Source organism: Ambystoma mexicanum, chromosome 3q, assembly GCF_040938575.1.
Source record: "Ambystoma mexicanum isolate Mex_15411 chromosome 3q, UKY_AmexF1_1, whole genome shotgun sequence".
NCBI classification, from domain to species: Eukaryota; Metazoa; Chordata; class Amphibia; order Caudata; family Ambystomatidae; genus Ambystoma; species Ambystoma mexicanum.
In genome coordinates this window covers 134556747-134700925 of record NC_090926.1, presented here as the reverse complement: position 1 = coordinate 134700925, position 144179 = coordinate 134556747, and positions in this window count along the sequence as shown.

Here is a 144179-nt window from a genome sequence, read left to right as displayed (position 1 = left end):
GAGGGCTGCAACCGTGCCCCAACGTCCCTGCAGAGATCAGGTGAGCGTAACAAAAGCGATGTGGGTTGAATGCCCTCGGGGAACGCAGTCCAGGTCGGTAGAGAGAGTAGTGTAGTGAAACGTGCTTGAGTGCTAGGTGGTATGTAGCTGCAGTGCATAATAGATTGACACTGGGGGGGGGCGTCCTGCCTGTGGTAGTCCGTAATTGCAATTATTTAAATGCAAATTGATTCAACTGTGTCAAAAGCATCCAAGGCAAACACTACTTTTTGCCATGTAATTAACAAACGTACTGTATTCAAACATGCACTCAATTTTAGTGATGTAGTTCAGCTTTTTATATCGCTGTACCTTTTATTATTTTGAGTATTCTTAAGAACAGCAATTTTCTGTTATAAAAATTAAACCATATTTCTTTTGTCTTGGGTAGCATAGCTATTTCCCTCTGCAAAGGTATACAATCCAAATGGTAGAAAACAAAGGTGGACAGCACGAAGTGCAAGTACAAAAGGAGAAGTTCACATTGTGCATCACTTAATACAAAAAATCTAACTAGTGCGAAGCAATGCAACAGATAGCATATGAAGGCAGGAATACACAGACATAAATCACATTCTAATACATTTTTTTTTAAATTTCTTTTATTGATTTTATGCAAACAAAACAACACAAACCAAACAAGCAGCATAATCATAATGGTTCCATTACACATCAATTTATCTTAATCGCTGCTCCCATGACCCCTCCCTCCCCCCATGAGCCTATTTGTCAATCTCATTCAATGTCTGGCACATGCGGCCGGGTTTCGTTCTCTTTGGAGTCTGTTGGATCTGATGTTACTCCAAACAATTCTGCTATTAGCGATTTCCAAGCCAACAAGGTGCCCGCCTCCCCTTCTCGAGCCAGGCTGCTCGCTTCTTGCCATGCCACCGTTTCAGCTTCCGCCCATTTCTGCAAGTCCTTCCACCATACATCCACCTTAGGCTTGTGGCATTTCTTCCACCCCATGGCAATCCTACGTTTTGCAAGAACATACGCTAAATTTCTCAGTTTCTCAATATGCTTGAGTTTCCGTGGCCTAGGGAACCCGCCCAGTAAGCAGGCCCAAGCCGTGTCTATAACAAGAGTAACCCCCTTATCAGCCAGTTTCTGCGCTACTTCTCCCCAAAAACACCCAATGGTCGGGCACGACCAAAACATATGTACCATGTCAGCGTTTTCTAGGTTACATTTAGGACACGCTTGTCTTCCAGTGTTTCGGAACTTAGATATCCTCAAGGGCGTCATGTATGCCCTATGCGTTACATACAGCTGTATTTGTTTTAATCTGGCATTTCTAGACACTTTTTTGTGATAGCCCAGGGCACGCTCCCACACTCCATCCTCCATTGGTGCCCCCACTTCCGCCTCCTAGTCCAGTCTCAGATGTGTCAATTCTTTCCCCACCTTAGCCATCACCATCTCGTACAGTCTCGAGATCTCATGCCCTCCTTCGGATATATCATATATTGCTCCCAAAACTGCATCTGGTTCTTCTATCAAAACTGTCTCTGGCCAGGTGTTCCTAATCATCCGCACCAACCTAATGTATGTGACATATTGGCCCGTATGTAGCCCCGCCTCTTTGTTGAGTTCTAAAAAATCCTTAATGGACCCCTCTTGCCAAACATCGCCTAGCGTTAGCAGCCCCACCGATTCCCAGTATGTCCTAATAATCACCCTCAGCTGATTATCCCATCCTGTCAAAGCAACCAGCGGTATCTGCGGGAGGCACGGGCATGGGACTTCCATCAAACGACTAGCCCTACGCCAAATTTTCCACCCAAACCTCAACATCGCAGGACGCCCCTCATTTCGGTTTCAGGCAGCCAAATCATTTCTTTCAAATAAAATGGGGCGCAGTCCTGTCCAAGCACCCTGTGCTCAGGGGTCACTTCATCGGAGAGCCACTTAGCCACATACTGTAGCTGTCCCGCCAAATAGTAAACCTCAAAATGAGGCAGTCTGATACCTCTGTTTTCATAAAAGTTCTGCAGTTTCCAAAACGCCACTCTATTTCGGGTACCATGCCACAGGAAGTCCCTACACATGCTGTTCAATTTACTAAAAAACCTCTTGGGTATCATGTATGGGATATTACTAAAGTAATGCAGGAGCCTGGGCAGAACTACCATCTTCAGCATAGCCCCCCGCCCCATCATCGCCAAGGGCAGCTTTGCCCAGAACTGCATGCTGTTCCTGATTTTCCCGACGGCTACCTCTTTATTATGTCTATGTTCTTCTTCCACCGTGTGATATACATCTACGCCCAGGTAACGAAAAGAGCTAGTTGCCCATGGTACCTGTAGCACCGGTAGTCTATCTACAGGTGTCCCTTTATAGTTACCTAGCGGGAATATGACAGACTTTTGGGGGTTCACCGATATGCCCGACAACTCTGCATACCTTTCCATCACTTCAAATATGTATAGGAGATTTTCTTCAGGGTATTGCAAGTACAGCAACAAATCATCTGCATGCAAGGATATCAAGTGTCGTTCCCCTCCTACCTCAATGCCTATCGCATCATACTGTGCCCTAAGGCATATTGCCAGAGGCTCCAGGGCTAAAATGTAAAGCATCGGGGACCAGGGGCACCCTTGTCTGGTGCCTCTACCAAGTTGCCATCTCTCAGATATCATCGCTCCAGTTCGGACCCTGGCAAGCGGCTCACTATACAACATCTTATCACACCTGATATTACCCAGCCCCATTCCATACCCCTCCAAGGCAGCCAACAGCCATGACCACTTGACCGAATCAAAAGCTTTAACTGCATCTAGAGACACTATCGCCATCTCACCTTCATTCCTGCTACCCCATTCGACCACCCGGTGAAGTCGCCTATGGTTGTGTGTTATATTCCTATTCGGGACATAACCAGTTTGATCAGGATGTATCAGTCTACCAATAACTTTCTGCAATCGATTTGCCAGGACAGCCGTTAGAATCTTGCTGTCCTGATTTAGCATCGACAACGGCCTGTAGGAGCCACATCCATGCTCCGGTTTATTGGGCTTGGTCAGCGGTATTATGATCGCCTCTCTGAGCGACTCAGGCAACTGTCCTATCTCAAACGCTTCATTAAGCATGTCCAGCATTGGGGGGAGAATTTCCTCTCTGTATACTTTATAGAATTCGCTGGGGAACCCATTTGCTCCCGGGTTCTTTCAGGTGGGCAACTGCTTCACAACCACCTCTACCTCCTCTAACGTGATTGGCTCATCTAGCTCCTCCCTCTCCTCTTCACTTATCTTGGGCAGCCCTATGTCGTCTAACGTTTCAATTATCTTGCGTTGGTCACCCGTCTCATCATCTCCGTACAGCACTCGGTAATAATCTGCAAATTCTTTGTTAACCCCCTCTTGCGTGGCCACCTCATCCCCGTCCTCCCTAATAATGGTCCTAATCGGAGGCCTAGGGGTCTCGCTTTTGTATAGCCAGGCCAAAAGGCGGCCTGTCTTATCTCCCCCCGCGTGCTGCCTCTCAACATATTTCCTATAATTGAGATTGCAGAGTCTTTCCCAATGCCCTGCACATTGTTGCTGTAGTTGGAGTACCAGCTCCGTGTCTACGTAACCGCTCTTCAATGCTGTTTCTAGCTCAGTTTCCGTCCTCTGTAGGTCAGCCAAGACCCCACCCTGTAACCCTCTTGACTTAGCAATGGCCGCCCCCCGCATCACCACCTTAAAAGCTTCCCATAATGTGCCCGCGGAATCAACACTCCCAGTATTCTCCTCAAAGAAGTTAGTAATCTCTTCCCTTATATCTTCCCTAAAGACTGGATCTTTAAGCGCCTCTGCTCGGAGGCGCCATTTAGGGATCCTCGCCCTCGGGGGGCAATATTGCCATCCGAGGATCAGGGGCGAGTGATCTGAGAGGACCCTAGCCTTATATTCGATTTGAGTAATCTCAGACATCACATCTGCTGTAGCAAAGACATAATCAAGCTTAGTGTGCAGTTGATGCGGGGCTGAATAGTGCCAGTATTGCCCCTCAGTGGGATGTTTCATCCTCCACGCATCTGTGAAGCCAAAATCAGTTAGCAGTGTCTGCAACGCTCTCGCCGCCGGGCTAGGTTTACCCACCCCGCCGTCAGATCTGTCCACCACAGGATTCAACACACAATTAAAGTCCCCACCCCAGATCACCGCGCTCCCTATACACATACTAAGGTTGGTACACAGGGCTCTGAAATATGCTGCTGTGTTTTGGTTGGGGGCATACGTGCATACCTCCCTGCTCTCCACCAAGCCCTCGCAATATAGCCATCCTTCCATCAGTTTCAACTACCTCTTGAATCGATTGGAACGGGACATGCGGTGCCACCAAGATTAACACACCCCGGGTGTATGCAGAGTATGGCGAGCCCACCACAGTCCCTCTCCACTTTCTCTTAACCAGGTCCAACTTCTCTCGCATCAAGTACGTCTCCTGTAGTAGTGCAATATCTATTTTCTGCCTTTTCAGATACATCATGATTTTATTTCTTTTCAAATAACTGTTAAGGCCCCTGACGTTCCACGTTATTATCCTGAGGTTCCTCATAAGTCGTTAGTAAGCACCCCCCCGATCTTCCGCCGATTCCGCCCCCTCATGCACCGCAAGTGCAACATGCTGATTCCTCCAAATAGGCTCGGAACAAAACTTAAACTTCCCATAACCACATACACACTCAACTTCCCATCCCCCCACCCTCTTCCCACCCATCCCTTCCCCAACAACACCCTCCCCAACTGTTGCCCAGCTCCATTCCTGGATCTCAGGCACCCCCACATCTAGCCCTGCCTAGCACAAGTTTCTACTCAGGGCTCAGTAGGGTAAAGCCGCCCTAATGGCCTTTAAAACTAATAATCTATCGGGGTAGGTCGTCTACGTTCTGTTGCTCCTTTTAAGAAATATTACACATACAGATGCTAGACAGTTACCAATTGCAGTTACACTCACTATATTCCAGTCCATGTCGAGCACCAGGCTCGGATTGTGCTCAAAGTTCAGCCAGTTACAATTTCTCTGTACAATCAGGATCCTCCTCCCACTCACCCTCACAATGTCCGTATTACAAAATCAGCATTCGGTATGCTCCTGCCGATCACGATCCGCTTCTTGTTCCGGGCAACCCTGCAGGTCCAGCCTTGTGACAACATCCTCTGGAGTATCAAAAAATAGCGCTTTGTTCTTACATAACACCTTCAATCATGCCGGATACAGCAGCATATATTTGACTCCCCCCCGCCCTCAGCCTTCTTTTGACGGCGACGTAACTATACCTCTGCCTTTGCACCAGTATCGTATAGTCCGGGTATGCTGTGATGTTGGTAGATGCTCTCTCTATCGTACCACCCTTACGAAAATATTCGAGGATCTTTTCTCTATCCCTGTAATTCAGGATCCTCGCGATGATCGGCCTTGGCGGGGCCCCCGGCCGGGGTTTCCTCTTTAGGGCGCGATGTGCCCGCTCCACCGTGAATCCTTGCGAAAGATTCCCTGCTCCGATCCCTTGTAGGATCATGTTTTCCACATAGTTTGTGGGGTCTTGGCCTTCTTCCCCCTCCGGCAGACCAACCACACGGATGTTGTTCCTCCTCGCCCTTCCTTCCGCCTCTTCCACACGATTTTCCAGGTTGGCAACCTGTTGTTTTAAGACATGAATCTCCTTTGCATTGTTCGTGCTAACGTCGGTATTAATCTTCACCCCACTTTCCAGACCACTGGTTCTTTCTGCAAGTGCCCTGACATCTTGACGTAACAGGGTGAGTTCTGTACCCACAGCATCAATCTTGTTCTCCAAAGCTGTGCGTAGGTCTGCCATTGCCAAGTCCCATTTAGCACTCAGTCCCGTTATAGCCTCCAGGATCTGGTGTTTATCCCCTTCGGGGGCGTCTTCCACGGGAGTCACGACCATGCTCTGCACCGACGTTGAGGGGGTTTTCTTAAAAACCTCCATCGTGGGTTGCTTGGACTTGACTCTCAACCCTTTTGCCGACATGGCGCTGCCCTCCACTCCTGTATGGCTCCGTCTTGGTGCGGCTGCTGCACTGTCCTTGGTCCGACAATAGTCTGGCTCCCAGGTCTCCTAACTCACATTCAGGATGGCACTTCGAATTGTCTTACGGGTGGGCTATGGCCTCGCACTCCTCATTCAACTTCCATAGGCCTTGTCGCCCAAGTATCCAAGGTTATCTCCTCCTGCAGTCAGATCGTCAAGGCTCCATTAGCATACGCCAGGCCGGGCACTCTCACGGACACTTTTCCATACTCGTCCTCCAGGCAATCGTCCGCAGCCATGTCTCGCAGTTCCGGGGAATCAGTTTTGTTTCTCCTCGGAGGCCTCTCCTTTGTTAGCCGCCATCTTGGCACAGAAGCGGCCACACAGCCGTACCAACAAAAACATATATATCTCACGATTCCCTGGGACCATGAACTTCTCCCACAAACTCCACTTAGCGTGCAGCTTCCGACGCCTGATCCCCAAAGTTCTAGGCGTCGTTACAGTTTCAGCAGGTAACTTCAGGAAAAATAAAGTCGGATCATCAGGAGCTCCTCACGAAGCACGTCCTATTCCATGGCCAGATAGCCACGCCCCCCAATCACATTCTAATACATGTTGGTATCCTATATGTGCATTACAATCATATCCAATTTTAACAACCCAGAAAAGTGTGTATGCTGTAGCTTATCTGGGTATGAGACCTTGGGTAGGTCTACAAAAGCCAGGCTAAAGGGTGACCTTGTGGTAGGTCGATGCCAGGAAAATGAATCATAATCCACAGTTCAAAAAGTGGAACACGGGTTCACCAGATGGTGCAGTAGTCCACAGACGTTTCGGCTTTGAGCAAATAACAGCCTTCTTCTGGAGCCAAGGCGTGGTCTCCCCTACAAAATGTGAAGGGGGAGGTAAATTAAAAGGTTTGTTTAAAATGTGCTGCAAAGAGCAGTTAGTAAAATAGATGTACTGAAAGTATATACACAGAAACAACCGATAAAGGTAATATTTCGTTTCACAGTTCCGGTCCTTCACTGACCTTAAAAAGGGCTGCACCCAGAATGGGTGCCTTCTAGCTTGAAAGGGGTAGTGTTGGAAAACAATCACTAAGATGGAGATTTCTCAGATCCTCACGTATTCATACCGGTGGTGTGGCTCTGCAGATAGATTAAATATGTACCTGTGTGTTAATGGAAAATGGGTACAGGGTAATGCACTGATGTTGACAACAGGGTCAGGGGACCAAGGGAACCAAGTTCAATGCGGTTACCTTCAGGCCATCGCGGCCGATGCAATTTAGTCAGCCTGGTTCTCAGTGCGGCACTGAATGCATGCACGAGCTGCTGGACGCGATATCCAGGAGCAGAAAATGGCGTGTATCTGCAAGCAAAGCAAAAAGGAGAAGCCGCTCTAAGTTGAATACGCAGTCGGCTGTTTGCAGAGGATGAGTGGTTCCTCTTGTCATGCAGGTGAATTCTTACCTCAAAGTAGAACGGGAAGAGCACTAAGGGAGGCGTGTGTCCTGAAGCACCGACGAGCGCGAATGGAGCTGTGGCAGGTGGGTGAATGCGCATGTGTAAAGGATTGCAGCGGCTTCCCTGCATGCATGCGCACCGTTTTACCTCGTCCCGTAGTCATGGGAATGGGTTGAATGCAACAGAGGATGTCAGGAAAAGAGAGAAAGCATGGGGGATCTGCATGATCTGTATGGTGGGGCCGAATGTTGGAATACTGGCAGGACATACAAGCATATGAGTAAGCAATCTTTTGTTTGTCTGGGTCCGTGGTTTATGAATACTGCAGCCGAACTTGGCATGGATGTAGGGCTCAGTGGCCCTGCACAGAGTCAGCATATTGGTAGAAGCAGGGTGATGTAAAGGATAGAAACACCCTGTGGCAAGGAACCTGAGGCATCAGTGGCCTGGGTCACTCTGGTTTTGGAAGAGGGGGCCAGGTGGGGGTGCCTGGTGTAGTCATGCAGCATGAATGTGCAGACAGGGTGCAATAGTCATGCCATAAAGCCAGTATCATATGGGACAGTAGGCCACCCAGAGATGGAGGGTGTGCGAGGGCATGGGCGCGGGGCACACTATTCAGATGTAAGGGCCCGATGGTTATGCCTCATTGAGTCCTGTGGATATCGATTTGAACTTGAACATCCACCAAGATTCTTTAAAGTTCAATGAATTAGTGGTATTGCTGGTATTGAGCACTTTGTCCACCGCCCACCATAAAAAATGGTCTGTTCCATGCTGGAATTCGAGAAAGTGGGACACAAGGGGTGCTGTGTGAATGTTGCACCGGATTCTTGATCTGTGCTCGCCAATTCTTTTATGGATTGGTCTAGAGGTCTGGCCCACGTAGTGTAAGCCGCAGGGGCATTCAATAATGTAAATGACATTGAGTGACTTACATTTGGAAAAGTGGCGTAATTGCCATTCCTTACTCCCAATGGAAAATGAGTTCATTTTTCTAGTCAATTTACATGCAGTGCAATTCCTGCATGGATAATGTCGGCGGATTTCTCTTAGATTCCACATGGAAGATCTGATGTTGCTTTTACTCATTCTGGCATGAGTAAGTATGTCCTTGAGATTATTGGATCTCTTCAATGCCATTCTCGGTATCGGTTCACTGGGTAGACTTAATTGTACCAAAGGCCAGAATTTTCTTATCGTGCCTTTTAGTTTGGTGGTATTGGGTCCAAATGTTGTGACGCACGTCATGATGTCTTCTTTAGAGATATCCTGTATTTTTAGTAAGAGTAACGATTCTCTGGGCGTGAATCTTGCCCTCTTTTGTGTGTTTTTTAACAGTTTCTTGGGGTAGCCTCTTGTGGTCAATTTGTTATGCAATGCTGATGCGTGAGTTTTGAATTCTCCAATATCTGTACAGTTCCTTCGGACTCTTCAAAATTGACCATATGGTAGGTTGTCCCACAGGTTTTTGGGGTGATGACTTTTATAATGTAAGACGGTGTTGCGGTCCGTTTCTTTTTTGAACATGGTGCACTACAATTTGTTATTTCTTGGTCTGATCGTGAGATCCAAAAAGTTGATTTCCGTGTTGCTGTTGTTCATGGTGAACTTGATCTCTTCTGTGCGGCTGTTGATCCAGTTAAAGAAGTCCGTAAGGGTGTTGTTTTCTCCTTTCCAAATGAAGATAATGTTGTCTATATAACGATGCCATAACATAATGCTGTCAAGTAATGGGCATACATACTAATCCCTGCTTGCTGTAATTTGATGCTGGGCTAAAAACATGTTTTAATCTAGCCGTGCCCCCAGCAACTACTCAAGAAAGTCCATACACCCTAAAAGTGACTCTCAAGCACTCAGCGCCTCTGCAAAACCCTTCTACATAGAATCCCATATCCACTTCACAATAAACACAGCTCAGAAAGCCCCCCCCCACCCAAACGCAAGGCTCGCTACAAACAACTTGACTAAAAACAAACCTTTGTGACATAAACTAACATCTAAGCCAACACGTGTACCTTGCTCTGCTCCCATTTTAAAGGTGGTATTGCCCTGTTTAGAGGCCCCAGACACTCCTCCCTAGCCATGCAACAGTAATGCAGAAGGCTTAAGGGAATATGACTACATTACCTCCTCGGGTGGGACCTCATTGGCTGCCCCAGCCATTCTACAACTTCATTAAAACCAGTTGGATCATAAAAAAGCGTCATCTATCAGAAACCCCACATTCCGTGCTGAGGAATTGCCTTTCTCCAGCAGAACCTGCTGAATATGGGGCCAAGAGACATCTCTAGACTGGGGACCCCGAATGGCCGAAAGGATCCCAAAAGGACCCCGAAAGGCAAAAAGAAAAGACGCAGATATATTCCTTCTTCATCCTGGAATCAGGAATCTGCTCCCCTTTGCAATCTGACTTGCCAGCACTCTCCTAGAATTCAGGTGGGAGCTGCACACACTACTCTTTCAGCACCATCTACCTGTCTTCTCTGCACACCCACAAAGTGCAGCAATCTGCTGCTGATCAGCGGGGCAGTTGGGGGAAGGGCAGCGGGTGGCTATCCCCTCTTTTTCCCCCTGGTATACAGTGCACCCCCCAGCCTTCCAGTGGCACCCTATTATCCATCCTCTCTGGGACCAAAAGTTGCCCCCGCCACTGTTGCTGATAATACCACACTTTGTAAAAGAGACTGACTGGCCCCCAGAGGGGGCGCTGGCAGGACAACCTACATAGCGGGCTGTCCCCTCTGGCGGTGGTCATGCTCCACTCTTCCTCCCATTTGGGACGGAAGAGGCGTTCCCCAAGGACCTGACTTCCGGTCACAGGCACTTGGGGGCGCTTAAAAAGGGGGGTGTAGTGGACTGCGGGGGACAGTCTCTTTTGCAGCAGCCCGCATTTCTTCAACCCTGTTGCAAGCACTGAAATGATGTGCCCAGTTCACCCTTCAGCCCATAAGCAGGGCAATTCCCGAGCCAGCCGCTGTGAATGAGCTTTACAGCCCACCTGGGCAGAGCTTCAGCAGGACCCCCCTGAACTTCACACACTGTGGCGCTGTTCTCAAATTAGACATCCAGGCACTGCCAGGGCAAGGGCAGTGGAAACGGGCCTTCCTTTCAGCAGGACAGAAAGCAGATTTTCGTTGTGGGCTGGCCTGCTCCCTGGCACAGACCTTTCCCTTTCATCTAAATAAAGACCTGTGGCGGAGGCGGTCTGACTCCGGCCTGTGGGGGCTGAGGGTGCTGTGCCTGGTGGTCGATCCGAACAGTTTCACAGGCGCAGTCCCACCAGCCGCAGCAGGTATAAATAGCAGAAGACATTTACACAGCTCTGAATAAAAACCACGGGCAGGAAGTACACACACAGCTGGAGCTTTACCTCAGTGACCGGAAACTGGTGGCCGAAGCTCACACTGCGCCAAGCCTCGAGCAGCTGGGAGGCACTGCTGGGCCAAACTCGCATTGCCGGGGTCCCCTGGCACTGAAAGGGCACTGCTGGCACACGTAAATAGTAATGGCACTGATGGCACAAACAACTAGTAATGGCACCTCCTGTCAATGGCAGAAATTGCTTTAGGAAGTTGACACTGCTATACACTTACAGCAGTTAAGGGATCCTGCGGAGGGTGGGTGGGAAGAGGTATCAAACACCCTGTGTCACCATACCACTGAGCAGTGCCTAGGGTTGGGCCGGGTCTGCTGTCACTGGCAACACCCTGCAGGAGGAGCTTCATACTCCCTCAGAGCAGTGATTTAGAGCAGTTAGGGGACACTGGTGGGGTAAATGCATGCTACTGGGGTCCTATGGGAGTGGAAGTGAAGGGCTGGCAGAAGCTGCTAGTGCTTCTGGTATCTGCTGTCACTGACAGAACACTGCAGAGGTACTTCATACTCACTTAGAGCAGTGACTTGGAGCATTTAAGGGACACTGGTGGTGTAAATGCACCCTCCTGGGCCCACGTTGTACTTGCAGAGCATTGCCTAGTGCTAGCATCTGCTGTCACTGACAGAACACTGCAGAGGTACTTCATACTCCCTTAGAGCAGTGACTTAGAGCAGTTAGGGGACACTGGTGGGGTAGATGCAAGCTACTGGGGCCCTACAGCACTTGGCGTGAATTGCTGGCAGAAGCTCTTAGTGCGGCTGGGATCTGCTGTCACTGACAGAGCCCTGCCCTGGGAAGCTCATACTGATGCACTCTATTGAAATAAAAGGCACTGCTGGTGCAATCTCACGCAGATGCAGCTGTATGGCGCTGGCGGGGAACTGCTGATGGAGGAATCCTAAGCAGTGCTCGTGCCACTGGAGTCATATAACAATGACAAGATCCAACTATCCTGGGGAACTGTGCGCCGATGCCCCTACACGCGGATCCAGCTGAGAATAAGCTCACACTGCTGCGGGTTTTATGCTAAGTAAGAAGCATTGCTGAAACGAGTAGGAGCTTCCTGTGTAAGTCCCATAACACTGAAATGGTTCTGCAGGGAGGAAGCCCACTCTTAGGAGGCAGTGATGGGGTCCTCTAGCACTCAGGAGTCATGGTTGGGAGTGGATAATGGTGCTGCTGGGAGCTGCTATCACCAACAGAACACTATACTGCTCTGAACCCTAAGCAGGTCCTGCTGGGAGAAAAAGACACTGCTGTGGTCCCATACCAGTGAAAGGGCACTGCTGGCAGAAGAAGATGGTGCTGGGATCTGCTGTCACTGGCAGGACACTGCTGCAGAAATTTCACTTTGCTAGTTACCTGCAGCGGTGAAGGGACAATGTAAAGGGAAAGCAATTGCAGGGGTCGCATAGCATTAAAAGAGCATGGCGGGCGGTATCTCATAGTGCTGATGGGGTCTGCTACCCGCCGGGAGAAGCTCATGCTGCTATAGCTTAATTGCAATAACAGACACTCACTGCTGAGGGAGGCTCCTGTCCTGATATAATATATATAGAAAGAAAACAGGTTACCCCTCCATTTTGCACTTACTTATTTCACTGTAACACACCAGACTGACCCAACATTACCCACATCATCAGGTTTAGCAACAGAGCTTCATTTTATCCCCCCAAAATATGTATTTGTCCATTATACAAAATATTTTTTGTTTTTTTTAGACTTTTTACACTAATTTACATACAATTCTCCAAACAATTCATAAGTCACAAAAACGTATTCCAATGTAGCACACACAGAAAAAATCATCTGTTTCCAGGGGTTAGTATCAGCAATTTGTTTCATCTATAACTAAACAAGTCCATCAGTACAGCGCTGATGTTCAAAATGTGTTTTCAAAGTTTCCCCTACAGACATGAGCCACACATAACACAACTAGTACATCAGGTAGTGTTTGGTAGACATAACGTAACTTCATTACACTCTAACTCTCTTCATTTCCTAATGATTTAGTGATGTACTTCGGTGTAGTGTTGTGGAAGAGAAAAATAATAAATGTCCCTAGCGGAAAAAGACTAGACAATTCATGATATCTAGTCGGATCTTGGTCGACACAATGTGTTTCGACCCTCTTCTTGAGAAACGCATATCCCCTGCGTTCTCACGTTTTTTAATCAAGGGCCTTCATCAGGACAAAATTGCTCACTAAACCTGCAATTGAATCCGGTATACCCCCGTTTGTTTGTGTCAAACTATAAAGCAAAAAACTAAAAACTAAAATACATGAACCTATTATTTAAAAATTCCTCTCTGCTATTTGAAAATCCTCAGTGTGCAAGTGTGTCACCGAGTGACCTTATTTTTGCTGTAACACGTGGTTGGGAAACTTCTGATTTTTGTAAAGTATTTCTTGAATTCAAATTACCAAGTGCGGTTATGTTCCCCTCTGTGGATTAACATAAACCATTTATTCAAATACATATTCAATAGTGTTAGGACTTCTTCTTTAGAAGACATGCTTTATTTTCACTGACCTCTCGATTGGGATGTTCCCATTAATCACTTTGTTTACGTTTTTTTCTTACTCGTTTTACTTTTCCTATTCTGGCTCTTCTTTTCAGAGAGAAACCAAGCAAAGTAATATATTTAGGTCAGTGCTATTTCCGAAATGGCTTCGATACTACGATACCACTCCTAAATGCAATCTTTTACATATCACTTATTGTATCATTTAGGATGTTTTTTTCATACTGAGTCGCTGCACGGTCGTGCTTACACTGGTTTCTTGCTGAACGCTACACGCTAATGAAGCACCAGCGTCACCACCTGATATGAAAAGAAATGGATACACCACGCATTTTTATTTCAACATTGATGGAGATTGCGAAGTGACTGAACAGTGCCCTTCTATCCCTATATCTTTATCTGTTTGGTTGGTCACACTGATGTCATTTTCAAAAGTTATTTAAGATTCTCGAGGTGAGACTAATACTAATACGTTACGGCACATTCAGTATGGCGTGATATTCCCATGTGCAGTAGGGACCCCATCCGGCCCATAGGACTTTAACATTAAACAGCACTTTAAGATGAGTAGCAGCACCCTTGAGATGGATGGCGATGCAGATTCGTTCTCTTGCACCAAATCAATAATGACAACTCAATAGTTTGGCAAAGGGAGTCTGTTTAATGACAAGTACAAAAACGGGGAGTTCATGAATATCAGCGATCGCTCGATCTTCCTTCTCGCTCCAATTCATTTCAGAAATAAGATAACATTTATACCAAAAACTCGTCATCACTGACGTGTAACTCTTAAAACTTAGCATGCAACTTGATTGGTTCTAGGAAGGTAACTTTAATATAGGTACTATATCTGTATATGGTAACTGGGAGAGGGGATTGGATAGACAAGGTCAGGTGGGGCAACTAAGCCCTTCCTTCAAAATGGCTACTGTAAACGTCACTAAAAGTATGACGTCTTATTGGTTCTACTAACTATAGGACCCTAGATTACATGGTTTTCTATGATTGGGTTGGCATCAACCCCACTCACACTTTTCCACTTGCGCTTAGCAGCGTGCAGAATAGCCGGCCAGGTGCAGGGAGTTCGTCTGCACCCCAGCTTCCCTCCAATTATAGTTACAATCAATCATCACTTCAGTGGTCATGTGTCAATTATTTCTTTGTGGTTGGCCTCAAGTCTGCTTCTTGGTCTGGGAAAGTTAAGGTGTCTGGGCATGGCAAAGGTCCATGCGTAGGTGTGAACGTTTCATCCCTTCTTGCTTGTCTGGTCACGTGATTCCACCACCGTGAAATCGGTCTTTCCTTCATGCAATTTCGTGTATTTGATTTAATTCTGCCAGTCGTCTGCCATCTGTGGCTTATCTTGACCTTTCTGAACAGGATACTCTGTTCTTCTTTTCTTTAATTGTATCCACTGTTGGCCTATTTCAGATGATACGACCTTGGCTTCTTGACATGGTTACCTTCGTCTGAGTTTCTCTCTGTCTTTAATTCTCGATTTGTTTGCTGCGAAACTCTCCTCTTGAGACCTTTAGTAACCTTTGGTTAAATCTGTTCTTGTGCGTAGTGGAAGTATACTTATATAAAGTGCCCTTTTGAGGTAGATATGTACAGGTGGCACTTGCTGCAATCTATCTTACTACTAAGCAATAGCAAAGCTTCACGATTTCTGTGCTTCTTGAGGTTACTTTGCATATGTACACCTTTAAACTAACTGAATATCTTCATCATGCATAGGGCATACGTTTCTGACATCTTGACATCAATTGGTTCACTTTAGGCTCAGGGTGTCACTTGTCCATGGTGTTTCGTCTCGTTTGTCATCATTCTCAGATCGTTATATCTTCTATATGTGAGTCAGTCTGGGTTCTTATGACGTCATCATTTGTCTTCCATTCTGACGATCGTCATTCTGTCTCACTTGTCGATATGGTTTTCTCAATGGGTACCTTACTGTCCAGGTTTTCTTAGGTGTCGGTACTTCAATAGGTGCTGTTATTCTGGACAGAGCCCAACTGCAACTCTCTGCTGCTTTATTTGCTCATCATACCTCACATATTTTGTCGTGAATGTTCTTGGTACTTCAAAAGGGGTGGTAGGAGTGTGAATCGTGCTTGGCACCTCCTCTACACTCCCCCCTCTGGCCGATTCATCAACCACTCTCACTTCTTCTTTTGCTACCACTTTTATTTCATCCTCTGGATCCAGGCATAGGGGTCTGAAGAAATGTCTTGTTGGGGTCCATATTTTTATGACTTCCTTCAAGCTTCCTGATCTTCTTACATGCTCATCCTTCCTCCATGTCATTAGTTGACATTGTCCACTTGGACTGCAATAGATCCATCTTCCCACATAATTTCTCTGTTTCCTTGGATACTGAAACGTTGTTCCTTCTGGTGCATAAATGCTGGCTTTCACAAAGTCTCTAATTTCTTCATCATTCAGGTCCTTAGGTTTCCATCCTGACTTGACATCAATCATGATTTTCATCCCCATGGCCTTTATTGCAGTTTTCTGGTACTGAGTTATTATTATCTTGATAACACAGAATCCAAGCAATATCACTAGCAGGGCTCCTAGGAATTTGAATGCATCTGCCATCCATTGTGGAACCCATGAAACTAGAGACCCAAACCAGCTGTCATTGTCAACTTCATCAATCATCTGATTCTGTAGTTTTGTCAGCATACCTATGACTTTTGTTAAAGTTCCATTTTCGTCATCGTGAGATGGTATAAATGTGCAACATGATTCTCCGATTTTTGCACAAACACCTCCATCCATAGCTGTGATCATGTCAAGGACATATCTGTTCTTGAAAGTCATTAGTCAAATCGCCCTTAAATCTTCTTTGATTGCATTGAATCCTTTTATGGTTGTGTTGATGGTCTACAGTAACTCCCATCTGGTTATCTGCAACCAATTAGTATTTGCTCCAACCAAAACTCTTGACATCAGAATTGTCGTGAACACTGATGAGGTTAGGCTGAACAACCTGAGTTCATACGGGATAGCATGAAAGGCTTCTTCTGATTTACCAGAAAAGTAATTCTCTCTCTTCATTCGGCTCATCAGTTTTACAGATCTCTTCTTTCTCAAGTGAGCATCTGCTTTCGGAAAACTGTCAATATTCAAACCACTTTTTGGAATCACCAGTGCTGGAACATGGACATTCACCAGTGTGCATGTAGCTCCCCAATTCTTCAGCAATCTGATATATGCTTTGGATCCACATGCCCAATAATATAATGATCCATGATCACTGCAGTACCATGTACCATTCCTGGAGCATCAAAGACTCTGCCACAATTCTGATTCTCTCCCGTTTTTCTTGTGCCATTATTTCTGAAGCAGAATTTTGGGCTCTTCAATGGCACTATCTGCAAGGGTCCTCCTATGTCCTCGACCCATGTCATTAGTTTAGCAAGCTTTGGCCATAATGGCTTGCATCCATTCTGTACTATGTCAATAGTACCCTGGTAATGCCCAATCACTACCCATGCTTTTCAGATCACTACTCCTTTCTCCCATCCGTCTGTCGAGAGTACTGTTCCCCAAATGTGCATTTGACCTCTGTTCTTCAAACTCCGAGCTTCTTCTGGAGTTTTCCCTTGAATGTTCAGTCTTTAGTTTGCCTCTCTTCTGATCTCTGCTCCTTTAACTCCAGGTTTCTCATATCTGATCACAATGTTCTTTGTTTTTCCATTGTTTCTTGTCTTTATGTCCTGGACATAATCGTCTTCATTTGGATCAGTTGCTTCAGTTGCCCATTGAGTGAAGCATCACTTCCCATGTACTGGCCTCTGGTCTTGCACATTGCTATATGTGACAGACAGTGTGCTGTCTGTACATCTATTGCAACAGCTACAAAGATCTTTGACTTCCCCATGCTGTAAAGTAGGAGTGCACAAACAAAGCATTCTTCCTCGGAATTTCGTCGTCCAACTTCTTTCATATGTTGGTACCATATGTTATTTCCCAAGAGTGCTGTGCTGTCCAGGTAGTCGTTTAGTTCGTTGTCGTCTTCTTGTGTTCTTATTTTGATTCTTAGGGTTTTTCTGTAGTTTGCTATAAGCACATCCTTAACCGCATCCATATAGCTTCGTCTTGCTGGAGGATTCTCAGGTATCTCCATCCAAGTTCCTTGTGTAGTAGAAAGCTTTGTCATACCTTCCTAATCTCTTTGACTTTTCCTGGCTTTGGCTATGAATGGCCAAATTGATTCTGCTATCATCACTGCACGTGATAGTTTTGCAGGACTTGTACTTGCCCCTTTCATTGCTGGATTAGGGGTGCTTGTCAATACTGTCTCTGTTTGTTTATTCTTCAACTCCTTTTGTCTCTTAAAACATTCAGTTTTCTCCATTCGTCCTTTGGCTTCACTTGGTGTGGGACTTCTCATTGTTGATTGTCCAAACTTCTCCCCTTCTATTGACTGTGGTTCTGTAGTTATTGACACTAGACCAGGTGTATATGCACTCATCGTTTGCATGTGTGTGTTTTTCATTAAACCCTTCTCATGCTTGCTCTGCCGACCCTGTCTCCGGCGGTTCAATTTGTTTGTTACCACAAGTGTGTGTGTATTATTGCTCATCACATCCATCTCAAGTTCACTCATTCCGCTATCAGACCTGCTAGGGACTGGAATTACCATGTTAGGTCTGGGCACCTTCGTGGGTTTCATGCTTACATCATTAGGTGGGTGCACTGGAATCGGAACGCTTTGTGCACCAATAAAAAATGCAGTTTGAATCGTCAGTGACAATAAAACAATAATGAATATTATGCATAGGTACATAATTCCTCCATAGGTTAATTCTACAACACTTATTTACGGGCAAATATGAGCGTTCCGCCTCCTGAGGGAGGACTAGATTACTATTTTGGTTGCCCATCTCGATCATCTAAGGAAATAAGACTAACTCTTTAATATATTCTAGGTAATGTCATTGGGCCTCATTACGACCCAGGCGCTCGACCATGGTGCTATTAGCACCATGGTCGATGCCAGATTCCGCCATGGTGAATGGCGGAATTGCCGCCCCATTCCAAGGTTGGCGGGGCGGTAATTCCCCATTTACCATTGCCCCTTCCCCATTCCCATTTTTGGCCCAGAGGGCTCAATGGGAATGGGGAAGGCGGTAATTACGGTGCCATAATTACCTCCAAAGTCCCTTTGCGGGTTTGTTTTTTAATGCCTGCTAAAAGCAGGCATTAAAGTACAACCCGCAAAGGGACCTCGTAATTAGGCGTTAAGGGTTTAACGGCGCCGACACCTTTTACATCACCGTTAACCCCTTACCGCCCGGGTCGTAATGAGGCCCATTATATCCAGGTTCTGCTGTTTCTGCTTGCAGGTTGCAGCTACTGGAACGATTGTTCTCTTTGCCTGAATAATAGATTGTCTTTTGTCTCTGGAAACAGTTCTCTTTTCCGTATACGAAAATGTCAAATAAGGTAATAAGTTCAGCAAGTCTCTTAATTTGAGTGTTCAAAATAAACGAGCTCCCAGTTAATGCCTCTTATCTGCTTCACTCCAGAAGACATGTCGTTTCATTGTCAGCATAGGCAGGAGTGAAGTTTTCTGGCAACACTTTCTCGATCCGTCCCTCGGCAGAAAATTTAGACTCTTCTCCGGTAATTCTGATGATGATTAGAAAGTTTGACCTGCATTACCATACCACGTAGGAGCATGCTCATCTGTGTAGAGTTCGCTGGGACTCTGATGAAAGTGAGGACGTCAACACTGGCAGGTCTCCCCACAAGCTCTGGAAAGTCCTCAATTAGGTGAAAAAACACATTGCTTGCTAGTCTGCTATCTTCTGGTGACAGGGACATTTGCCTTGTCCTCGCTGTACTCTGGAAGCAAAAGGAACTGCTCAGCAATCACGATGAGCAGCCTCCTTATTGTGTTTTAGTTTTCAGGGTCTTGAAGAAATTCTGTAATGTTCGTGAGCCTTCCCACCAATGACGGGTACAATCTCAATACTAACTCGAAATAGATCAAAACGTCCTTAGTGATGTCACTACTGTGTGACACCATAGGCGAGTTCAAATAAGGTTTCTGTGTAAAAAGAGTCAGGATACCAATTTATGTGTCCTCGATCAAAATTTGGCATATCTTCTCTTATCAAGGCTTCAGTATGCCTCAGCCCAACGTTCAAAATCAACTGACTATGTTCTGGCTTATACGTGTAATTTTCTTCTTCACCCTGCAACTAGGATGCACAGAGTGTCCATGTTTTTATGTCCTTATCCTCTTATATTGCTCAGAGGAAATGTCCAAAATTAAGCCACAACTTTGCACAAAAGTTCTTTGCCTTTGCTTTGCCGGTCATGCGTCCTTTTTCCTTGTCATGGATCTCGTCTGCACGTGCTGTGGTTCTTCCCCATCGTATGTAATCTCTACATGTTGGGATGAGGGCAGAGGGTCTTCTCTGATGTATGGCTTGATGTCACCCAAAGAAATCCAGGCTTTTCTTCCCTGTAACTTGACTGCAGAGGGAGTGACATCCTCCACTCTGAAGGGACCGTTGAACCTTGGCTCGTCCCATTTTTTTCTCGTGTGGTTTCTCACCAGGACTGTGTCCCCAGGGAACAATTGTGGTACACATAAACCCTGAACTTGGTCTGTTGTAGTATCTCCTTCTGTGTTCTGTGCTGCCCTACACCCTTTTTGTCATCGCTGCAGCTATCCTGAAATTCCAGTAAGACAAGATACAAGATGCCGTGCAATTCAAGTAATTTTGCATTTCTGATCCTAACACTTCCCCTGTTGGCTGAGCATCACATCTAGCTCTATCTCGGGGTGTTTGTGGTGTGTGCATCCGTCTGCCTGTCACTATCTCATGCGGCGTGAGATGGTGGTCAGAACCAGGCTGGTTTCTGAGCGCATACAGTGTCAGTGTAGCCATCCCTTCATTAGAGTAAGCTTCAACTTGGCTATCCGTTCCTTTAATAAGCCATTGAGATTCTTGTATATCCCATTTCCTTGAGAGTGATACACCAAAGAAAATGTGTGCTTTATACCAAGCAACAAGCTGATCTGTTCGAATACTGCATTAAAAAAGTGAGGTCCATTGTCTGACCTCATGACCTCACATATTCCCCATCTGGGAAATACCTCCCTCACCAGAAATTTGGCCGCACAGGTAGAGTTTGGGTGTGTACATGGACCTGCTTCTATCCACCTAGAGAATGGACAGACCACAACAATTAGGTACCTGTAACCGTTACATACTTGAATCATATTGACATAATCGACATGCAAGTGCTGAAAAGGTTTATTGGGCCTTGGGATGACTCCTCTAATTACTCGTAGTGTATGCCCAGCCGTGAACTGTTGGCAGATTCACCATAAAAAATGCAATGTGCTCTGCCAAGTTCGGTATAAACCAGTCTTCAGCAATCATTGCTGCTAGATTCTCTTTTGTCATGTGCGCTGGATAGTGTAACTGTTCCAGTGCTATTTTCAATAAGGCTATAGGCATCACCGGTTTACCAGTGTTGTCTTGTCACTACAAGCTCTCAGGGGGGTTTAAAGAACACCCTTGCCGTTTCCAAAGGTTTTTCTCTTCCTGTGGTGCCTCCCCTTGGAGCTCCATTAACTGGGATTTCTCCATATTACTGTAACCTTCAGCTTCACTTCATGCAACAATCATTCTCTCATGCACATCAGTTATTTCCACATTCATTTTTATTTTGTCTTTGGTCACCACACGCTTAGCTTCCGTGTCTGCTGCTTGATTTCCTTGTGAGATAAATCTGTCCCTTTCGTGTGGGCGCCGCATTTCACAACCGCTATGCCCATTGAGAGTTGTAGTGCCATAATCAGCATGTCCAATAAGGCTGCATGCTGCACTGGCATACCATCGGCTCGGAGGTAGCCCCTCCTTTTCCAGTGCGCTAGGCCTGCGTGCACTGTTGATGTCACATAGGCAGAGTCACTTCCTGTTCTGCGTGATTCTCGAGTGGGAGAATCAACGCCAATAATTCTGCATTTTCTTTCACTCTGGGAATCTCATCATAATATTCTTCATATTTCACGCAGTCATGTATTGACTCTCCTTCAATGATTACCTCTCATATAAACATAACTGGGTTTACTATCTTACATCGAATTATTTTAATCGATGGATTTGATATGATCACTAAATAAGCAGAAGCTCTCTGAGATGTCAATGTGCCTTTCGGTTTCTCTAAGATAGCAAATAGTGCATGCTCGACGTACAATGTCATTGAGCATCCAATCACAATGGTTGTAGCTTTCTCTATGGCGAACACTGCGGTAGCTAAACTTTGTTTACACGGAAAGTGACCTCTCATTACTGGGTCCTAATTCCCACTGTAGTATGCAAGGGGCTTGTACCCTAACGTGGTTCTCTGTGTGAGTACTGCTGTCATGACACTGCCATTCGTGTGTGAAAACACTGCATAATTGGGAATCCGTAAAACTGGTGCCGTGCAAATGGCCTTTTTCACTTTGACAAACCCTTCTTCCATGGTTTCGGTCCATTCAATTTTTTCTTTTGTCACCTGTGCTTTCTTTAGGGCTTGTAACAATGGCTTTGTATAAGAGCTGTAGTCAAAGACCCATGCCCTGACATAATTGCATAATCCTAGAAAACTCTTCATTTGTTTTATCGTGTGTGGCTTGGCTGTGTTTAATATGGCTTGAGCCCTTTCAGGGGTAACCCTTTTCCCCTTGTGTGAGATCAGCTGGCCTATGTACAGCACTTCTTGTTGACAATATTGTAATGTCAACTTTATATCCTTTCTCTGCCAATACAGTGAATAGCTTAATAGAATCATGTCTGCACGTTTCCTCTGTCGTGCTGCAAATTAAGATGTCATCCACATATTGCAAGACAACACTCTCTAATGCAATATTGCTTAAGTCCGTCTGCAGGACTCTGTTGAAAATTGAAGGAGACTTGCAGTACCCCTGAGGTAACTTTGTACTTTTCAGACGCATTTGTCTGAATGTGAATGATGTCAAATCATGCAAGTCTTTGTGCAATGGGATTGAGAAAAATTTGTTTTTTGAGTCAATCACTGTGGAATATTTTGCCTCAACAGGTATAATGCATAGGATTGTGGATGGGTTAGGGACTAGAGGGAACTCAGCCTCTGCAATATCAATTTTCGGCGGTAGATCTTGGATTAAAGGGCAAGACCCTCCATTTGATTTTTTGATTGGATAAACCGTGGTGTTGCATGACGACTCGGACATCACTAAAATGCCCTGCTCCATAATAGCAGGTATTGTCTTGAAAATCCCTTCATCTGCTTCCCTAGACATGGGATACTGTCGTGCTTTTAGTAAAATTGCTCCTGGTTTCAATTTAATCTTTACTTCTCCAACTCCTTTCGACAAGGCTATATCATAAGGGCCTGTAGTCCACACTGAGACAGGCACTTTTGCCATGTAAGCGTCAAAATATTCAGGACGTTTTTGTGCCAGCATCTTTCTCTGGGGCACTTCTCTTTTGATAATTTTCACCCAATAAATTAGATTAACCTCAACTGTCGTTTCATATACACCTGTTTGGTCTTCAAACAGATCGTCATCAGTGACGTCAGTCAATCTGTACCCTTCCTCAATGGTGATTACTCTGCACCATTGTCTGCCTTCGTCATCACAACCGTCGATCAATGCAATTTTTCCTCGCACTATGGTTTTGTGTATTGCCACGCAAAACACTTGTCCCTTTTCCTCATGCATAGGTGTTCTTGGCCTAAATAGAAACTCATCTGGGGTTCTCATTTGTTTGTCTGTAAGGCCTGGTAGCCATGACATTAATATACGCACTCCATACGCGAATGTTTCTGGTTCCAATGGAACAGCTGTCATAGCTGTTTGTTCTGCGTATGCTCTAATCATTTCGCATACATTAAAATAATGCATCCCTCTAGTTGAACATACTATGCCTTTCTCCGTGAACGAGATTGTCATGTTTAACTTTGTCATTAGGTCTCGTCCCAATATATTGACATATTTTTTCCTTGAATACAGCAGTGGCACATTCATGTCATATTCTCCTATGGAAACTGGAAGTTCTTTTGTAAAAGGAACACAACTTGTCACTCCTGTGAAGCCCTGAGTATTTATGGCATCACCGGATAAACAAAACTTGCCTTCACGTATACACAAGCGTGTTGCACCTGTGTCAACTAAGAAATAATACTCTTTATCCTCTATAAGGACATCTACCCTTGGTTCCTTATGAGGGTTTGGTGTCACTGATAGAGTAGAACACATTAGGTTTCCCAGTGAGCTGTCCTGCTCAGTATATAACTTTGTCCCATGCTGAGTGAATGGACTTCCTAATTCTTATTCCAGAATTCAGTACCTGTCCTGTACTTGTTGTTTGTAACCGTTGCATCGGCAACTGTTGAGACTGCCCTTGCAGAAGATTTGTCATATTCTGAGGTTGCAAGTTTTGCTGTGCTCACGGTGCTTGCTGTTGCACCGTGTGATTTTGTGCAACTCCATTTCCATCCTGCTGTAAAGTCACAGGTGGATTCACCATCCCTACTCTTGTTCCTTGGTCATTTTGCACCATGCCTTGACTTCTGCATGTGCGTGCTAGATGCCCTGTCACCCCACACGTCCAACATATTGGCGGTGGTCTGATCATTTGCCCATTTGACATGTCCTGATTGCCATTTTGCATGTTTTGAAAACCACCCTGATTACCTTGGAAACCTCCCTGATTGCTCTGGAAACCTCTTCCTCGAAAGCCTCTCCCTCTCGGGTAAAACACGTTGTTGCCTTGGTCAACCTGCCTTTGGTTGTTGACCTGCTGTATGTTCGATCCGTCTGTGTTAGTTATCATCGCCCCTTCAATGGCATATTTTGACGATTTCTTCTGCACTAATTTTGCCTCTCCAGCTTTTCGTGCAGCTTCTTTTTTGTGATTTTTCTCTTGCAGAAGCCTGCAATAGTGAGCTATGGTCAACTGTATTTCAGACCTCAATTCCTACCAATTTCTTGAGCTGCTTCTGTACCTGATCTGGCAGACCTTGGTATAATATATGGTAAAACATGGGTATGGATTTCCCCCAAGATTCGGAGTTTCCAGCACCCATGCTTCTTGGAAATTCTTGATGTAAAGCAAAGGATCCTCTGATTCCTTCATTTTATGTGTCATTATAGCTCCCATGTCAGAAGAATCCGGGTATAGCAATAATGCTTTCCATAGCGCGGCTCTGCAATTATTAAACGGAGCTCCGTCACGCACAGTATTAACTGTAGTCACGGCTCTATCACCAAGTATGGCAATTAAAAGACCCTTAATATCCCCGATAGCTAACGTGTTCGTTCCCTTCATCTTTTCTAAAATGTATCCATTGTCCGGCTCCTGATGTCAACATTGTAAGCTTATTTTCCAGATTTTCTCGATCCATGTGTGGCCAGGGTATATACTGTGGCCTCGTTCCTCCTTTTTCGAGTAACGGAAATTGTAACACATGGCATTCCTTTTCCTCTCTCATCATTTTTCTATCCACTGCAGGGGTAATATTCCTGCATCGCTGTCTACCTGGCAATGTCCTTAGTCTGCTCACATATGGTGGTGGAGACACCCCCCTCTGACCGTAAGATACTCCTTTGCGTCGGTCTGATTGTGTGGCTGACTCTGATGCCTTAGGTGAAGACCCACTAGAATCTGACCATCTTATTCCCTTTCCCCTCGAGAAACGTTTTTCACGGTTTTGCTCATCTTCTTTACTCATTTTCCTCTCTTTCTGCGTCTGATATTGTCTTATGACCAATTCGTGCAACTCCTCTGATCTTTCTCGTTCCTGTTTAGCATCAACCTATCTAGGGACAGCTCTCTATTTATACTACTTCGGGAGGCGTCCTCAGTGTCGTACAACTGAGTGCTCTCAAGACGCTCGTCCTCTCCTTTCCCTTGGGGTACCTGCTCTAGCCCCACTCATCATATATTCTATTGATCGTCTCTCCGATGCTTCTGGTGTCGAAGTCATCTTCCATATTTGCCCTAGATGTGCCTGGTACTAAATCGTACTCTGGAAAGAATTCTTCTATCTTCCCAGTCTACTACTGGATCAGGTTCTATAACCTCCCTTTCCAGATATTCAAGATCCTGTGCTCTCTGTCTTCGCTTGCGTTCTATGTCGTCATCTAACTATCTGCACTTCCTCGCTTCCTCTCTGACCCTATCTTCTTCCTGTTTCCTTGCATCTCTTTGTTCATTTGCCCTTCGTATTTCCTCCTGCCTTCATCTTTTTATTCTCTTCTCCCGTATTTTTGTTGTTCTTCTTCTATTCTCTTTTGTTCCTGCCTGTCCTGATCATTAGCTGTTCTTTGCTTATGATCATGTTTTCTTTCTTGCTCCTCATGACATAACTGCACTCGTTTCTGCTTATCTTTTTTTTTAGTTCCTTCGTCTCTCAATCATTTTTCCTTTTCTTTCCTTTTTGGATCATCTGGCCCTCCGTTTTGTCTCATATCCTCAATGCCTTTACCATCGAGTTTCAATGAAATCTGACCTCCCATCCATTTGTTCTGTGTGAATGCCATTGTACAGAGGGACCCCCGGCCGGCCCATAGGGTCAAGGTTTTGCCCTGCAGTACTTTAAGATGAGATAGCTGCACCTCGAGATGGATGGGGGTGCAGGGTCTCTTACTCAACACCAATCAATAAGGACAACTCAATGGTTTGGCAAAGGGGAGTCCATTTAATGACAAGTACAAAACACAGAGAAACATGGACATCAACAGCAGTGCGACAGCCTGTCTCCCTTCAGCTCCCTCGAGCTTCACACATAACATGACTTTTATACTCAAAACGTGTAATAGTGTGACGTGCAACACTCAAAAGTTAACATGCAATTCTTTTGGTTAGGAAAAGGTAACTTTAATATAGGTGCTATATCTGTATATGGTAACTTAGTGAGGAGATTGGGTAAATACGGTCAGGTGGGCATCTAAGTCCTTCGTTCGAAAATTACTACTGTAGACGTCACTAAAAGTACCTTGTCCCATTGGTTTTACTAACTATAGGACTCTAGATTATGTGGTCCACTGTGATTGGGTTGGCATCAACTCCATGAATAATTCTCCACTTTGCCTAGCACCATGCAGAATGGTCAACTAGGTTCAGAACGTCACTTAGCTCCCTTCACCATGCTCTCAGCTTAAGCTCCCTTGTGTTACAACAATGTTCTCTTCCTTTAGGTTCACAATATCTTTATTCATGGTGTTTCGTTTCCTTGTCATCCTTGGGTCATCATATCTTTATCTGTACGTTAGTCCAGGCCCATTCTCCCTCCATTAAGGACTTTCTGGTTTCTCCCTGTACAGAACTTAAACAATCTTCATTTCGTCTCATTTGCTGGTAGGGTTTCCTCAATGAGTACCCCACTGCCCATGGTTGTCTGGTTATAGGTACTTCAATAGGTGTCATCCTTCTAATAAGCACTGGGCAGAGCCCTACTGCGGCTCTCTGTTGGTTTATTTGCTCATCATACGTCACATATTTCGGTGTGAACGTTCCTGGTACTTCAAAATGGACGACTGGAGTGCAGGCTATGTTTGGGACCTCCTCTACACCAACTTATCAGTTCTATCCTCATCTCCTTTCTATCTCTTTCCCACTTTACTCGTATCTAAAGATGTACTTGCTTGTGCTTGATCTCCTTTTTCTTTCTCGTGCCTCTCCTTGTCCTTTGGGACTCTGGAGGTGATATCTCTGTCTCTGTCTTTCTCTGGGCTTTCGTCACTACTTTGCGTAGGTGACTCATATGACGGATTGCTATATCCCGTGGCTGCTTTAAGCTCCCTCAACGGATATAATCCTTTGTCTTTGCTACTTTGCTTTTTGTTTCAGACTGGGCGGGTAGCGCAGAAGGCGTTTCACCCCCTTCTGTGCATATGTTAAGTATCCAATCTAACGGTGGCTCCTCCTCCTTTTCCTCTTGGTACATCTTCCAAAGCTCTAAACTAGCTAGGCGTTTATCTAACTTTTTGCCAGTGTACGTGGCGTGCAAATATGTCGTCATGTGTTGCAGGACCGTTTTAGATAGCGATCCGCCTTGGGGCCATGGCATAAATATTTTGTGGGCGGTTCCTTTAACCCATTCTGCACTGTACTTCTTCAGTTTAGGTGCATGTTTTGGCAACTGTTTGCACAAGTGTACTAACGAGGTAATGTCTTCCATGCATAAATCTGTTTATCCTCTCCTCATATAACACTTTGTTATGCTTTACGTTTCTCAAACAAAATGATCAATATGAGCAAGCACCAATTGTCGCAAGCTCCAATCCCGTTTTTTCATAAAAAATGTACTTTTACTTTTTCAAACAACAAACATAAATTCATGCCATACAACATTTTGTCTATTCAATCGCGCAATTTTCCTGCTATTTCCCCCAAAAGTGTTCTTGCCTCATGACGTCAGAAAAAAGAAAAAAACACAAGACAGATATGACAGACTAGACAGACTCCGGCCGGCCACATAAATCTCATGCCATCTGCTTCCTCAGATGCCTTTCTGCCCCTCTTATTATTCCGACACGGAATGTAAGCCCATTTTTTTCAGATCGCCTTTTTAATCGATTCTGGTATATATCGTCCTATTCATTCAGGACTTTAAATGCAGGATTCTTCTAGCGCTATATTAAAACCTAGGTATCTGGGCGCATACTCCTCTCTCGGGTATCCTCCCATTATCTCTCTCTATTCTCTCTGTATCCTCCCGGTATCTCTCTCTATTGCTTGGCCACCCTCAAGTCAATATTTTCTCCTTCTATATAGATTACATTCTTACTCTGTTGTTATTTTTGTCCCTCCTCCCTCCGTTACCTTCCCTTTACTTGTTTTAAGGCATGCAAAGCATTTACAGGCCGATTCATGGAATAATTAGCGCGGCGCAAGTGGGCAAAAACGTGCGAATCCCAGTGGAATAGCGAAAATCGCAGTGCAATTGCGAAAATTGCACGAAAAGCAGCGCACGTCGATTCATGGAAGGCCGTGCGCGAGAAAACCAGCGGATGTGCGATAAAAAAGTGCGCGGCGCACGTTGGCGCACAGGCCATCTAACAGCGTGCGCCAGGTCACAGCGAAAATCGCACAGGCCACAGCGAAATTCGCACATAGCGCGGCGCACGCAACAAAAGTAGGCGGAACATGGGCGTAACACTCGGAATGGGGAACAACTTGCCAAAACGTGGGCGTCACGGGGGAAGTACAGGGCACAAGTGCGCGGAACGCCCACACGCTCGCCTACAACACGTATTCATGGAATAGAATAGGGCAAAAAAGCGCACGCTCAAACCAGCGCACAGGCACAAACACGACCGCCACAAGAAAGCAGGCGGTAGCGTCTCTGCGGCTGTAAGAAATGTGTGCCAAAAGGTGCGCCAACAAATAGCACCTATATACTGCCATGATGAATGTCCCATACTGTGGCCCTCCAGGAAAAATGACGTGCAAAGGGGTACCCACAAACACGGACACCCGCTGACAAAAAATACGTGTGCGTGTATACCGGGGTGCGCGGGAAGTCTAACACGCGATTTCAGCAGGGTACGTGCATCACAGGGGTTCGCGTGAAGTTATTCACGCGATCGGGCCTGGGGGAGCGGGCTACGTGTATTTCAGGGGTTCGCGTGAAGTTTCACACGCGATCGGGTCTGGTGGAGCGGGCTACGTGTATTACAGGGGTTCGCGTGAAGTTCCTCACGCGATCGGGCCTGGGGGAGCGTGCTACGTGTATATCAGGGGTTCGCGTGAAGTTTCACACGCGATCGGGCCTGGGGGAGCGGGCTACGTGTATTACAGGGGTTTGCGTGAAGTTCCTCACGCGATCGGCCCTGGGGTAGCGGGCTACGTGTATATCAGGGGTTCGCGTGAAGTTCCTCACGCGATCGGGCCTGGGGGAGCGTGCTACGTGTATATCAGGGGTTCGCGTGAAGTTTCACACGCGATCGGGCCTGGGGGAGCGGGCTACGTGTATTACAGGGGTTCGCGTGAAGTTCCTCACGCGATCGGGCCTGGGGGAGCGGGCTACGTGTATATCAGGGGTTCGCGTGAAGTTTCACACGCGATCGGGCCTGGGGGAGCGGGCTACGTGTATTACAGGGGTTCGCGTGAAGTTCCTCACGCGATCGGGCCTGGGGTAGCGGGCTACGTGTATTACAGGGGTTCGCGTGAAGTTCCTCACGCGATTGGGCCTGGGGGAGCGGGCTACGTGTATTCCAGGGGTGCGCGGGAAGTTCCACACGCGAATAGCCTGGGGGCGCGTGTATTCCAGGGGTGCGCGGGAAGTTCCACACGCGAATAGCCTGGGCGCGTGTATTTCAGGGGTGCGCGGGAAGTTCCACACGCGAATAGGCTGGGCGCGTGTATTTCAGGGGTGCGCGGGAAGTTCCACACGCGAATAGCCTGGGGGCGCGTGTATTCCAGGGGTGCGCGGGAAGTTCCACACGCGAATAGCCTGGGCGCGTGTATTTCAGGGGTGCGCGGGAAGTTCCACACGCGAATAGCCTGGGCGCGTGTATTTCAGGGGTGCGCGGGAAGTTCCACACGCGAATAGCCTGGGCGCGTGTATTTCAGGGGTGCGCGGGAAGTTCCACACGCGAATAGCCTGGGCGCGTGTATTTCAGGGGTGCGCGGGAAGTTCCACACGCGAATAGCCTGGGCGCGTGTATTTCAGGGGTGCGCGGGAAGTTCCACACGCGAATAGGCTGGGCGCGTGTATATCAGGGGTGCGCGGGAAGTTCCACATGTGATTTGACAGTGTGGGTCCTCCCAGGTGTACCCTGTACACCCTCCACGGCCCCTGCAGGCAGCCCACACCACAGGGGACTACCCTGCATCCCTGGTCATGTCCCGCAGGCAGCCCACCCACCATGGGCATGCCCCCCAGCAAAGGCACATGTCTCCTTGAACTAATGACCACCAACTCATGTCCCCTTGCACCCCCACCCCCCAGCACTGTGGGGCACCTGCCAGCAGGCCCCCACCCATGTCCAACTCATGTCCCCCACCACCCCCACCCCCAGCACTGTGGGGCACCTGCCAGCAGGCCCCCATCCATGTCCAACTCATGTCTCCCACCACCCCCACCCCCCAGCCACCAGGGTCACCCTCCACCAGGCCCCCACTCATGTCTCCCACCACCCCCACCCCCCAGCCACCAGGGGCACCCTCCACCAGGCCCCCACTCATGTCTCCCATCACCCCCACACCCCAGCAGTGCAGGGGCACCCTCCACCAGGCCCCCACTCATGTCTCCCACCACCCCCACCCCCCAGCCACCAGGGGCACCCTCCACCAGGCCCCCACTCATGTCTCCCATCACCCCCACACCCCAGCAGTGCAGGGTGACCCTCCACCAGGCCCCCACTCATGTCTCCCACCACCCCCACCCCCCAGCCACCAGGGTCACCCTCCACCAGGCCCCCACTCATGTCTCCCACCACCCCCACCCCCCAGCCACCAGGGGCACCCTCCACCAGGCCCCCACTCATGTCACCCACCACCCCCACCCCCCAGCCACCAGGGGCACCCTCCACCAGGCCCCCACTCATGTCTCCCACCACCCCCACCCCCCAGCCACCAGGGGCACCCTCCACCAGGCCCCCACTCATGTCACCCACCACCCCCACACCCCAGCAGTGCAGGGGCACCCTCCACCAGGCCCCCACTCATGTCACCCACCACCCCCACACCCCAGCAGTGCAGGGGCACCCTCCACCAGGCCCCCACTCATGTCTCCCATCACCCCCACACCCCAGCAGTGCAGGGTCACCCTCCACCAGGCCCCCACTCATGTCTCCCACCACCCCCACCCCCCAGCCACCAGGGGCACCCTCCACCAGGCCCCCACTCATGTCACCCACCACCCCCACACCCCAGCAGTGCAGGGGCACCCTCCACCAGGCCCCGACTCATGTCTCCCACCACCCCCACACCCCAGCAGTGCAGGGTCACCCTCCACCAGGCCCCCACTCATGTCTCCCACCACCCCCACACCCCAGCAGTGCAGGGTCACCCTCCACCAGGCCCCCACTCATGTCTCCCACCACCCCCACACCCCAGCAGTGCAGGGGCAGCCTCCACCAGGCCCCCACTCATGTCTCCCATCACCCCCACACCCCAGCCACCAGGGTCACCCTCCACCAGGCCCCCACTCATGTCACCCACCACCCCCACACCCCAGCAGTGCAGGGTCACCCTCCACCAGGCCCCCACTCATGTCTCCCACCACCCCCACACCCCAGCAGTGCAGGGTCACCCTCCACCAGGCCCCCACTCATGTCTCCCACCACCCCCACACCCCAGCAGTGCAGAGTCACCCTCCACCAGGCCCCCACTCATGTCACCCACCACCCCCACACCCCAGCAGTGCAGGGGCACCCTCCACCAGGCCCCCACTCATGTCTCCCACCACCCCCTCACCCCAGCCACCAGGGGCACCCTCCACCAGGCCCCCACTCATGTCTCCCACCACCCCCACACCCCAGCAGTGCAGGGTCACCCTCCACCAGGCCCCCACTCATGTCACCCACCACCCCCACCCCCCAGCCACCAGGGGCACCCTCCACCAGGCCCCCTCTCATGTCTCCCACAACCCCCACCCCCCGAGCACTGTGGGGCACCTGCCAGCAGGCCCCCACCCATGTCCAATCCATGCCCCCCTGCACCTGGGTCCCAACATTCCCCAATCATGTCCGTAATGCCCATCCTCCCCTGCCAAAAGGCCCAACCAACTATCACACCCACCCACACATCAAAGGCAATTACATGTTACAACCCCAATTTAAATAATGCAATTGAACACATGTCTGTCACACACAATGGCTGCAAGTGAATGACAAAACACCCAACATGACATGCCTGAAAGCAATGAGATGATACGACACATTGAAGATTAAAAAAATAATATGTATTGAACAGCAAGTAGAATGGAAATGAAATAAGAAAAAACACAAAGCAAATCAAACAAAACAAGATGAATGTCCAAGAAAATAATCTGAAAAATTAAAATAAGCCAATGAAGAACCATGAAGAAGATCATCCTGGGTCCATGAGCCCAACCAAATTAAACCTAACTATGACTACTAACTAAAAACTGAACTATATACAAAAAAGTGGTGCATTGTCCAATCGCAACCAAAAGAAAAATCAAAAAAACAAAGGAAACCTAACCCTAACTATACAACTATATACAAAGGCAGCGGGCTATTCGGACGGCTCACTGGTTGTTGTCATGGGCCAGGGCATCATCGAACTCCTGGTCAATGGCTTGGAGGCGGGCATGTTCCCTGGCCCCGAGGTCCCGCAGGGATAACGCAGTGTCAAGCTCAAACTCCCTGCGAAGAACCTCGAGGCACTCAGCCCGCCTCAGCGCCCGCCGCATGGAGTCCTCCGCCCTGACCATCGTGAGCCGTTCCTCCTCTGCCCGCTGCCGCTCCGCACCTATCCGCTGGCACAACCGCTCCCACACGGAAGCCACTCCCATTCCAGGGTTCTCCTGCCCTCCGGCCGATGCCTGCACCCCTGATGTTGATGGCCCCGAGCCATGATGCCTCCCACGTTGAGCCTGCTGCTGCCTCCGACGCAACTGCCTGTGCCAGCACAACGGCATTCAGGCTGATGGAAACCACCGACGCCGTCGTGCACGTGCCCTGCCCGATGATGCCGTCACATCCTCCATCTGCTGGGGTCCAGTTGCTCTGGTGTCCACCCCTGCTGGATCTCTGACTCCCGACTGTGGCAGGGATGGGATCCCCACCGAGCTGGCTGCATTGGTCGGGTCAGGTCCACAGGGGGCCCTGGTGGCATCTGGGCTGGAAGACGGCAAGGAGAACGACTGGTGGATAGCCTGCACAGAGGAGGAGAGGGCCGCCACATTGGCCAACACATGCAGGAAACCCCCGAACATGGCCGATCCCAATTGGGCCACGTCGGCACGGTGCACTTCGTGATGACGTGCGTGCTCCTCCCGGGAAGCACGCACGGCATCACGAATCACAGCCGTGCGCATCGCGACCCCAATCAGGACCTTCTCCGCACGGCCAGGGGTTCCCACGTCCGCAGGTGGAGGGGAGTCAGGTGACATGGACATCCCCTCTACCTGCGGACAGGCCTGGGACGGGGCATCCCTGCTGGTGCATGGTGGTGCACTCACAGGGTCAGGGACAGCGACATGCACAGGCCCCTCCACGGTGACCTGTGCTGCCTCCTGCCCCTGGCCCTGGACTGCACCACTTGCACCAGCAGGGATGCCCCCACCAGGCCCCATGTGTGCCCCAGTGGCGGCCTCCTCCTCCTCTGTGCAAACCACCAACCTGGATGGCTCCTCACCGTCTCCCACCGTAGCAGGCCCCTGTGGGGGCTCACCCACCCCTTCCGCTGCAGCCGTGGGGGCATCCCCGCCGCCTTGCTCCACAGCGCCGTCTCCGCCCTCTTCTTCACTAGCCACTGCGTAGAGGGAGACAAAGAACACAAGCATCAGGGCACTGTACAATGGTCCCCTAGACAGGAAGCAATAGCAGATGAGCACCACTGTCAAAGTACACTTCCATCATGTCCCTCCACAACACATGGGTCAGTCCAGGCAAAACACACACAGTAACAGGCATGGTGCATGCCATGGACATTTCCATGCATGTCCAATGGACTCTTGAAACATTCAATGATATGTAACTCACATGCATCATGGCTCATGCCCATCACATGCACACACTTCACCTCAGTCACATCCATCTGGCCCCAAACACACCAAACACAGCGGATACAAGGGTAATTTGGCTGCTTTACTGAATCTGTGCATTGTCACACACATGTGTCATGCATCCATGGCATGCACAAGTCACAGACACGCAGGTCAGGCACACAGACATGGCTACCGTATATGTACCTGGCATCAGCACCCATCCCTCACCCCCACCCATGTCCAGGTACAGACACTGGCCGCACATGCATTACCATGATGTCCCTGCACACATACATGTATACATGGCCTATGGCACACATACAGGCAAGTATCATAGAACCAGCACACCGCAACATGGCCTGTCTCACACAGTAATGCATGGACACTTACCGCTCAACTCCAGACGGGTCTCCCTCTCAAGGACCTGGGCGTGGAGCGCTGGGCGTACGCGTTCCAGGACCCTCATCTGGATGGAGCTCATGCGGCCCCGGCCCCCCTCCACGAGGCGCCGGGCCTTCACAAGGGTCCTGGACCTCAAGTCCTCCCAGCGCTTCTTGATCTTCAGGACGTCGCGGGTTGCCACCCCCTCCGCGTTGATGGCAACCACACAGTCGGCCCAGATCCTCTGCCGTCCTTCCTTGCTGGCGCGGGACGATCCAAAGAGGGCATCATACTGCCCCAGGACATGCTCCACCAGGACACCAACTTCGGTGACAGTGAAGCTGGTGCCCCTCTGCCCCTCTGGCCTGGGGTTGCCACTGGTGCCAGATGTGGAAGTGCCCGACATGGCAACCCCAGAGGCAGGTGTGGGTGGGCAACTGGGTCCTGGGGCTGGGCTGTGGAGCGATGTAATCCCAGTCGGGAGTCTTCAGTTCCAGCAGGGGTGGACACAGCAACTGGACCCCTGCAGATGGCTGATGTGCAGGCACCAAATGGCAGGGCACGGTGGCAGCAGGCAGGCAGGCAGGCAGGCAGCAGCAGATGGCACGTGGGAGGCTGCTCGGGGCACTGGGGGGCAGTAACTCGGCCTTCTGGGCAGGAGCGTGGGCTTCCGTGTGTTTTCGCGTGGCCAGCTTGATACGGAGTGATTTGGCACGTGAAAATCCTGCACGTCAGCGTGAAATCCGAGGAAAGGCCCTTAGCGCGTAAGCGCGTCAGCACGCATACGTGATTCTATTGGACCAGAGTCCCTCAGCGCGTAAGCGTGTCTGTGACGTGACCCGCACGGGTGTTCCCCACTCAGCACGTGATGACGGGGCACACGTGGAGATACTGCACGTCAGAGTGTCATCGCGTGTAATTGGACAAAAGTGCGCGTACACGCGATCGGCCTATGTACGTGTATTTAATGGGTGCGCGGGCACTTACACACGCAAGTACGTCAGCGAACCTGTATCCCGTGGTGCGTGTGAATTTCCACACGCTATTGGACTGGGAACTGGATTCCAGGGGTGCGCGGGTCACACGCTCGCCTAGAACACGCGCAAAGCATAAATTTGCGGACTTTAACAATAACAAGCTCAGACGGCAGGATGAACATACCGTTCCTAGCAGCAGTGGCAGTGGGCTACCAAAGGAGGAGGAGGAGGATAGTCAGGGCCAGAATATTCACACCCAGAACCAGCCTTTTCGGGATGCCTGATGACCAGGTGTATGGGAGGTACAGGTTTCCACCACACATCATACTGGACCTGGTGAGTGAGTGGGAGGATGACCTCACATCACCCACCCTGTGCTCCCAAGCACTCAGCCCCCTGGAGAAGGTCCTCAATGTACTGCACTTCTTAGCCACTGGATCATTTCAGCGGACAAGTGCCATAGTGGGTGGGGTGTCACAGGCCACCCAGTCACGCTGCCTACACCAGGTCTTGAACATCATCACTGCACGGCCATCAGTCCGCAGGCACATATACCTGCCCAGAACACCAGCAGAAAGGCATGCTGCCGCCCTGGATTTTTACGCTGTGGCACGATTCCCCAAAGTGCTAGGTGCCATCGACTGCACCCATGTGGCTCTACGTCCCCCCAGGGCATCTGAGCACATCTATAGGAACCGCAAGCACTGGCATTCCATCAACGTGCAGGTAGCATGTAATGCCAAGGGAATCATCACCTCAGTATATGCCAACTATCCCGGCTCCACCCACGACAGCTTCATTTACCGAATGTCCACCCTAAGCCGGGACCTAGAAGCTGGGCGGCATGGCGATACATGGCTGCTTGGTGAGTATGTATGCCACTGCACATGCATGCATGTTGGATACTGAGCAAGGTCACAACCCCACCAATGATACCAATCACCACCTCCACAGGGGACAGTGCCTACCCTCTCAGCCCCCACATGATGACGCCAATTCGGAACCCCACCACGCCACCCCATGTAAGATATAACACAGCCCACATTACAACCAGGGGCATAGTGGAGCGCACATTCAGAGTGCTAAAGTCACGCTTTCGCTCCCTTGACCATTCTGGCGGGCAGCTGTTATACGCTCCCCCAGTAGTGTGCAGGATCATAGTGGCAGCATGTGTCCTGCACAACGTTGCAACACGCCGGGGCCTGGCCGTGGACATGGTGGTGGCCCCACATCCCCAACCACATGCACAGCCGCTGCGCATGGGAGGGGAAAGGGCACGGGGGGAGGCAGCCCGTACACAGCTAGTGGCTAATTACTTCACATAGAAATCACACCCCTGTGGAGTGCACACTGCCCTGGCACATTCCATCTGACAATCAATGATGACTGTTCACCTGGAAGTGTCACAATGTGTGCATCCCTACCCACACAGACACCACCAATGCAGTTTTGTGAAGTTACACATTGAAGCAGCTAAAATGAATACCCACTTGCAAAATGCAACAAGAGGACAGTGCCATGTCAGCCAACCCAACCCCAGCACCGCCACACGACACACCGTGCCATGTCATGCTAATTGCAGGTAAACAAAGTAATCCCCACAACATGACATCAGTCTCACTATGTACAGTGGCACTATTAGAAACCTGCAACACCTGAAATGCTCACAGCAATGCCGGACCAACAACATACTTGAGCACGTAGTACCATTAACATGACATCACAAATGTTACATATTAGTAGTCTCACCACCTGGAAATGCCTGCACTCCCACCACTACCAACTGTGCAGTGTTGTCGCCATGTAGAGTTGTAGGTGCACTGCTGCCAACATGGTCCCCATCTCCAGACTAGAGGTCCTTGTGTGGACATGAGGAAGGGACCTGCAAATTGGGAGGTAGACACAGAAGAAGAGTTACACATCAATGCAACATGCAGTGTACAACACAACAGCAATATGCACTATGAATGTATACACAGTATTGACTACAGACTGGCCGCACAGCTCATGGGAGTCCAACGTCACTGTGTAATTCACTGTCACTTGGGCACACCCTTTGCAAGCCCATGGAAACGGGAAGCAGGAGGGGTGTGTGTGACTCAAACCCAAGCATCTGAACCAAATACATTACAAGCCTGCATGTGCCCAGCCACAATGCAGCGTATGCCCACAGGAACCACGGAAGCCAACAGATCGTCCCAAAAAAATTGGGAATAAAAGAAATCAAAATAAAAATAAAAATAAGAAACAATCAAAAATGGCCATTGATGGGCCCGGGGGGGTTGGGGAGGCCACCCAGGAGGTCCGAGGACAGGATGCACACCAGAACCCACCTGCGTGGATCCTGGGAAGATAAAACACCTCCATGGGCTCATGGCCCACACGGCTACCCTATTGTGGGAGTATCACTGCTGTCGCTATTATCACCCTGTGCAGCTGCATCCGGAGGTGGTTGCACTATGGGAGGCAGCCCACGCAAGGCCCTAGTCTGCTCCTCCATGGCTGCAAGCATGCGGGTGTGGTAGGTCTGGTTCTGGAGGATGAGTGTGCAGAGGTCCCCATGCAACAACTCACGGGATGCCCGGACCTCCGCCCTCGTTGCCTGCATCTCAGCTGAGAGCGTACGGGTGAGACGCTCCAGCTGCTGTTCTGTCCTTTGGTGTGTTGAAGCCTCAAGCTCAACAAGAGTCGTCCTGAGGTGAAGGAGCTCCTGCCTCAGGGCTTCCCTGTGGCCCTGGGACTCAATGGAGATGGCCTCCTGCAGAGTCGCCAGTGCCGCCCGCCTGTCCCTGTTGGACCCCAACATGTCCTCCCTGTGTGACTGACAGATGGAGTCGGTTGCCTGCTCTAGTCGCTCCATCAGCCTTTCTGGGGGGACAATGGAAGTGGCCACCCTATCCATGGCCTGAGCCATCATCTCGGATGATGCAGCCTGTTGGGTTGCCATACCGTAAATGGATTGCTCCCATGCGGTATTGCCGGGTGGCGTACGGCCACCACGTCGGCGGGCACCACACCTGTCTGGGGCAAGGCGAACTGCGCCTTGCTGTGCCGGCACTGCCTGAGGCTGCAGGACTGCATTCCCCCTCTGATCTGCTGGCCCAGGAACAGGATCAGATGTCGCGGAGTGTGACCCTGCATCCGTAACCACCGAAGGCGTAGCTGCCAACACTAACATCCCCATGGAGGGTCCTGACCCTGGTGCAGGTGGGTGAGACAGAACAGAATCCCTCCCTGGAACACTCACCTGCGACGGCACGTAGGTCTCATCCGAATCAACACCTGAGTACAGCTCGGGGGAGGTGCAGCCAGAGACACCCCTTGAGAGCACGACCTGCAGCACTTGTGGGTTCTCCCCCACCACCACACCACGTCCCTCACTGGTGGTTGGTCGGCCCTCGGACCCCTCCTGGGTCTGCACCATCTCCACAACCCCAGCAGTATCAGGTGCGTCTTCCCCTGCAAAGACATGAAAACAAAGAAATGGAAACAGGCATTAGCACCATGGCACACAATGAGGGCTGAGAAGCAAGAGAACCAGTACTTGATTGACACATGTCCCACATGACTAAAACCCTCCCATACATGCACCCTCACTGCGTATGAAGTGCAGGCAAAAGGCACACACTGATGACACCAAGATGGAAGATGAACACATTTTCTGCATGCTGCCTGGCAGTGGCATCACACATTGGCCTGTGATTGCCAGGTGAAACACACATGCCATCACACAGATGGCATGTACCATTGCAATTGAGTGAAGATGGAGAGGAGGGCAGCACCTATTCATTCAGTCCAGTTCCCGCATGTAATTGCTTTTCTAATTCTAACAGTTCAGATTTTTCACCTGGAGCTGCCAGTTTGAAATGGTCCAATTGCACAGGGACATGTGTGTACAAATGATATCCAGGTAACAAAGTCACTCCACTTTACCATACCCATGTCAGACATGTGACTAGTGGACAGCGACATGCCTAGTGAAAGTGGTGGAATGCAAACAAACTGACTGAATGAACAGTGAAAAATAAGCAAATATGTTGTGGCAAGGTGACACTTCAAGGGCAACTGGCGTGCAGTTGGGCTAGATGTCTACTGTTGGCAGAAGGGATACTGCTATGGCCAAATGCAGCTGCACAGGAAGGATTGCATGAAGCACATGGCTGACCCATACGACTCAGGCGCACACACTCTCACCTGGCACACAAACAGAAGCCCTCACACACACACCATGCACATGGATGACACACACATGCATGTGCACTCACCGGACAATGCCTCGTAATCAGCCAGATCTCCCACGCCTTGGATCTGTTCCTCCGTGACGTAGGTCCCAGCGACTGACTCATGTGGAGTGAGTTCCATGTCTACTACTGGAGACCCACCTCCAGTCACTAGAGTTGCGGCATGACTTGAGGCCAGCTTACTCTTTGCCCTGCGCTTTAGGTCATTCCAGCGCTTATAGCAATCATTGGCTGTGCGCCTCACAATTCCAAGGGCACTTACGATGTCCGCAACGGTCTGCCAGTGTGCCTGGCGTTGTGCAGGTGTGGTCTTGGATCCTGCAACAATGACCATCTTGTTGTCATGTCCGGACACATACTCGACAAGTGCATTCAGTTCGTCATCCGTGAAGCTGGGCTTCCTGGACGGGCCGGACTGTGTAGCCGTGTCTGGGGCATCAGCCTGTGCCGGACGAGCACTCTTCCTCTTCCGCTTGGAAGATGGTGGTGATCCTGAGTGTCCTGCGCCGCTCTGAACACTAGGGGCAGGAGCCCTGGTGGACTCTGTATCAGGAGTGTGGGATTGCACACTCAGCATGGGAGTTGGTGCAGGCATTGGCTCTAGTGTGATGGTGTCAGGGGGAATGTCAGCAGCATGGACTAGGACCGACACTGTCCTGGCTGGGTGTGTGAGGGCTGGGGTGGATGGAGCCGCCGCTGCCCCTGCAGCCTCTCCGCCCTGCCTCCTTGGTGCAGCAGATGACCTTGCTGCCCCAGATCCACGTGGCATGATGGCATCAACGTGCACCAGCGCACGTGTCGTAGCCCTGCTGACCTGGAAGTCAGCCATGGAGTCAGCCAGGTCTGGTGCCACAATGGGCTGGTCCAACAAGGGCTGAGCATGGATGGTGTCAGCCACATCAGCCTCAATGGGAGGGGGGGAGGGGGGAGGGATTATGGGTGCCCGTGACTGGTCCTCCACACATGGGGGGACAGGCTCACCCTGCAAGTTACGACCACGTCCCCTACCGGATCCACCACGGCCACCACTTGTGGCTCTTCCACCTTTGCCACCCTTACGGAATCCTCGCCTCCCAGCCATGGCACTGATGTTAATGTGCGTATGGGAGGGGATGTAGACTATTGTCCTGGGCAATTGGGGGTCAAAGGGGTTGGGTACCAGATGGTAATTGTACCCTAGTGCTCTAGCAAGGCTGAATGTAACCCCTGGGGAAAGATGACGGGTCACGCAACGCACAGGAGGCCCAAAAAAGGGAGATGACGTGCACGCAACCCCTCCTAGACCACGTGTGCAGAAAGAAAAACCTGCACTACGCTGTGGCACCCAGAAACACAAGAATGAACGTATGCGTGTCACACGCAGCCTAGAATGACCTCTGAAGGGGTAGGCTTCACACGGGGCAAGCACAGATGTTAGATACGTGCGTGACTCACCGTCTGCCTGGTAAACGAGCGTGTAAAAGGAGCACGTTTGGTTGGCAACACCCCCGCCAAAAGAAGATTTGTACGCTGTCTGAGGAGACAGGACAACAGTAGAAGGGAACACTGTTTGAGGGAACAGGCCCAGGTAAACCAGTAAAAGCGAAAGAAGAGAAAAATCTGTCAGAGGTAACAGGGAATACGAACTTGAAACGCCGTGAAGTAAATCGCGTGTGAAACGACAAGAAGTACAGAATTCACCCACTCGCTCTCCACGAAAAGCACGTACAAGGAAGTGGTGTTCTACGCGTACCTTTTATACAGGCCCACACGTCCAGCGTCACTTACGCGGCGTGTACGCGCTAGGGCCATTTCCACCAATTACACGCTTTGTCACTTCTGCGTGTACGGACATTTCCTCCAATTACACGCTTTGTCACTTCTGCGTGTAGGGACATTTCCTCGAATTACACGCTTTGTCACTTCTGCGTGTAGGGACATTTCCTCCTATTACACGCTTTGTCACTTCTGCGTGTAGGGCCATTTCCACCAATCACACGCGATGAGACTCTGACGTGCAGTCTTTCCACGTGTGCTCTGTCATCACGTGCTGTGTGGGAACCACCCGTGCGGGTCACGTCACAGACGCGCTTACGCGCTGAGGGCCTTTGGTCCAATAGAATCGCGTATGCGTGCTGACGCGCTTACGCGCTAAGGGCCTTTCCTCGATTTTCACGCTGACGTGCAGGATTTTCACGTGCCAAATCACTCCGTACCAAGCTGGCCACGCGTAAGCACACGGAAGACCACGCTCCTGCCCAGAAGGCCGAACTACTGCCCCCCAGAGCCCCGAGCACGCTCCCACCTACCATCTGCTGCTGCCTGACTGCCTGCTGCCCACGTGCACTGCCATTTGCTGCCTGCACATCAGCCAGGGGTGCTGTTGCTGTGACCACCCCTGCTGGTACCAAAGACTCCCGACTGGAATTCCATCGCTCCACAGCCCAGCCCCAGGACGCAGTTGCCCACCCACTCCTGCCTCTGGGGTTGTCATGTCGGGGCAAACACCATCTGTGACCACTGACAACCCCCGGCCAGAGAGGCAGAGGGGCACCAGCTTCAGTGCCACCGAAGTTGGTGTCCTGGTGGAGCAAGTCCTGGGGCAGTATGATGCCCTCTTCGGAAGTTCCCGCGCCGACAAGGAAGGACGGACTCGGATCTGGACTGACATCGTGACTGCCATCAACGCGGAGGGGGTGGCAGTCCGGGACTTACAACATGTCAGGAAGCGCTGGGAGGACTTCAGGTCCAGGACCCTGAACAAGGCCCGGCGCCTCTTGAAGGCAGCGGATGCCAAGGGGCGCCGGGGCCACTTGTCGGAAGAACAGATGGGGGTCCTGGAACGCATATCCCCAGCGCTCCACGTCCAGGTCCTGGAGAAGCAGACCCGTCTGGAGTCGAGCGGTGAGTGTACATGCATCCTGATTGTGAGCAGTGCGTGTGGTGATTATTCGGTATTGTGCAGGTTGCACATCTGTTTGTATGGGGTCGAGTATGGGTGGGGGTGTACATGGCCGTGGGGCTGACACATGCGAGGGCTGTAATGTGTGAGACATGGATGGTGCTTGTGTGTGTAGGCTTGCATGGCAAATGCAGTTGTGCGTGCACACATGTTTGTATGTATGTGTATGTAAGTAGACATGTCCGTGATGTCACGCATGTATGTTGTATTGGGCTGCATGTATGAGCACTGTGTACATGTGCATGTGTGTGTATTTGACAAGGGTGCAACAGTGATGCAACATGGATGCATGTGACTGCGGTATGTGTAAGCCTGATTGGCAGATGTGACATGGATGCCCGTCTGAGGTGTACACATGCATGCAAGTGTGGTGGTGTGTGTACATGTGTGGTGCACTTCCTGTGTTGCATGTGATGTCTGGGTCACCTTTGGCTGCTCATGCTGTTGTATGTGTATGGATGGTGGTGGCAGTTGCAATATGGCTGTGGTATGGCTCATGTGTGCGAGTTGCAATGACATGTGTGTTGGGGATTGTGATGACATGTCTGAGGTTTGCCAATGCCACTCATGTGCAACTGTCATGTGTGTATGTGTCCATTGTACAGTGCCCTGATGCCTGTGTTTTGTTTCTCCCTGTGTGCAGCGTCAACTGATGAAGAGGGCGGAGAAGGTGCTGTGGAGCACAGCGGCGGGGATCCGACCGCCAGCCGGAGACGCAAGGCCCGGCTCCCCTCCCGTGTTGTCATCTCGTCGGGGAGTGAGGAGTCCGGTGCCGCGTCCCAGGCCGCAGCTGCCGGGGGGAGGTCCAAGAGGCGGAGGTTGGAGTTGGACTCCTCGGCAGCAGAAGGGGCAGCTGGGACCCCACAGGGCCCAACAGGGGAAGATGGCACGGAGTCATCCAGGTTGGTGGGGGTCTGGTGGAGGAGGAGGCCGTGCAAGCACCAGAGATGGGGTCTGGAGGTGGGGATCCCACTGGTGCTAGTGGTGCAGTCCAGGACCAGGGACAGGAGGCAGCACAGGCCGCCGCGGAGGTGCCTGTGTGCAATCCTGTCCCCGATCCTGTCCCTGCATCATCTTGCACCAGCAGGGATGCCTACGTCCAGACCCGTTTCCAGGCAGGGGATGAGCTGACGTCAACTGGCCTTCCTCTGCCTGCGGACGTGGCTATCCAGGTCCGGGTTGAGCCTGTCCTGGCTGGTGTGGCGTTGCGTCAACGGGCCATGCGAGGTGACCTGCAGTCTTTTCATGGAGAGACTGCACGTCATCTCGAATGGCTCGTTGACCACGTCAGCCTGCTGGGACAGGTCACCCAGGCCGGATTCCTCCGTCTGATGGGGCTTGCTCCGACCCCCTCCTCAACTGGACCCCCTACGCGCCAGTCGTCCTCTGTGCCATCTTCCCACCCATCAGTCACCTGGGTGCCCTGTGGAGCTGCCTCTGACGGTGCGGCCAGGCTGGTGGAGGAGGCATCCCTGCCACAGTCGGGAGTCGGTGGTCCAGCAGGGGTGGCCACATCAACAAGTGCACCCCAGCCGGCGGAGGATGTGCAGGCAGCAGGAGGCAGTGCACGGGCAGAGGCAGAGCAGCAGCAGCAGCAACATGGTGGGAGCCATGAAGGCTTGGGGCTTTCGACATCGGAGGGGCAGGCATCGGCCGGAGGGCAGGGGGACCCAGGACAGAGAGTGTCTTCCGTGTGGCAGCGGTTGGGCCACGCCATAGGTGCGGAGCGGCGGCGGGCGGAAGAGGCGCGGCTCACAATGGTCAGGGCGGAGAACTCCATGCGGAGGGCCCTGAGGCGGGCCGAGTGCCTCGAGGCAATCCGCAGGGGGTTGGAGGAGGACACAGCGTCGTCCCTGCGGACCCTCGGGGCCATGGAACTGGACCGCCTCCGGGACATCGAACAGGAGTTCGATGATGCCCTGGCCCGGGACACCACAGAGTGAGCCGCTGGACTTGCCCGCCGCCTTTGTATATAGTTCTTTAGTTTTAGGTTTCCTTTCTTTCGTATTATGATTTGGAGTCGACGGACACTGCTCCACTTTTTGTATATAGTTGATTTTTAGGTAGATTTTTTAGTAGGTTTCCTTTGTTCAGTTGGGCTCATGGACCCTTGTTATTTTTGTACATAGTTCTTTATTGCATGGATATTTTTTTACATTTGACTTTGGACAAAATTTTTTTCTATTTGGATTTCAAGTTTCATTTTTTCATACGGACATGCAGCTTACTTTTTTCTCATTCACATTGTAGTTAGTTTTCTTTCTTTAGGATTCTTATTTTTTTTCAATACAATTTTGTTTGCATACTTCACTGTGTGGTATCATCTCATTGGTTTCATGCATGTCATGTTGTGTGTTTTCCCATTCAATTGCAACCATTGTGTGTGACGGACATGGCTTCATTAGCTTCATGAACATTGGGGGTGTAACATGTGATTTCCATTTCCATGTGGGTGAATGGGTTACTTGGTAGGGCTTTTTGGCTGTGGAGGCTGACCATTACGCTCATGATTGGGGATTGTGAGGACCTGGTGGGGGCTGCCCATGGTGGCAGGGCGGTGGGGGGTGGTGGGAGACATGATTGGGGGCCTGGTGGAGGATGCCCCTGGTGGCTGGGGGGTGGGGGTGGTGGGAGACATGAGTGGGGGCCTGGTGGAGGGTGCCCATGCACTGCTGGGGGGTGGGGGTGCAGGGGGACATGAGTGGGGGCCTGGTGGAGGGTGCCCCTGGTGGCTGGGGGGTGGGGGTGGTGGGAGACATGAGTGGAGGCCTGGTGGAGGGTGCCCATGCACTGCTGGGGGGTGGGGGTGCAGGGGGACATGAGTGGGGGCCTGGTGGAGGGTGCCCCTGCACTGCTGGGGGGTGGGGGTGCAGGGGACATGAGTGGGGGCCTGGTGGAGGGTGCCCCTGGTGGCTGGGGGGTGGGGGTGCAGGGGGACATGAGTGGGGGCCTGGTGGAGGGTGCCCCTGGTGGCTGGGGGGTGGGGGTGGTGGGAGACATGAGTGGGGGCCTGGTGGAGGGTGCCCATGCACTGCTGGGGGGTGGGGGTGCAGGGGGACATGGGTGGGGGCCTGGTGGAGGCTGCCCCTGGTGGCTGGGGGGTGGGGGTGGTGGGAGACATGAGTGGGGGCCTGGTGGAGGGTGCCCCTGCACTGCTGGGGGGTGGGGGTGCAGGGGGACATGAGTGGGGGCCTGGTGGAGGGTGCCCATGCACTGCTGGGGGGTGGGGGTGCAGGGGGACATGAGTGGGGGCCTGGTGGAGGGTGCCCATGCACTGCTGGGGGGTGGGGGTGCAGGGGGACATGAGTGGGGGCCTGGTGGAGGGTGCCCCTGGTGGCTGGGGGGTGGGGGTTGGTGGAGACATGAGTGGGGGCCTGGTGGAGGGTGCCCCTGGTGGCTGGGGGGTGGGGGTGGTGGGAGACATGAGTGGGGGCCTGGTGGAGGGTGCCCATGCACTGCTGGGGGGTGGGGGTGCAGGGGGACATGGGTGGGGGCCTGGTGGAGGCTGCCCCTGGTGGCTGGGGGGTGGGGGTGGTGGGAGACATGAGTGGGGGCCTGGTGGAGGGTGCCCCTGCACTGCAGGGGGGTGGGGGTGCAGGGGGACATGAGTGGGGGCCTGGTGGAGGGTGCCCATGCACTGCTGGGGGGTGGGGGTGCAGGGGGACATGAGTGGGGGCCTGGTGGAGGGTGCCCCTGGGGGGTGGGGGTGGTGGGAGACATGAGTGGGGGCCTGGGGGAGGGTGCCCCTGCACTGCTGGGGGGGTGGGGGTGCAGGGGGACATGAGTGGGGGCCTGGTGGAGGGTGACCCTGGATGCTGGGGGGTGGGGGTGGTGGGAGACATGATTGGGGGCCTGGTGGAGGGTGCCCCTGCACTGCTTGGGGGTGGGGTGGTGGGAGACATGAGTGGGGGCCTGGTGGAGGGTGCCCCTGCACTGCTGGGGGGTGGGGGTGCAGGGGGACATGAGTGGGGGCCTGGTGGAGGGTGACCCTGGATGCTGGGGGGTGGGGGTGGTGGGAGACATGATTGGGGGCCTGGTGGAGGATGCCCCTGGTGGCTGGGGGGTGGGGGTGGTGGGAGACATGAGTGGGGGCCTGGTGGAGGGTGCCCCTGGTGGCTGGGGGGTGGGGGTGGTGGGAGACATGAGTGGGGGCCTGGTGGAGGGTGCCCATGCACTGCTGGGGGGTGGGGGTGCAGGGGGACATGAGTGGGGGCCTGGTGGAGGGTGCCCCTGGTGGCTGGGGGGTGGGGGTGGTGGGAGACATGAGTGGGGGCCTGGTGGAGGGTGGCCTGCACTGCTGGGGGGTGGGGGTGGTGGGAGACATGCATTGTTGATCAGTAGTGCAAGGTGACATGTGGGTTGGCTGGGGGGCATGCCCATGGTGGATGGGCTGCCTGCGGGACATGAGCAGGGGTGCAGGGTAGTCCCCCGTGGTGTGGGCTGCCTGCAGGGGCCGTGGAGGTTGTGGAGCATACACCTGGGAGGACCCACACGGCCAATTCACGTGTAGTACTCCCCAGAACCCCTGAAATACACATACCCTGCAGAAATCGCGTGTGGAACTTCCCGCGCACCCCTGGAATACACATACCCTGCTGAAATCGCGTGTGGAACTTCCCGCGCACCCCTGGAATACACGTACCCTGCTTGCACGGGGCCAATCACGTGAGAGACTTTACGCGAACCCCTGAAATACACGTAGCCCGCTCCCCCGGCCCGATCGCGTGAGAAAGTTCACGCGAACCCCTGTAATACACGTAGCCCGCTCCCCCGGCCCGATCGCGTGAGAAAGTTCACGCGAACCCCTGTAATACACGTAGCCCGCTCCCCCAGGCCCGATCGCGTGAGAAACTTCACGCGAACCCCTGAAATACACGTAGCCCGCTCCCCCAGGCCCGATCGCGTGAGAAACTTCACGCGAACCCCTGAAATACACGTAGCCCGCTCCCCCAGGCCCGATCGCGTGAGAAAGTTCACGCGAACCCCTGTAATACACGTAGCCCGCTCCCCCAGGCCCGATCGCGTGAGAAACTTCACGCGAACCCCTGAAATACACGTAGCCCGCTCCCCCAGGCCCGATCGCGTGTGGAACTTCCCGCGCACCCCTGAAATACACGTTCCCCGCTTGCCGTTTGCTGTTTGCCAGCCCGGTGAACTGGTCCAGGGTTAGCGCAGCCCTTTTGCGATGATTTAGCGATTTTGATGGCTTTTCCTTGCGCGAGGGCGTTCTTGGGGGCGTAACTGGCGCTGCTGCAGGGTCGCTGCGATTCTCTGCGCCACGGCTGGTTTGGGAGCCTAAAATCCATGAATACGCTGTGCGCGGAAATCGGTTTTAGCGCACGTGCCTGACGCAGTCAATCGCACGCGGACACTCTGCGCCAGCCGCTTGCGACACTTTTCTGCGAAATTCTATGAATTACCCTCCAAGTCTTTTTCACTCACCGTTTGCATTTTTTTCCTCTCTGGGCGCTCAGGATCACTGCCTTTGTTAACGCCTCTCCGTGCCGTTCGTCCCAATCAGCTGCTCATAGAAGTGGGAAGGGGTTTATGCGGGAAAGCAAAGGTCCCTTCAGACCTAACCTGCAGTTTTTTTTTTACCTAAGACTAACCACTATCTACCGGGAGCCTCTCGTTCTACTCAGCCGGATGGCAAAGGACTTGTGATATTGCAGAGGACAGAGAGTTACTTATGTCGATGGCCAATGGGTGTCTTATCTAATCTCTGCTACCAAGTGTGCAGTAGGGACCCCAGCCGGCCCATAGGACTGGGGGTTTCCAAACAGCACTTTACGATGAGTAGCAGCACCCTTGAGATGTATGGGGATGCTGATTCGTACTCTTGCACCAAATCAATAATGACAACTCAGTATTTTGGCAAAGGGAGTCAGTTTAATGACAAGTACAAAAAACCAGAAGTTCATGATCTTCCTTCTCGCTTCAAATCCAATTAATTTCCGAAAAAACATAACATTTATACCAAAAACTCGTCATCACTGATGTGTTCTAGGAGGGTAACTTTAAAATAGGTACTATATCTGTATATGGTAACGGGGAGAGGGGATTGGATAGACAATGTCAGGTGGGGCAACTAAGCCCTTCCTTCAAAATGGCTACTGTAAACATCACTAAAAGTATGACGTCTCATTGGTTCTACTAACTATAGGACCCTAGATTACATGGTCCACTATGATTGGGTTGGCATCAACCTATCTCACACTTTTCCACTTGCACTTAGCAGCGTGCAGAATAGCCGGCCAGGTGCAGGGAGTTCGTCTGCACCCCAGCTTCCCTCCAATTATAGTTACAATCAATCATCACTTCAGTGGTCATGTGTCAATTATTTCTTTGTGGTTGGCCTTGAGTCTGCTTCTTGGTCTGGGAAAGTTAAGGCGACTGGGCATGGCAAAGGTCCATGCGTAGGTGTGAAAGTTTCATCCCTTCTTGCTTGTCTGGTCACGTGATCCAACACTGTGAAATCGGTCTTTCCTTCATGCAATTTCACATATTTGATTTAATTCTGCCAGTCGTCTGCCATATGTGGCTTATCTTGACCTTTCTGAACAGGATACTCTGTTCTTCTCTTTAATTTTATCCACTGTTGGCCTATTTCAGACGATACAACCTTGGCTTCTTGGCATGTTTACCTTCGTTTGAGTTTCTCTCCGTCTTTAATTCTCGATTTGTTTGCTGCGAAACTCTTCTCTTGAGACCTTTAGTAACCTTTGGTTAATTCTGCTCTTGTGCGTAGTGGAAGTTTACTTATATAAAGTGCTCTTTTGAGGTAGATATGTACAGGTGGCGCTTGCCGCAATCTATTTTACTACCAAGCATAAGCAAGCCTCACGATTTCTGTGCTTCTTGCGGTTACTTTGCATGGTTTATTTTCTCATCATACATCACATATTTCGGTGTGAATGTTCCTGGTACTTCAAAATGGGTGGTAGGAGTGCGAATCGTGCTTGGCACTTCCTCTTCACCCATATTAGAATTTCTTCGTATTTTTTGATTCAGGAAAAAATAAGAACTTACAAAACTGCAGGGCATTGCTGATGGAGACTCCTGTCCTGAGCGATACTGGGAGAAGGCTCATGCTGCTGAAGTGAAATAACACTGAAAGGGCACTGCTGGGGACAAATCATCCAGGGGCACTGCATGCTGATGGCCCTACAACCTGATCCAGCTGGTAGTAACCTCACACTGTGGGGGTGTTGTGCTATGTGCTTCCAAAATTACATAGCCAAAAAGTTATGAACCTCATGGCTACAGATCCACACACTCTGCAAAATCAAACCCTTCATTCCCCTGAACGAATTCCATATGATGGTCGAAGCCCTCATTATCTCACACATCGATGGAGCGAATGCCCCCCTTACTGGGCTTCCAGACGCCCGTCTCATTACAGGTACTCGCAAATCCAACAGTATCTCTTTTAGCAGTCCCTTATGCACCCTCTGCTCAAACCCGCTGCCGACCCCTCCATTCCGGCAAACTACCGCCCCATCTCCATCACTCCATTCCTGGGAAAACTCCTGGAGGAACTGGCTATCTCTCAGCTGACCCTCCACACTGAATCTATTGGTTGCTTCCATGACCGTCAATCTGGCTTTAGAGCATCCAGACGCACGGAAACTGCTCTTCTGAACACCTGTGAAGACCTTCTCTCAAATCTTGACACTAACACTCCCTCTATCCTCATTCTCCTTGACCTCTCCTCTACCTTTGACACGATTAACCACAACTTCCTGATTGCACGTCTCTGTGACACCCTGGGCATCACTGGTCAGGCACTGGTTAACCTGCTTCCTCTCCGACCGCCCATCCCAGGTGGAACTCGGAGCCTTTCACTGGACTATCACACTCTCAACCTGTGGCGTTCCCCAGGGATCTAACCTTTCCCCCTGGTTCTTCAACATCTATATGGCTACCCTGACACGTGTGATTGCCACTTTCACTTGCACAATCTCAATGTCACCTGGCCTAGTAAGACTGTTGTCTCTGTCTTCCCTCTGTTCCCCCTCCCTTGCCTCGTCGCGCCTTGAAATACTTTTGTATAGGCACGTTATAAATACCATATCATATCATTCATAGTTTTTCCCTTCACTGGCATTAAAAATAACTCCCTCAGTTTTAAAAATGGCTCTACTAGGGACTTTCCGGAATTTTATTGGGCCGCAGAGATAACCTGGCAGTCTCCAAAAATGTTCCCAATCAATTTCTCCTGTTATTGTGTGAGGAAAAGCACTTTAGATGCAGCAATAGATTTACAATACATTTGGGGAAAGAAAAAGTCGCAGGAGCTCCCCCTCGCACATAAATGGGGCACTTTTTTGGCCAATGTGGGCCAGTTTGAGGGGTCACTTCACTATGCAGATAGTAGTTTTGACCATAGTTGCTGAATAAATATCGCTATTTGCTTACATGTTAACAAAAAGCACCCCCTTGTGTACTATTCAAACAGTCTGTCACTAAAGGAATGAATTGCCATTTGCAACTGTTGGACACTTTTTCATTGGTGCCCGAGACAGTTTTATGCTCCAGTCTAACCCTGTGAGCCGCCCCCTGCCCATTTCCTCCATTTAAAAAAACAAATCCAAAAAAGTTTTGTTTTTAAAATGTTAGGCTGGGGACTCAGCCCCCACCCCCCCGGCCCCCCAGGAATGCAGGCTGCACCCCACAGTTTGAAGACCTCTGTCTTAGGGTGTGTGTGACAAATGGAATGAGTACCAAGCCCAGTGTGCATACTGTGTTAAGAAGGATTTCATGCTTGAATTACTATCACAGACACATTTGTCAAACACAAACATCTGTGCTTATGTACCCAAAATACTCTTTGATCGTATGGAAAGTGGCTAAGAACCCATACTAGTGCTATTTGTATGCCACCCCTTTATCATAGTTGATTTTTTTTTTTAACACAATCAGGGTGGTTTATTCTGTGATGGAACAGTTTATATACTGTGTGAGGGAGTGATATGTTTACAGACAGTGAATTATTTACAAACTGAGCCAAATGTATGTACAATATGCTGCTGGATGCAACATGACTACATTAGAACATGCTTAGCACCCTAAAATACATATTTCCGGGATCTCATAGATGTATTTTTGGGGGCTGCCAACCCCCACCACCCCCTCCCCTCCGCTTTTGCCATTTAGGCCCACGCAGCACTTAGGTCATCCCATCTTGTTAGAGCCGCATCTGGCTTAAAGCATTGTGGTCATGAGGCCAAGGTTGCAGTAGCCCCGCCCAGCCATGCTGTCATTTTAAACATGGTGTATCTGTACAATTCTTCCTTAGATGTGCCTTGTTTGCATGGAACTGTGGTAGTGGTGGCTATGTTCTACATACTAAAACACAGACGAAATCACAACATGCGCAGTGAAGATTTACTCTGCGATTTGGTGAATTTAGAACTGACACAACCCTCGTGATCTGAGCAAAGCATAGATCAAGCAATAAAGGAGGGTCAAATGTAGCAAGAGAGGCGGGGACTAGAATGGTTATAGTCTGGAGCTGCTTAGTGTGCACTCTAGAAATCATAAACAACAATCAAGGACAGGCAAAACTAATTCCCCCAAAAACAATACAACTGATTCGAGAATGTAATGGAGTCAAAAAGGAATTGTAGAGAAAAAGAAACTGTGCCTTGACGTTGCATGAGAGAATCAAACTATGTAACATGGGCATGCTAGAGAGGGACGTCTAAGCCCCGAAACCATAACTAAAGAGAGGAAACCTAATGGCAAACCCCAGAATAGTGAATACAAGCCCAATTGGATAACAGCATTCGACACAAGCCACCAACTGGGAAAAAGTACAACGACACAGGCCCCCTGTAAATCCAGCCAGGCTTGTTAAAATATATATATCTGAGAAGGTAAGTCATGGGTGAAGTGATTGATTTTGACATACGTTCCAGCCGATGCCTGCCAAGATTGAATCCTGGCACGGTCGACATAGCGCATAGACCTTGCGAGGTCGATACAGTGAAAAACATTAAATTAGGTAGCAACAGATGTTATTACATTGATTAGAAGCAGGTAGATCCTCCTTGGACCACTATATAAAAATTAGTATTATTGTTACATGCAAATACAGCTATTGAGAATGTCTCTTTGGTTGATATTGTCTTGGTACATTTTGCACCCTAATTTCGAGAAGACTGTCTAGGTTTGTACCAGATCTAGGAGGTAACTACTACTGCAGGACCACAACCAAAGCGTAATCTACAGAAAGTTAAGATTCCCACCCCAGCGTGGTAAGTATAAAGAATGCAGTGCCTCGAGGCCCGCGGGCTGTGTGAGCACTTTAAAAATGCAAATAAATAAATAAATGGCCTGATTACTTACCGGTAGTCTCTCTCGTCACAGCCCTAATTTCCCATCCCCCGATGCCTTGTGGAGAGTCTGCTTGATTATAACAGGACTCCTATTAGGGGTCACATGGAGTGATCAGAAAGCAACATTTAGTAAACACAGAATAAGAACTCAGGCATAGTGAGTTGTCCTGGTTCTAGTGAAGGGACACACGCTGGACTCCCCAGGTAGGTTAAACGGGTGTCTTTATTCCAGCTCAGTTGTACACTTGTAAGTCATATGTGTAGCTCACACACCCACTGGCGCAGCCACACACCAGCCAGCTCCCATCCAACTGACACTCACGGAACACTCACTCAATCACCGACCAGCATTCCATCTCAACATTCCATGCACATTCCATGCACACATGCAATGCCCTAGCAAGCACATTAGTACACACTACCACCTCCCCCTGTATGCCTAACTCAACAATGTGACAATTCAAACCAGCACTGTCAGAAGCACTTAAAATGTAAAACACAACACAACACCCACATCAAACTGGAAAACAGTGCGGTCGCATAATAACCAGCACCTAACACCCAACCAGGAGCAAGAACCGGCCGCATGAAAACAACACAACTGATACTGCACACAGCCTGATGATCTCAGTGTTAAACTAACACCAAGCGGCAGTGACAGCACGACCAGCAAGATTATTGGCTAACAGATGATGTCACCCTTACACCGACAGCAAATTTAAGATGTTACCAATCACGACAATACATCTGAACAGGCCAGATTAATCAGAATTTACCACTGAAACACACAGACACGGCACACTAACCATGGTGCTAAACCAAAGGCAAAACGGCTGATATCAAAGACCAACTTAACGGCCTGTAAGCAACAATTAACCACTGTACTCCTCACTTGCTACAACTGCTACCAACCGTTTACCTCCTACAGAACATCCCTAACTGTAACAAACTGTTAACCGCCTAAAGGACCACCGTAACCGTAATAGAAACCAACAGTTGACCACCTAACAAACCTCCATAACTCTAACCAACAGTTAACCGCATAAAAAAAACTCCATAACTGCAACCAACATTTAACCACCTAAACAACCTTCATAACTATAACCGTGAGTTAACGGCCTAAAGAACTGTAACCAACAGTTGAAGAATTGACAAGTGTAACCAGTAGTTAAAAAGTGTAATACTACCACACATACACATTTGTGCCTTTCTGAGCCACCCGGCCCTCAGAAAGCAAACAAAACCTCTATACTAATGCTCAGCCACCACACACCCAAACATTCAACAACATGATTGACAAAACAATGACAACAACAAAATCCAACAAATAAATCACAGTGACAATAAAGATGCTAACCCGCCCCAAACCTTACTTCCGTAGACAACTGGATATTTATTTATTTATTTAACAGCCGGCTTCCACGCCCACTCAATTCCAAATGCCCAAAACCTTGACATTAATCCAATCGAGTAGCACATAACACCAGTGAAACTGGATATCAGCTCCCACTTGTCCTCAGATGGGTGTGCCCCACACCCTGATGACCAAAACCGCCAATGTTATATGTCACAAACCATGGGACCTGAGATGCCCACCACAGTCACAAAAGAAAACCCAGGTTCCTAAACTTAACCCCCATACTTTATTGATGCTCTGACATGAACACAACATCATATTTGAACAGGCCTCCCAACCTAATATATCCCTGTAGCCCTGCTAAGGAGAAAATAAATTCCAAACCTAACCGTAGAGGCCACTATAAATACACAACAGCATTTTGACAAAAAAAAATCACAGGCCTCAGACACCACCTGACCAGACCCAAGTTATTCCTCCAACAGTGAGAGCTTCTTCAATTGATGTAGAAACTCAAAAAGCTGAGGGTAACACTCTCTCAAACAGCCATGTCAGTACCACTGTCTGGCTGCATAGCACTTCTCCTAACCTCTGTCAAGCCAAATGCGGCATCCATACCTTGAGAATGTTCTAAAACAATTGTTGTCTGGTCCTCAAGCACCCGGATCCTCTTCACCTTGGCAGCGCCAAATTCCTTGCTTGCCTCGCATATCCCATCCCACGGGGTGCTCCTGCTCCAAACCCGATCAGTCCGCTCATGATCGCCGACCATGTCACCCGTCCTCACTACATGTCCTGTGCCATGCAAGCTCAGACCCCTGCTCTGAGCCCTGTCTCGGATGCCACCCGCTGACATAGCTATGCCGTTCCCAATGAACACAGCTCCCTTCACATGACGTCCAGCAAGCGTGCTGCATAGAGACTCCACCCCCTGACCTGGGAACATCATCACTTCTATGGGTGCCGCGGAGTGAGACGGACCTCCAGCAATGCACTGTTGCGCACAGCTGGTCACATTCTACAGGGCCCTATGTAAACGCTACATTCCAACACCATGCACTAATGGACGAGTTGCCTGCGCTGCCGTAGAATGGAATTTTATCCAGGCACCCGCTAGTTGCTGCGATGTGCGGACACTGGAACCCGGGCTGCGAGCCTCAGAAATGGAGCCTTCCTCAGCGCTACACCTGGAGCCTTTCCTATGACCCTCACCCATGGTGCGTGCCGAGCTGCCTTCGCGCCTCGACGCTCGGGTTACTGTGCCTCAGCCCTGACCTTTCCGTGTGGATGGTTGTGTCCTTGAGGGCAGTGTCTGTGTGATCTCTGCTGCTCCCCGCCACAGCTTCCAAGTACCTTGATCACAGTCCCCTCCATCCACAGACGGCAGCTCCCTTGTTTCAGTCTTCTGACCAACTCATCGCCAATGAGGTGACCTGACTCTGGTGAAGACACGCTGGACTCCACAGCTAGGTTACACAGGTGTCTTTATTCCTGCTCAGTTGCACACTTGTAAGTCATAAGTACAGCTCACACAACCATGGCCCATCCACACACCAGCCAGCTCCCATCCAACTGACACTCACAGAACATTCACTCAATCACCAGCCAGCATTCCATCTCAACTTTCCACACACACACTCTATGGCCTGGCAAGCACATGAGTACAACTAGCCAGAGGTTCTTTCTTCAGAAGGGTTTTGAAAAAGGAAGTGGACAGCATCTGCCTAGGGGTATTCACCTCATGTAAAGACTGTGGCAAGGAAGATGGACAAGAGGGTGAAGGCACATGCTGTGCTGAGAGCTCATGTAGATTTGTATGATGTAAATCCAACATTACTTGTGGTGGACAAGTCATGACAAATGGCTAGGTGTGTAGATAACAACGCCCATGAGCCCATCACTGTATGACAGGCTAGGAGTAGGAACCTGAGATCATCTCTCTTGGGGGGAAATGGGGTGGGAAGACAATAGAAAATGTGGATTTATCGCTTTTTCAAAATTCACAGGCCTTTTCATTTGCTGTGGTCTCCTAGAACATGGTGGTTTCTAGAGGGAAAATCTGTCCTCCTGATTCAGCAATTTTAGATAGCAGAGGGCCCAAGTATCGGAGACTTCAGTTCTATAGCAACCACCCCGAGTCTGGGGGCATGCAGAGCCAGTAAACGGCCTGCCAACCTGAGCTTAGGTGTGTAAATGGCCTGTAACAGCCCACAGTCCGGCCCTTGCTTCACTCGGGCTGCAGGCCGTTACACGCCATGTACGCACCACCAACAAGCGGGTGATAGCTATTCACACCCCGAGGTTCGCCCGGGGTGCAAATAGTAAACAAAATGTTTAGGCAAGATAGTGTATTGTGTGAGCCCAATGTCCCATAAAAAACAAACAAACAAGATGGCTGCCACCTTTTCAATTTCCATGGTGGCTGTGGGAGGGAGGTGTTCCGGGACTGGAGAGCAAATCTCCGGTCCAGCAGATAAGTGGGGAGGGAGGCAGGGGATGGGAAAGGGATCGAATCTGCTTGGGGGTAGAGGGAGGGTGGGCACATGAGTAGGCAACAGTGAGAGACTCCCTGTTGCCTCCCCACAGGTAAAATGGCACCACCAGGTAAGGGCCTTGGGTGCCTGGAAGATGCAGGTGGTACACTGTGTGTTCCTACCTGCATTTCCAGCCACCTGATTGGCTGAGCGCCTTCCCCGGGTGCAAATATGAATTAATCCACTAAAAGTGCCCTGTATGAAGACCTAGAGGGGGCCTGCAATGTCTGGATGAGACAATTAATCAAGGAAGATACATTAAACTATGATAGACCTAAAGGTGTCATGGTTGTGGACTTGCAATTTGTTAAATCTTCTGTAAACGAGCAGGCTAAACTTATATTATGCAATAATTTTATTAGTATTTATTAAGCAATAGGGATGTCATTTTGTCCAGACATTATAAAACCAACAGGTAGATAGATATGCCACATTGACAACCTTTAACACCAGGCTAACAAAAATAATACATCACAGTTTTGTGTAAAGGTGGAAAAGATATACTACAAGAAAACATATAAACACAATCAACATTTATCCAAAAATGTATGAAAAACAGAATGCCCACATAATTCATTCAATGTGTAAAAATACTAAACACAAAAATGCAAAAGAATTCATATATCAATGTAGTGCATACATAAATCACAATGACAATCTCCTCAAATTTGAGGAATACAATATAAAGTCCATAACATATAAAGTGCAATACACTGGATCCTAAAATATATAATCAAGTCCTCCTAGTTTGAATTTGATAACCAACAATAAATCAAATTCAATTCAAAATTATTCCATTTGACATGATAGTAAACAAATCAATCAGATCAAATTAACAATCCGCAGTCTATTAGAAGAGGCAATACGTTTGCTTAAAAATGATTGTCTTCTATGACGAGCTCATGAAGAGGCACCTTCTGATCATCCCTATTCTAGTTTCAAGCAGGTCCCCATAATTGGGTTGGGTTCCCTCAGGACTTGATCCTTTTCTTCAGAGTTACTTACTTTTCTTAATTTTTCACAGGTGACTGACTCCATGTCATCTATTTCAAGGCTGTCCAATCAAAACCATGCCTTGAATTTGAACAATGGAGAAACAGCAATGTACCATGCAGCTGTTTCTCATCTGGCTCTTCCACTATGCAGTGCTGTCAGTTCCTTATTCGTAGGCCAATCGAAAATGATGCGATGTCTATCCCTTGCAGTGTGGTGGATAGTAGGCTTCCATTAGCCTGCATCTGCTCCCAATGAGGAAAGTGTATAACTGTGAACGTCTCGCTAGAACAAGAAACTGCGGATCTGTCCGCCTGTGTTCATCCAGACATGACACATCAAGTAGTCAACATAGACAGCATAGGTATGGGTGGGATGCCTTTACAATAAGCAATGGGTACATAGGGGAGAGGGCATCAAGTGCTGAAGAGGCAATATCCTGGGACATTAGTCAGGGAAAGTGTCTGGGGAACAGAGAAAAAAAAGATAACATTATACATTCAGGGTCTAGTGCCAGAGTCTACATAGGAACAATGAACATAATTACATAGGGATAGGGGAGGTGGGTATGGGTCATTTGTAAAGGATGGATAGGGGTTAGAAGATGTTCCTCCACTGCCTAGTCAGTGAAGATTGAGGCGGGTCTGGAGCAGTTGAAGTGAAGGCCTGGCTTTGATTGCTGGTGTTGGGAGAGTATTGCAACGAAGGGTTTCAAAAGAGAGAAGGAGTGGATGTGGGAAGTGTCACATAGGGGACGGGGACAGAAAGATTCTGCAGAAAGGAAGATCACAGATATTAAGCGAGCAAGTAAAGAAAAATTCACCCAGCAGTTTAGTAGTGGGCAGGACCATAGATAGAGTTGAAGACAACAAGTAGGCATTTAGTGTTTCTACATGGAGAGCCATCCAGCACAGTGCCAGCGAGTAAAGGCGGAGGTTGCAGAGGGTGCATGTAGTGAGGCTGAGAACTTTATTAAGGGGAGAGAAGGAGTGGAGGCGGAGATCAAGGGACAGGCTTATGCACTTTAGTCTAGTTTGCTGAGCACAAGGGTGGAGGTTAAAGTTTTAGGTAATTGGAGGAGGTATGGTGGTGTATCTTCCTTATACTGAGAAGGTTTATCCTGGCAAGATTGTCAGTGCCTCTGACGAACACCCGGACTATTAGGTCACTGTCAAAAAGAAGCCAAGGCTGCTGTGGAATAAAATGAGGAGCCTGGGATTGTTATCATTAGAAGAATCATAAGACCCATTATTAGAATCAGTACTCTCTGTAGAGAACCATTACCCATTACTAGACTCACTGGGCCTCATTACGACCCAGGCAGTAAAGGGTTAACAGTGCCGTAAAAGGTGTCAGCGCCGTTAAACCCTTACCGCCTAATTACGAGGTCCCTTTGTGGGTCCCGACCTTAACTGCTGGTTTTACCAGCCGTTATGGAAGGAACCCGCAAAGGGACTTTCGAGGTAATTACGGTACCACAATTTGCGGTACCGTAATTACCGCCTTCCCCATTCCCATTGAGCCCTATGGGGGCAAAAATGGGAATGGGGAAGGGCCAATGGTGAATGGGGAATTACCGCCCCGCCAGCCTTGGAACGGGGCGGTAATTACGCCATTCACCATGGCAGAGTTGGTCAAATACTGGTGGCAACCATGGCGCTATGAGCGCCATGGTTAACGCCTGGGTCGTAATGAGGCCCACTGTTAGAGAATCATTAGAATCACCATTACCCAATCATTACTCTTTGCTATGGAATCATTCCGTTATTGCATTCTGTTTAGTTCTGATTAGTACATTGTTGAAGTAGACACTATCCACATTATTAGACTGCCACCTTTGTATGCATTTGCAATTTGCTTATAGATTGACATGTTTGCATATAGTGCTTGCCATTAGGAGAGAAACATGCTAGACACTTTGCCATTTGCAATAGAATGACACTTGCACCATATTTTGAAGTGCCATGATTGTGCTTTTGAGACACAGTATATTTGCATCATGATTTGCTATGTATCTATGTTTGCATTAGAATATAGCGCTTTGGCTGAGAGAAACTTATTGTTTGCAGGAGAGCAGAACGAATGAAGTAGGCCTGGAAATGACACACACAGGCATATTTTAAATGACATGAAAAGCCATTCAGATTGTTATGCTTTGTAGTTATATATGTAGAGATATGTTTGAAACACATGTATGTATGTTCGGTGTGTACTTAGAATGAGTTTGCATTATGTTAGCGCTTGCATTGCGAGAAGAATAGCGTAAACGTTAGAAAGCATTAGGCTGGCATTAGAATCCATTCTGAAGGAGACACAGAAGCGCCACTCAGCGCGAAGATTGTTATGGAACACTGAAAGATAAGAAGTCACCCTTGTCCAAGTAGAGACGGCCTAGTCTAATCAGCTTGAGCTCTGTGCTTCACGGAGACAACACGAGGGTGGGAGCTGCACCAGAGAGCGACATGGAGAGATGGAGGGAGTACTTTTGCATGAGAGAGAGACTGGACAGAGAGAGCATTTCGTGATGCCAACAGAGCCAACAGTGGAGTAATGCAGAAATATAGGGAATAGATGGTGTTTTTCGATGGCCATGAAAGAAGATATGATGTTCAAATGTCACTTTGACACTCTTTGACAGAGGGCATGCCGTGAAAGTACACGAGACAGGAACACATAACACAGTCTGGCAGGCATTTTGCTAAACGCTGACACAGAGACATTCTTAGTAGAGAATGTTTAAAGTAACCATAGAGATCTGTGCGTCATTGTTTAGAGTATAACCAAGGGGGAGAGGAGAGCCCGTTAGAGTTCCTGGTGTTTTCTGGTAGGAGTTGGTTGCTGAAGGAGTTCGGGAGAGTTGCAGAGAGTTGGCTGGAGATGGTGCAAGATGAGATGAGAGAGAGAGAGGTGTCCTGATGCAGCAGAATCCGTTGGCTCTGATGAGATCGAGAGCTTGGCAGTTGGCAGTTACCAGATCTTGAGAGGCCTGCCACTGACTGACTGATGGCAAAGACAGAGCTGGAAACACATGCAAAATGGGAAATATGGGTTTGGCCTACACTAAACTGATTGATTAGAACAGACAGACACACACACACTAAGATCTTTGGGTGAAGGGGAAATCAGACAGGGATTGTTTAGAGTGAGAGTGTGAAGATGGTGTGGATTGGTGTGGATTTGTCCATGAAGGAGATGGATGCTGACTCTTGCATTAGACTGCATTAGACATTACAGGCTTGCATTAGAAAACTGTAAGGCTTATAAATATTGCATGGTAGATTTGCTTTGCACCAGAAGCATAAAAGGTGCAAATTAGACATAGCATTAGGATTGCCTGCATTGTTATGCTTTGCATTCTGTGTGATCATTAAATAAATGTATTCCGTTGTGATCATTGAATCGATTCATGTGTTATGTTTGTGTTGTGTCTTATGTTATTCTGTGTTAGAAGTAATCTAGGAGTAACACAGTGCACATAGGGCCTGAGATACGAATGCAGCAAGGGGGGGTATAGTGATCCATAACCCCCTAGGGGATTGTCAAAGATTGTCTGAGACCGGAGCATGCTTGCCCAGGGGGGGGCAAGGCGATGGTTAGGGATTTGTTTTTTTCAGACTAACACTGCAAGCCTTGGGTGGTGGAGTGAGGAGGCCGGGGATGAAGGAGACAGGGGATGAGAGAGTAAGGTAGGCATTGGTGGCAGGGAGAAGGATGACTTCTATCTTACAGGAGGTCAGCATCAAGTGGTGTAAAGGCATCCAGTGACTGATTGTTGTGTGGCATCAAGTGATGTATCCAGGGATTACAGAGATGAAGGAGCGAAAGGAGAAATATTCTAAGCATCCTCAGCAAAGAGTTTTTAGTTGCGCCAATGGATTCGATGAGTGTACCCTGTGAAAAGTTGTAGCAAGTGAAGAGTAGTGGGGTGAGTACTAGATGTTTTGGGGCACCAGCAGGAAGAGGAGTAAGGTAGAATGTGCTAGAGTTCCATATTGGGAGAGCTAGGGGTCCATCCAATCGAGCCTTTGAAGTAGATCCTGTCCTTAAGGCCAAGGGAGGAGACATTTTGTAGGCGGGAGGGTCCACAATATCAACGGCTGCAGAGGCATCAACTAGGACTAGGACAGAGGAGAGGTGAGAGTCGTGAGCCGTGATTAGTTGGAGGTGTGAGTTGGAGAAGTGGAGTGTTTACCTGATTGAATGGAATCACAGAGCGTGGGTACCTCAAGGAGGTTTGTAATACAATTAAAGAGAACTATCTTAAGGATTCTGAGTGGTTGGACAGGAGAGAGGTTGGTGTGCAGAAAGTGGGATTGCTAAGGTTATTTATGGTGTTCTTCAAATTGGCAATGATTGGTGATTTTGTAACAGGCAGTGGAGATGCCTGACGAGATGAGAGATTGAAGAGGGAGGAGAGATAAGAGGAGGTGGCACGTGCAAGCTCTTTAATTGTAGTGAGAAGGGGCCAATGGGAGCACAGGATGGGTTGGCCAAGAAGAGGGTGGGTATAGGTTAATTGGGAAGGTGGGTGAGAAATGGGATTTTGAAGAAAGGACAGCAGTGGTAGGAGGTGCAGAGAAGGAGGGAGTGGTGAGAGAGACAGAAGTGTAGGGAAACGTGTCACATTATTGGTGATTTTGGCAGAACCTAACGAGGTAAAGCCATCAGCAGAGACAGAGAAGGACAGAGTGTGTGTTTGGGGAGTTCATGGCTGAGATAGTCATAGATAGGTTGTGGGCGTGTGAGTGGAGAGAGGATCCAAGATCAATAAGGCTAAGGATTTGGCAGGGCAAGAGCAATCATGAGGACATGCAGAGATTCTTTGCAGGCAGTAAGAAAAGTGTGCACGCCGAACCATATGCCAGTGGCATGGGCGGTGGTGCAAGGTAGTTTTCAGATGTTGAATAGATGCTGTGATCCATGGTTGACATCTGGAGCGGAAGGGGGTGAATTAGCAAGCAGGATAGTGATGGTCTAATAAGGTACCCCAGGTGTTGCAGAATTATATGAAGCCAAGTTCAATATAATCGGTGTTTGCATGAGCAAGGACTTGTAGGGAAGACCTGGCTTGTTAAGGTAGAGGACCATTGAGTTAAATTTAGATTTGGAAGTGGATAAGTGAGCAGTGCAAAGGGGGGTCTCAACAGAGAGAGCTAATTGAGGAAGTCTGGTGGCTACGAAGATTACCTCAATTTTGTACCCTTGGGTGTGGGCTTAAGGTTATGTAGGCTGGGCAGTGAGTGGTCAGAGAGAGAGAGGGTTTGATTGTTTGATTGATATTGATTGATTGATATTTTATTTCTATTGCGCTCGTGCACAAGTGTTTCAGAGCGTGACAAGGCATGGGAGAGGAACAGGGGAGAACTTTACAGCGATCTTACTAGGCCCAGTGACATTGAGAACGCGCAAGTGCATGGTAGAGGGGGAGGGGAAAAGTGCATGGAAGGGGGAGAAGTGGAAAGTGCGAAGCAGAGGAGAAACAGATAAACAGGGGTGTTGCTAGGTCTGGAAAAGACCCGGGGCTACGCTAATGTCGGAACTGTCGGGACTGGGGGCTAGCCAGCCTTTTGGTTGTAGCTCCTGAGATTCTATCCGGGGCTACAACCAAAAGACCAGGGGCTATAGCCCCCTTGGCCCCCCTAGCAACGCCTCTGCAGATAAATAAAAATAAATAAATAATAAAGGCAACAAACAGTGATAATGCAGCCAGCAATTTGCAAGTGCTAGGTTTAAGGCATCAGACAGGGTAGGTCTGATAAGTGCAGGAAGAAAAAGGGGGGCTGTATGGGTACAGATACAGACCCCAGTGCAAGGGGTGGCCCGGAGGCAGTGCGGGAGGGTGGCAGGGTGAGCAGGTACCTGGGCCCAAAGGACAGAGGGTGGCCAGGTGCACGGTGCCAAGAGAGAACAGATCAGCATGGGAGAGGGGGAGCGAAGGCAGAAGAAAAGAGGAAGGTCTTAAGGTGCTTCCGGAACCGGAGATGGTTCTCCTCAGGTTTTGGAGTGGCAGGGAAGCTGTTGCAGAAGGAGGCCCCAGCTGAAGACAGAGATCTACCCCCAGCTTGTTTCTTTGAAAAACGACTGACCCTGAGGGAGTTGGAGGTAGAGAAGCGAAGAGCTCGAGAGGGGAGGTATTTGCGGAGGGATAGCTGAAGGTATTTTGGACCTAGGCCCCAGAAAGCCTCGAGGACAATGCAGAGGGTTTTGAATGGGAGCCAGTGGAGAGATTTCAGAGCTGGAGAGATACAATCCCAGGGCTTGAGGCCAAGGACAAGTCTCGCAGTCCTGTTCTGGATTAGTTGCAGAGGGCGGAGAGTAGAGGCAGGTAGATTTAGAAAGAGGCTGTTACAATAGTCCAAGCTAGAGAGAACCAGAGCTTGGGATACCATGAGATTCTGGGGGAAGGAGAGGAAAGGCAGAGTACCTCTGAGGAGGTGCAGTCGGAAATTTGACTTTTTAGAGACCTCAGAGATGTTGGAGGAGAAGGAAAGGGTGGAGTGAAAGATGACCCTGAAGTTCTTAGCCTACAAGGTGGGGGTAGGAGGAGGGTCAAGGGAGGCCAGCCAGAGAGTGAGGGGAAAGGATGGTGAAGGTGTGCCAATGAGGAGGATCTCCGTCTTGCTGCCATTCAGACAAAGATCATTGGCGGCACACCAATCTTGAATGGCAGTTAGGCAATCAGAGATGAGAGAGGGAGAGGAGGTGGCAGAGGGCAGCCTGAAAATGAGTTGAGTGTCGTCAGCGTAGCACTGGACATTTGAGCAGAAAGTGACAATGCAGTGGGCGAGAGTTGCCAGGTATTGGTTGAAAAGTAGGGCGAGAGGTTCCCTGGGGAACACCACAGGTAGAGAGGAAGATAGATGAAAGGAGGACCCAAGTTGGACCTGGGAGGGTCGATCTGAGAGGAAAGAGGTCAGGCAGGCCAGAGCCTGATCAGTGATAACGAGATTTTCACGGAGACGGTTGAGCAGGATGGTATGGTTGACCGTGTCGAAGGCAGAAGAGAGATCGAGGAGGATGAGGACGAACGCTACAATTCCAGGTACATTGGGGCTGTAGAACTATTGTAGAGGGAAATAAGACTCATAGAACAATATATGGACTGGGCTTGTGCTATAGCTTTATCTTACAGGTTGCCCAGGTGGGGAGATCTCCACACAGAACTGTGCTTAACGGTAGAGGCCAGCATTCTGCCTATTGTTTCAACCATCTTGCTTTCCTTCCTATTTCTATTGCTGGTTTCGTTGTTATTGATCTGTGTGACATTTTGACATTATAGTTGATGCACTTTAATGAGATCTGATAATACTTGTGGTATCACTTTAGAACTGTATATATTTACCATTATAGATTAACTAAAGCACAAAGTGAGTTATTGTGATAGTGTACATGACCTTGAATATTAATTATATAAAGACTGTGTTTTAACTAATACAGTGTGTAGACGTTCCTTTGTGGGGGCTTGGGGACTACACTGTAATTAAGAACCAGCCTGCATCACCTCCTGAGTAGCTAGGCCTTGATTGCTCAACCACGCACCAATAATAGAGAATCTTGGCTGGGGTGCTATGTGCCTCTCCTCTACCATATAGAGAGCAGAAGTACAGACACCCCCCTCCAGTCTTTACACTGGTCTGAAGTGAATGGCATTAGTCACATTAGAGCGGCTAGTTCATGCATGAACACTGTAGAGACATACTGCAAGAGCCTTCCAAGTAGCAGATCTTGTTCAGAAAAGAGGATATTAAAGGTGTCACGTGGGTGGCTAGAAGAACAGGATATTGCAGGGGTTTAGATCAAGAAGCCAGACAGAAACTTATTTGAAGAAAGGAGAAATAAAGTCACATAGGTGCAGATGTGCTCAGACTGTGCCCCTGCTGATCACAAGACCAACACAACTGACTTTTTAAGATAGCCGAGGGTAGTTAGAGAAAGTGGCAAAGTCTAAGTGGAAGGAAGCTAGAGTGGTAGTGTAATGTGGGGAGATCCAGGTTTCGGCTTTGGCCTTCAAAGAGGGTTTAGCGTGATGGTAGTCAAAGTGGTCCGTGAGGATGGCAGTGTTTGTTGGAGAGTGATTGGTAATTGCAGATGCCCGAGTGATGCTGATTGGGGTGGTTGCTGGCGAAGCACTGGATCAAAAGAGTGGTGTCAATTATTTGGTAAGTCGTGTTTGCGAATAAATGCCTCTAAGTGAACCAAATTAGCAGCATCTTCAATACACAGCAGCCCACCACTTTGAAATGGACATCATAGATTTGCTAATGATACATGGCTGCATTGGACTAGAAATGGACATCCTAGAATTGCTAATGATACATGGCTGCATTGGACTAGAAATGGACATCCTAGAATTGCTAATGATACATGGCTGCATTGGACTAGAAATGGACATCCTAGAATTGTTAATGATACATGGCTGCATTGGACTAGAAATGGACATCCTAGAATTGCTAATGATACATGGCTGCATTGGACTAGAAATGGACATCCTAGAATTGCTAATGATACATGGCTGCATTGGACTAGAAATGGACATCCTAGAATTGCTAATGATACATGGCTGCATTGGACTAGAAATGGACATCCTAGAATTGCTAATGATACATGGCTGCATTGGACTAGAAATGGACATCCTAGAATTGCTAATGATACATGGCTGCATTGGACTAGAAATGGGCATCCTAGAATTGCTAATGATACATGGCTGCATTGGACTAGAAATGGACATCATAGAATTGCTAATGATACATGGCTGCATTGGACTAGAAATGGACATCCTAGAATTGCTAATGATACATGGCTGCATTGGACTAGAAATGGACATCCTAGAATTGCTAATGATACATGGCTGCATTGGACTAGAAATGGACATCCTAGAATTGCTAATGATACATGGCTGCATTGGACTAGAAATGGACATCCTAGAATTGCTAATGATACATGGCTGCATTGGACTAGAAATGGACATCCTAGAATTGCTAATGATACATGGCTGCATTGGACTAGAAATGGACATCCTAGAATTGCTAATGATACATGGCTGCATTGGACTAGAAATGGACATCCTAGAATTGCTAATGATACATGGCTGCATTGGACTAGAAATGGACATCCTAGAATTGCTAATGATACATGGCTGCATTGGACTAGAAATGGACATCCTAGAATTGCTAATGATACATGGCTGCATTGGACTAGAAATGGACATCCTAGAATTGCTAATGATACATGGCTGCATTGGACTAGAAATGGACATCCTAGAATTGCTAATGATACATGGCTGCATTGGACTAGAAATGGACATCCTAGAATTGCTAATGATACATGGCTGCATTGGACTAGAAATGGGCATCATAGAATTGCTAATGATACATGGCTGCATTGGACTAGAAATGGACATCCTAGAATTGCTAATGATACATGGCTGCATTGGACTAGAAATGGACATCCTAGAATTGCTAATGATACATGGCTGCATTGGACTAGAAATGTACATCCTAGAATTGCTAATGATACATGGCTGCATTGGACTAGAAATGGACATCCTAGAATTGCTAATGATACATGGCTGCATTGGACTAGAAATGGACATCCTAGAATTGCTAATGATACATGGCTGCATTGGACTAGAAATGGACATCCTAGAATTGCTAATGATACATGGCTGCATTGGACTAGAAATGGACATCCTAGAATTGCTAATGATACATGGCTGCATTGGACTAGAAATGGACATCCTAGAATTGCTAATGATACATGGCTGCATTGGACTAGAAATGGACATCCTAGAATTGCTAATGATACATGGCTGCATTGGACTAGAAATGGACATCCTAGAATTGCTAATGATACATGGCTGCATTGGACTAGAAATGGACATCCTAGAATTGCTAATGATACATGGCTGCATTGGACTAGAAATGGACATCCTAGAATTGCTTATGATACATGGCTGCATTGGACTAGAAATGGACATCCTAGAATTGCTAATGATACATGGCTGCATTGGACTAGAAATGGGCATCCTAGAATTGCTAATGATACATGGCTGCATTGGACTAGAAATGGACATCCTAGAATTGCTTATGATACATGGCTGCATTGGACTAGAAATGGACATCCTAGAATTGCTAATGATACATGGCTGCATTGGACTAGAAATGGACATCCTAGAATTGCTAATGATACATGGCTGCATTGGACTAGAAATGGACATCCTAGAATTGCTTATGATACATGGCTGCATTGGACTAGAAATGGACATCCTAGAATTGCTAATGATACATGGCTGCATTGGACTAGAAATGGACATCCTAGAATTGCTAATGATACATGGCTGCATTGGACTAGAAATGGACATCCTAGAATTGCTAATGATACATGGCTGCATTGGACTAGAAATGGGCATCCTAGAATTGCTAATGATACATGGCTGCATTGGACTAGAAATGGACATCCTAGAATTGCTAATGATACATGGCTGCATTGGACTAGAAATGGACATCCTAGAATTGCTAATGATACATGGCTGCATTGGACTAGAAATGGGCATCCTAGAATTGCTAATGATACATGGCTGCATTGGACTAGAAATGGACATCCTAGAATTGCTAATGATACATGGCTGCATCGGACTAGAAATGGACATCCTAGAATTGCTAATGATACATGGCTGCATTGGACTAGAAATGGACATCCTAGAATTGCTAATGATACATGGCTGCATTGGACTAGAAATGGACATCCTAGAATTGCTAATGATACATGGCTGCATTGCTAATGATACATGGCTGCATTGGACTAGAAATGGACATCCTAGAATTGCTAATGATACATGGCTGCATTGGACTAGAAATGGACATCCTAGAATTGCTAATGATACATGGCTGCATTGGACTAGAAATGGACATCCTAGAATTGCTTATGATACATGGCTGCATTGGACTAGAAATGGACATCCTAGAATTGCTAATGATACATGGCTGCATTGGACTAGAAATGGACATCCTAGAATTGCTAATGATACATGGCTGCATTGGACTAGAAATGGGCATCATAGAATTGCTAATGATACATGGCTGCATTGGACTAGAAATGGACATCCTAGAATTGCTAATGATACATGGCTGCATTGGACTAGAAATGGGCATCATAGAATTGCTAATGATATATGGCTGCATTGGACTAGAAATGGACATCATAGAATTGGTAATGATACATGGCTGCATTGGACTAGAAATGGGCATCATAGAATTGCTAATGATATATGGCTGCATTGGACTAGAAATGGACATCATAGAATTGGTAATGATACATGGCTGCATTGGACTAGAAAAGTCCCTTTTTTGTTTTTCAGTATAAATACACGCTAGATTTTTACAAATAGAACTAGAGAACAATAATACCTCCTGTATAATGATGACACAATTACCAGTTAATGTTTTGGGGTGTTATAATTCTAAATGGTAGAAATCGAGACACTAACGCATGTGATTCTTGAATGCGAATGTTTAGATGAACAAATCATTTTGTATTTTGGCCGTTTTGTGAACTCTTCGAGTTTTATTTTGAGTGAGGTGCTCTGGGCTTGGTCTTTTAATACTTCCTCGATATCTTTCATTATTGCACTCCTGCGCTTTATCAAAGATGTTGGCCTTATTGAACTCCTGTCATTGGCCGATGAATTGAAGTTTGAGGTAAGTTTACTACATTTTGTATTGAGATTTCTTACAGTACTGTTGTTTTATTGCAGGACTGCTGTTTGGAGAATGGGCCTGTGATTGCATGAATGCAGTATGTGGTTTTGCATGCTGATTGTATAAGTATTAGAGGAATATAATTCGCTGAGTTGGTTTCTAAGATAGAATGTAGCATGTTTTTAGATGGGCCACAATAGGAACTAAGTATTTACTGATCTTTAGATGTCATTATGATTTACGTTTTATTTATTTATTTATGTATTTTATTTATTTTGACATTTGTTAAGCGCACCTAACCCAGAGGTATCTAGGTTTATTTTGGCAACCAGTGACCTTAAGTTTGGTGTATACTGTGCTACATTTATTGATCTAATGTATTTCTGTGTGTCCATTGCATGCAAGCTCTTCTCTTTGTGTTCTTCTTTTTGTGTAAGGTTTGCTTAAAACCAATTTATTGCCCAAATAAATAGAAAATAAAAGAATACCTCCTGTATAATGATGACACAGTTAGCAGTTACACTGTGTCTCCATTCTACACAACCAATCCGCATTATTTATACTGGAAATGAGAGCTAAAGTAGACACAATCCTTTTTACAAGGTACTTAGAAATTGTCTTTATGGACACGAAAGCCAAAACAGGAGAGTATCAAATAAACATTATGGAGTGATAATGATTGTCCCCACCTTAAAGCTGAGAATGTCAAGATATAATGAAATTATACAGAAAACGCATTGAAGTGAAACTATAATTCTTTTTTTTTGTTTACTTCATTTATAGCAATCTCTGTGGTGTCCTTCATTTACGCCTAGCCTTGAAAATGACCCAAGAGCGTGAAACACGTGCAAGCAGAACGTAATGAAACGCACGCAATGCAAATAATAAAGGATCGATTGACGCTTTTTTGTTAGCATTGGACATTCTTTATTTCTTTGGGATTGCAAGCACAAGCAAGAATATTATTGTGGCTGTTGTCCATCAATGATATTAGCAGCCTGTGTGGTCTGCATTGGGTTTTGGCATTAAGATTATGTATTTTTGTTTCATTGAGGCAGAGAATGTTGTCCTTGGTGTGCAGGTTTTACAGACTTCCTGTGGCAAAGCTGTCAGAATCGGCTTGCATGTCTGGTAGAAGGATGGTGTGTAGCAGCCCAAACCAGGTGGTTTGCCCACCTTCAACGATGTGATGGCGTTTGCAACTTAATCTTCTCAAATTTCCATGTGCAGTTTCTCTTTGCTGAGTGTTTTTAACTTTGGAATCAGATTCTATTTTAGGAGCTTTGCGATTTCCAGTTTGCCTGATTTGCATATACATACTTTTACAAACTTTTGAGTCTATTGTTTATTGCACAGCTTTTAAGGAGTTGCCATCCTGATTTTGCTTTGATGGAAAACATTGATGTTGTTGAGGTTAACTTATGTAGTTCGTGTGCCAGCGGCTTGACCTTCTTCTTTCCTCCTCCTTCCTAGTATTGCTGCTTGGTTCGCAGAAAGGACGAGCTTTAAGTAATGCTTTCATTTCGGTTTATCATGTATTTATTTATTGTTTAGACATTTGTATAGCGCACCTAACCCGGAGGCATCTGGGCGCTGGTTACATAAGAAGGTTGGTTGTTTTAGCTCCATATAGCATTGAGTTATAGAGGTTGTGTTACAATTAGTTACGTAGAGAGTTGGAGGATGTGTAGCAAAAAAGTGTACATTGGGAGAGCAAACAGCATTGAGATAAAGGCATGGTAGTTACAACTCGTGGCTGGCAGAGGTTGTATAGCAAGCAGTACATTGATCGGGAAGGTAACATAACATTGTACAATGAGACGAGGATGGCATTGACTTTAGTGCTTAGTCAGTGGTAATCGTTGCGCATAAGGTAAATTGCTGGCAGGTGCGGGGCTAAAGTTACTATATGTCTTGGGAAAAAGCAGGTTTTAAGGCCTTTGAGTACTTCTCCTCATTAAGGAATCTCGCTTTGGCATTTGCAGAGGTGTTTTTATGGTACCTGCCCAACTCACCGTGCCTATTTCACCAGGGGTGTAGGAGACCCATAAAATCTGGGAGGGCACAGGGGACACGTTGGGGACTTTGTTTTTCTAATTTATTTGTTGAGTTTTAGTCAAAGAACTGGACTTTTCACAAAATTAAAACAGCGGTATCTATCAAATCACACATATAATCACGGTATAAAACAAGAGAAAAGAAGGAAAGAAAACTGAAGAAAATTAAGAAAAAGAAAAGCAGTTCAGAGTATAAAATCCTCCCAGGTATGGACCTTCAGAGAGATCTTTTATAATACTCTCACCTGCGCTTTTAGTGCAGATGCTTTATGGAGTTTGGCCAAACCCATCCTATCCTACTCCACTTGCACCCTCAATGATGGAACATGAGTACACAGCAGTGTATGGGCTGCAATCATACCTCGGCACCAGGGTATTCACTGGATTTACATGGCTAACGGAACAAGTGCTGTTGTGAATCTCAAGGCTCTGCTTTATTTTTTTCTGGGTGACCGAGATGGCTTATGGTGGCCTCTATTAAAACTTGTCTAAAACACATTATTCAGCTTGTGGTGGGTACCAGAAATTCAGTTGCATCCCTATTTTAAAACAATCATTGGCAACGCCAACCGTTTGGGTTTTAATGTAGGCATGGAAAGGGCACTTGCCAGGCACCGCCATAGTGGTATTAGGTACCCTCTGATGGTAGCAGCTGCAACATGGTGCAAGTACCTGAACATTTAATAGCAGTGCCTGGCAAATGCTCAATACGTATAGACAAGCAAACACTTGCCATTGCTGGTTTTAGCAGGACTTCAGTGAAGGAAAGCATAGTGCTAATAGAGTGATTGATTTTTGATTGATTGATTGTTTATTTGTATAGTGCCTATGCACAATGTGTTACAAAGTGCTTCAAGGGGTGGGGGAGCATGGGAGAAATATAGTTACATTCCTGCAGGTCCTTGAAGCAATTAAGAATGTGAAGAATAACTATCATAATCAGCCAGACGACATTTCAGATAGTGCAAGTGCAATGAACAATTAAGGAGAAAAGGAGTGGATGAAGGCATCCCTGGATAAGACATTTGTATTAAACCAGCAGTATGTTCCCAGCTCTAATTAAGTTATTAACTACACATGGCTTTGTAGTAAACATCCCTAAGTTAGTGGCTTTATCCAAACCAGACTGGCACTTTACATGCCCTTTATAGATCATTCTAGTGTTTTTTAAAGGAATAGGTTATGGAGTAAAATGAGTCTGCGGCTCGCGTGGAATCCATCCACCAAAAATCCATGAAGGTTGCTAAGATAGCCCAAATACATGATGCTGTGTCGCAAGGCAAGATGCCACGCACACTGGCACCAGCTCCCAATACAGGACAGGTCAGAGGTGAATATATACCTCATTTAAGGTTTGTTCTGACTTCAGACCTAGGCTGCAGGTAGGATTGAGTGAAAAGGGAGTTGATGCAGGAATAGCCTGCTTTGACTGTCTCTTCCTGGAGAGGAACCAGACAGCAGTGCAGATGACACTGGGTCAGTGGGAGAGCGCCAAGCCCGAGCTCCCACATTCCCTCTAATAAATCCTCCCCATGCCGGCCTGCACCTGGGAGAGGGGGGCCACTTTGTGTATTATCAGGCCCAATCAATGTGCAGACAGATATGGTGCAGTGTATATAACTGCAATTATTTCAACAAACGACTTCTAATCGCCCTCGTGCAGGCCTGGTGAGCATGGATCAAGCGTTAGAAGAAGACACATTCGTGACTGCACCCCTTATCTGGGAACATGAGGCGAGGCACTATTCTTCCTTGTACAAATTTCCCCTCTGTACCATTCTCTACTCCACAATTTCGTCTGCTGTATACCCCTTTCTCCCAGGTCCCTTCCCTGCACCCCACACCAAGTCACTCCTCTGACACACTGCCCTCTGCACTTTCTCACTTGTCTGTACTTCCCTCTCATTTGCCAAACCCGAAGCACCTCCTATGCCATTTCTGCCCTACACCACTCTACCTCTGTTCTGGTTTTACCTGCACCCCTCGATCCCCTGCACACACTGGTCACCCGGTGCTGCAAACCATCCCTATCTTTCATCTGCACTCCGTTCTTGTTCCCATCTCTCCCCTCCCTTGCTCCTCTCTTTTTCTGTCCTCTGAACCCTTTCTACCCTTTTTCACTTTGCCGTCCCACACTCTACTGCACCACAGTCCCTAGCTTCCCATTCCCCCATGGTAGCACCCTACAACTCTCTTCTACACTTACTCAGCACTTTCTCCTCAGTCTTCACAGCACCCTCGGTATCCTGGGTGAAGATTAGCCAAGACCTACAGAATATTAGCGCTTGATTTCTTTTAAGAGATGCGCAGGATAGGCTCCAACAAATGGTTTATTTTGGGCAGGGACAGAGTTCAGGTCTGTGCTGATAATAGTTTGCTTTATGGAATATAACAACACTTTGGTCAAAGCGCTTCATGCTAGATGCTTTCAGCTTCTAAGCTTCTAGGCAATGTAATAACAGGTATTATTACCCTCATTTGAACAACGCTGAATTTATGAAAGGTTAAGTGGACACTGCTGCTGGGTTTGAACTAGCGAAATGCAGGTAGTCCTCATGTCAGAGACCAAGCTTTAGGTGTGGTACCATCCAAACTTCAAGCAGGTATTAGTTGGTGGGAAGATGTGGAGAGGTGTGCCTTAAGTGAGGCTTACTGATATTAGAGTATACATCAAGTGTTTTCCCTTGCTTACCTTAGACATTACGATGGAAAAGAGCACACATCCCACGTAGCGGCCCTTCTTGAGATTGGCTCATTCTCATTTTACTTTATATGGTTTCATGAGGATTTCTTATACAGTGTCAGGCTGATATCTCAGCAGTGTCTGCACTTTGCAAGCCAGGCCTGGGGTACAGGGACATCTGGGAGAAAATTCAGTCTTCGCCAGATTGTGTGATCCTGGGCGAATCGTGTGAAACCCCACTGTGCCTTATTTTTTATATATGTTAACTTGGGATCACCTAGAAGTGACTCGGTTGGCAGTGGACACTATAACGAAATGCCTCAATCGTAAATGTTCTAATAGAGTTTCTTGTTGCGCCATGTATGCTAAGCATGTTAAGTGAGTGTGAAGAAGGACAAAGTGTCTGTTAGGCAGAAATATATGCAGTACCCTTTGGGAACACCACACACAATTAAGACTACAAGTGAAAATACAAATTCACCTTTGGTACAACCCATTTATTCTTTTTCTTTTGTCAGGTAATATATTGGCCAAGAACTGGAGTGCGCGCATCACCCCTCTTTTTTTTACATGTAATTTGTGGAGATCCGGACTCCAGAGGCTGCAACACCGGGGACATTTTTCCCTACAGTGGAGAATCATAGTTCTGGTTTTCCCCTCTTCCCCTGCTAAGGGTAAGATGTGTGCTCCTGGAGGGAAGTCTTTTCTTGGTAACCTGAAATGAACAAATGATGTCACTACAGCTCCCATAATTCTCAGAGACTGCATTAGAAACTTAATTGGATTCACCTGAAATGAAAGGCAACACAGTCTCCCTGAAGAGTGTTGGGACACGAAAGTGCTAGGAGGAGAACAGCAGCTCAAATGCAGCATAAGGGATCCAACCCTGTGAATATTTGAAGGAGGAGAACAGTATACCATAGCAGCATAAGGGATCTAACCCTGTGAATATTTTTGCAACAATTGGGATCTAACCCTGTGGATTTTTTTGCAACAATTGGGATCTAACCCAGTGAATTGGACACTTTGGGAGTTAACCCATTTATTATTTTTCTTTTTTCAGGTAATATATTGGCCAGGAATTGGAGTGCGCGCCTCACCCCTCTTTTTTTACATGTAATTTGTGGAGATCCGGACTCCAGAAGCTGCAGCACCAGGGACATTTTTCCCTACAGTGGAGAATCATAGTTCTGGTTTTCGCCCCTCCCCCTGCTAAGGGTAAGATGTGTGCTCCTGGAGGGGAGTCTTTCCTTAGTCACCTGAAATGAACAAATGATGTCACTACAGCTCCCATAATTCTTAGAGACTGCATTAGCAGTTTCATTGGATTCACCTGAAGTGAAAGGCAACACAGCCTCCCTGAAGAGTGTTGGGACACGAAAGCGCTAGGAGGAGGAGAACAGCAGCCCAAATGCAGCATAAGGAATCCAACCCTGTGAATATTTGAAGGAGGAGAACAGCAATACCATAGCAGCATAAGGGATCTAACCCTGTGAATATTTTTGCAACAATTGGGATCTAACCCTGTGGATATTTTTGCAACAATTAGGAACTAACCCAGTGAATTGGACACTTTGGGATTTAACCCATTTATTCTTTTTCTTTTTTCAGGTGATATATTGCCCATGAATTGGAGTGCGCGCCTCACCCCTCTTTTTTTACAAGCCTGTACTACACAGTAAAGTGGTAGCGATGGATGAGCAGCCAGACTTATCTCAAGAGCCATTGAGCAGTATCAATAGTTACACAAAGGACAGCAATGACTATGATTCAAACAAACACTGACTCAAGGTTTCTGAGTAAAAGAATATACATTTATTTACACATCAGTTGTATAACATCTCACTAAAGTAAAGCAGTTGAAAAATCACACTCTTAATACACCACACCACTCCCAATAGATTCTGGACAAGTTAAACTCAAAATGAAGTATGAGCAAAATGGCACTCCAGTAATTTAAAAAGGGAGGGAAAGACAAGTTAGGTAAAAATTGAGCAGTACCAATAGGTAAGTAAGCAGGGCAATCTAGAAAGAGGAACTACAGTGATAGAATCAATTCAAAAGGCTTAGGGCCAAAGTCAATAGGACAAAAGTCTTTTGCTCAAGATCAAACAGTTCAGGGTAGTTCGCTGTTAAGTCTGTGCCAAGTGTTCCGGACGAAGTTGGTCGGCAGAAAAGTTAGTTTAAAGAGCCGAGAAGGACAAGCCCTCAGATTGGTGAAAGGTTTCACACACCTTCACTGCGGCTGGACGAAACGAACAACCAGATTTGCACAGTACCTTTAAATGGAGAAGAGGCTGTAGCTGAGGCGGACGTTCCTGGCAGTTCCTGCAGGCTCACGGTTCCTGAAGCGACTGTCGGACTGACATGAAGTAGGAAGACTGGAGGGTCCTGCACTTCCCAGGGAAGAAACCAGCAGCAGAGCAAAGCAACGAATAAAAGGTGTGCTCCTTGAAACCCAAGCAGGGTCTGACCTTCCTGGCTATCCGGTTCAATGTAGCTCTGTACAGCAAATACGACCAGAGGAGAGAATCATGGCTTGCATCTTGGGCGAACTGGTTGGTCCCACCAGCTCAGAGGAAAATGATTCCTGGTAGATCTTCTCTGTCTTTGGAGTCTGAAGTTTCGGACCTACAGCAGGGCTTCACCGGACGGTTCAGTCATTGTAGGGGTCCTCTTCTGTCAGCTCCTCGTCGGTTCTTTCGTTCCAGTGATGACTCTGCCTTTCCAATACCAGTGAGACCTGCTTTTTATGCAGTTTGCCCCCATTCACACAGCCTGGCTGTCAATCACACAGCAAGGTGGCTGTCCTGGCGGGACAGTCACCTAGCCAATCAAATAGGAGTGTGTCTTGGGTTACCAAGGGAACCCATGGCAGGGGTCCTAAAACCCCTCCCTCACATCCCGCCTACCCAGACTTTCAGGCGCCTAAGGAGGGCTTCTGTGGAGAAGCCTGCTAAAAGACGATGAACAAAGGAACCAAAACCTGGTTTGGCGCGTGGAGTAAAACACGAGAAAGACATTTTCAAAAAGAAATGGTGGATAAACCCAGCCGGAACCGTATAAAAACATATATGGTCTAGCGGGTTTAAGTTCGAGGCTACCAAGATAGCCTATAACAATACCAAAGTTATTTAAGATAACCGTGGTAGAAAAAATAGGATAGTTACCACTGCCAGCAGCCAAGTCTTGATGAAAAGAGACCAAAACAATGCTCCAAGAGAAACAGACAAAAGGGATAAGTATTAACCCTTTCCAGTACTCTATGTAAGATAGTTTGTACTGGGTCTGTGGATTTAAAAGACTAATAAAGTTAATGGCAACTTTACATATTCTGGGAGACAGTAGTCAGTCCCAGAAAATGGAGTCTGAGTTGGGAAGTCTAAAAGAAAACCCTGTGTCACTGCACTGAAGTTGCTGTGCAAAACACGGTAAAAAGATGATGCCTATGGAGTAGGTGAGGCTCCACAGTCTATGAACACAAGAAAAATGTTAAACACACACAGCAAAACACATGTAAGAGTGGGAAGAAAGGCTCACACTCTTACCAGGTGAAAAAAATAAATCCTAGAAATCCAGCAAAGCTGCTGAGGGACTCAGTAGGGAACGGAAAAGGGCCATTCTGGAGAATTCTCCCTAACAGTGTCACAGCAATAGATGTCACCTCCAGCTGGGGGATCGGGTCTCATTTTGGGAAGCAGTTATAGATACATAGAATTTGTAATGTTTTTTTGCAGAGAAACGTATCAGGTGCAGTCAGCATGATCCAACTATAAGGAAATAAACTAGAAATAATCTCAAAGTAACCTGACGGTTTAGGGCACTAGTATAGTGTAAGCAGCAAAAATAATCGTCACGCCCTTCTCCTTAAAAAAGGCAATACATAATATTTTAAACAGTGTTGTGGCATTTGTATAGAAACTGTATGTACATGTCACTATATATCGCCTCCTATTGTGCACTCTTGATCCTCTGCTGTATAGGTGAATGGCCTCCGTATTTTTTTGTGGGGCCTTGCAATCCCTTGTTGGCCAATGCTTGGAGGTTAAATGTGAGCCCTGGCAGCCCATCAGTAAGGAACGAACAAAGAGCTGTTCCGAATCATGTGACGGTCCTCTTTGGCAGGGGCTTTGGCACACTTTAATAAATTGAAAACCATGAGGGCGGCACTGGCAGGGCCTCAGGTTTTTCAATTCATGAAAGTGTGCCACTGCCAACATTAGATATGCAGTTTATAAACATGCACGGAATGTTGCAAACTGAGCAGGGAATCCTGGTCTCTTAATGTTTCATTGAAACATTAAGAAGCCAAGATTACCTGATGAGTTTTGCAATGCACCGCACCTATTTATAAAAACTGTATATCTGACATTGGCACATTGAATTCACCCCAAATAAATCCACTGTCAGTGTCAGATATACAGTTTATAAACACGCACGGCACATTGCAAACTGATTAGGGAATCTTGGCCTATTATAGTTTCATTGAAACATTAAGATGCCAGGATTCCCTGATCAGTTTTGCAATGCGCTGCATGTGTTTAGAAACTATATCTGACATTGGACAATGGCACATTCCCTCCTATAAATCCCCCGCATGCCACCCTGCACCTCGGAGAGGAGGGGGGGCACTTGACTGACTTACCTTATGGTAGCTGCTGTCTGCTCAGCCTGTTGTCACTCTGCCTCCCTCAATAACACACACGTTGTCATGAGCAGAATCACTGCAGCACGCGTCACTGCCTGGCTTCTCCATCGTTCTGAAAAACGAAGGCTGAGATGCAGACAGTCAGTCTACTGTGAGCTTGCAAAAATAAAAGTAGACTCTACTTTAACTTTTGCAAGCTTACATGCAGTGGCGTAACACTACCTTTGGGGGCCCCCCTGCAAGCCATGCTGAGGGGGCCCGCTCCAGTCGGCAACAAATCATGGGTCGCACCACACTCTGGGCTGGCCTAGATTAACACGCTTGCGCAATACACACGAGCGTACTGCTTCAAGGGTACACTGCACTGTGCTTGGAGCAGCATACATGAATGTGTGTCTTAATGCATTAAACAGCACACTTGCTGAGAAAAATTGTCTAAAAAGCCAGAGCGTTTGCAATTGTTTTGTAGGGTAAAACCAGTCGAAAAATCCAATACATGCATGTCACCAACAGTGCACAGGAACATTAATGCTCTCATTAATGGAATGCTTTGTTATTAAAAATGACATGCCACAATGAAAACATGTCCAATGCAGACCAGTCTAGACACATAATGAAATATTACAGTAAAGCATGGCAGGCAACATTTAGACATACCTAGACTGGTTGCACCAAAATGGCAGTCAAAGCAATAACACTTATCATGGTTATTTTATCACAGATGCCCAGAAACATATACACTGCCACAGTAAGAAACAGCTAGACTGGCAGCAACCAAAATACAGTCTAGTCAGGTAATGACACTTAGCAGAACTGCTTAATCAGCGATGCCCAGTTAAAGAAAGTCAAGCCAAACTAAGAAATTACTAGACTGGCTGCACCAAAATGCCTCTCTAGCCACTAGCACCACATTTCATGCCTGCTTAGCCTGGAGATGGATTGCCATTACGATTTATCCCACAATCCCTGCCCTCCCACAAACCTCCCTCCCTCCAACCACCTGCTCCAACCCCCAAAATCAGCACATCGGCCCAGAATTACCCCCACGTCCCTCTTCCTTGTCCCAGTGCTGACGTATGAGGCACCTTCCCTCATAGATAAGAACAAGGACGAGGAAGAGTGGTACTAGAAGTAATGAAGATTACAGGTAACTAAGCCAGACATTACCTCCATGTCCCGCTATCTCATCCCAGTACTTGTGTATGAGGCAAAGTGCCTCATACACAAGTACTGGGATGAGGAAGAATGGGGATACAAGTAATGAAGATTATCAATAAGTAATCATGGCATTAAACACAAACAGTGGCACAACACCATTGATCTGTCTGGGCTTTAGTCCTCTTCCCCCAGCCCCTGAAATTTTGGGCTATGTTGACTCGACCTGGCTGACCTACAAATCTGTTGTGGGACAGAACAGTACACAGATGTTAAACAGCACCTGTGGTTGTTCCTAAAGGCCCAGCAAATACTAACATAAAGCATTTCACTGTTCGTTTTTAGGCAGTTGAAATCATGATGTGGGTTTAGTACTAGCATGCCAAGGGAGTAATTGGAAGGGTAGAGAGGGGACAGGAGACCGCTCATTCTCACAGCAGTCCATAGGCGGGTGCTTTCAGACTTAAACGAGAGAGGTAACTGCTTGTAACATTGAAGCTGCACTAGAATAGTCTCATTAGAATGCGTAAAGAAGTTAGATGCTCCCACACAAATAAATGTGCCACTGAAGTTAGCACCTCTCCCAACATTTGAAGGGTTAGCCGTCTCCCAAAATGTAGGTTTTGTTGAGCCCCTGAACACAAACACACACACCATTCACCATGCACATACACGCACACCCAGCCACCCATACATTTAAGTGTGTACCCTTTCACCATACAGGCACACCCAGTCAGCCACCGATATATTTAAGTGTGTACCTTTTCACCGTACACTCACGCACGCACACCCAGCAACCTAGGGGCGTAGGAGACCCATAAACCCTGGGGAGGACAGGGGACACCTTGGGACTTTGAGTTTTTTATATATATATTGTGGTTTCGGTGCCCGAACCTCTGTGGTTACGAGGGGACTTTAAATTGCCCAATATTACATTTTGCCATAACCGTACCCAATTCAAGCTCAAATATGTATTTTGAGGCAACCCTTCACAGCGCCCACATACGATCCCACCGGGACCTATAACACAGAAATGCGCGGCACGGAGACCGCTTTCCAGAGCAGTCTTATGGCCCATGACCCCACCCCCCACCCCTCTTCCACTGGCTGATCATTGTGTGCAGAGGAAACATTTGTTCTCTTCCGTGGATAAAGGCGTTTGCCCACACCTGCACGCATGTGGCCATTTGTCCTAAAGAAACAAAAAATGCCTACACGCCCTACAAATGAATGACCCCCCATCCCTATTACGAACTAAAACTCCTTCCTCATATATTCACCTCCTGTACTTTGACCATGACACAACGTTACTTCCTTGCTGGAAACTGAAACCCTCCTTCACTCGAACACTCAAACTTGAGGACACCGGAACCCTTCCAGCACTCCTAACACCTGATTATTAAAGAGGAATTACGTCCATTGCCACAATAGGAGATACCATCCTACTACCCGCAGACCTACCGTCCTTGGCTCACTTGTCGTGCTCCTTCCATTCATTTCTGGTATTATACTGCACATATAATTGTTAACTGGCGGCCCCCCAGCAGGACTATACCCATTCCATTCAAATCAGGGCCCCCAACCTCTTGTCCTCTGCAAAATGCAGTGTGCACCTCTCCCTTGAGCGCAAACTACAACTCCCATTATGCACCTGCAAACATGCCCAAACCCCTTCTCCATGTGCACCCCATGTAATACTTTCATTGTAATATGTTGATTGTTCTACCCGTTAGGTGACCTTTGGCAAAACCTGATGCTGGATTGCATTTAGCTAAAACCACTTTGCGTGTCTTACCGAATCACCTTGTCCTTTAAGCGCTTCTTACGGACTAGGAACGGGACAGACATACACGTTACCCATGACTATTTGAAACCTGCTCAATCATGCTAAACTTCTCCCCCCTCATGCCTGAGCGCGGCAACAAAAAACTACCACACTCCTGCACCCATATATAAGCACCTCTGCGCTTTGCCTTTCAATAATGCTACCTGATTTTAATAGATACCTGATTTCAATAGATTCGCAATAAGCACCCTTCCCAACATGATTCATTGTTTATAGACAGTTGCAAATCTTGTGTCAGACGGACACTGTGGCAGGAACCTTTAGCCCTATCTCTGCTATTTGCTATGCTAAACGTGACATCGACAACCCGAGCCGACTCTGCGTTCCCGACAAGCTCAAATGCCCCCCACCACGTGTTCCCAGTGCGCGCACTAAAATATTCGTAACCCCCTTTATAATTGCGACCCTTCTCACTCAGCCTCTACCTTCTATTCCTTTCCCGGCTGGAACCGACACCTGCTGGAACTCCTGGGACACCAGCGCTCAAACTCCTCCACCTGGAACAACGGCACCAACCCAACCCATGTGATAAGTAGCCTGTGTGATCCCAACTGCTAATGAGGTGGTATTTTAAATCTAGGAAGTATGTAAAATACCACTTGTTTTTACTGTTCCCACCATACCTGTAATGAGGTGTGTAGGGCCTCATTTAAGGTTTGGTAGTAAATCTCCCGGTAAAATCGTTAACAAACTTTTTCAGGGATCTCATGCAGAAAATTCTGGGACATTGCTTGATTCAGGCTTTACAGCCATGCAAGCAGTGGCAGTAAATTCCGCCTGCACAGAAATCGAGGCACTGCATGTGGTAAATCCTGAGAAAACATGGCACTGCATGCAAGAAATACTGGAAAAGCAGCGATACATGCAACATACTACTGCCGGGCGCAGGACCTCAGCAATGAAAAACAATACATTACAAATTAACTGTTCCTCTTCCCCGTGGGACTGCAGTGTCTGCGCAGACAGCCCCTGCACTCTGTATATCCTCCCCAGATACACCGGTCTGTGGACTAAGACCACTGGTGGCAGCGTTTCTGTCCCCGCCGGTAGCTCATGTAGCTGCTAGGCAGAGAGGCAGGAAGCACAGCGAGCCGGTTGACAGCTGGCAGTGGCCCCATGCCACTCACAACAGATTGCCAGCACTGGTTGTGAACACTGTGTGCTGGGACTTGGAGTTCCACGTTTTTAGTAGTAAATGTGAAGCTACAAATTCTAACATGCTATCTAAAATACCAGGACTGGCTGTGGGCGCTGCCATGCAGCCGCTTAGTACCAATGCTCAGCAACTCAGGAGGCAAGGCACATGAAGGGGGCGCGGGGTGTACAGGTTGGCGAGGGTGAGATTCAATCAGCTTGGAGAGAGAGAACACATGGAGCAGGGGCATCAAATCTGCATTAGCCAGGAAGCACAAAGGGATAGATTCACCGATAAATGTATATATATCGACAGCAGATGAGTCAGCACTAACACGCGCTTCTACACTGTCCATTACCAGCGGCACCCGACTCCAGCTCTGTCTTCGCTATTAACACTACGTTTACTTTCAATGTTATAGTCGTATTCGCCATTTTTTTAACGACACAATAGTTTCATGGTGTTTAAACAGCATGGGTTATTATAACATAACGCAATGGCATTTATTTGGGCAACCTCAGTCCTCAGAAGAATAAAGCACCAATTCTATCGCACCTGCAATCAAACCTGTGGACCACATGATTGAAAGATTTTTTATGTCTGTCCCAAAAACACGTGCTCTCGGGCTCTCCCTTCACTGGGGCGAAAGCTAAGGGGAAACCAAACCGGCCAAATGCGCCATGAGGGGGGCAGGCTCTGTCTTCTGCGTTCCTCGGAGCAGTCTCTGCAGCCACAGGACTGGAGTGGCTGTCTCAGCTACCACATCTGCCACAGCAGGAGTAGCCATCCAGCCAAATGTGACTTGCACGAAGTCCCCTTACATTACCAAGAACAGTAAGTTACGTCTGGGCGGTGTCGACGGTAGAACGACTTTAATTCTTGTGTGGACTTTAAAAAGCGTGGGCCAACGTTGCACCAAAAACTGTAGGAACCGTTTGAAAAGGACAGAGGTAGCTTCAACATGTAGTGGTCTCGGGAACACATCTGCCTCCAATGGGCCTAAACTGATTTATAACTAAAGGTAATGTACACAACTCCCTTCAGCCACAGCCACTGTCTTTTCCTGTTATAATGATTGATTCATGAAATAAAACGAGGGTTCGGCCCTCACTGGGTTTCTCAATTCATGAAATGGATTAAGATGCCAGGATTCCTTCCCTGATCCATTGGCAACGCGCTCTGTGGGTTTAAAAACTATGACGTTCCCTCTAATAAATCCTCCACAACCCATGCTGGCCTGCACTGCACCTGGGAGAGGGGGGCCACTTTGACTTACCTTAAGTACGGTAGCTAAACTGAGGTCTCTCTGCGAGTTGCAGATTCGGGGAATGAGGGGATAGGTGGTAGTCAGGTCAGTTCACGCAAAGTGCAGCAGGTTCTGCGCGGATCCATATTTGCTCCGATGATTATATTGAAGTCGCGCCACAAAAAGTGAGATGAAAATCAATTGTCATTCAAGGAGCATATGATTGAAAGCAGACACCCGACAACACTTAGGGAAACATCTGCGCACCCTCTGGAAGTGGAACGCCCCCTAGTTGCATTCTGCTGGCCACTGAGAAATACATCCTGATTGTCTTGCCTGAGTTGGTGAGCACATAAAGTACCTCTCCCAATTACTTCTGCGAGTTACATCGAAGTGCTATAAATAAAACACTTTGCTATGCAAAAATCCCCTTTACTTATTTACTTAAACCAAGTCTTTTTGTTTGTCATCCTAGCCCTCTAGGCAAACCTATGGGTATTTCTGGCTTAATGTCGACCTCCCGTGGAAACACTGTTAACCTATCCTGGGGACCATGCAGAATTCAGACGCAACGTTCGCTCTGGTGTGTAAGTTCAAATGTCACTAGAAATGTCCCAAAGACAACATAACCGGGCAACATAACCGGAGATGAAACAAACCAGCACCAACATTTCATTTTGTTCCTCCAGAAAATGAACTACTCAGTCTAACAACAGCAGGCCTGTTAAATTCCAAATGGAAATGTATTCAGAGGGGAAGACAGCTGTTCTAGCCTTCTTCTGTGCCTCCTCCACTGCTTCTTTGCCCCCTTTAACAAAATGTGTAACTTTGCAACTCACTCCCTTTCAACTCCCCCCCTCCACTCCCACCTCTACCCACTGCCTCCGTGCAGGGGGGCAGGGGGCACGCATGAGCGAACTGCCGAGTTCTTGTTTTACCCGCTCAGACAGTCTGAAGTTTGCACGCTGACATCACTGCACAGGCTTCAGACCGTATTTTACACTCTGCAGAGAGACACAAATTCTGGGGGGGATAAATGCCATTGTATCCCCCCCCACTTAAAATTGTGGGGGAGATTTGTCCCCTCTGTTCCCCCATGTCCTATGCCCATGCACAAACCCCATCCCCCTCCCAACACCAACTCCACATCACACTATCCCCTGCACCCCTCCCACCAACAACTCACCATCACACTCCTCCTCCCCCTCCCACCACCAACTCCCCAGCATGGCCACTTATGCCTGCTGTGACCCCTTTGTAGGTGTGGTAGAAGTGGAAGGGATGGAGCCTGTTCCCAGGTTTTGCTGGCATTGCACATCTGTGCTCTGACGGATGGCCTCTGCCAGTGCAGAGAAGCCTTCTGTCATCTCTCTGACCCTCTTGGTATACAGTCTGTAGGGGGCCATGTTGGCTGTTTTCTCGGCCCTTTTGCATGCGATGGCCGCACAATCTTGCGGTTTGCCACTTGGATGCTATCCCTAATGGCCTCCAGGTGTTCGGAGTACGTGTGGGAAATTGCCTCCATCTCCCGCTGTCTGTGCTCTGTGTCCTCAAGCCTCCGTGACAGCATGACACATGCTGCTGATCTGTGCTGTGTGGGTGAGGGGCTCTGCACCAGCCCTGGGCTGTATTCAGGGGAGCCATATGAGGGTGTATCGATGTCTGGCTCAGGTGTCCGTGTACGCTGGCGGCGTGGTCGGCTCTCTGGGATCTGTGGTCCTTCGGTAGGCAGTGACACCGGGCTGGTGTCCCCCTGTGCCTCCTCAGTCACCCTGGAGGCAGGTGTGGCCTTAGTGTCTGTGCCTCCGGCTGCGGGTGTGGGTGCAGTGTGCCTTGCACTGCTCCTGGTGACCTGTGGTGTGGGCATTGGCTTGGCCCTGCTCTGTCATATTGTTATGCAGCGGGACATCTGGCTCAGTGCGGCCTGAGTGGGCCTTTGTGGGGTGGTGGTGCCAGACCTTGAGGGCCTGGATGCGCTGCTCCCAGATAGGCCTGCAATGTCCTCCTCCTCCTCCTCTGATGCCTCTGGCTATACGTGAGGGCCTGTAGGGAATAGTCAGGTATGGTTCCCCCTGTGTGTTGGCATGCAAGACACAATTTCTATGGTACAGAGTGGGACCCCACACATATGGGCAAATGGGTATGGTTGGTCAGGGGTGATTGTATGTGGGCCCAGCATCATGGGGTTGCTTGTAGCGATGAGTGTGTGACACATGGCCAGTTGGTCTTTGGCCTGTGTATGGGGAGAGCAGGGTGTCCCTGCTGTGGAAGCTTACATCTGGCATGCATGCTTCTGGTCCTTCATGCCCCCAAATCCCCTCCCCGGGTGGCACTCAGATGGTGGAGTTGGTTGCTTAGTCCATGGCACTCTCATGACTTTATGGGGTACTGTAGTGTAGCCAACAAGGCTGCACTGTGGTGCACAGTGATTGACAGGCTGGGCACCTACTGGTATGGGGGACATGTACTTCCCTGTGGCTTGTCTGCTATGCCAACATGGGACAGGCCAACTGAATCTGCAACATGCTGGTGTGACTGCTGCATGGTGTTGCGGTCGCTCACGCATCTCAATCCCACTGGCACTGGGTGTGCCAGTAGGGGTGTGGTGCGCATGGCATTTGTTTGGGCCACTTGCCACCCCTTCCCACTGCTGTGACTCCCAGGAGTGCCCTTGGTGCCCTGGCACATGGCTGCTGTGGAGGGTGGCTGATGTGCCACCTGTCACTCTGTCCTGTTGGCATGCCCTGCTTTTGGGTCTGCTTACATGTGTCCCTCTTATGCTGGGCTGTCATTTGAGCATGCACTTGTGTAGGGGGGGTTAACTCATATACTGCCTCCTGACTGCTGGCACCCGCCTCCGCGCTGCCGGCTCCCTCTATCCCTTTGATGTCCAGCACCATACTGCATTTCTCCTCCGAGGCGGTGAGGACCAGTGGCTCCAAAGTGCCTCCTCCAGTCACCAGGGACTCCTGGCGATGTTGGGACAACAGTCTCCGCACCCTGATCCTTAGAACATGTCACCGCTTGTGGCAGTCCTCTCCATCACAGGTACACTTGCCACTGCTGTCACCTTCTGGCAGATGGCATTCCAGATGGCTGTCCTGCAATGCCCACTGGTCTTCCGCTGCTGACTACCATAAAGTTCCTCACAGTGGGCAATGACCTCATCTGTGAGGACCACCAGCTCCCTCTCATTAAATTTGTGTTTGCGCAGGCGATGTTGTGCTACCTTGCCTCTTATCCTCTCCTGGGACATTCGTGCTTCTTTCCAGGATGGCTGCAGGAGGTGGAGATATTTAGTGGATTGTGTTTTTCAAAATACCACTGCAATGCTTCCTGTTCCGGCAGTGATGCAATTTCTGCCAGTGCTAACAGTGCTGGGATTCGCGGGTGGTAGCGCAATTAGCACTGGTTAATCGCTTATTTTGGCACAGTTTCTGCCGGGCGTTAATAACGTTACCACCGGAGTCGGGGCGCATTCATGTCAAGTTGTGATGCAGTGCTAATTTCACCATTCCACACGGCAGTAACGCTATTTCTGCTCAGTGGAAGTTGTGTCAGATTACTGCCAGACCTTTGATGAGTCCCTATGTTACCTGCGATCAGATCATCGACTGTGGTTGTGTCGTGATGTGTTTTGCTCTGTTGCACAGTTTTGTTCAGGTTGCTTGGACTTCTTTGTGTCTACAATTGGCAACCCCAACGGTGTTGGCCCTTGTACTTTTTTTATGATGCTGTATTTTTTTAGAGCTGTCCTCTCTTCCTCGGATTTGGGTTGTTTGACTGTGGTAGAAATATTTGCGGTGTAATTGAACGTAGTCCTTTTCACTGCAAACATGTTTTTACTGCAGTTAAACAAACCAAACCCATGCCTCCCCAATCCACTAGTACACCCACAAACCCCCCCTACTCACCTTTTCTCTATCTGCCACCTCTCCTATACCCTGCAGCGTCACCTCTGTCCTTCTAACGCAGGTCGGACCTGACCATGCAGGGTCCCTTTTTCTTTTTTCTTTCTTTTTTCTTTCTTTTTTTTGTTGGTCCATGCCTTCAATAGTGAGGAAGAGGGGGACATCCATGCACCCCGAAGCCCAAAAATACTGAACATGGGGAGCAGGGGACACCCCTGCAATCCCTGCTCTTCATGTTTGGTATTTACAAAAATCGATGATGGTACTGGCTGAAATTGGTCAAATGTAACATTTAATCAATTTTTTTCGATCAACCCTGCTAATTCCTTCTTCCTCCACTTTGTCATGTGGAACAGTGTTCTCTGGTGTCAACCAGCTCTGTGTTGGATAGTCTTGTCGAAGTAAAGTTGGACAACAGTGTTTTTTATCTAGACAAAAAAGCAAATGTGTTATGAAATTCTTCGAGCACCTCACCCATAGACATTATGTGGATGTTAAATATGAATCTTACAAGATCCAGGCATTCTGTAACCATGCATTTAAGCTACAAACCCAATCCAGTCTTGACAACAAAGACCCTTTACTGAGTCTGGTGACTTTTGTGTGCAGTGCATGGGTGAAGATCACAGAAGCATGATTCATGTAACATATACGAAGGTGAATATCCTCACCTTATTGGATCTAGTGTTGGGACTGAGGTAGACTGATAGTCAGTACATTAACAACTGAGCATTTGTCAGTGAGAGCTGAAATCTTCACATTGCTAATCAGGATGCTGAATTCGGTAGGCTCACACCAGCTGATATTGTGGTTGTTGTCAACAGCATAGACATAGAAAACATTTGCTTCTCTTTCCTGGAGGAAACCTTGACTTGTACCTCTTTTACTTTGTCTGTCTGATGGAGCAATGCTTGGGGGAGTTTCTTTGGGGTTTGCTTATGTACTTGCAAACTGCTGCAAATGGATTGGCATTGCCTTACTCTTGGCACATGCAGACTCATACAAGGCATTCAGCTATTGGGTGCGTCATGCACCATAATAGACGCAAGACGAGGGGTCTCAAGATATTGCTTGTCACTTACATTGCCCATTTGTGAGGCTAGATTTTCTTATGGTGCTTTGCAAGGGTGCAAACCTCTTCTTTCCACAATCTAGTGCCTTTTCCGTGGCAGAGGCTCTGGTAGCCAGTAGCTCATGTTTGTTGAATATTTCTGGTAGCAGGAGTCAGGGCTCTGAAAGGAAGTGTTTCTGGAGCTGGCTAGGTTGCAGGTGTTTTGGTAATAGTTGCATTATATGTAACGTAGGCAGTTTTGAAGAGTAATATCACTGTGGCTTTCTGTACACTGCTTGCCATCATAAATGAACTGCAACTCTAGCCTCCCCTCTCTCTTCCAGAATCACAGACTATTTTCATGTGAGATGCAGTCTAAATTCAAGTGGCACAGAAACTATAAATGAGCCTTTTCTCCTACAAAATCCCACTACTGTTGTTGAAGTCATTCCCTCTAAGCTGGAAAAGCAATGCGACTTGGAGTTGCTCAATGTTCATACATCCTGTATTCCTTCAGAAACTAGTGATGACAAATCTTTCTTCCCTGGTGAATTAGGAGAATCAAGTAGAAGATCGTTATCTAAAATCCCACCTATTTTTTCTGCACATTTGACTAATCAATCAAATATGTCATCCTCTCCATCTCTCTTTTCGGATAATAGCTCTCTTGGCAAAATGATGGACACATAACAAGATCCAATTAAGCTGGGTCCAAACTCTATCTCTATCCTAAACATGGTGTTGAATTCAATTGTAAACGTTTAAGAAAACATCAGTGCCAAATTAAAACAACATACTTCCAGCCTGGAGGTTAGATGAATGGGAAATTACAGTCAGCACCCATTTTCCAATTAAGTTCTTAATCTGTCAGGGGTCTGGCCGGAGAGCACAGGGCAAAAGCGATACCTCAGAGTATGCACTGTAGATTAGGGGAGATTCCTCAGGTAACACTAGCATATAACAGAAATAGGGTACATGCAAAGCTGATCTCAGTTGAAACAGGTATTCACAGGAACTGCAGGGGCAGGAGCTGGCTGTAAGTAAAGAGACACAGAGGACGAAAAGGCAAGCAAATATACTGGGCAACACAAATTGATCAAAATAAAGGGTCTACTGGAATATAAGTGACTGTATTATAGCCTTAGCTGTATCCCGGCGGTAATTATGCTGGCATACTGCCAATGCAAATAGCATTACCGCTACTCAGTCTGGCAAAATGTTCACTGGATCCAGAGTAGTGGTGAGGACTCTAAGGGGATTTTTGGCAATATTACTGCTGGTCGTAATAGCGCCAGTGGTAATAGGGCCGAAAATGGCAGAAAACAGGCAGAAAGTGGAGGTTTTTACCTCCAACAAAAAGCTGGAGTTAAAACTCCAATCTTCCGGCCAACTCAATTGGTCCAGCCCTTAAATGCAGCAGTAATTCCATTACTGCCGCATTTTAGGGCTACCACCCAACTAGTGATGACACCCAAGGGTTCTCCAGGAATTAGGGAAAACCCTTCGGTTAGGTACCAGCATATTACTCTTAACAACTTTTATACAGCATTGTCATGAGTTAGGTGTGCTGAAGAGACTGTTGTACTCAGTGTAAGGTTAAAACTGGAGACCATATAAAAAGGCAGGTAAGACTCCAGCGGACTAGTTGAAGGCAACAGAAGTCTTTCCCTTATCTGATCGGAGACCAACCAATGGGGTCAATCTGTAAACGGATACAGAGTGGAGGCAAAACAGTGCACCAAGGTGTAATACAGGTGGAAAGCAGTGTTAAAAGAAATAAGCAGGTCCAGAACAGGTAGAGAAACAAAGTACAAGACAGAGACCAGATTTTCAGGACACACAAACCAATAGGCTCAGACAAGACAGGTCGCTGCCAACTCAGCGAATGCAAGCAGTTCAGGAAACTCACTGCTCTTAAGAGCAGGCACTTAAACTATGGACTGAAGTCTAGTAATTACTAAAGCAAGAAACAAACAGGAACGCTTAATTGATGCTAACTCAGCAAATTCATGACATAACAGGAGCAAATGATAGTAAAGCAAGAGACTGTGATTGCAGAGATAGAGAAGGAAGCATAGGCAGAAGCAGGATGAGTCTGTGAAGCAGAAATGGCCACAGAAAACAGGGTGCTTTGCAGAAAGTCAGGAAGGTAGCAATGATACTGCTAATCAGTATAGAACTTTATTTTCTTAACAGAGAATCAGGACAGGAGCTGTAAAACAGCAGCTACGGCAGGCAGGGTTCAGAAGTCAAAAGCAGGATTTCAAGTAAATGTTCAAAAAAAGGCACGCTGTAACAGCAGACTGGAAAAGGCACTGCAAATCAACAACAACAAGCAGGATTCAGAAGTCAAAAGCAGGATTTCAATGAAAGGTTCAAAAACAGGCAGGCTGTAAAAGCAGACTGGAAAAGGCACTGCAAAGCAGTTACAGCAAAATGGATTCAGAAGCCAAAAGCAGGGTTTTCATAAAAGGTTGAACAAACTGGTCACAGAAGAACAAAAGCACAAACTCCTATGGAAGCAGTTGACAGAACAACTGCTCCTGTTCAAAGTGAGTTTATGAGAGCCCTCCAAGCCCATAGCCCAACAGGGTGGAGCTGATTGCAGTCTCAGGCAACTGTGTTCAATTAAGCCGAGTCCCTGATTCAGTAACCTGCAGCAGTGGATTATTACGGAGGCTTCTGCAGCTTTTGGCAGCTTACCCTGCAGTAGTTTGGAACAGGTGAATGCAGCCACGGCCTCTCCCGCTCTTAGTAGCTTTCTGCTAACAAATGTATTTAGTACGCCTCCTCCAGCCCTCTGCCTCTTGGACAGCTTACATATACTAGAATGCATCTGCTGGTTTAACTCAAAACACGGAATGCAAAATGAAATTAGACTGGTCCAAAACTTCAGCGGTAAAATGAGTAAATGAATGCAGAGGCAGTTTGTAGATTTTAACTTAGCAATTAAGCCATAAACATAGCCTCTGAATGTGCGCATATAGTGGTGCTGAGTGGCAGGAGGGTAGAATCCTGACAGAATCACACCTGAACCAACAAACGATTACTAGAATATGGAGGATGCTTTCATGTCTATTAAGTGAGACTTACAACATTCAGTATTCTCTTAAAAGTGGAAAACACACATTTTGTATCATTAGTTACCAAATGACTGTACTATACACGTTTCACCTAATAAAGAAGAAACCTCCTCTAATCCTTCATCCAAACCAAAATCTTTGAAGATGATGAGACAAACATCGACTAAGAAAACAAACATTTAAAAAAAGGCTTTCTTCGTCTCATAATAAATCATCAAGGAAATGTGTCTGCGTGTTAAAAAGAAGGCCATGCCTCAACCTTCCTCTTCTGGGTCTGGAGAATTGGGTGTGGTTAAGCCCAGTGACACATGTTTTGAAACAAACCCTAAACCCAGTTTGGTTCTGCAGGACCGTCTGAGTCCTTTTGTTCACGCAAAAACCTTGTTTTCCCCTGCAAAGAGGTGTAGTGATGATGTGGCCTTTTGGATTATTTTTACCATTTGGGGTTTGGGTTGCCTTCCTCTTTACATGCTTGAAAATCAGGTAGAGGGTTTGCTGCACCTGGGGTTGGAATTCATACTGACAAAAGACACTTTCCATAATTCTGAACGGATCCAATTCTCTAGCCCTATTTCATGAAATACTATGCTTGAGGAATAGTAATATGGAAAGTCATGCGTTGATTGAATTTCCAGATAACTCACAAACCTACATTGTCCATAGTCACTAAAAATCGATAATAGTATCAGCCAGGTTCATTTAAGAAACTAGTCATCTTTTTAAATAGAGATATTACTTGTTTATTGAATGGTGGCTTCCAAAAGATTACATCAAAATGAGTCCTCTGAAAGTACTCAAAGATCCTCCTTTACTGTTATCTCAAGGAAAAGGACGGTTCAATGTGCTGAGTCCCACCCAAATAGATTGACTTTGCTACCCTTGATTTAGCATTCTGATTTAAATAATAGCAGATTTTGTATGAAACGACTTTACTTTTCAATTCTTTGAAGTAATATCATAGAATTTGCAAGGACACAGTAAAGTGTGTGATGACAACATGTTAGCCCAAAATTTTAAAATAAATTGCAGTTGTGATGCTGCAAGAGGTATGGCTAAGGGAATAACCTTTATTAGAGGGCTTCAGAATGTTGTTCTAGACTTCCTTATGTGACCCAAGAGGTAGGCCATCAGCGTTTTATGTAATAGAGCTAGTGGCAAGTGCCGAAATTTGGCTTAATCCCTGTCCGTGTTTATTGTCAGTGAAATGAAATCTAAAACAGCCATCTTACTGTAAAAGCTTATTATTACTGAATGTATATTGGAATCCAGAACTGCCTTCTCTTGATTCTTTTCTGGACTGACTATCTAGCTGAAATGTTTTCTACATAGTTTGAAGAGGGACCTCAAGATCAAATCTTGTTAGCAGGTGACCTTACTTCTTATTGCCCGGACACGGACAAGAATCAAGGTCTTATTCTTAATGGTTACATGTGGGGAAAAAATGCTCTTGGGCAACATCATATGAAATGGGTGAACTTCTTTGATACCTGGGGAATGTAGAAACTTAATGTCAATTTGATTGGAGATATTCCTCCTAAATCAACGTGGCATAGCAGTTCCTGGTTCTCAAATAGCGCTGTTCTGTTATAATGATTAACCTCGATAACAAAAACTGCAGAATCCACTAACCTGGTCAGATGGCAGTGATTAGGAGAGAGTGAAAACTCCCCAGAGAACCCTACCACCCTCTGTCCGGAGAAATCCAGGAGTAGAGGGGGCAGCACTCCCAGGGAAACCCTCTGGCGTAAAAAACCCTGTAATGAATACGGGTGAGGAGTTTTACTGCAACTTGCTGCTCCAAGGACTTTAAATCGGAAGTCTAGGCTGGCTTCTCGGTTCCGTGGTCAGGAGTGTGTGGAGGGTAGTCACAGGAAAGACTCTTCAGAAGAATTCTGATAGTGGGAGAGAGAAGGAAATGTAAGTTTAAAGAAAGGCGCCAAAGAGAGAGAGAGTTTGGGCCCCAGGGATACCACCCACCTGATTGGGAACGAAGGAGGTATGTCAGTCTTAATGTTAAAAGTATTTGTCTTCTTTCTAAACAAGAAGGACAGACCAGTAAGTTGGGTTCCGGAAGGAATCTGTACTGGAGAGAGTATAGTGGAACAGAACTTCTAAAACCTACATGCACTGCTCTGGAGCAAAAAGAGGGCGTTGCCTGGAAGAGATATGGCAGCCGAGTTGAAGGATCGGGTCTCGGCAGTTCTGAGAAGGTGGAAACGCTACGGGTAAGGAAGAGATATCAATAATGACTCGTGCCTATCTTCTCTATGTGTTCTGAAAGTAAGCGCATACAAGGAGCGGAAACGGAAAGACGATCCGTCTCCGATTGAGAAGGCATCCTCGGGGACGTGATTCGCGTCCTCAGGATTGGATGCAGGGTGGAACAGGCTTCGGAACTTCACAGATCTAAAGAATCAAGAGAAGAGGTTACTAGCGAGAATCAGAAAGAGAAATAGATGCCTTAGGAATCGAAAACTTACAGAGCGTCTTGCTGAAGAGTAGCAACGCACCGGACAGCTGAATACACAAAGCTATATGCAGTCACGTGGTCGCCATCAGGCGTCCAATCTGTGCATGCCATGCTTGCACGTACCTCTGAGACGAAGCAGGGATTCCCAGCGGCCATCTTAGAAGGGGCTAATGACTAATGACAAAGTCTACCGCAATGCCATAAAGACCAACGTCGGTAATGGGATGTTGCATGTTCGGCATTAGAAGTCATGGAGTCCTCTCGAAGTGATCATGACTGGTTACAAGCACTCTTTAGTCTAGGGTTTAAAACTAATGCGGGCTATGTGGCTCTATTCCTCTTTCCATATCAGCAAGAGGTAACCATATTACTTTGCATTCATAATGTGCAGACAGATTTAATAAAGGGATTGAAGAGACTTCTGCATCTACCACTAATGAGGATAGATGGCACTTATTTTCACCTTAGTCTTTCAATTCTTTTAGTCAAAAGTGTATACTGATGGTGCCCCTGGCTCAATAGAGGGTACAAGTGTCAGTACCCCATCTCGCCCATGGTCCTTATATGATAGAAGGTGCACAGCTCGCAGTACTCTCCGTTCATTTTGCCAACCACAGCATGGCATTTTTTCGGGACACTGCCAACCAGAATGCCATTTCACAAACACGGACGCAGAACTACCTGACTTCCTCGAGGGGGAGGAGCCTTTGGCTCTCCGGAAGAAAGACGTCTCATGGAAACCAACACATTGCGTTGCAACTTCCTTGTTGCCGGTATGCTTCTCATTGCTGTTCCAACCTACTGCCTGTCCAATTCCTTTTCCTTTCAACTACTCCTTCTGCTTCCTTTATATTTGTTTCCTTACCTGTGGGCTCCTGAACTGTATCTCCTCTTGCCATCTGGTATCCTGGAGTTGATTCCTGCTGGGTCAATTAATCTTACTCTCACCCTACGTTCCTGGACTCATGCAACTGGAACTCTACACTTCAGGATGTAGAGTGACAGGGTTTTTTCACCCCTTGAAAGTTCTCCTTGGGATTTTTCCTTCCTGGTGCCCGTTCAGTCTGTAGACTTCAGACATCCCTGGCTGGGCGAGGAGAGACCCTACTTACATGATAGAATGACGGCCGAGAAGGATCCAGATAAGAAAAAACATAAAAGCTTGCAACGCCCGACTTCTGAGAATAACATGTCACAGGTCCAAGAGCTGGTGGTGGCCATTCAAAACCTCTCTTTAGAGGTCCAGACTTTAAAGAATGAAAATCTTGTTCTCAGACAAGCATTGGATATGGAGGATGTCTCTCCGCCACTTCCAGCGCCCCATGCGTGGATACGTTTTATGGGGACCCTAAACGCTTGAAGGAATTTCTGGATGCCTGCACAGTTCCGTTTTCTTTTCGTCAGGCGTCTTTTCAGAATGACAGAGCTAAGGTAGGCTTCATTGTGACACATCTGGCAGGAAGTGCCCTGGCTTGGGCCACTAATCTTGTGATTAACCAGGATCCCGTTTTTAACACCCTGGATCTATTCATTCAAGCTTTCAAAGGGATGTTTGATCGGCCAGATCTAGTATACACTGTACAGGAGGATCTCCTCAATTTCCACGAAGGGAACATGGACATACTAGCCTATAATACGAAGTTCTGACAAATGGCCCATCAAGCTACCTGGTCAAAGGAAGCCTGTATGTCCCTGTATCTGCCGGCTCTTTCTGAGGAATTGAAAGATGAGGGTTCCAGGGTTCCAAGACCTCCCAACCTTGAAGCTTTGATCAAATTGGTCATACAGATAGATTTCTGGATCAGGAGCGCAAGGCTGAGAAAAGAAAAAGTAGAAATAGTTTCATACCTGTTCAGCCTTCACAGACTTCAACAGAACCTACCCGAGAGACTCCAGACCCAATGCAGATAGGGACTGCTAGGGGACCGTTGTCTGCAGAAGAGAGAACCCGTTGACGCTGTTGAAATAGAAAGTATATCGTGCCTCCTATTGTAATAAATATATTTAATATTGGCCTACGCCAAGCTGCTCGAAAGTCGCTTGCGAAAGAAATCTGTGTTGCAAGGTCCTGACCTTAAATCCATGTTGCCCGCCATTTTAGGTCAAACCGCCATTTTAGGATTTGTTGTGTAAAAGTCACCCTGTGAGCTAAAATGGTGGACGATGTCATTGCAGAATACAACATGGCCGTCTTGACCTCTGTACATAGCTAATGTGTAATCTGCCTGCAGGCCACTTGTTGAGGTCATGAACTGAGACCTTGTCCTTCACTGACCTATGTGTAGAAGGATTACTCATGCAATGAAAAACTAATCCACGAGCATATGTTGAGACAATGTATTCAAATACTGAACGAAGAACATCTGTTTAACTACATTGTATTAATGTTTAAGAAGGCCTGCATGGAAAACTTTAGAATACACAGCTATTGCATACGCTTGTTGATAAATGTATTAAAGGCAAACCAGTTATATGCGGTTATTTGAGACTTGGCACGAACCCTAGATCAGTGATATATTAAAAGGAATATTAACACGAAGTGGGGCTGGGCATCGCGCCCACAAAATGTATAAAAAGCTAATGTATTCTAATGTACAGCGTCTCTCACTGAACACACTGAACCATGCTGGAGTTTGTTGTGTTGTACTGAGGGCCGATAGCTATCTGATTTTGCTCTGTTTTTGTAACTGGATTCAGTATAAAATAAAGTACTTTGTATGTTCCTTTGTAACCCGTGTTCGGTGTATTTCCTTTTGGGGTACTCAGCCTCGATATTCTTTCTCTGTTTTCACAGTTGGCGCCCAAATAGGGACCCTCAAAATCGATGCCGGATTGTTGAAGGTTGACACACGCTATCGTTCCGGGATCGGACGGTGTGACATAAAGGGGCCCCTGGATGAGACGCGACACCTCAGCAGCGCTGCACGAACCGATCCCTGGACGATTAGCTTGTGGCCTGAGACGGCATCTTGACGAGGGTCCACTTATCGAGGCGGGCAGATTTTTGACGAAATCACCATACACGAGGTAAGATTAGTTAGGTAAGATTCTTAGAAGTACCGATCGGTCCTCCTTAGGTTTGGTCAGGTGAGTCGTGACCCGATTCTTAATTTAACCCTGACAATTTGAATTTTGGCGCATTGTATCTGCAGCCACAATTATTGGCCAGGTAACACCAAGAATTTGAGATATGCCTGGGAAATTGTCTATCTGCTTTAGGGCATTATTCCGCAGTGATAGACAATCTTTGGAATTTAGCCATCCCGCCCCACAGGAGGGGTCGCCGCATGTACTATGTACTGTAAGTACGGCATTGGAAGTATAGTATTTAATGATATTTGGCACAGACAAACCAGACATGCCTCCGAACTTCAGTGGCCAATCAATGGTAGTTTTGAGATCCCTCGCATTGAATATTTGGAGTCAGTCTTGTTAAAGAAAAAGGCCAGACCTGCAGCATTTGATGTTTTGCAGAATTGGAAAAAGGAAGCGTTGTAACAACTTAAAGGTAGAGAGAAACATGCACGTCGTCATAAAACGAACGCTAAAAAAGCATTGTTATATGACCAAAACAAACAGTCTGAGGCGACAAAAAATATGGATAGGGCTTTCTCACTTGGAATTCAGAAAATCTATCCTTCTAAAGATCTTCATATTTCTGATGAGTTTATTGACAAAATATTAAATGAACTAAGGCCTGGTGCCTCTGTGCCACCTCTGTATGTTCCTCTTCCCACTGCTGTACCTCTTCCTGCTGTTATTTCTGCTCTTTCTACTCAACCTGTTGTTCCTACTCCTCCGGTTTTTGTCCCTCCACCTGCTCCTCTGCCTCTTTTTATTGCACCAGTTATAGTACCTCCATCGAATTTGCCTGCTCCCTCTCTTCCAAGTGGTCCTGAGCCGCTTGTAATCGATCGAGGTACAGGAACAAAAGTTGTCACTCGCAATACTGTACCGCCGGAGAAGAAGCGTGAGTTAATTGCATGGGCTAAGCATTGTATGGAGAAGGATGATCAAGCTAGTGTTTTTGCCACACTTTGTAATACGAATAATTTTCCTGAGAAAAATGTTTTTATTGAAGGTTTAGGGATTCAGTTATGTATAATGTGGGGAAGATTAAATAATGCGGATGTTCCGTAAGGGTTGAGGGATCTAAATATTGTAGCACTTTCCAGAGACACTGTGGAGAAGGTAAATGAGCATATTGAGAGGTTATTTGGGTATAGAAAGGAGTTAGAAAAGATACAGAATGAGGATGATGAAGAGAAGAATATGTAGGTACAGAAACGGTTCCTTCTGTGTCGTAAAATGCAGTTATGAAATGTGCAGCACATCGGAAATGCGAATTTGTAAGAAAGATGCGATTAGATGGATTTCAGACATATCGATAACTCCAGTTGAAGTATATGACACATATAGTCATTATACGTTGGAAATGCAGAGGAAAGTGATACAGGTAATGGTAGAGTACCTGCAGGATGAGTGTGTAAAGAGGAAGATTAGTTGTCCCGCAGAGTTATTGAGCATTTATAAGAGAGCTTTTTCACTTCACACTTCTTCGACTGCCTTAGCGCTCGACTTGGCTCTGTTGCTTAGTAAGCGTTCAGAGTTGCCTACATCTCAGTTGCCTATGAGAGAGGTTCCCCCGACATGTGTCCCGAAGGTTGAGGTTGCTGCCGATGCTGCACAGGGTACCGTTTGTCAATTCGTAACGCTGTACATATCTGTAGGATTACAGCGGCGACAAAATGTGGACCATTGTCCGACCAGATAACTCTCATGGCTGTAGCATCTTTAACAGGGAAAGCCTCAACCCATTTACTAAAGGCACAAATGACCACTAGGACATACTTTAAATTGTTACATCGTTCCATTTCAATGAAATCAAAGTGAATAACTTCGAAGGGGACAGAAGGTGGGCCAAAACTTCCCTTTGGAGTTGATGTCCCCTTTCCCACATTGTGTTGTAGGCAAATCATGCAGTTCTGGACGTAGTGCTGGGCAGTTTTCGAAATCTTGTCATTTGCCCAAACTTTTTCTAACATTTTCGTATCCTGCTGGGCACAGACATGTGTAGGGCCGTGTGCCATTACAACCCGTAATCATGACATAGGCGTCAGGTAACAGCCATTTTCATCAAGAACAAGCTCGCTAAGATGTGTGTTGGCACCAAACTAAAATGGCCGGACGCCTTACCGATCGTGTTACTAGCCATGCGTACAACCCCTTAAACTAAGACTGGGTTCTCTCCATTTGAGGTGGTAATGGGGAGACCTGCCAATATCTGAAATTTTTCAAAATGCCGAAATTTAAAGAATGTTGAAAATGTACTACTTTCAGATTATTGTAGCCAATTGACTAAAAACCTTTATTTGATTTACCACCAGGTACGAGAAGCTTTACCTGTACGATACAAGGGCCCGGGCCACGGCATACGACCTGGGAGTTGGGTGCTCATCAAATCATTTGAGCGCACCTCCTGCCTCGCGCCTCGCTGTCGTGGGCCATTCCTGGTCCTGTTGGTTACCCAGACAGCGGTGCGGGTAGCTGGACGAAAGAACTGGATCCACGCGTCACACATCAAGAAACTTCCTCTCCCTGTGCCACATGCTACAGAAGAAACAGAACAGAAACAGAACCCCTCGCTGATACTGCAACCAATGATCCCAAAGCAGTAAGCAGCACTGAGAGTGTGTCGGAGAATATCTGTGAGCCCAGGAGGCTTGGGGAAGCTGCCATTTTGTCTCCACACTCTCCGCAAATTTTGCACCCGGAAATGGCTGTTTCAAATTCAGCCTCCTCACTTGCCTCCGACACGTTGCTTCCAGCAGGAAGTGACGACATATTGGTTCCGGATCAATCAGTACCAGGAAAAGTACGATACAACTTGCGACCACGAAGATAGACTTACGGCACGGTTCGGCTGTGCATTCGGAGAAGGAAAAGAGTCATCGAGGGCTTGCTTTTGCCCAAATTTGAGAAAGGGGATTCTGTTGGCTAGGGTTGTGGAAGGACTAAGAAATCGCGTGACCGGGGGGGTCGCCAGCAACGAACATTGGGGTTTCCATCTGAAGACTACAATGCCTGCTACCGCTGCTACTCGTATTGCACTCGTAAATAAGGGGGTGACCAACCGGGACAATGGACAAAATGCCTGGGCCCCGAAAACGTATTGCTGTATTCTTGTAATGATATTTGGGTTTTTTATAGTCGCTGCCTTAGGATTATGGTACCTTGAGGAAACTCATTCTTTAGAACTTTTGTTGCCTACTGAAAGTGCACCCATTGTTCCTACTCCCTTTGTACATTTGCACACTTTATCCCCTCGGGATTCCCAGCACAGACAAAGGTACCATAATAACACTCTACTACTTATCATGAATGCTACACATGCCATTTTTTAATAAATCCAACTGCTGGGTCTGCTCAAATTTACCACAACACGGGGATAAGGGGCTAGGTTGGTATATACATCCCTTACCATTGACAACTGCCTGCTATGCTTCTTTTAGAGCACTGTTCTTTGGCCGATGGAATGATAGCATCTCAGGGAACTTTGATGGCACCAATTTGAATAGTTTTGAGAAACGTGTTTTGACTCCCCTGGGATGCTCCCTTTTTGCAAATATGAGTAGACCGAATGTTGCTTCTATTAGGCCTTCTGACAAACTGTCTCGTCCTTTCCAATCTTTGATTTCTTTTAAAATGGCTCCGATAAGCAATAAGGATGCCATGCCCCCTTCTTACACTGTTAACCATAGCCCCGATTTAGTTTCTTTTTGCATACAGAGGAATGGAACTCAGTCAATGGGAACATTTTTAGGTTGTGCCAACGTTGCGAATTTGACTGGAGAGAACAGACCTTTGTATGTAGGTGAACCTATCTACTTTGTCTGCGGTAATGTAGCATTCCCATGGTTGCCCAGGGATTGGCAGGGAACCTGTTATTTAGGGATCCTGTTACCTGGGGTGTTTATAGCTAGTACAAAAGTAGTTTCGAAGGCTCGTCCACGGCAGGATGAGAATGGTGACACCCCGGCACATATAGCAAAATCAGTTGTGCCATTTTGGGGGCAGATAGCGAATTCAGAAGATATCAGAAAACTAGCGATAGTACTGGAGAGAACCATCAACCGGACCATGGACATACTCTATAATATGACGTTAGAACAAAAGGCGATAAGATTAGTAGCACTTCAAAATCGAATGGCATTAGATGCCATTCTAGCTGAGCGTGGTGAAGTATGCAAATTAGTGGGGTCCGCTTGCTGTGTTTTCGTACCAGATTCCTCCCCAACTATCTTCAAGGCAATACAAAATCTGCATGTCCTTAGTTCTGAAGTGCATGTTCCCGAGGGAAACTGGGATCTAAGCGCTTGGTCCTGGGACTTCTTGCGGTCTTGGGGTTGGAAGGTGCTTTCGGTCTTATTGATTATTTTGGGAATATTGTTGTTTCTTTGTTGTTGTATTCAGTGTCTGCCTGGTATGTGTTCGATACTAGGGGGATGTTGCGCACAAGCGATAGGTTCAATAGGACATAAAGTATATGCCCCAGATAAGACTGCCAAAGAATACGTATTGAAGGATATTTTAGCAAAAGACCTAATGGCAATAGATATTTCTGATAGTGATTCAGGGTGCATGGACAATGATGCATGGAGTTATTTGAAAGGAGATCCAAAGTAGTTTTTAGCACTTGGCATAGGCCAAAAGGAGGGTTTGTCGAAATAGAAAGTATATCGTGCCTCCTATTGTAATAAATATATTTAATATTGGCCTACGCCAAGCTGCTCGAAAGTCGCTTGCGAAAGAAATCTGTGTTGCAAGGTCCTGACCTTAAATCCATTTAGGCCGCCATTTTAGGTCAAACCGCCATTTTAGGATTCGTTGTGTAAAAGTCACCCTGTGAGCTAAAATGGTGGACGATGTCATTGCAGAATACAACATGGCCGTCTTGACCTCTGTACATAGCTAATGTGTAATCTGCCTGCAGGCCACTTGTTGAGGTCATGAACTGAGACCTTGTCCTTCACTGACCTATATGTAGAAGGATTACTCTTGCAATGGAAAACTAATCCACGAGCATATGTTGAGACAATGTATTCAAATACTGAACGAAGAACATCAGTTTAACTACATTGTATTAATGTTGAAGAAGGCCTGCATGGAAAACTTTAGAATACACAGCTATTGCATACGCTTGTTGATACATGTATTAAAGGCAAACCAGTTATATGCGGTTATTTGAGACTTGGCACGAACCCTAGATCAGTGATATATCAAAAGAAATATTAACCCAAAGTAGGGCTGGGCATCGCGCCCACAATATGTATAAAAAGCAAATGCATTCTCATGTACAGCGTCTCTCACTGAACACACTGAACCACGCTGGAGTTCGTTGTGTTGTACTGAGGGCCGATAGCTATCTGATTTTGCTCTGTTTTTGTAACTGGATTCAGTATAAAATAAAGTACTTTGTATGTTCCTTTGTAACCCGTGTTCGGTGTATTTCCTTTTGGGCTACTCAGCCTCGATATTCTTTTTCTGTTTTCACAACGCAACCAGGGACTGTGCATGCACTGTGGTTCCCCATCACATATTCTTCACAACTTTCCTCTGGCTCCTCCCAGAAAGAAGGAAAACTTCACCTCCCGGTTTTAGCAGGGACATAGATCCGGGAGCAATTGATGACTCCCAAGACACCTGACCTTGTTTCCATCCGTTCAGCAAACATGGATCAAACCGTCTATTGGTTCTTTCGGTAACCCTCCAACTACCAGAGGACCGGTTCATTGAGGTGCCTACCATGTTAGAGTCAGGGGCAGCTGGCCTCTTCATTGATGCCGCCTGGGCCTCAAGAAACAACATATCTCTATCTACCAAGAACATTCCTGTTGGTGCTGATGCTAGAGAGTTGGTCAGTGGTCCCATTATACACAACACTGGCCCCTTAATAATGTGGATAAATTAACATTATGAAACACTCATTTTTGACATCACACAAATGGCTCATACCCCCTTGATTCTAGGAATTCTTTGGTTGATCAACCATAATCCTTACATAGACTGGAGGGCCCACACTGTCTTCCTTGGGTCTGAACATTGCATTAAACATTGTGTTGAAGAGTAAAGACTGGTGTCCCTTATTGCTATACTTTCCTCCAGTCCTTAACTAGACAAACAAGCCTTGTGCACTACCATACCTTATCACTACCAGGATTTCCAGAAGTTGTTCCAAAAAGACAAAGTGCAGTCCTTGCCTCCACATCACCCTGCGGATTGTGCCATTACGCCACTTCCTGACACCACTGTTCCTTTCAATCGCATGTTCCATCTTACCTGAGTAGAAAAAGAAGCATTGAAGGAAAAGCTCAGAGAGAATCTCGCTAATGGCCTGATCAGAGAATCAGTGTCCCCTGCGGGTGCATCGCTCTTCTTCATCCCTAAAAGTAATACCTTGGAGCTGCATCCTTGTTTCGATTACTGAGGCCTGAATGCTGTTATTATCAAGGACAAATATCTACGTCCTCTCATACCAGATATCATTGATGCAGTGCAGTCCGCAAAGATTTTCACTAAATTAGATCTTAGAGGAGCGTATCATTTAATACGCATAAAAGAAGGTGACAAGTGGAAAACGGCATTAGGACACCATTCAGTCATTTTGAATATTCAGTAACACTGTTCGGATTAGCCAATGCATCAGCCGTATTCCAACGTTACATGGACCACCTTTTTGCTGATCTTCTTCTTCATTATTTCATCATATATCTAGATGACATCTTGGTTTACTCCCAATCTCATACAGAACATGTCAACCATGTCCGAAATGTACTTAAATGTCTACAAAGAAACCACTTGCAGGTGAAACCAGAGAAATATGTTTTTGAGGCCACCACTGTACATTATCAAGGTTACATATTGTCACCTGAAGGCATTTCCATGGATCCTCATAAGGTTTCGCCCATTCTTCATTGGAAGAGGTCTAACAATGTGAAAGAGGTACAGAGGTTTCTCGGCCTAGCAAATTACTACAGGAAGATCATACCCTCATTTTCCCAGATGATTCTTCCCATCACCAATCTACTGAAGAAGGATGTTCCTTTTATCTGGAACATGGCAGTGGAAAGGGCCAAATGTGACTTTACCTCTGCACCTGTTTTGATTCTTCCTGATCCTCAACAGATGTTTATTGTGGAGGCTGATGCCTCAGAAGGGGAAATAGGAGGAGTTCTTAAACAACTGTCAACATTGTATCAGAAAGAACAGCCAGTAGCACACTCTTCTGAAACCCTGAAGTCTTCTGAAATAAATTATTCTGTACTAGAAAGAGTTGCTGGCCCTTAGAATGGTATGTAAAGAATGGAGACACCTTTTGTTAAGAGCCCAGCAGAAACTCGGAAACTCGAGCTGAGGACAGACCTCACTCTCTTACAATCTTTTGATTGCAGGAACAGCCGCCAAGCTCACTGGGCCTATTTTGTCTCTCAGTTTCAGTTTTATCTAACATTTATCCCCAGATCAGAGAATACCATAGCAGATGCATTATCAAGCAAAAATGCCCCCTTTATTAAGGAGAAGGAGTCTTATGGGAAGATGTTCCCTGATACCTCTATCATTTGCATGGTAGAAACCTTTTCTCAGGAAGTCCAGAAGACCTATTGGGGTTCAGATCATCACTTGCTGACATTTGAAAAAAAGGATGGTTTATGGTTTTCGGGCTAAGCCTTATACATCCCTACAGAACCCTTACAAAGAAAAGTCTTACAAATGTGTCACAGTTCTAGAATAGCAGGTCATAGAGGCATAAAAACCACCTTGGAACTGATTTAACCTCATTTTTGGTGGCCTCCTCTACGGGATCAGGTGAAAGAATACTGCTGTTCATGTGTTGTATGTGCTCATGTGTCTTGGGATGATAGCTCAGGGGCAACGTGCTTGCCTTGGAAGCAAGGCAACACAGAGTAGCACAGGTTCGATCCCCGGGTCCATGCTTAGAAACCTCTTGGTATTAAGCGTGTTATAAATAACCTATCATATGATATCATATCAGGTCAAGACACCTGAACAAAGATCTCCAGGCAAATTGCTTCAACCTTCTTTTCCTTCTCGCCCACGGGAAAAGATAGGCACTAACTTCACTGTAGACCTACCATCCTCGAAAGGCTGTACTGTTATTATGGTAATAGTGGACACATTTTCCAAAATGGCATACTTCACACCTTTTGCTAAGATTCCCTCCGCCTTGGAAACTAGCAAGCTGTTTCCCAGAGATATCTTCAGACTTCACAGTCTTCCAAAATCGATTATCTCAGATCGCGCATCCCAATATATGTCTACATTTTGGAGATCATTATGTACCAACCTAGGAATAAGGAGTTGCATGTCTTCTGGCTATCATCCCCAGTCGAATGGCAGCATGGAATGCACAATCAAACTCTAGAGCAATACTTGAGCTGTTTCGTTTCGGTTCTTCAAGATGACTGGGTGGAATATCTGGCTACTGCTGAATTTTCATATAACAACTCTTTTCACACTTCAATTGGGATGACAGCATTCTATTGTAACTATGGATTGGTATCATGATACCCAGCATGATACCTTCTCTACGTACACTTAGTTCGGTAGTTCCAGCAGTGGAAGAAACCATATCTATCTTGCCAGAAGTAAAAAAGAAAGCCATAACCTGTCTAACATTGGTTTGCAACGACACCAAACGGTATGCAGACCGACATCGGAATCCAGACCCATCTTACTAACCAGGAGACCAAGTCTGGTATTAAGTAAACACCGACCCCTTTATCTCTACAAAGGTACACTTGCCTCTAGATACTTCAGACCTTTCAAAGTTATTAAGAAGATGAATCCTGTGGCATTCAAATACCCTTTACTTTGCATCATATACATCCGGTCTTCCACGCTTCCCTACTAAAGCCCGTTCATCCGGATGTATCGTCATACCATACTGCTCCGCCACCACCACCTATCATTCGGAACCAACAACAGGAATTAATTGTGGAACAAATTTGTGATTCCCGTTTACATAGGGGTATGTTACAGTATCTCATACATTGGAAAGGGTACCCCATCTCTGAAAGACCTTGGGAACCTGTTCGACATATCCATGCTCCCAGTTTGATTCATCATTTCCATCACTTACACCCATGGAAACCAGGCATGGGTAGACTTCCCAGGTGCCATGATGTCAGTACCCAATCTCGCCCATGGACCTTATATGATAGGTGGCGCACGGCTTACGGTATTCTCTGCTTATTTTGCCAACCACAGCATGGTGTTTTTGGGACGTTGCCAACCAGGGCCTTATTTCGCAAACCCGGAAATGGAACTATCTGACTTCCTCTAGGAGGAGGTGCCTTCAGCCATCCGGAAGACAGCTCACCAAAGACAACGTATTGCATTGCAACTTCCTTGTTGCCGCTACTCTTCTCCTTGTTGTTCCAACCTATTGCCTGTCCAATTCCTTTGCTTTTCTACTACTCTTCCTCCTGCTTCCTTGATAATCGTTTCCTTACATGTGGCCTCCTGAACTCTGTCTCCTCTTGCCTTCTGGTATCCTGGAGTTCATTCCTGCTGGGTCCATTCATCTTACTCTTACGCTTCGTTCCTGGACTCCTGGAACTTGACCACTACACCTAAGGACTCTACCTGACAAGGTTTTTTCACCCCTTGGAAGTTCTCCTTGGGCTTTCAGACAGCCCTGACATTGGTTGAGGAGAGACCCTACTTACACGATAGAAAGACAGCTGAGAAGGATCCGGGTAAGAAAAACCTAAAAACAGGGCATGAAATCGCATCATCCGACCCATGTGTTTGGTCAGTTAGTTCAAGAAAATAAAAATAGAACCACGTTATAACCTCAGAATGCTGAGCAAAACTAAACTTCAGAATTGCACTTACAAGCAGGAAGCCAAAGCCTTAAAGCAAGGATACAAGACCTGCATCAACAGTTACAAATCTAAAGTGATGGGCAGGGATAGTCAGGCTATGTTAAATATCCTATTGAAACAATCAGCTAACTTCTAGTCTTTACTCAGCGAGGAGTCAATAAGTCAGCTCTATTTTCAAATTAACACAATATAGGAAGACATCCGTATTCAGCATCTTATGAATGTATACTCAAACCCCAAATCCAATACTCGTTGTGTCTCTTTTATCTTAAGCACCAAAATTGACTCTTGACATCAACTGTGAGAAAGCTGAAACTTGTTTATCACGGCTAAGAACTCATGAGTACTGGGGTCAGATGGGTTAACAAAACGTATCTTGAAAAACTAATTTACGGTGTGGGCAATGATCCTTACTTTGCTCTTTAAACAGGTAATAGGTAGGTCATTTTCCTAACACTTGGCACATTGCTATCATAGTTCCAACTTTTAAAAGAGGGCACCGATCCAACCCAGCCACCTACAGGCGTATAGCTCTATTAGATGTGAGCAGCAAACTTTTTGCTACAATATTACTCAAAGAGGTATGACAGTGAGTGAGAGACACTGGGTGACTGGATGAATATCAGAACAGGATTTAGAAGAGAGGTTGAGACATCATTGAATGGATATATATTAGCGTCCCTTCAGTGGGAGGCTTGGAACAAAAACTCTGCCAATGTATTTGCAGCCTCTATTGACCGGTTGGCCGGTTTCGACCTTTTCAATCGCTCTCGACTTTGGGGAATCCTAGCACCCTGAGAGATTCTGTCAGGTCTTTTGAGCATTACATACATTCTGATACTTATTTCAGGTGCGACAAAACTCCCAAGGGGTTTATGTAAAAAAAACATCCATACATACATGGGCTCATGACAGCAATGCATCTTAGCACCCTGCCTTTTTTTGACCTTACATTTTATAACTGGCCTCTGCCCTTGAGGAAGAGCTTGGTGTTGCTCTAAAGTTGGTCCAGCTGAAGCTAGATGGCCTGATTCACAGAGGGGTTTCCTATGGGATGGCGCCATTATAAAATGCTTCTGTGAATCAGGCCCTAAATGTTGAGCCCATCCAGACGACATAATTCTCTTGATTATTCTTTAGCTGGTCTTTAGCACATGATTAAGACACTCCAACTAAATCCATGATAACGCGGTATTGATAAACTAAACAAAATCCAAAATCATTTTCTTCTCCAATAATAGCCCCTCATTGGCCCAAATAATATATATATTTGGGCCAATGAGGGGTCAAATTGGAGAAGGTGAACCATTTGACATATTTAGGTTATCCGATATTTAATGAACCTAATCTGAAAACGTTATATATCATGTTCGGATTCAAGGTTAATGCAAACCGAATCGGAGTCCTGTGTTTCTAATAGGTCACGTTCTGGCACTCCATTAGTTTTGATGGATCTAATGACACAGGGCTCAAGTAGAACTTTCTAGCACAATCTCAGACGCTCCGCGTTTGCATTACACATCAAGAGATGGCGATGAACACATTCAATTAACGGCACCAACTATTTCCGCAAACTAATGTTGTGTTAAGTTCCTTTGTCAATTTGTACAACAAGAACAGGGATTAAGTTAGATCCCACACCCTGATGTTGAGCGAAATGAAATTAACGATGGAAACCATTGAACAGTTGGTATCAGTAGCTCTAAAGGTTTACCATGTGAAAGAAACACGAGACGCTTCGGTCAATGTCCTTACCTCATATGCTGCAACTTCACCTGTTAAGGAAACAACTGATATCATTGAGTTAGAGCCTGATGGCCCTGCGGTTTCGGGATCGGGGCCCACACAAGGTGAGCACCAGTCCTCTAATAAAAACCAAGTCGATGTCCCAGAAAAAAAACAAAAAACGAATTGCGAAAAGGAACGAACAAAAATAATGCACGTGAATTCTTAAGGAACTTGCATCTTACAGAGGAGGCAGCAGTGCCAAACAATAGCATTCCGGCAAGCGAGAGCTCCCCCTCCAGGAGGAAAAAGGAACATACAAGGTTCAATGCGGCCGGCATCAAGGAACAAGCAAGAAACCCCCTGTGTGATTTTTGCCCAATCGGCCAAAACAAACATCTGGTATTGGAAAATCGGAAAAAGCCCTCTGCTCCAATCAGGAAGGATGCCTGATTCGGGCCCAAATAACGGCACCCCTTTAAATGAAATGGTACACTCTACAAAGGAAAATACTAATTGTACTTGCTTCAACCCAAACAGTATCACAGCGCCATGTTTCCATGCAAAGTTCAAATGAGCAAACCACTCATGTTCTTGGAAACTCTGTCTTTGGCCAAACATCACAGACTAAATTAGGAGGATCCAAGCCTCAGAGCAGGCCCTGCCATCAACCTTTTCACGCACATCTGATTCTGGAATCAATATTTAACAAAGGGACACGCAAAATCCTGACTATGTATTGGCGTTATTAGGGTAGATACCACGCCTTCGATTAATTACAACCAAGGACATAGAACTGGTTGATTTTTTCCACCAAACACGCACTGATATAGTTGCGTTGAAAATACCACCGAGAGCTGGGTTTGCAATGATAGTTGAGGAAACCGAGGCATTCAGACAGATGGGCTACGACTTGGTCCCAAGTCATGACCCGGGTGATTATACACGCCCGTATGGCGGTATGCATTGTGGGAATCATACCAACTATGAGTACGGGCTGGATTTTAAAATTCTATGTTCGGGACGGAAAAATGTAGACCGAAGAGTGCACTTTACAGATCTAAACTAGGGTGATACACAATTTGTAAGTGATTGGTCTTGGCTGCCTACCATTTAATGTAAAGAAAATGAGCTTAGATTCAAGATAGACTTTTTGTCTTTAATAATTCATTTAATAATTCATTTGAACTTTTATCGAGGAATGTGAGGGGTTTTATGAAATTGACTCAGACAGAATGGTTGTGTGCATATTTCAGTTACTTTTCCAATATTTTTCTGCACGAGGCGTGCTCTGTTATGCCAATTTGCTGGGACGGTTTCCAATCGATTCAGCCGCAAGTCGTACGACTTCATGGTGGTCGCCATCTGGCAGACTGGCCATGGCATTAAAAAACAATCTTTTCACTGTGGAGAAGATGGTTAATAAAAGCCAAAACATATTGGCATTCAATTTAACACTCTCACAGGGCCCCTCAAAATTGGAAATTACATGAATTAACATCTACTGAAACCCCTCACATTCAGCGATTGGTGACGTTCTGGAGGAATTGGATGTACTTTTATATTTTTAAATACATTTTGAAATAAATAGCCAGTCAAGCAGGGAGATCATTCCTGCAGGCGATCTAAATGCTTTGTGCCTGGAAGTACCTTCTGAAAAAGCTGACAATTTTTCTGGTAAATATTTATACGCGGCACAAAAAAAAATGTATGGCTCAATGTGGAACGAATGTGTGCAGTAGTGGGGACTTGTTATGCTAAATGGTAGCTTCTCTGGGGACATCTCTACTAGGCACACATGGAGTAGAGGTTCCCTCTCATCCAGGATAGATTATATGTGTATGTCAGGTTTCCTGTACAAACGATGTGTATCTCTCAACATAGTGGAAACTTCAGAAAGTGACCATGATATGCTAATAGCAAAAGTAAATTGGACTAGGGGAACAAGCGAGCGTACTAAAGCAGTCGAATTGTCGATATCCTCCAAAGGCAGTAACATTTCATGGAATCCCAAAAATATAACTGCCATTAATGTTTGAGTCCTAGATATGTTTAATTGCATGTCATTGGAAGACAAGCTTGCATTTTTAAAGTGGGCAGTTTCCTGGTGTTTATACAGGAGTGTTTAAATGAGATATACAAGAACAAGGGGACACGGTCCACCCAGCCCCATGTTTTTGATTACTAAATGCAACACGTAAGGAAATAAAATGGATCAGTAGGCAGCCCCTAACCAATTTGGTAAAGAAGGAGAGGAAACACAAACTACCCCAGGCATGCAAAAACTGGCTTAAAAGTCCTTGTTATCTTCTATGGCAACAAGATAGCGAGCAGATGCTTATGGCCATATTGAAGAAAAATACCATGCATGTTTAGCCCTTAGTTAAGAAGTTTAATCAAAAAGAAAAATAAGTGCTGTTGAATCCCATAAGTGAAAACATATGGTTAAAAAACTTTGGTATGCTCTATAACACTTCCCCGTCCCAAGCTAATGATCAAGATGGTCGATGGACACTTGACTTAACCTATGAGGATATTTTGGAGAGGATATGCAAAGTGTTGAAGTTGAAAGCCCCAGGCCCAAACTGACTCAGTAATATTGTGCTTGAAAGCACCGAAGACCTGTGGTGTTTGATTCTTTTCCTGCTATTTGAGAATATTACAAACAAGAACTCTGCCGCATTGATGTGGAAAACCTCAAATATTATTATCATCGATAAAAAAGGGCACAGGAAAGATCTAATCAACTATAGACCAATTGCTTTATTGGACATGGAAAGTAAAATCTTTCAACCCTGCTTTAAAAAAGAGATGGAGATTTGGGTTCATAAAACAGGGAGACGATCTAAGTTCTAAACTGGATTCTGCCGGGGGATCAGCACTTATTTAAATGGACTAATGATGGAATACTTCAGTCAGAAATCAGCTAATCAAGGTGCCACCACCCTGTTGATGGCCTTCATAGACCTCTAATTAGCCTTTGACATGGTAGATTGTGGCTGGCTTTGGAAAGTACATAGGACCTGGGACTTCCCTAAGGGATGATTAAACATCTTAGTTCACTTACATCATAATACGATGATAAGAATCTGTATGAGCATGCAGGGCGACAAGTCGAAATACATTTCCATAATGACAGGCTTACGTCAAGTCTGTATATTAGCACTGTGACTTTTTAATTTATATCTTTCAGAACTGGGAGAATGTCTTGAAAAAGTGGCTTTCTATTTCACCTAAATTAGCAGGCACCAGAATAAACTGTATTACATATGCTGACGACGTGAGGCTGGTGGACCATACTGAAATTGACCTCCAGCTGTTGCTCAATCGATTCTATTTATATACCACAGAAAATAGTTTGAAAATAAATGTGAGTAAAGCTAAGATCATAACATTTTCTAGATCTAAAAAAAATGATGGTTTCGAGTGGAAATTGTGTAAGGAAAAACTAGAGTTGGTAGATGCAATTAAATGCCTGGATTTCCACCTAGTTTCGAGATCTCAAAAGACTAAGTGTGAAGATAGATTATCAAAGACTATTGATCAACTAGATGCACAAATGAAATACATTAACCTGAAATATGGACTGTTCACAATAAGCCCTCTAATCAACTTTTATCATGCAAATGTAGCCCCGATGTTTATGTATGTTTTGGAGATTAGCTCCCAAGTAGGGGTTGACACGCTGGAAAGATTGGATGGGAGGGTCTGTTGAAAAGCTTTAATGCTCCCTAATGTTGAACTGATAGTCATATTAAGATACAAATTTGCTCTACTCTCTTTAGAAACCCTCTATGTTTGGAGGCTTCTCTGTTTCTAACGACACATCATTATGGCTATGTGTGAAAATCTTTACTGTTACCTGTGAAATCAAATGAGTAAAGATCATGCAGGAATCCTGGAGTCCATAAAACGAAAGAATGTTGATTCATTAGGTGTTTTGAATTTAAATCAAGAGGATTTGATAACTTATTGGCCCTTAGTGAAAAGGAAATTATACAAATTTGACTGGTGTGGGACCTGTGACCAGAGGCCAAATCATAAGCTATTTAAGACATGATTTAAGAAAACAAAAGACAGGACACCTTTCAGAAATGTCTAGATGTCTTCCCAGACTCTAGATGCAGATGCATTTTTTTGAGGTTTAGGCTGAACCTGATCCCTAAAAGGCAGCCATTGGGGATTAGAGGTGCCTTACCAAGTGAATTCTATACTTGCCGTTTTGCCGCCAACCTCAAAATGTGGAAACTTTAGAGAACATTTGGTAACTTACTGCCCATCACTGGTCGAGCAGAGATTGGAATTCTTTAAGGAGTGCGTGCCTTCTGATGTGGGCATGGATTGTGATGAATTGTTGAGATGTTTGTTTAGTGGTACTAGAGCCGCATTAACAATTTCTATCATGAAATTCCTTAAGAAAATCAGTTTGGTTGATTAATCATCCTAACTGAATTTAATCGTTTTGCGTATTTTACTGGAGAATGTTTTATTGGGAGTCATGTAATGAAATTGTATAGATAATTTGACATCTTTTTACTGTTTTTGTTTGCCATATGAATTTTCTTGCTTTATTTTGTTGCGCTGTGTGAATTTGTGCGTAAGGTTTGTTTTAACCAGCACAATACTAAATAAATAAATATCATGTTAAAATCAAAAGTAATCCTATTCGCTGTGCAGATGAAGAGACTGAATGTAATATTTTGCAGTTTATCAGTTGTTTAACTCATCAAATATTATAGTGGTAAAGTAATACGTAGCATTATTTATGGTCTTGAGTTATGGCATTTGGACAAATGTAATACGTTGTCTACATTGGAGGCTATTCTTTGGCGATGAGCTATATTATTTCTTAACTGTGTTCCTGCCATTGTAGTAAGATACAAACTAAGACTCACCTCCTTACGGGCAAAAATAATTTGGGATTTATCACTCTAACTTTAGATGATTTTGGTCCCACTGGAAGCAATGTTGTTTTTGGATTTAAATGAATGATAGAACTGGGTCACTCTGCAAGCCTGACTGAACTAACAAGAAAATGCAATACGTTATAGGCCATGTTGGGCTTTACTGAAAATGCCATCTGCAATCCCCTTTCAGTAAAAAAAAAAAAAGGTGGCATTTGGATTAGTCAGATACAAAGGCAGATTTAGCAAGATTTAGGGCCTGTTTCATGGAATTATTTGCACTGTAAATGGGGACTTTGTAGGCCAAACCGTGTGTGAAATCCCCTCTGTGGATTCATGCAACCGACTGCGTGGGACTTTGCTGTACTTTGCAAGGACTTCTCCCAGGCTCGGCACGTCTTTGCGAGCGGCCGAGTGCCTTGTGCGAGACTACTTGCAGGTTGTGGGCGTGGCCTGTGCAGGGACCAGAGTAGGGGGCGGAACACGCAAGATGTGGAAGAACAAGGGAAAATGTGGGCGTTGCGAGGGACGGCGCGCAGGCAGTCTATCGCACGTCCACAAATGCGCACAACCAAGCGTATTCATGGATCTGCACAAAAATCTCTGTGAGCCCCTCCACCGAGAACGAACATGGACAAATACCCTGTTCTATGGGAAGGTGCCCCCTCGAGAGGGTCTACAACCACGTTTTAGCTCACTGTACCTTCCACAGAGGAGAGATATCCATTTGCATATCAGTCTTTATCCCACCCACAAGGGATCTGATCGTGCAACCTCTCGCCGGGGAAATGCCCATGCAAAGCTCTCGATATATCCGCCACCCGAAGGTAGGCGTACATACACTTGCAGATAGGAATCACTGCACAGATATGAAATTGCATGTTATATTTAGGTGTGCGTGCATGCAGACAGGGTTCCATTCTAAATCATGGGTGTGCGTGCGCAGTGTAGTGGGGTGCAGGAATGGTGCACGGGGGTTTGCGTGCAGATTGACAGTAGTTTTATCGGAGTTACAGAAAATGGTAAGCATGTTGTCGGGGGGCCAGTAACAGTTACGGGGGACTCAGCGCAGTGTCCCGAGGTGCTGGCCTGGTTGCGAGGGACCCCACGCAGTGTTACCAAGTTGCATGAGTTTGTGCCCAAGGAGCCCGCAGAGGTAGGTGTGTATGGCTGAATGTGCTTTGCGTGGGGGCGAGTCAGGAGTGTTCCAGCCACGACTTGCGTATAGGCTTACTTTGCGGCAACAATTCCATGATTACGCGGAGTGCGCAGAAAAACGTATGTTTGCAGTCTTGTGCAGAATCGTACTCTGCGTGCAGGCTTTGCAGGATCTATGCACAATTTACAATGAATCAGGCCAACAGTTTAAATAACTACTAAGCCGATGAGGAAAATCATTGGGAGCTCTTCCTCCGTATGTGTCTATTTTTCCCAATGCTCGAATGCACCAAATATTTTCTTAAGATTTCATTTAATATTTGCGGGTGAAATTTTAAGTATTTGAACAAGATCAATCTCCCAGGCTGAGGGATGCAAGACTGCTCCATTTTGGAGGATTTGTACGAAGTGGTGCGTTATTGACATCACTGAAGTTCTGGTCATGTCTGTTTGCGGGCATACAGAATTCCCTGACTTTCACAGTGGTTACATTTCTCAACTCTGTATTACCCAGAGTTTTTAAAAGGCACAGAAAAATTGAAGATATTGGGCCTCATCAGGGGTTGGGCAGAGCGTTAAAAATGTGGCTTTAGCGCTAGTACCGCCGCATTACCGCTCAGCCCAATCCCAAGTTTGGGGGAGAGTCGGAGCACTGATCTCCAGCTCTGAGCTTGGGGTGAATGCACCCACTTCCTAGCCATTTTCGGCACAACGTGCGCCTCAGTAATTGTGCCAAAAAAGCCCCATGGAGTCCCATGGACTCAAAATAAATAGGGATTTACTGCGCTAACGCAACTTGGCATCCGGCGCTAATAGCGCCGGACCAAGTTGCAGTAACGCTAATTGAGTTGGGCAGTGTCCCTCCGGATTTACCATTGGCATACCTCCGAACACGTGATGAGACCCTTTGTTTTCTCTAACTCAGGATTTTATTTTTCTTCTACTTTTTGCTATGTTTTGCTTTCTTTTCTTTTCCTCGTCTTTGTTTATTGTACAATTCACTTTAAACTTTGTATCATACTCATCATACTCCTGTAGGCTTGGAATGTTCCTAAAACTTTGCAGTCTTCTTATGTCTATTTAAAAAAGATATGTTTTGTATATTTCATAATGATAAGTTGCGAAAGGTTTTAATAAACCGCTGCACAATAAAAAATAAAATAGAAGAAATAACGGGCCCATGTCCAACTTTTTGCTTCTTTCATTCTAAGTTGTAGGTTTGCAAGGAAGCATGCTGAAATAACATATGCATTGCAGATTCAGCTCACGGACATATATGCAGGGTGGCATCAGGCATTTTCCTCAATTTTTCACCAACAGAGGGCAGCACCTAGGCATGCTCAGCAGACCCAACGCAGATCATGGCCGGAGCAGGACGTTTTGGCGTGACCGGTTCTGAGTGGGACATTATGGCGCGGTCGTTTGGCCGCTGGTCCCGTTTGGGCGCGCTCTGTTCGCTGCTGGGAACTTTTGGCGCAGGTATGTTTGGGCGTGACGTGACGAACCTGCACCTGTAACTAGAAAGAGTTACAGGTGCAGGTTCATCACGTGGGTGGCTAAAAAAAAGAAAAACATGTTTGAACAGAGCAGAACTGCTGCAGGGGAGCCTACCTCTCAGATAATGGTAGCATGTGGTATTTAACATAACATCTATTTTTAAAATGTCTCCTAATTTTATTTTATGTTTACTGACTGGGCAACAATAATGGAGAGGGTTAACAAGTCCTAATTTGCCCCATGCTGTACATTCAATGTACTCTATGTAGTATATACCCCTTGGGATCTCAGCTCCTAATTAGGTGGCATTATGAAGACCAGTCCGATTTAAAATGACCATCACGGTACTGTTGTTGTGAACATCGCATCTGCTGGGATACTGTCCCATAACTTCACTGTACTGTGCAGGAAAGATATTTGATACCGAGTTCCCACCCTACCCAATCTCGTTTCGTGGACTCTAGCAGTGCACGTAAGCGGCAAGGCACCTCCATATCTGCCTACATTTGATCATTGGAACCCTGGAGTTATCGGCTGCCTGTGATCATTCCTTAACTCCGCGCATAAGTACTAAAATCTCTGTCTTTGCTCCAACCCCAGGTTGAAAAACGAATGGTGTGTGTGTTCTGAAACAATCTGAAAAAAATGAAATGCACTGATTGGACCTTAGGACTAGCATAATTCATGTAGTTGCATCTGGGTAAACCCGACTATTGCTGCTTTGATAATCATTGAAAGCGGCTGCACACACCAGTTGCATTTAATGATTAGATCATCCTCTATTCCATGCGATCACAGGAGTCAGTACCTCACAGTAGAAAGCAACGTACCGGAATTGAAACGCAGCCTCCATAGTTTATTTGGCATGAGTGCGTTTTTCAGGTGCGTCTAAACGACCCTTGCACCAAATAACCATGGTCGAATTAGCTTTCGCGCCGAACCGGCTGTGCTGAAAGGGGCTCTGCGCCCAAAGTGCCACGACAAAACAGCTGCGTACCGGATCATGTCAGTGTTTTCATATTTAATGTCATCATGTAGGTATATCAGGGGATTGCCGCACTTTCCGTTTAATCTCACTATGGGCCTCATTACACGGAAGGCGCTAAGGGTTAGCGGTCACCGGTAAGTGTACCGGTGACCGTTAACCCTTACCGCCTTACTACGAGGTCCCTTTGCGGGACCCGACCTTAACGCCTGGTGTAGACCAGCCGTTAAAGTTGGGACCTTGGTGTTAATTACGGAACCGCAATTTGCGGTACCGTAATTACCGCCTTCCCCATTCCCATTATGCCCTATGGGGCAAAAATGGGAATGGGGAAGGACCATGGAGAAAGGGGGAATTACCACCCTGCCAAATTTGGAATGGGGTGGTAATTCCCCTTTTCTCCATGGTGGTACCGGTATGGTACCGGCGGCAACCATGGTGCTAACAGCACCATGGTTTACCGCCTTCTGTGTAATGAGGCCCTATGTCTTGTCATTTCCCCCTTTCTTCTCCCCTCTCCCCTTCTTACTTTCGCTTTGTGTCTGTTTTTTCTCTTTTTCCTCCGCCTCTCTCTTGATTCCATTCCTTGCTTTTCATCAGTTTATAGAGTATTCTTTCATCATCTCACTTTGGCTTGCTTTCATTTTGTTTGTCTTTGGCTCTCTTGTTCTTTCTGTTTCTTTTTTCTTTCTTTACTTCTCCATCTCTCCCCTCTTCCTTTCGCTATCTTGGCTTTTTCTTTGTCATAACTCCTCCTTCCCTCTCTCTGTCAACTCCCCATCTGTCTCTTTCACTCCCGCCCAGCTCCTACCACTTGGCCCCAGCTGGACAGGTGTTAGTAATTGGTGGTTCTCTGTCGGGAGGCTTGAGGTACTGTGTTCAAAGCCAGGAAGCTCCATTTATAGGGCAAGGATAGGTTATGAGAGGTGTCAGATCCGCTGGAGACCTTTTGGCTGCAAAGGAGAGGGGTTCTGGTATGGGCAGGAAAGAGGCTGTTGAACCTGGTTGGCCTACTGTAAAGGAAGGACGCAACTCCGGAGGACTGTAACAAACGTGTTCTTTATTCAATAACTATCAACGTACTGACTACCTCTCTTCCAACTCCTCCCCTTTCTTTCTCGAGCTCAAGAGACCGAGCCCCTTAACATCACTCGCGGACAAATGTTCAAACGTCCCGGATTAACATTCTTCTGCAAGTCGAAGTGGTCTTTTGATCGTGTATTGGGGTCGTCCACTTCTTTCGGTGGGCATGGTTGCTCTTATCGGCTTGCCTGACTCTGACACGCATTGTCAGGATTCTTCAGGGGAACCCACAGGTCGTCCCTTGGCTCCCTGGAATTGGGATCTGTTTCAGGTGCAAGTAGTTCACAATCTTCTCTTTTTATGAGGTGTTTGAATTGCGAACTATTCCGGTTGACTTCACGATCTGCATTCTGCCCGTCACCATGGTACCGTTGATGGCAATGACATCTAGTGGCTTATGCGCATACCGCGCATCCGTTTTCCTTGCCATTGCTTGTCGGACCAGAACTTCGTCTCCCACCTGAAAGTCTTAGGGCACCGCTCTCCTTCTCACGTCCGTGCCTCTCCTTGCCTTCTCCTTTCTTTAAGGGTCCCTTTTTTATCAGCTCTGCGTCTCCTTCTTCATGGGTAACCGGATGTCTCAGTAGGCGAGTGTGAACTTCATACTGGACCATCAATTCGTCTGGTGTCTTGTCAGTTGCTTCGTGAGGTGTAGTCTCTCAGTAGTCTGTATAGAGTTTGGTGGGAGTTGGTGCCTTCTATGGTGGCTCTCTGAATTGTCTTTTTAATGGAGGCCATAAATTGTTCGGCCATTCTATTGGCTTGCAGCCATTTGGGAGTGACCTTTTGATGGGCGAAGCCCATGTATTTGGCAAAGGCTGCACATTTGTGGCCATTGAAAGGAGGCCACTATTAGACTTGATTGTCCTGGAGATGCCCCACTCGCTGAGTACTTCATCAAATGTTACTGCCAACTGGGCATTTGCATTATTCGTCATTTTGTTGATGATGGGGAATCTGGAATATTCGTCAATGAACAACAGAAGATATTCTCCTGACTCAATAAATATTGACCGCTACTCTGACCCATGGTCGGTCTGGGATGTGCATCGGCTGCTGTGGGAAGGGTGCTTCCGCCCTCCCTGTGCACTGGCATGCTAGGGAGTTTTTGACCCAGCTGTCAACCACAGAGTCCATGAAAGGAAACCATACATGGCATCGTAGTTGCCTCTTTGTATTGTCAGTACATCAGTGTCCCTCATGCGCCATCATGATTACTTCGGCTCTGAGTGTCGCAGGGATGACTAGTCGACACCCCCTTAGTAGGATGACATGGTCTTTGACTGCAAGTTCAGTGTGTAACCTTGCTAGCCTGTCCAGTTCTTCTCTGCACATCCTCGGGTGGTTTAGCACTGTGCGCCGGTAGTCCTTCCACTTGTTATTGCACGTCAGGCTGATGGCTAGGGCCATGGATCGGTCGGCAGCGCCAACGGTCACGACTGCCTCAAGTGAGAGCGCTGGTGGGAGTGCATTGGTGGCCACATAATTAATATATTCTGTGTCCCCCTTCCTGGTCATCGGCGTACCTGCAGGAGGCCGAGACAGATAGTCGGATGGATTTTGATCACTCCCAGGCCTGTGAATGATATCGTAGTTGTATTCCTGCAGTCTGATCCCCCATGCTCAATCCTGGGTGGCATCTTGGTGCGTGGATTACCAAACACGGATAGTAATGCCTGATGGTCTGTGATGAGCGTGAATTTCTTTCCAATGATGAAATTATGAAAATGTTCACAGGCCCAGACTGCCGCCAAGCTCTCTTTTTCGGCTTGAGAGTCTCCAGATTTTGGGTCCAGATAGAGATCTGCTCGCGTAAGTGACAATGTACCTGGGGTGCGTGTCTGGTCCACTCGTCTGCATCAGGATGGCTCATAGGCCAAGGGGCTGGCGTTCATAATGATTTCTGTGTGCCAGTCAGGGTCAAAGTATGCCCGGCGCCGTGCTTCTGCTAGGGGCTTCTTAATGGATTCAAATTCCTCATGGCATTCCGCCGATCAGTCAAACACTGTGTCTTTCTGTAGCAGGTGCCATAGTGGCTTGGTGAGGGTCGCATAGTGGGGGATATAGCGTGCACAGTAGCCGGCCATCCCCAGGAAATATTGGACATCTGCCACATGCTTTGTTTCGTGTGGGTTGGAAATGGTGCTGACCTTATCTAGGTCTGGGGTCATGCCCTCTGTAGAGAAGATGTGCTGAAGAATTTCAATTTTGTTTTGCTGAATTAGCACTTCGCAATGTTGAATGTCAGACCGGCCTCCTGGACAGCCGTACAAGTGGCAAGTAGAGCAACGTTGTGTTCTTCACGAGATCTGCCAAAGACATGTATGTTGTTGCTATAGTTTAGTGCTCCTTTGATTGGTCTGATCACCTGTCTGACAGCTTCTTGAACATTTTCGACTGCGGAGGAGATGCCGAAGTTGAGGCGCCTGTATAAATACAGCCCTTCATGGGTGGCAAAAGTGGTGATGCCCCATGGCTCAGGGTGCAATTCCAACTGGTGGTAACCTTGATTTAAGTCCAGTTTAATCACAGATTTGTTGAGTTGGACAATCATACCTTCTATGCACGGGTCGGGGTGACGTTCCCTCTGAATGACGGTGTTGGCCATCCTCATGTCCATGCACAACCTCATACGTCTGCCCTCCTTGGACACAATGACCAACGACGACACCCATGGGGTCGGGTCTGTTGCTGGCTCCATGATGCTGTCTCCAAGCAGCTGGTTAAGTTCCTGTGAAACTGCCTCCTGCGTATGGAACCTCACTCCTCTGGGGTGTTGGACGACGGGCTGAACGGCACTGTCAATGTGTAGCTTTATGGGAGTCCCTCTGAATTTTCCCAGTCCTGTGCATAAGTGTGGGAATTTTGCCAGGATCGTCTCCTTCATGATGATGTCTGGCCCTGCAGAGGTGGCATTCATAGTGTACACCCCATCTCTTCTGTCGTCGGATTGTGTGAACGACTTAATGACAACACCTTCCTGAAAGTGGATATCAATGACGCCCAGGCAAGAAGCGGTATGATAGCTAAGGAGGCACCTTACTTTTGTCGGACTCCAAATAACGTGGATGATGGTGGCTACTGTTAGTCACTTGTGCATGAGTTGATGCTTGAAATGGCCAATGAATTGGAGGGGCAGTGTTGCTCCCAATTGCAAAATTCTTGAGTTTGTTTTGGCCAGCGTTGGTTTATCGGGGATATGTAGGAACTCATGTTCGGCCATGATGTTGACGGTGGCGCCAGAGTCGACTAGAAAGCAAAATTGTCTGTTTCCAATGTCGACCGCTATCCTGGGTGCATCTCTTGCTTCTCGGTCGTCCATGATGAAGTTGACATATCCGTCCTGGTATGAGTGGTCATAGTCATCCCTTTCATATGAGGATACAAACTGTTGGTGGTCATTGTAATCTTGATATGATTGTGGTGGTCCGTCGGATTCAGCCTCTAGTTGTGGAGGCTGGACGTAGTAATCATAGCCGTGGGCGTGGTCCGCTGGGTGGTATTCTTCCACAGCTCTGATGTATCAGTGCAGTCCTGTCTGGAAAAACAGAGCCCCTTTACAGTGGCTTCGATGTTCTACAGTATTTGAAATCACAAACAGTCTCGCTTTCTGACCTCCTTGGTTCTCGACTAGCCAAGGACAGATTTACCTCTAGTTGATCTTCCTTATCAACGCCTCATGCCATTCTGCACTTTATGCACCCCCTGGGTGTGACCGTTAGTAATCACTCTTGTACTAGGAGGGCCTACTTCACAAAATGGTTCTGCAGGCTACATTAGAAGCTGAGGTGCACCAGAAGCAGTTTGCAGTGAGCACAGATGCACAAGGCGTCATTCGTATCCCTCTTTTCCCTATAACCACTTTCTGGTAAAATTACCGGAAAATGGCATTTTGAAAAACAGACAGCACACCAAAAACTGTAGGACCATTAAGCATACAGGGCACCACCTGTTAGTTTTCATTCCATAGCCAGTGCTGAGATTTCGTAGGTCCTGTGCAGCAAAAAATATGTATTTATTTATTTGTAAATAAATAAAGATATTCACACGTTCTCATTTTCATATGTACTGACATCTTCAAAAAGAATGTCGCAGAAAATGACATGACAAGGATTGTCATTAGTTCCGGACACTCTAAGAGCATCATGTAAAGTGACATGAGGAGGCCAAGAGACATGGGCCTCACCACAAGTTGGGCAGTATCCCGGCGGTATTCCGGTCTGGCACTATTAGCGCCGGATCACGGGTTTGGCAGACCGGTTGTTCCCCATTCCCCATTGGGCCCATTCGGGAATTCCCCATTCCCCACTGGACCCTGTGGGGAATTTTAGGCATGATTACCATCAGCGGTATTACCACATGATAATAGTGCAAAACATCAGCAAATTCCCAGTGGATTTCCCCCCAACTCATAGCTGGGGGTAAATACTGCCAAACCCGTGATTTGGCAGACCCTTAAAATGCGGTTGGTAACAGCGCTACTGCTGCATTTAAGGGTTACTGCCCAACTCATGAGGACCACGTAAAAACGTTGTTGTGTGCAATATATGAATGTTGAACATTAATATATATGGAGCAACTCTAGAGTCTGGTAGCCCACGAGTGATGCTTTTTAATAGCAAAAGTCGCAAACTGAACAACTTCCAGGTACTCCTTTACACACTGAGAGATTTAAGGATTTGCCCAGGATCACACACTTTGGTCACGCTGTAAGGATATATATGGGGATTTTATTGCCAGCATGCAATATGCAGCATGGAAATACAGCCAGGCCCAGTTTTTCAAACTACAGGCATTATTTCAGTAACAGCCAGCAGGCTAATTTTTCAGATCATTTGGTAAAAAAATAAAAATGTTTTAGCACAGGTGCTGTCACTTTAGAATGAAGAGGTGCACATTTTGATAAATTGGATGTTTTCATGTGTGCAAACTGCATTAGAAATACATAACTAATTAACCTTGTACTAACTCCATTACTAATATACTAATTTCAACCTATAACATTATAATGCAGTTTTGTGCACAATGAAATGCATTCTATGTTTTTACACACAGTTTGAAATTCACTTTATTTTCCATGAAGAGATGCACACTCAGTTTATGCGAGCGTTTTTTTTCTCGTGGAGAGCAGAAATATGCACCTGCAGGAAAGGAAAACAGAAACAGTTGCTTTGCAGCTGAAATCTTCATTGGGCCTCATTACGACCCAGGCGGTAAGTTACCGCCTGGGCCGTGACTTTACCACCATGGCGTAAACTACGTTTACGCCATGGTGGTTGGCGGACTTACTGCCCCATTCCGACCTTGGCGGGGCGGTAAGTCCCCAATCCCCATTTACCCTTCCCCATTCCCATTTTTGCCCCATAGGGCATAATGGGAGTGGGGAAGGCGTTAATTACGCCACCGTAAATTACGGTGGCGTAATTAACTCCATGGTCCCTTAGCGCCATGGATTTTAACACCTGCTAAAAGCAGGTGTTAAGTCCGCCATGGCGCTAAGGGACCTCGTACTCAGGCGGTAAGGGTCGGCGCTGTTTACGGCGCCGTAAAACCCTTACCGCCTGAGTTGTAATGAGGCTCTTGAAAATCGAGGGCTGTTACAGGGCACATTCTTTTATTCTGATTGGTGGATTATCCATGTCAACAGAGGGCTGACCTAGAGTTTTCTTAAGGAATGATCAGGGGGAAGGATTCAGATTGTGCTGGGACAGAGAGACAGACGGTGCTATATCTGATTGACTCCATGTGGGTGTGAGCGCTAGCTACAAATTTAAACAGCTGGCAGCTCCCCACACATGCAAAGGATTTTGGCACTGGGTCTGCAAAGCGGCGAGGTCGTACGAGAATTTCAGACTTCACTGACCTTGGTGAGTTAGTGACAAGTGAGGAAAATAGAATGATGAATGTGAGTTGATACAATTTATTGGCAGTGCAGGAAGTTAAAAAAAAATACTGCATGTTTATTTCTCTCTACGTTTAAAGTGCTAAAAAACAAATTTGTTTTTTTCTTGCAATATGCTTGTTTGTTCTGTTCTCTTTTATATTTTGTAGGTGATGCTGTGATATCATGTGGTAAGATGTATTGCTGTTTATAATGCATACAGAGTATACAAAAAACAAAGGCTGGGATTTTGGTGTCATTCATGCGTTTGTGGATCATTTCTATACAGAGGAATCACAGGGGTTTGATGTTTATACCAGAGTGGTAAAGCATTTACCAATAATAACTGTGGCTAAAATAGCAAGCAAGGAAAAGTGAATAAATACCTGCAAGGTAGGAAGGTGTGTGTAAGTGTTGTGAGTGATTCCTTCTTTGCATGCTAAAAAAGATGAGACACATAGATTACTGGATGTATATAAGCCAGTAATATCAGCCACAAACCATAGGTGGCGTTCTGAATAAACTCATTGGGTTCTCTGAAGTGTGATAAGTTTGGGGGTTCTCTGCAGGCGACCAAAAGACATTCTAATAGAGAGGAAGGTATGTTTTATGTTGGGGCTGTAGCATAAAAACCATGCTCACCACTATACCACAAAAATAAGGTAATTCTGAAAATACCACAAAGTAAGATACCACTAAAATTACCACCAACACAATCTAATATTATATTATCACCAAAATAAAGTAATACTAAACTATCTCTAAATGTAAGGCCAGTTTACCACCAAAATATTATGGTAAGAAAATACTGTCAAATTCCGAATTTACCCCAATAAGACAAAACCTCCTACATAAATGGTGTGTTGGGCCTGTGGGAACAGACTGTAGAGCATCTACTGGGCGTGACAAGTGTGTTCCACACTGCCATACGTGCATTAAAGGGAACTCATTTTGTGAGAGCAGTGTGACACTGAAAGTGAATCTCAGAATGTTGCAAATTGATGCCGCATTCCCAGAGTTGGTGAAATATTTGGAGGCAAAATGATCTGCACATGGAACATGGTTATCAAATAATGCCACAGAGTGGCATGACCGTATATATGGGTAAGTTCAGAAAGAATCCCTGGACAACATTTTTGAAGAGGGCAGCATAATTCAGGTCTGTCTTCTAAGATTATTAAAGGCTGCTGACAAACCTGCAGAAAAAGACTGTTTGATACGGCTCTGTGCCAAAACATGGTTCATTGTAAATAGGTCTCTGCGAATGCAAGAAAATGATGCCAGGCTAATTAGCAGACTAAAGGTCGAATTAGATGGTGCTAGTGAACAAGAGAAAGAGTTAAGAGCAGAACTGGAGGTATGTCAAAAGGACATGCAATCAAAGTGTAAAGAATTCGACACTTAATTATCTCAAAGGAGAAAACAGTTTGAGGACAGTGAACAAGAATTAAAACACTTGAAAGGATTGGTAAGTCACATTAGACAAGAAAATGACGAGGCCATTTTAGAAATACAAGTTTTACAAAGAGAGAATTTAGAGAAAGAAGGTGAGCTTCAGACTGTTGAACAAGAGATAACTAAAATGTTTCAAGAAAGGGACAAGTGAGACAAAGAGTTTAATGAATGTCAAATGCAAATGAGTGATATGCAAAATGTGATTAATAAAATGGGTGATAAAAACACATACTTGCGTAAGGAGGCAGACCGACTTCTTAAAAAGTGCAAAGATTTGGAACAGCAGATATGCGATTTCAGGTCCCAAGACAAGCGACAGGGCACCACATTCAATGGGATTGAGGTGAATTCCATTTCTACAGGGAGACATAGCGCCCCAGTGGTTGTGCCGGTGTCTGGGATTGGTTGCAGCGCCTTTGGGGGGGTTTGACTCACCAATTGGGGGTTGCCACCAACCCATACGCCTTGGACAAGGGTTGAACCACAAAGTAATGCAATTCCAGATATAGCGCCAGGTAGCCCTATCAAGATAATGAAGTCAATCAAGGCCCTGATCAAACGTTCAAAAAAGGAGGGGTGTGCTGTATAGAGGACCACTTAGAAGTGGTGCACGATATACTCAAAACCCTACACATACCCAAGGAACAATACAGACAATACTTTCACTTAACTCTGGATGCTCCCACAGCGAGCATCATCAGGGGATGAAATTAACAGGAGAATATGTCATGGGCAGAATTTGAAAAAGAGATTAGGCGTCATTTTTCTCCATTCCAGTTATTACAGGAGGTAAAAAAAGTTGCATACACGATCACAGCTGGGCCAAATACATCACCTTGCCAATTTCTCGTTTGATGTATCTTTTAGTCCCAATTCCAATGAGGTTAAATCTGCCTACTTTTATGGCTTGCAGAAAGACATTATATCAAAGTTAGCCCGAGAGTTTGATCATGAGAAGTCCCTTGAATGGATTGTGCACCAAAGTACAAAACTGTATGAAGTGCTCTACTGTCAGGGTAAAGAGGCCGATAAAATGAAAGAAACAAGATCAAAATCTAAAGAATCCTCTGCAACAGTAATGGAGATCAGGTCGGCTAAAAGGTCACTTAAGTCCGCTCAAAGTCCAGGCAAAGATAATATGACATGCGAACAGAGGGGTACTCCACAGCGGTTGCCGCCCTTGGCACCGATGTTTCAGTCACATGATCCTAGTAATAGGGAGAGTTACTTTAGCCCTAGGTACTTAGGAGACAGACCCCGGGCAGGATATCGACCCGATATGTCAGGCATGAACAATAATCAGAGACAAAATCAAGATCAAAGAAGTAATAGTCCCTACCAGACGTTGGGGACACAGAGCAGATTTGACCCCAACACCAAGATACATGGTAACCAGGACAGGTCACAGTATGTGGATCAATTTACTGAAAATGGGTATCAGCATAGGGAAGAGTACTCACAAAATGAGAGACAGGACACGAGGCAGAATATGAACTATGCTCCATGTCAATACAATCAATCACCGCCACCAGGGGATTACAACCAAAGAATAGGTACACCCCACTCCCCGCCCCACATGAATCAAGAGTCCAGAAACAATTCAAATAGGAATCACTCTCCTGAGAGATACCAGAATAGATTTAACCAGGGGGAGAAAAACCAATATCGACAAAGGCCACAAAGAGAAGATTCTAGAGAAATGGAAAGATTCCAGTGTCTCGAGGCCCAAGTAAAAAATGTTGGCTGAACAAATAGGAAAACTCTATACAGCTAAAAAGCAGTCATCAAATGAAGGGGCAGAAGGTCATAGAAGTGACTAAATATTCATGACAACTGCAATGATAAAAAGACAGATTCCCCTGATCCGGTTTTGCATAATGACCCTGAGCTGTTTAATGATTTACCTGCAAATGAACATGAGGCAGAAATTGCAAACACATCTAAAAAAGAGGTTTGGTTTAACCTGGCGTTGACTCAAACGTTGGACATTTATACAAATGAAAAAGGAAAACGAGAAGAACATGAGATTCAAAAGGAACAAAGAGACAGATTTAAGAAAGACAACTCATGCACAGATAAAATAATTGATGATTGGGTAGATGTGAATATTAGAACACCCTCCTTAGAAAATCAAGATGCTACTAAAATACAGGCAGGAAGAATAAGTACTAAAAAGGAGGGTAAAGATCAGTCACCTGAAGAGTTCTTTGAGCCACAGATTTTTGAAGAAATTGAAAAGACTGGTATCATACCAAATACCCACAAATGCCCAGAATTAGAAAATGACAACTTATCAGGTGATGTTTATGCGCATATTCAGTTGCAGAATTGCAGTGTGAATTCTGATGATCCCCGGATGGAAGGGCGAACAGTGGCCACACTCCAAATGACCTCTGAACATGGGGAGATGAATAAGGTTTCTCAAATGGAAATGGATAGGGAGGAGGGAAAAATGTCCTTTCATTTACCGATGTGCTTAGCCAAGAGTGAGGATGGTCTGAGAAAAGTAAATCCTGAAATCAGTAAAAAATTCACACTTTTTGTGTGTATTAGAGGAAGTTGAAGACACATATTATGCTCCCATCACTGTGGAAGAGAAGTGCAATACATTTGCAATTATTGACACAGATGCACAGGCCACTATTATGCCCAAAGAATTGGTAAAAAGTATCAATGAAGGGAGATCTCCACAGAATCAGATCAAAGTGAGACAGAGTGAAGGCCCAGTACATAACTTTAACGGTGAGGAGGTGCCTATCGAAGGTGTCACTGAAGTTGACATAAAGATAGGAAAACACAGAATGAAACAGGAAGTATTGATCACATATATTTGTGAAATTCCATTCTTGATGTGAACAGATTGCCTGAAAAGATTGTCTCCGCTCATTGATGGGGTAAATGGGGTTCTCTAGTCTTTAACCAAAAAACCATTAAGGTCTAAGAAAATAAAGTCACAAAACAGCAGCGTAAATGAATGCCATACTGTTGCCAAATCGAATGATGCAGTGGAGGTGTACCTCCAGAATAGCTGTGTGCCTAGTTCACCGTTCTTTTGATGTGTCAGGACAAAATGCAAAGTGAAAAAGAAAAACAATCTGTGCAGATTTATTTGGATCCTAGGAAGAAATGGCAAACTGAAATAGATGAACACACATTGCGCTTCTATTTAAAAGAGAAGATGTGTAAACAGAACACCATCCCTAAAGCAGACACAGAAAAACACATCACCACCCTTGCCGAAATACATATGGAAGATGAGCAGCCATGGATTCATAAGAAAGGAAAGGGAGGAGATCCCGAAATTTAGAATTAAAAACCAATACATCTCTGGTTTGAACAATCCAGATTTTGAAAATTGAATTGCAGGAAGGTGCATGCTAAAGATTAATGTTGGACAAAACAACCATCTACCACAATGTGTGGATAGTGAGTGGAACACAAAATGATTTTTATCTGGGCAATGATATCATGCACAGGATGTGCATGGTGTTAGATTTCCTTATCCAAAAAATATGGTCCCTGCCCCCGAATTTGAAGATAAAAGAAAGGCTTATCATTGTGCACAATTGGTGCCATATGCAATTGAATCACAGGTGAAGAAGGATATTACTATTCCTGCATTCACCAAGCAGGTTGCTATAACACTAAAGCGCAAGAATGGACAGCAAATGAAGGATTCTGGTGCATTTGTGTGCTTGAATGAATCCATGAAACAGCAAGGGCTGGATTATGAATATACCCCATTGGTAGAAATTGGGGAGTGGTCCGTCAAAATTATGGTGGATAATAAAGGATGTCAAGATGTTCATTTAGAAGAGAATTCCGTGCTAGGAATGGCAATACAAAAATCACATTATACTGCAGATTTCAACAATACGGTGATTGGGAATATCCCTGAAAGATATGTAGATGCACAGGGTATGTTGCCAGAGTATCTGGATTCTCAACCCAAAATGATGTTCAAAATTCAATCTGTGTACCCTTATGATTCCAATGAGACAGTGTGCTGTCACCAGGAGAATTGTATAGTATTTGACTTAAATGAAAATTAAATAGGAAATCAGCACATTGAAATGGAGGTTGATATGCCCAAATATTTTAAAGTGGCAGCTTTGCAGAGAGATACAGCCACACAGTTGGAAGAAAGCACAGAGGTTCCTCCATTGGAGGATTTCCCGGAATTTTCAAAAATGGTATAGGAGCAGATTCTGTTAGCAGATGCCTGTGATAGCGAAGAGGATAAGAATGAATTGAAAAAAATATTTATGGAATCTATGGAAGTTTTTGCCAAAGACGCATATGATTGCACCCTAACTGATTTACATGTTGCCACATTACCAGAGGGGTGTGGTAGAAATCCAGTATTTGTGCACTGGCATGCTTAGAGTCATTGACAGAGATAATTAAAAACTTGGAGTCTAGGGGAATTATCAGACCCAATCATAGTACCTCCAACACTCCCATTTTGGGTGCATTAAAGCCAAATGATCAATGGCGGCTATGCGCAGACCTGATGGAATTAAAGAAAAGAGTGCCAGTGTCTAGATGGCCTCTGCCATTCATTGATCAAGGCCTTAGATCTTACACCTGGGTATTGGTGTGTGCCATTGGCAGAAGACATTCAGAATTTATTTGCATTTTCATTTGATAAAATGCAATACGCTTGGTCCAGAAGACCATTTGGGTATGTCAATAGTGGGAGCGAATTTGGCATATTTTTGAGAAAAGCTATGCCAGATGCAGCGGAAAGAGGGACCAAAGTTTATGTAGATGATGTCCTGATAAAAAATGAAAACTTTAAAAAGGTCCTTTTGATGAAATTAGACATGTACTTGACCAATTGTAGTATCTTTACAGAAAGTCCAATGGTGCAAGAAAAAGGTGAATTTCTTAGGCCATGAAGTAACTGAACACAGGTTAAATCCACAAAAGAAAAAGGTGGAGGCCACACAGAAAAAGAAACATGAAAGGTTTAACAGGAAATGTATTGAAAATGATGCTGAAATCACTCAACCCTTGACTAAACTATTGAAGCTGAATACGCCCTGGAAATGGGAAAAGGAACAATCTGAGGCAGTTGCTAAATTGAAAGAATGCCTCATAAAGGCACCATGCTTGGCCTATCCCATAAAGAACAAAGATTTCTTTATAGAAATAGGATTCACTGAGTAGTGTATGTCAGCAGTGTTATCTCAAAAACATGATTTGAACCATAAAACTATTGCTTATGCGAGTAAGGCATTTTCTCAGGTTGAAATTAGATTCAGTGAATGTGAAAAGGCTCTTCTGACCACTGTATGGGCATTGTAACATTTTTGTCCCATTGTCCAAGGGGAGAAGGTAATCATTGAGACAGATCATCAACCATTGCAGTTTTTACAAAGTAAAAGGATTAGATCAGGCAATCTAGCACAGTCCAGAATTACTTCTTGGACATTGCCATTGCAGGGCTTTCCTGTAGAAGTGAGATATAGCCAGAATAAAAAGAGCCAATTGCTCAAGGGCTGGAAGATCTACATGACTGTGCCGCTGACTGTGTATCAGATGAAGTAGAGGTGGAGTCCAGTTTGCAGGAGTTTGAACAATCACCACACAAAGCTTTTCATGAAAATACATGCAAGGAATTGCCAATTGTATATGTCGATGGGTGTGCTTTTCACATTGAGAATGACAGCAATAAGCAGTTGGTGTCAGGGATAGGAAATGTCTGGTTGAGATTTGAGGACATTCCTAGTATAGAAATGAGTAATGGGCTAGAAGTAGCCAGGTAGCAGAGTTAGCGGCCATTTATAAAGCAATTACTACTGCAGTTGATAACAAATTCAGTGAAATTGTCCTGGTGACTGATTCTGATTATGCACGAAATAGCTTTGTAGAATATTTGCCTGGCTGGAAAGCAAGAGGCATGCTCACATATAACAAAAAGCCCCTCAAACATGGAAAATGATACAAGCTATAGACAAATTAGTGTCAGAGAATGATTTGACAGTATACTGGAGGACAATTTGTGAACATTTGAAAACACCAGCAGAGGATAAGGAGGGAAATGATAAAGCAGATCAATTGGCCAATATTGGGGCTGTTATGGGGGAATTGTTGCCCATTGAACATTTAATTGGTGAAATACAATTAGATGCAATTACACGCTCTAAATCTCCAAAAGAAGTTGAAAAGCCCATAGTGCAATGGAGTTATGATACACCAGATCAGGATCTGATTAAGGCACAAAACGATGACCCTGTAATGGGGCTCTAATATAATCATTTAAAGGCACGGTTCTGTCAGTGCATTACTTGCCATTGCATGCACTAGAACGCCACGTGTTATGAGGAATTCAACCATCCACATGGTGGGTGTGCGCTCACCTGGGCTTTTTTGAAATGTTAAATGAAATTGAATGATGGTAGAGCAACCTCTGGAAAATGTTTGGGGTTAATCCACACAGATTTTCCTATGCTCACCACATGACATACACATAGACCTGTGTACTCTGGGTGGACACAGCATACAGGTGCAGTCCTCCTTGTCATATTTAGTTGGGATCTGACAGGTGGAGAACATGATGAATGTCAGAAGGGGGAAGGTCAAAACCTTCCTCCTGCCATGGCCAGCCTAATTAACTATCAAAGACTCCATGGATCTGCCTTGTCCGTTTGTTTACCCTCTGCAGATGGTGGCAGCAATTAACATAATTAACATACTAATAGAGTATACTTCAAACAGGCCCACATACGGCCTAGCTGCAGAGGTTAACAAAGGAGACAGGAAACCCCAACAACCTTTGATATGCACTGTGTCAATCTGAAACCAGCTACCGCCTCTAAGTATCAAGGGAAGTGACCTGTCATGTCTGGGACTACTGTTTACAGTAGTCATCCTTGCAGGGGAACCCCATTCAGAAGGTAAGAGTATGTGGTTTGGCTGCGACCAAAAGCCTGGTCTCGCCACAGCTTCAAGGGGGGCCTGCCGCTTTAATCAGGAGCCACAGATAACTCAATTAATCAGTGAGACCCTTTGATCCACAACAGACAGGAAGATGGGTGGGACTTAGTATTACATGTTTTCACCCCTTTACATTTTCTGTGGCAAAGCACTCTGGTTATGACCTCATGCATACAGGAGATTGTTGGTGGGGACCCAGGATTGATTCATTAAGGTAGGCTTAGCCTACACCAATCACTGTGGCCCATTTGGCTTTAAAAGAGGGTTGATCCCCTCTGTTGGGCAGATCATCTGAAGACTTTGTAAGGAGTAACAAGAAGAACTCATTTGGACCCTGGCTGAAGCTACAGTCTATCTTACAGCTTTCGCTAGTGAAGGAAGACCAGCATTTCCACAGATGGAAGCAAGATCCCTCACCTAAACATCTCCCGGGGAACAGAGGGAGATACTGAATCCAGAGGACACTCCAGCAGCTTCAGAACCGGAACCCAGCCAGCACACAGCATGCCCTGCTACTCTCTGTAAGCAAGCTTCCTAGGTGGGAAGTGCCAGAGATTCTCTGAACCAAACCAAGGAGAAGGTCATTGCCTGCAACACTCGTCTCAGCTTTAGGCTGTCCGCCTTAAAGAACGACAAAAGCCCAGTGAAGAATCTAGGAGGAGTGCATCGACAAGCATCAGCCAGCGTTCACTGTAAAGGACATTTTCGAGCCAGTCGAGCCCCTCGAGCTGTAACCGACTGCACTGTTGACTGTTGTCATGCCACAGTCGCTAACATCATCCGAGACGCCTCGACCAGTGCTTCAGACTCACCAACCAGCACTGAGACGATTCCTGACCCAGAGCCGCTGTGTAGGCCAGCCTGCAGCCGTCCGTCCAGCCTTGCTCGCCGAACTGCCTGCCTCATGATACGCCCAGCTGTCTCCTGTCTTGAACTTTTCGCAGGAGCTGCAAAGTGCCCTGAAACCATTACCCTGTCGAGCACCAAGAGCTTCTACAAGCACAAGGTACATTGTGATTATGTCCCCCTGGTCCTTCTCTGCAGGCCCCTATGGTCCTTGTATGACCCATTGCTCCCTTTGTGCTGAAACCAAGTATTCTTGAACTATTGTTATTAATTACTTTACCAACTACCCTCCTCTCAGTATCCAGAGTGCATCCCCTTTCCTGCTTGAAACTGTCTGTCCTCTGTATTCCTTTACTGGGTGGATTGCATTTTGTAGTGTGCTAGAACTGTCTGTTCTGATAATTATAAAGTAGATATGTTTATACAACCATGACTGGACAGTCCCTTTTATCACTGGGTGATAATTGTATTTTTGCTGTATTGCAACTAACCAATGATCCACGACCTTGCAGAGATTTATTTATTTATTGTTTGCTTGTTAGGCGCTTATACAGCAAGTAAAATACTGTTTTAATGCGCCCACAGGGCTAGGGGAGGGAACAAGGGAATGAAATACATTACAAAGCACAATATTTAATAAGAGCAGTGGAGGGAAAAGGAAGGAAGGACAAACCTACTATTCCTGTGAGTATCCAGAACTTGCAAGTGCAGAAAGGAAGAGGGAAGAGGGAAGAGGGTGTAAGTGCTGGGGAGTCCAGGCTCATGGGTGAACCACAGATTAAGTGCTTGGCTTGCTGAGTGCTACACGCCCATGGGCCACTTTAGGAGTAAGTGCGAAACCTCCCGGGTTGAGGTTGTGCTAAGGCAAGTGATGAGGGAAGACTGGAGCCGGGCCAATTAGGTGCGGAAGTTCAGAGACCCCGAGGAGGCAAAAGGGCCCCGGACACCAATAACAGCAACTGTGGGATTAGCAGAGAAGAGTACAAGGGAAGGAGAAAGTAAAGAGGAAAGTCTTGAGGAGCTTCTGCAATTTAAGGAAGTCCTGCTCAAGGCACAGAGGGAGGCTGTTCCACAGGAGGGAGCCTGCTGTTCCATCCACGTTACCACAATTGTACAAAGAGGTTTATAATTTGCTGTGTTTCCAATCTATTCAGATTCCTTCTGGTCTACTAGAGGTGTGGGGCTGATTGACGGTTTAGAAACCGATATTCATCTGTGGACCACTGGTGCCTACGGAAGTTGTTTCACCACAGGGGACAATGCATGGTAGCCTTAAACTGAAAGAACATAGCAAAAGAGAGAGACTGCGGGTGGAAAAAAGTTAGAGGATAGAGGAGTTAACTGATGGAAGGGGGATAACATCATGGGACACCTGACTGACGGAGAGACAGACAAGGTAGAGGTTGAGAGACACTGCACATGAAAGGGTGAGTGGGCAGGAAAAGGGAGAGCCGGATAAGGGCAGTCGTAAACTACGCAAGGACCAGTGACTCCACAGGAGATGGCCAGTCATAGACTCTCCAGGCAGGATGGACTGTAGAGGAAAGGGCAAGACTGTGGGGAGAGGGCACTGTCAGGGTTGGATAACTGCAGTGGTCTGAAGTGGTCTTCCCTGGAGAGGAAGATGCTGCATCCGCATTTTGATCAATGAGTTTGGTGCAATGGGCCTTACCGGCTTCTCGGCTTTGGATGCAAGGGGTGGGTGTGATGGAAGTGAGAAACAAGGAAAGGAGGTTTCAAACGACAAGGATCAGCATGGGTACCACTTTAGACCGAGAGTGCCACCACTGGGCGCCCACCCCAAAAGTGACCCAGAACGCAGAGGTGATGGAATGTGGGCCCTGTCTTCCTGTGATAAATGTTTAAGCCACATACGCGTTTCAGACTATGCACCAGAGTGGAGGTTTTACTCTGTGGAAGAGGCTTGGAGCTTAGGCCATAGACCTACAACCTTTGGATCGCCAGATTATTTGCACTACAGCATAGTCAATGGTGCAGAATCATTAGAGTTGCAGTCTCATGTATCAGGAGAATTGGAGGTTGCACACCGGCTGGGCTACCATGTGTGGCTCACTGCATGTGAAGGTGTCCAGCATCGGGGAAAGGTAGGCTTTGCTGACAGAGGATTGGGCAGCATGTTTTTGCATTCAACACAGGGACTGTGCTGCCCAGTGGCCAATAAGGTACAATATTCACTAGCAAAAATGTTGACTTGGAGCCTTGCTGGGCCTCCCTGGCTGAGGTGCTAGTTTCACGGGCTCTTGTGTAGGATAGAAGTCCTGGGAAGAGAGAGTTGTGGGGCCCATTCCATGATATACAGGAATCGTGGGGCGAACAAGTAATGTAAGGGATTTGGAGGTGCTCAAGTCTTATGTGGCCAAAAAATTGACTCCAATATTTAGAATCTCCCTGCCCTGCCCCCCATTTCCACATGCAGCCTTTTGAAAGGACAGATGTCTAGGACAAATGGCCACCCTCAGGAAATAGAGAGGGTGGTTTGCTCTGTAAAAGGCATTGGTGGTGTGGTCAGGACAGCTCAGCATGACATGGTGTGAGCCGAGCCAATGCTTGGTCGCATCACACCACCAGACAGGCCGTTCATATAACTCAGCCGCACTGACCGGACTTCTGCAAGAAGTGGTGAGCTCAAGATGGACATCAAGACCACAATGATCACAACAGCCAGTCTGAACAGAGGGTAGGCCGGGAATAACCCTATACTTCAAGGGGCATGGGTCAGACTCTCAGGTGGGGGTGGAGAAGTTTGGTGGCGATGATGCTCGAGTTCTGCCAGGGTGAGTGCTTCAGGAAAGGGGGCACAAGGCATTACAAAAAGGGGGGTCTATACCAAGCAAGAGAGTTGCCTGAAGGAGGATGCAATATGCAAGGCACAAAGCACCTGCATGTGGCGGCAAGGCCTTAAAGGTCATTATGTAAGTGAAGGAAATAGCAATCACTAGAACAGAGGAATTTACAGTAAATAAAAGTTGAACTAGGTAGGGAGCACGAGTGAGCAGTTTCGGCTTCTAGGGCTGTACGAAATAGAACATGGGAGAGAAACAGCTAGTCAAACATGGCGTAGCATGGTGCAGACAAGCGCTGGGGCGGAAGAGGCGGTGAAAGGAAACACACCAGGCCAAGAAGTAGTATGGCCTTCCCCTGGCAACTAGGCTAGGAAGCCGGATTGGAAAGCAGGGCCTTGTGCGCTTGTGTTATACTATAGAGTAGGCAGAGGAGCCGGCCATGCCTTTCCACCCTGCTAAGTGCTTTTACAGTTTCTCGCTCACCACAGTCCGGGATGCGACGCAGGGGCAGCGCTCTGATCCCTTCTGCGGTATCTTTCACAGTTTCCTTCCACCCTGCTCTACCCTAGCTCTTTAACCATTTGCACATGTCCTATCCCTTTAAAGCTCCCCTCCTTCCTCTCCCCACCACAGGCTCATCTCCCGAACCTCTCCCCCCGCACAAAAACCCCGTCATCACCATCCCTATTTGTACTGGCAAAAAAGAATTTCTGATGAATTTCGAGGCTGGCTTCCTCTGCCAGAAACCAAAAAAGCCCCAGAACGGCGCGCTCTAGGCAGATGAAAGGCCTGGTTGTCGGCCGCGGCGGTGGGAGCAGTGGGCCTGCGGCGGGCCAACCCCAGCCCGGCTCAGACCCCGCGGCACCACCAGCGCCATCCGCCCTGCCCGGCGTGGGCGGGAGGAAGGAGGCGCCCGCTGCATGCCCTGGGTGTTGGACACACGGCACTTTGGGAGAGGCCTCGCGTCCACCTTCCGCGCAGCATGATTCTCCTCAGCGTGTTACTTTAGCATGGATTTTTTAATTAAATGCTACCCATGTGAAGCCGCGGTTCCCCGCCTTTGATAGAGAGACTTGCTCGAGTCCCTCCGTTTGAAGGACGGGGCGATATAGTCCCTCGGTTTGGGAGGCCTCAGTTCCCATATACAACAGTGAGGCTCGCGCAATAATTGGCCTAACTGAAATGCAACAATAGCACCATTTTATACACGGTTTCACGACAGATTCAAGCCACTTCTAAGCGCTGTGATAATGCTCAATGTAATGCTGCTCAATTGTCCATCTCCAAAGGCTGGAAGGCGGAGTCGGCCTGCTGGATTTCAAGCCTCTGCTAGGTTTCGTCAGAGACGGCTCCCCAGGTCTCCCATGTCATGGGTGACTACTAATCCATCCCTGGCATTATTTCCTACATTCTGTTGTTTGCTTTTCCAATAATGAATGAAGACCTACAATCTCCAGGTTGAAAAGTAGAAAACACGGCTGGATACATTGCACACACATGGCACGCGACAAGTCGAGACCTCTGCACCCAGATGTCAGAGGCGAGCGCTTTGAGTGCATCCTATACCCTCACACGTGGCCTATGCTTTAGGGGGAGGCAGAGGACCTGATCCAGAGAAGAGGATGCCTGTCTGATTGATCCTCCCTGATGTCCCCTTACCAAACGTACGAAAACAGTTAGTCCTAAGAACTCCGTGGAAACAAAACTCACTAACCAACTGTAACACCTCTAATGTCGTCTGCATGATCTAATGCCCTTGCCACCTCATGTATATCGATATGACAAGTAGACCAGTCAAAAAACGAATACAGGAGCATATGTTCTGTATTAGAATAAATTGGGACAATGCCCCTTTGGTGGGCCATATCCAACAGATGAGACATCAGACAGGCGCAGGACATCGAATGGAATAAAATTGAGAGTTAAATGCCCCAGATGAGGGGGAGACATTGCTAGCATAGATTTCTGAATACATGCCTTAGGTGTTCTTTTTTTTAAAAAAAATTCTTTCCATTTAGTTATTTATATTAAAGAGTGTTGTCGAGGAAGGACAAGGCTGAATGTTTTACATATTGAATATTTGACAGTAATTATTTTATTTCCTTATACTGTCCCTTTTAGATAAGCGGTACATCAGCGCTACCTAGTTTTAAACACGGAATAGGCAGGAATAGAAAGAAAATCACTCTATCCTTCTGTCTTCCTTCACAGCCGTGCCCACTTCAACCACTTCGAGACTGTATTTATTTCTGTGCTGTAGAAAAATTATACAGAGATGTGTTTTGCCTTGTTGTTGTGTTAAATTACTCATGGTACCCTCTTGTAGGTCTCGCAGGCCCCATTTTCCTCAAATATGTTTGTAAAGCTTGGCCTAACCGTGCATCTTCATTGAAACTCTCCCTATCAGCTCCCTCAAGAATCCATTCTTGGCGCTCTGCTCTTCGCCTTCTAAGCCTCTGCCCTAGAATAACCTATCTCATACTTTGGCTTTCACTATCACCTCTTTGCTGATGACACTCAAATCTTTTTCTCCATTCTCTCCTTTACCCAAGCCATCTCAGAACGGGTTACCAACCAACACACTACGATTCGTCACTGGATGCAGAGCTCAAAAATGGATGCCATCTCCCTCCCGGCTTCCAGTACCACCCCTACCCTCTCCTCTCCTATCTCTTTCCCACATGAACCTCTTGCTTCCTCGCCAAAGGCTTTCTATCTTGGTGTCCACTTTGATAGACGTCTTACTGAAACAATTTATCACTACCACTGCCTCTGCTGCTTCTCAATATTCAGAAAATGTCTTAATTTCTTACTGATCACTCTACGAAAACTCTAATCTCCACCCTCATGTTCAGCAAATTTGACCACTGATCAAGCCTTCTGCTTGGCCTTCCTCGGTACTCATTCCTCTCTCTAGACAAGTCCTCAAATGTCCTATTTGCACTCTCTAAAACCTAGCCAGATCCTCCACCACTTCTATATGCTCACAACATTATGGTTGGCTCTCAATGACCAGCTGCTCCCTTCTCAAGTTCCTGCTCCTGCTCTACAAAGCTATCAATGGTCTTGCTCCTCCGTACCTGTCTGACTGTATCTCTGTTTACCCACCATATCATTCACTCTGACTCACCTTTCCAGTCAACTTTACTGTTCCATACTCACCTATGCCTCATGTCACTTCTTCTCTTTCTCCCAATTCCCCCCAGCCCACTGGTATCTGCTGTCCATCACAATCAAAATCAGTCCAACTGTAGATCTCTTCAATGCTTGGCTTAAACTTCACTTACTTTCTAAAGAGGGAGCTCCCCTGCCATCTCACTGTTCTCCCAGTGTGACCTCCCCAGTGACACTTAATAATCATTTTGTATATTCATACTATACTCTTTAGTTTGAAGCACTCACCCCCTTAGGTTAATGTTACCTAAGCAAGTCACCTGTTTCTTATGTATATTTTTTCTGTTTGTTTCATTTTGACCCTGATATATGCCTCACTATTTTTACTTCCTCATAAACTGTCTCACCACTTTTAAGCCCCTCTTCTTGCCCGTTAATGGCATTATTGTGAATATTGGCATTGCTGCTGAAATCTTTTGAGTAAACACCCCAGAATGCTTTCTTCTCAAAGTCTGCAGTTGCTGTGTTACTTTTACAGGGGTGGGTGCTAGTTGTGTGCTTTATTTGTTTTTATTAAAGTCCCTATTTTAATGGAACCTTGATTGTACATGCTTTTGTTTTGGTTCCACTGTACCGTTGGTGTATGTGTTCAAATTGGATCAGCTCACACCCCTTCTAAGTGTATAGCCTGCCCTCAGGCTGCAATATGAAACCAATTGAAGGAGGTATACCTGTCAAGCTGTGCCCTTTTCACCTTTTTGATTTGGATTACATTTGTTAAGTGTATGTAGCAATCAGTTTAGCCACAGCGCCTGCAGAGAAGTAGTCATTTTGTCACACATCCATGGGCGTGGCTACGAGGGCCATGTAGGAGGACGTGGTCTGGAGGAGCTCCTGTGAACCTGAAACGATCCTGGCGAACAGTGCATAAAGAGATGCCTATGACCGCTGAAAATTGACATGCTGATGTGTGAACGGGACGGACATGCCAGCTGAACTTTTGGAGCGCAGAGGAGGAGTTGTGACAGAGTTCTTAATATTATAAGATCAGGAGCGCCGGGGAAGAAGGACGATGTAAAATGGCCGATCGATGGCCAGAACAAAGGAAGGAATCGGCCGCGTGATGGCCAGGCGACAGTAGCGGACTGTGTGCATACTTGCAGTGCGCACGGAACTGAGTCTCCCCATGACGAGATACAGGCGTAGATGAGCCCGAATGCCCGAGGTGCAGCAAATGGAGATGTGGGGGGAGCCTGGCACATATAAGAGAGAATCCCCGGCATAGCGCAGAAGAGGCTCGCGGGCCGCTGGGACGGCCACGGACCACAGCAACGGTGTCTGCCCTCACGAGCCAGATGGTGGCATGGGCTACCTGAGAGCGCGACTGCAGCCATAACAGTTATTAAGTACCGGGAGGACAACAATGTTTCCAACGGGCGTGTAGCCCAAGGAAACGAAACTAAGTGCGAGGTCCGTGACTGCGAGGACACGGGTGGAAGCTGGCGATCTGAACGGAGGCAGTGAGGAGGAGCCGCGGCAAGGACTGCAGATAGCAGAATAAGTGTAGACACTGCGTTGACAAAGGAGATTGACAAAGGAGATTTCTGCAGGTATGCAACGGCAGCGCATGGAACGAACTTGAGGAGGGAAGCTGGAGTATTGTGCCCCGAGGGAGTGCGCGCAGTAACAACAAGCAGAAGCACAACAGGGAGCACTGGTGCTCGAACGTGCAAGAGGCATAGGACATGCAGAGCAGCCCATGCGCAGGGAGGGCAACAGCCCCGAAGCCGACAACAGGGGCATCGGCCCTCAGGCAAGAAGTGAAGTGCCCAGGTTGCGCCACAACACAATAAAAGTAACGGGACACTGTGAACGGGATGCTTTACATGGGAACCTTATAACATTCTGCACCGCAACACACCACCTGGCGCAATCAAAGGCACACTGAATGACACAAATGCTTTGACCATCACGAGCATCCTGGTGCTGCCCAAACAGCAGAGAAGAAGGGAGAAAGCGGACTGGCCAAGGGGAAGGCTGGATGAGCCTTTGAGGTACTGACGCCCCCATGCCAGGGTGGTGCTGGTGATATTGGGACTGAGTGTGCCCCCCACCCCGAGGTGAGGTTGAAGTGGAGATTTATACGGCTACGTGGGAGAGCACAACCCATTGCGGCGAACAAGGGCTAGGCTTGGTACACCTCTGAAGCGGCCCCCTGGAGTGTGAGAGACCACAGAGGGTTGCCCCTGCCGGAACTGAAGAGCACAAGTGGTGGGGCTGACCCATGACCAACGGCTGCAGAGTCATGTCCAACAAACCTCCAAGACCGAAAGGGAAGCAGCCTACGCTGGACGAATTCGCCAGGACACCGCCTGGCCTGGAAAGCGCCAGGAGCAAGGAGAAGCCCCCCGCTGGTGGCATGGCTGTCACAGGCACAAACCAGGAGGTCCTAGCTGCGATTGCAGACCTGAAGGTGGCTTGGGAGGCCAAGCTTGAACTAGCTGTGACTGAACTGAAAACAGCGTTGGAGCTTAAGGTCGGTGAGGTGCAGGAAGAGGTGAATCTACTCCGGCAGGAAGTCAGGTCCCTGGCGGAGCGTACTGAGAACCTCGAGAAAGAGGTGAGCTCGAACACAGCGGACTGTGCTTCACACAAGTTGGAACTGCACGCCCTGGTGCAGAGAGTGGACAATCTGGAGAATAGGGCGGAGGAAGCGGAAGGACGCGCCCGGAGGAATAACATCTGCATTGTGGGCTTGCCAAAGGGAGCAGAGGGCCACAACACAACAGAGTTTATCGAATCCATGTTGTTGCAGGAAATACCTGGAGGAGCTCTGTCTCAGGGATTCGCGGTGGAATGGGCGCATAGGGCTGTAACGAGGAAGCCGCCGCCAGTCAATCCACCTAGGCCGCTAATCACCAAGATCCTTAACTACCGAGATCGAGAAAGGATACTGGAACACTTCCGCAAAGGTGGAACAATTAAACGAGGGGCAGCAAATATAACGGCCTACCCGGACTATACCCTGATGGTGCAGCAGAGTCGAATGAACTTCGGGGCTGTTAAGAGGAGATTGAGGGAAGCGGGCCATAGGTATATGCTGCTTTACCCGGCGAAGTTGAAAGTTTTTCACAAAAACAGGACTTTGTTTTTTGAAACTCCGGAGGATGCCATGGGATGGCTTGACACACAGGTTTGCCCCAGGAGTCCGACATCCAGACGAGAGGAGGAGATGGAGGAGATAAGTAGTGTGCAATGGGGGCTCCGGAAGATGGTGCGATTTAGGACTATGGGACTTGACTATAGTCATTGGTGCGGCCTGTGGGCAGATAAGACCAGATTGGAATAGATAATGTACTGCGAGCACTGTGACTATTGCTTCATTAAGGAGCCTTGCCGAGCTAGTCTTTACACCCCCATTTAGTACTAATAGTTAAGTGGCCATTAGGGCAACTTCACCCTACTGAGCCCTGAGCATAAGCTTGTGCTGGACAGGGCTAGATGTGGGGGTGCCTGAGATCCAGGGATGGAGCTGGGCAACAGTTGGGGAGGGTGTTGTTGGGGAAGGGATGTGTGGGGGAGGGGAGGGAGGTGGGAAGTTTGGTGTGTACATAGTTATGGGGAGTTTAAGTTCAAACATGAGCCTACATGGAAGAGCCAAAGGGTTGTATCTGCATAGCGTGACTGGGAGGGATCGTTTGGAAATAAGGGAGGAGAGTATTAACGAGCTATGGGAGATCTCAAGATAATAACGTGGAATGTCAGGGGACTTAACAGTTATATGAAGAGGAATAAGGTCATGCTGTATTTGAGAAGGCAAAAGATAGATATTGCACTGTTACAAGAGACGCATCTGACGCGAGAGAAGTTGGAGCTAGTGGGGAAAAAATGGAAAGGGATTGTGGTGGGTTCGTCATATTCTGCTTACGCTAGGGGAGTGCTTGTCTGGGTGCCGCCGCAGGTCCCGTTTCAGCTACTACAGGAAGTGACGGAAACTGATGGGAGGATGGTTATATTGAGAGTGCTGGTGGAG